This window comes from Eleginops maclovinus, chromosome 13 (assembly GCF_036324505.1).
Source record: "Eleginops maclovinus isolate JMC-PN-2008 ecotype Puerto Natales chromosome 13, JC_Emac_rtc_rv5, whole genome shotgun sequence".
Lineage (NCBI taxonomy): Eukaryota > Metazoa > Chordata > Actinopteri > Perciformes > Eleginopidae > Eleginops > Eleginops maclovinus.
This window is the reverse complement of record NC_086361.1, coordinates 3,954,057-4,089,076: the sequence shown is the minus strand read 5'-3', so window position 1 is coordinate 4,089,076 and position 135,020 is coordinate 3,954,057. Positions and strand designations below refer to the sequence as shown.

At 41.6% G+C, this 135,020-nt stretch overlaps 4 protein-coding genes across 6 annotated transcripts in view; all 4 read right to left on the bottom strand.

Annotated features, from left to right (window-relative positions):
- Positions 1-16,087: 16,087 nt before the first annotated feature.
- LOC134874544 (uncharacterized) lies at positions 16,088-20,879 on the bottom strand. The gene is made up of 2 exons (XM_063898584.1): positions 19,864-20,879; positions 16,088-16,151 (listed from the first exon to the last, which is right to left on the bottom strand). The coding sequence occupies exons 1-2, from the start codon at positions 20,530-20,532 to the stop codon at positions 16,149-16,151; spliced, it is 672 nt and encodes a 223-aa protein (XP_063754654.1). The 5' UTR covers positions 20,533-20,879; the 3' UTR covers positions 16,088-16,148.
- Positions 20,880-30,350: 9,471 nt separating this feature from the next.
- LOC134875390 (tumor necrosis factor receptor superfamily member 6B-like) lies at positions 30,351-33,909 on the bottom strand. 3 transcript variants are annotated; one of them, XM_063899949.1, is made up of 4 exons: positions 33,841-33,909; positions 33,034-33,451; positions 31,977-32,159; positions 30,351-31,209 (listed from the first exon to the last, which is right to left on the bottom strand). In XM_063899949.1, exons 1-4 carry the CDS (start codon positions 33,841-33,843, stop codon positions 30,881-30,883), a joined length of 933 nt encoding a protein of 310 aa, XP_063756019.1. In that variant the 5' UTR covers positions 33,844-33,909; the 3' UTR covers positions 30,351-30,880. The 3 variants fall into 3 exon arrangements, with proteins under 3 accessions (XP_063756019.1, XP_063756018.1, XP_063756020.1); XM_063899948.1 differs by lacking the exon at positions 33,841-33,909 and adding an exon at positions 33,592-33,830; XM_063899950.1 differs by lacking the exon at positions 33,841-33,909 and adding an exon at positions 33,730-33,824.
- Positions 33,910-43,125: 9,216 nt separating this feature from the next.
- On the bottom strand, positions 43,126-90,614 carry LOC134875388 (venom phosphodiesterase CdcPDE). Its single transcript, XM_063899946.1, has 25 exons — positions 90,494-90,614; positions 85,943-86,030; positions 79,175-79,315; positions 77,599-77,724; positions 77,097-77,157; positions 75,834-75,931; positions 75,057-75,136; positions 72,349-72,468; positions 70,937-71,046; positions 64,493-64,558; positions 64,300-64,372; positions 60,343-60,451; positions 60,053-60,175; positions 57,857-57,888; positions 57,106-57,233; positions 56,157-56,226; positions 55,855-55,942; positions 55,398-55,570; positions 50,643-50,688; positions 50,256-50,410; positions 49,126-49,261; positions 46,997-47,074; positions 46,770-46,902; positions 45,862-46,018; positions 43,126-43,928 (listed from the first exon to the last, which is right to left on the bottom strand). The coding sequence occupies exons 1-25, from the start codon at positions 90,530-90,532 to the stop codon at positions 43,755-43,757; spliced, it is 2,604 nt and encodes an 867-aa protein (XP_063756016.1). The 5' UTR covers positions 90,533-90,614; the 3' UTR covers positions 43,126-43,754.
- A 37,741-nt stretch (positions 90,615-128,355) lies between these two features.
- Positions 128,356-135,020, bottom strand: part of LOC134875194 (ectonucleotide pyrophosphatase/phosphodiesterase family member 2-like) — an 11,982-nt gene continuing 5,317 nt past the window's right edge. Inside the window, exons 5-7 of the mRNA XM_063899658.1 lie at positions 132,576-132,708; positions 131,524-131,677; positions 128,356-128,373 (exon numbers count right to left, since the gene is read on the bottom strand). Coding sequence (XP_063755728.1) covers positions 128,371-128,373; positions 131,524-131,677; positions 132,576-132,708 — 290 coding nt within the window. The 3' untranslated portion in view covers positions 128,356-128,370. The remainder of the gene's footprint in view (positions 128,374-131,523; positions 131,678-132,575; positions 132,709-135,020) is intronic.

Sequence of the window (135,020 nt, the reverse complement as noted above, 5' to 3'; positions counted from 1 at the left end):
CTTTGCCCAACGTCTGGATTTAGGTTGGGTAGTGATAGGAGAAGTGTGCTTGGGTAATGTACATAAACCAACAGTCAACACGTTCAAGACAAACGTGCTAGACAGCGGTCGCCACTCAATCTTTCAACCCTGTACAAGCTTCATGCATGTCAAGGAGACGCCCCGTAGCCTTAACAGTCTGGTACAGCACCAGAGAGTATGCTAGGACAGACAGTGTTCAACCGTACTGAGAACGACAACAAACCTGCTCCATCAGTGGAAGACACCATCTTCATGAAGATAATGGACACAAACGTCTACAGAGACGAAGCTAACAGTTGGGTCGCCCCACTGCCCTTCAGAGAACTACGCCAGCCTTTACCAAATAACAAAGGGCAGGCAGTCAATCGGTTCGCATCCTTGCAACGAACCTTGAAAAGAAAACCAGAAATCCGACCTCAGGTACAAACTTCTGCTACCCACCTGGAGGAATCGGTACTCAACTCCGGACGCTTCGAGCGCTTCTCCACCTTTACTTCACTGGTAAGAGGAGTTGCATTCCTCGTACACATGGCAAGATCCTACAAACGTTCAAACCAAGACAGCAAGTGCAAAGGCTGGCATAAATGTAACTTACCTCGGACTCCAGACGAAATGGCACAAGCTGGGAAAGTTATCCTTAAAGCAACCCAGAAAACAGCCATGGCAAAAGAACTGTCAGCTCTCCATGCCAACAAACCCATACCAAAGAGCAGTCCTCTGAGGACACTCAACCCAATCTTGGAGGATGACCTTATCTGCATTGGAGGCCGACTACAGCACTCTCATCTTGCTACCGCAGAGAAGAACCCGATAGTTCTGCCCAAAGGAAGTCACATTTCCCTACTGCTCACACGGCATCACCATGAGCAGGTGAGACACCAAGGCCGTCATCTAACGGAAGGAGCGATTAGGGCAGCAGGACTGTGGCTCTTGGGAGGCAAGAAGCTCATCAACTCAGTAATCCACAATGCCTAACCTGCCGCAAGCTACGTGGAAAGCTGGAAGAACAAAAAATGGCGGATCTGCCCTCAGAACGACTTGAAATCTGCCCTCCTTTCACATACGTGGGCCTCGACGTATTTGGGCCCTGGTCTGTTACAACCAGACGCACCAGAGGAGGACAGGCAGAGAGCAAGCGTTGGGCCATTATGTTCAGTTGTATGAGCTCCAGAGCTGTTCACATCGAGGTAATCGAATCTATGAACACATCCAGTTGCATAAATGCCCTCAGACGTTTCTTCGCACTCAGAGGCCCGGCTAAACAGCTCAGATCCGATTGCGGAACCAATTTCGTTGGAGCAAGCAAGGAGCTCGGGATGGACAAGGCAGTGCATAGATACCTCAGCGAACAAGGATGCAGCTGGGAATTCAACCCTCCGCACGCCTCTCATATGGGAGGTTCCTGGGAGCGTATGATCGGCGTTGCCAGAAGAATCCTCGATTCAATGTTTCAACGGCAAAACACTCGCTTGACCCATGAAGTGCTATGCACACTAATGGCGGAGGTCATAGCGATCATGAATGCACGCCCACTCTTACCTGTGTCTACGGATCCCGAGAAGCCCTTCATACTTTCTCCATCCATGATCCTCACACAAAAGTCGGGGGTTCCACCTCCCCCCGGAGACTTTTCCGACAAAGACCTGTACACAAAACAATGGAGGCAAGTCCAGGCCCTTGCAAACCAGTTCTGGACCCGCTGGAGTCGAGAATACCTACCTTCGTTGCAGCACAGACAGAAGTGGACAGTGCCCCGAAGAAACCTTCAGGTTGGAGATCTGGTTCTGCTCAGGGACAAGCAGGCCGCTCGCAACTATTGGCCTATGGCCAGAGTCAATGCCACTTTCCCTGGGAAAGATGGACATGTAAGGAAGGTCGAAGTGAAAACAACTGACCAAGGCAAGGTCAAAACCTTTCTCCGGCCGACTGCAGAAATTGTTCTGCTCCTTCCTAAAGACTGATAGACAGACTATATTTAAGATCTGTACAAGTTCTAAGTGACCTCACATAGGTCAGGCGGGGAGTGTGTTGCCTCTCCAGGCATTTAATATTATTACATTTATTTCTTAAATAATTACTTTACAGTTTAAATTAGCTAATGTAAAAATTAATATTATTTTGTTGTTTTAGTTTTTGCGACGACGTCACTTCCGGTTTAGTCACTTCCGGTTCAGTCTCTTCCGGCGATCTTCCTGTTGAACTTAGCTGGGTAGAAAGAATGGCCGACATGTGCATCGGAACATAATCAATCAGCATCCACTTGGAGGCATCAGAGTGGCAATGCCGTGAGTTGTTTGATTGTTAAAGGACATGTTGAAGATGTTATATTATGATGGATTTAGTTCGAAAAACTGTTTGATGTGTTGTATACAAGCTAAAAAGTGATGCAATTGTCAATCAGAATGCCTCATTTCAGTATTGGACAGTTTCTGTTGTTATTTATAACTATGCATAACGTGATGTTAGTCATAAGGTTGTCATAAATAGACACAATATTTTTGTATTATTGTATTTGCAGTTTTCACCGTCTGTTGATGAAGAAGTGAAAGTAAAAGGTCAAGCTTACTACGACTTTGTCTCATTGGCTACGGTTTAACTCAGTGTTTAGTCAGAGTTTCGACACACTGCACGAGAACACTACAGTAATGATTTTTCATCGACTGCAACTGGACTAAAACGTTTTGAGTTGTCGTCGACTAAAACTAGACTAAAACTATGAAGGATAAAAAGGACTAAAATGTGACTAAAACTAATAACCATTTTCGTCCAAAGACTAAGACTAAATCTAAAATAGCTGACAAAATGAACACTGCTTTGGATACAGAGTACTATTGTGCGTTACATTTTGTTACTGGATGTCGTATAAAGCACTGCACTTTGTATGCTGCTGCTAAATGGCAATCTTTGTATGCACACATACTTTCCCATTGGTTGGGATTTATATATAAATCTCTCTTTGGGCGGGCTCCCTCTTATCTGAGCACATATATGTGTAAAAACTAAGTCTTATGGTCTGCGCTCCGAAGATATTATACATATGCTGGTTCCTAAAGTTAGAACAGAAGTTTGGAAAAAAGCTTTTAAATATGCTACTGGAATAATGTACAGAAGGAGCTGAAATTGTCAGATTTGATCACTATGGGAGAGTTTAAGTCCATTCTAAGAACAGAGAACTCTTGGTCGATGTGATTGCTCTCATATCCCCTAATTGAAGTTGTTTTAAAATTGTGCCAGTTTTTAATATTTTATAACAGTTTCTTTTCTTAGCATTCTGACTGGATACTGTGCCATTTCATTTGTGTTTGACGACAGCTGTATTCATCTGCCTGTATTGTCTGTGATGTAACTTTGTTCATGCTGCACACTTGGCCAGGTTGTTCTTAAAAAAGAGATTTTTTAATCTCAATGAGACCTTTACCTGGTTAAATAAAGGATATATATAATCCCTGTATTTTATTAGTTAACTTCGATCAGCAGAAATTTCCAAACATTGGGAAATCCTATTGGATATGGATTGGACATGATTTTAAAAAAGAGAGCTTGAAAGCTACAACATCCTTGAATAATTGGTCAAACTGAGCAAGAAACGTGCCATGATAGAAGATATGTCATGTTGTAATAACAGTTTTGCTAGACAAGCCAGCACTTTAGTTCAACCATCACAACTAGCTTTAGGGTAGCTAACCTATGTTTAGCTACACCCAAAAAACGGATTCTTGGCCGTTGAAATATGAAGCAATATTTTCAAATAAAATATAACCTAAATCTGTCAAATCTAAAGTTTATTTGTTCAAGCAATTGAACACAATGTGAAAATGTTGAATATAAACTGAATATAAGACAATTACTACAGTTTATTCTATTAGATCCCATAAAGGGAAGCCAGACCCTAATAGGAGGTAACGCGCATGAGCAAAGGTAACATCATGACGTCACTGACGTTGACTGTTCACCCTAGAAGAAGACTTGGAGTTTTCTAGGTGCCAACCGCCATAAGACCAAAAAAAAGAAGAAAATGACTTGGAGTTTCATCCTACACCGTCCACCGACGGACTTTAGGTCAGTGTAATTGTTGAATATTCCGCTGCTTAACAATACGTTACTGAAGATGAAAAGTTATTTTAATGTGTTTATGCTGTAGATAGACAAATAGTATAGTCTGCATGTTTATATTCTTACTGGTCGTGAAGTTAGATGTGCACTTCAAAATGCTGGCTGGTTAGTTGGTTGCTGCTCAAACAGTTACTGAACTATTTCACACTAAGTCAAAGTAATTGAAACACATAGCATTGAATGTGAGAATTTACATTAAACATAAGTAATAAAACGGAATGTAAAAATGTACATGTAATTAAAATACCTAAAGTATTCGCTTTTGGCTTAATTTATTTTAAATTTATTTTATGCATATCTGGCCGAGCATTTATTTCTACTGCCGGATTTGGCACCCCCCTATATTCCAGGATAGTCATACAGTAACCAAATCACACAAAATCACACTGTTGTTTGCTGTCTCCCTCTAGTTCATGCCCAAAAAAGCATTTCACTCTGGGCTCAGCAGGTGAAAATCTAGAGGGGGGCTTCGTTTCAGTTCCAAGATTTGCCTACGAAGACATCTAAAGATGATTACAATTCTGTTTGTTTAATTGGTACAGAAACAAAAACAGAAAAAATGACAAGTTGTTGAGGTAATATACTGTACATAACAGCAGAGCAACGTTAGATAAGATGAGATGTACCTTGTTAGTCTGTCATCAGTATCACATTTCTGAAGTTTTTAGAGGCTTCTCTGGGAACTTTGGGAAGTCAACAATTCAATTAGCCAACTTATCTTCCTCAGGCCTCGTGATGGGGTATGATGTCTATTAATAACTAATGCCAAATCCCCTCTTGCCTGACAACACTACATCAACAGTCTAGGTTGTCAGGAACAGAATGTTCTTTCTTGTAGCTATTTCAATTCCACAACATTATCACAGCAACCTTTCCCTGGTATTTGCCTGGGCAAAGTCATAATTGTCTGCACATTTTGTTCTGGTTTCAGTCACCCTAGGCTGTTCTGTTTGTCATTGTTTGGATCACCAAACACATGTATGGTGGCCCTGAGAGCTCAATAAACTATAAATTAAAAACCTTAAAAGCAAATAAAGAAAAAGAAAAGTGGCAAACAACAGAAACTGTGCAGGGGAAAATAACACTAACATATATAACTTTTTTTTACTTTAACCTTGTGATTGTATGCTTCAGATTCTTTTTTATGCACATTTAAATATTTTTGTGAAATACAACTAGATCCCTGTCATAACTTTCTTTATTGAATTAATGTGGATCTGGAAAGATCAGGTTTTAAATGTGGAAACAGGCAGATCAGAGGCAGCTCTTGTGTACAGATGGACATATTCCAGGAGGCTCATATTTCACAACTACTGCTAGGCGTTAAAGAAATTTAGGAAACTATATCCACATTTAGCATGTGAGTTCCCTTATAAAGAACCGCAGCACTGTACAAAAATAATGACACCTGGATGGGCTATGACGCAGGTGAAGTTAATAGTAAAACCTTATATAGTGCTTGTTTGTTATTATGGCCTCTGGCAGTTTTACAAGGGACATGCTGTGCACATGAGCTTAGGCTATATGTTTCCCTTCCAAAATAAATCCTCACATTTACATGTTTTTAAAATTAATTTCCTGAGTTTATTGAGCATGTTTTGTCACGTAGCTGTTCTCAAAGTCTATATTCTTATAACCACATACAAAACTTAAAGCAGAGATAGAGGCTATGCAAGTTGCAAGTAGAGGGACCTAGTCTGGAAGTTACACACTGAACGGTTTAGGACCGAAATGTACTCTTATCTCCTGCTAGATTAGGGTTACTCCTAGGACGGGTCTGCTTTCTGTCACCAGAGTCAAAACCACACATGGAGAAGCAGCGTCCAGTTATTATGTTCCATATATCTGGAACATACTACCAGGAATACATGCTCTCTCACTTCTTTTTAATGAAGCCTGATGAAGACATCTATCAGAAACCTTAAACACATTTAAGACATTAGGAAATGCCTAAATAGAATCACACACACACTGCAGATTGTAAATATAATTATATTGTTGTCCAGCAGTATAAAAGACAGAATACTTGCGTCAAGTCCGCCAAGACTATGTGTCCAAAGAATGAGGGTGTTATGATCCGTATTAGTTTCCCCTGTTGTATTTTTTCATGTAAAGATCTGTCTTTGTTTTCCCATTTTCTTCTGAAAAGTGTCTGTTAGTACTTCTTCCTGTCTCTGGGTTCCCTCCTGTTTGATTACCTGATTATGTTCACCTGGTGCCCCTGTGTTTCTCTTCCCTTCCCCTCCCATGTCTTGTTCTTGTGATTAGTCTTGTGTGCATTTAAGTTCTGGTTTTGCTTTGGGTTGGTGTCAGAGCCCTGATGTTGTAGATTACGTTATAGATTAAGAACGGTGAATCAGTTCAGAAACAGAAAGCTCTCAACTGTTAGTGTGAATTTATCAAATTTAGCTGCATAAGAAAGGGGGTGGAGTTGCTATTTTGTTTAATAATTCCCTTCAATGCAAGCAGATATCTTATGGAACCTTCCCATCTTTTGAATATGTGGCCCTTCAGCTGAAATGCTCCTCTTGAGCTATGTTCCTAAACATCTATAGACCCCCCAAATACTGTGCAAGCTTTTTTGATGACTTTGTTGAACTGCTGTCTATAATGTGTATTGACTTTGACCGTCTAGTCATTGTTGGTGATTTTAACATCCATGTTGACTAGCCTGAGGACAGAGGGGCTAAAGAACTGTTCTGTGTTCTTGATAACTATGGACTGACTCAGCATGTAATGGTTCCGACGCACAACAAGGGGCACACTCTAGACTTAATCATCTCAAAGGGTCTGAACATCTCTGAGGTTGCGGTGACTGATGTTGCACTCTGATCATTCCTGTGTCTTCTTTGAGAGCTCTATTTCTGTTCACACAAATGTTCAAAAAGAAATTACCACAAAAAGGTACTTCTCTGAAAACACAAGGGAAATGTTTGTTCAGAAGTTTTCTCCCACACTAGCCCTTGCTAACATCTCAGTAAATAAGCTAGTCGATCTTTTTAATTCAAAAGTAAAAAATGTCATAGATGCCATTGCTCCCACTAAGGTAAAGGAGGTATGTGGCAAAAAAATATCTCAATGGAGAAAGGCCATGAGCGTGAGAACAGAAAAAAGAGAGTCTAGGAAATCTGAACGCAGGTGGAGAAAAACAAATCTCCAGGTTCACTTTGAAATCTATAAAGGAAGAGTTGGCTTTTATAATTTGGAATAAAAAAAGACACGACAGTCTTCTCTGAAATCATTGCCAAAAACACAAACAACTCATGTGCCTTGTTTGCTACCGTTGAGAGACTAACAAACGCCCCAGTGTCAGTAGCATCAGAATTCCAATCCACCAGGGCCTTCAACGAATTTGCCTCCTTCTTCACTGACAAAATTCAGAATATCAGACAGGCAGTCTGTGTTTCTGTATCAGGTACAGCAAATGTGTTGTTCTTGTGTCCACTTAAAATCAATTCAAACACCATGACACAATTCCATCAGATTAATGATAAAGACCTAGAGGACATTATTCTACATCTGAAGTCCTCCTCTGCTGCCTTGATATTATACCTACAAGCCTTTTCAAAAATGTTTTTCATAGCATGTCCTCAGAGCTACTTCATATAGTAAACAGGTCTCTTCACTCAGGTGTATTTCAGGTGCTTCCAAATATTTATTATTTTCGTAAGTTAAAAGATTACTTCCACAAGACTTTTCTTTTTGCGATTTCCTTTTATTAAAACAAAAAACGTTTTACGCTACAAACATTTCATTTTATGAGGTCTTTTATACGGTGGCTGTAAACGCCCTACAACCGCCCAAAACACTTCCATTAGGACAAATATGAATTGGACTGTGTTTGACGTTCGGGGATTACAAGAGTTGACCATCTGTTTCGTAATTGTACGAGTTTCGCCAGCACATATGAAATGTGTTAGCTGCGTTAGCTAGCTAGCTTACAGCAGATCTGCAATAACATCAGAAGGAATCATGTGATCACATTGTTAAATAAGCAAATAAAATGTATATTTTAGGTAAATTTCCAGTGACAGTTAGCCAACTTTATAATCCCCGAACGTCAAAAAGCGCTCCGGTCCCAGATTTGTAGTGTCCCCTGGTGACCTTTAGTATTGAGCTTCTTGCAGTGTTTTTTTAAATGCTGCATATGAGTGTCAAGTTGGTGAAAATGTCTCTTCATTTGCATGTGTTTTTTGCAGATTTTTGTTTATTTATTTACATTGTTTTTCAAATTGCAGCAGACTTCTCTTTATGGAAGTCTTTTGGGTCGTTGTAACACATTTGTCCTTGTAGGCCACTGTCATACTTTTAATGTTTTATGTGGAGCTTTTGAAATGCCTTATTGTAAAAAAAATATTATATAAATAAACTGGCCTTCGTTAGAGTGTAACATTTTTCTTTGTGCCCACCAGAAAAGATGAACACAAAGTTTTATACGGAAGTTTAAGTTTAAGACACTAAAGTGATACGGAAGGAATGTTGCTAATCAACTGTCACAAGAACAAGTTATCAGTTCCCACTTCATTTTCTTCCCTAAATGTAGTAAGACTGTGAACTTAAGACACCAGACAAACCAGGTCAATGGCAGATGCACTTGTTTTAATCTTGTGAAACTCGTCCAACAGGCATACCGGACTGTTTCTATTTCCCACATACGCTTTGTATCCATCTGGGAGTCACAAGTCTGTCATGGCAGGGGAACGTGATTTAGTAATTAGGTGAGAACTAAAATGACTGTACCAGGAAAGAATCTCAAAATGAAAAAAAGTTTGACTAACATACCTGTTTAACGGTGCCTCTCAGAGAAGGAAGGGCGCTTTGAACCAAAAACAATTAATAACCACTAATGTTGCTGGCTACCTTACTTCATTGTTTTTACAGGGTATTTATCATAAGCCTAAAATTATTAGTATTTCTTTTGTTACATGGTGTGGATATGATCAGTAAGTTTTGCTTTCGCCAAACAACTATACGTGACAAACCTACATCCTGTAGTCATCATTTATGAGAACTCAATACATACCTTTGAAGAAATGCTCTTCCTTCCTATTATCTCTTTCCAACTGACTCTTTCCAAGGTCGTTTGACAAAATAAGAGAAGAAAAGATAACACAAAACAGACCTTTATGAATCCTGGTAGGGAAATTCTCTAGAAATTGCCATTTTAACTTTTTTTAAGATTCTGACAATTACATGCCAGAAGCTAAATTAATCATTGTTCAAATTGAATCCAGACCAAAATAACTGCTTATCGTGGGATCAAGGTTCTGCTGTTTTGTCTTAACCTTCTAGGAAGCTTTCACACCTGGTTCGGATCAAACTCAGAAGTCTGGATGACCTCACCAAACAGGAGGTTATTAAAGGACCCTTAGAGATGGTCCTGGAAGATAATTAGTCCTAAAGAACTCCTTCCATGGGTCAGAAAATCTGAATCAGAAATACTTTATTTATCCCAAATTGGGACATTTTTTAAATGGAGATGATGAGATTTGTAATCAAAATACACAATCTTTGGACAAGATGAAACACTGTCACTATTTTACAAAGTATGTAGTTCTTGTAAACTAAACGGCATCATAAAAGTGGAAAATGCTGTAATGTTTTTTATTAAAGGGAGAGTTCTGGGATTCCATTTTATCGGAAGTCCAATACCTCCCTGAGGACAGTTTGACCCTGACAGGGACAGAACTGCAGCGTCTTAAAGGATTATGTTGATTATGCTCTACGGCTGGGGTGTCCAAACTACGGCCCGGGGGCCAAATGCGGCCCGCAGGCCATTTTGAATCGGCCCTCTGCAAATTCTAAAAGTATAATGCAATATGGCCCACAAATTAAACTTTAGCTTGTCTTAAATTGTACTTCTCAAATATATGTTAAAATAATGAGCACTATTTTCAAATAAATGTAGTCATTTAAAATCTAAAACATTTTCGAACAAATCTTAGTTTATAAAAAAAAAACAATAACTTATTTCTATAACAAGATTGAAACCTTCATGTTTACTCTTATTATCAGCAATCTGAGGCTTCTGTTTTAAGGAATGAGCTGCCAGCAAAATTAATGAAACCCTAAAGAGAGATGGGATGTAGGCTGTTTTTTTCTGAAAGCGTTTTCAAGTATCGAGCATTATTCACCTCATTTGATTTGTTTTGCTAACTTATAACTTAACTAAGGAGGCAATATTCACCTCTATAAGTGGACCAGTTCTCCGTATATTTTTCTGTATGTGGCCCTCTGTGAAAAAAGTTTGGACACCAAATCCGACCTGCAAACTCCTTTTATGTGGCCCGCGAGAGTTTTCAAAGAATATAATGTTTATTATACGGCTACTTTACAGAAGCTCGTTGCTGTTAAACTAAATGTCCCACAATTCATCTCGTTTTGTGACATGCGCACTGAAGCGACTTCAGTCAGTGTCGAGTGAGGCAGTGAGTGAGAGTTACAGCGGCACAGCGAGACCAAACATGGAGCGAAGTCTGCTTCAGCAACCAAGATAAGAAACACCGGAACCAGAACCAAAAGACGGCTGATCATCATAGAATGACCTGCTCTGTTAGAGTCAGTCCGATGTCACTACGGCTCTTTCAGAGACACACATGGATTTATGTTGTTTTTTAAAAAACTTGTATTACGGTTATTTTTACTTTTGTGATATGAGAAAGACACGAGGTCTTGACTTGCAGCTTATGAATGTGTTTTCTCTATATTCAGACGATGAATACTTGTAAATATGTGTGTAAGGTTTGTGAAGGCAGGAGGAAAACTTCCGCGATCACTGTCTCCTCTCTGTTCCTCTTCACCGCCCCTCCTCATCCCTGAAAATAATGAGTGACAGATACACACCAGGGTCTGGAACAGGGGGTTTTCAAAGTCTTGGCTTTCAGACTATTCAAATATTGCAAAACTCCAATTATGAATACTTAAAATAGTGCTTGATCTAAACTAAAAATAAAATAAGGCTAACTTAATCTCATAAATTCATGGGATTTATTTAACAGACAGAGAAATGTAAGTGAGCACCAACATACTGTATTTCTGTGTTTACGTGCACCATATGTCAGTGCACAACTATGTGTTAATGCTCCCAAAATCGTTTTTTAAATAAATTGTACAAGTATTGTAATTGTTGCATATCTTCCCTTGCAAATATTTGCCTTAGACTTCTGCTTTCAGATTGTTGAACTTTCCTGTCACTGTCCCAGACCGTAGTCGAGGAGAACAGGGGATGACTCTCTGTAGTCTTCCAGGGTCGAGGTTCAATAACCCACTTTGCAAAATAAGGCAGAGAGGCTAGCTTTTCTTTGCTTTTTCTTTGGCATTTATTCAGGTTCTTAACTTACAGGTAAACACTCAATAGTATGCAGTCTCTAGTTCCTTCAGCAGGTGGCGGTAGTCCCACTGCGAAGACCTGCTGCACCCACAAGGCAAAACTTCAATTGGATAGCAATAGAATCCGTGTATCATTCGTTCATTTGTTTTTCCGATTTAGTTGAGGATTGAAAAAATGAAAATAGCATTTGATTTCTCGTTTTTCCCATTTCAAAACCAAAACCAGAAATCGGATTACGGTTCGTTTTCTCGTTTTTTCGATTATGCACCCCCAAACGGAAAATGGAAAATGAAACAATCGGATAACAAATCCTGGCCGCTTGCGCAGGGCTGGCAGGGCTCGTTTGGTTGTCAGGGAAACCAAACAATCGCGAGCCACAGGGTAAAAGATCATCGGTGCCTACTGTATGAAGCAGCTTGTAACATGGGGGTTTTGAGCATTGGATCTAAATAAATACGTCATATGTTTAATCCTTACCTTAGCAATCTCCATCGTAGCCTATTCGCGTAGGTCTGTCATTGTTATGTGCATTGTTGTTGTTGGCTGATATCAGGCTAGCTTACTATGAAAAACCCATGAAAGTCCATAGGCATACAAGAGTAGACCTAGGAAATCACCTTATCACCACTGTTGGGCAAGTTACTCAAAAACTGTAAAGCAGCCTACTGATCAGGCCTACCCAATAGGCATAGGCCTACTGTCTTTTCAACCCTTACACTACCATAGGCCTATTACTATTTAAAATGTAGGCCTAAGGCATTACTTTTCTCATTACTTAAGTAACTTTAACAGACTAAAAAAATTGCAGGTTCGTTATCCGAATGTTTAATTTTCCATTTTCCGTTTGGGGGTGCATAATCGAAAAAACGAGAAAACGAACCGTAATCCGATTTCTGGTTTTGGTTTTGAAATGGGAAAAACGAGAAATCAAATGCTATTTTCATTTTTTCAATCCTCAACTAAATCGGAAAAACAAATGAACGAATGATACACGGATTCCATAGTCTTTTCTGACCAACAATTAGCTTTAGCGCAGCTCTCAAACCAGTGCAGGAACTCTTTCCAAGGGGTTGTGCCATCATACTGGCAAGGGCGCAGTGTTGGGATTTTTTCCGTCTGTTCGCAGTCCTCCTCACCCTCTCAAGAATCCTGGCAGTGTGCACAGCGAGGCTGGCGTGCACGAGATTTTGGCCGTTCATATTTGGGGGAATAGCGCTTTAATTGCATGGTCTGACTATGCTCTTCTTCTGGTGACAGCCTATAGCAAGCCTCTAAAATCGGGTTACAGCAAGTGGTGTGCAGCCCTGGGCATGGGGGACATGGAAGATAAAGGACTGGCGTACTATGTATGAATCCTCCCATATATCCAGGGGTAAAGGGGTTTGTAATAGTAGCAGTCATACACGTGTCCCGCACCCTTGATGGCGTGGCGTGAGCTTGGGGGCTATACACGTGCTCGCATGGGATTCGGCCTTGTATTCCACTGTCTTGAAGGCCGTAGCTGGGCCCGTTATCCTCAGCAAAAGTGTTTGTGCTTGAAAACCTTGGACTGGGCCCATTGTCACATATGAAAGGGTTATGATGTCCATACCCTTTATTTCTGTTGTTAACATCGTCCATTTTAAGTTCTACCAGTGTCTCTGTAGCAATTAGACTCATGAACGGGTTGGGATAGCTTGTTAGCTCGCCACAATCCTCCGGCTTGTTTGCTTTAGCGGCCGCCCTTTAGCTTAGCTTGTAGCCGCATAAACTTGCTAGTTAGCACGGCAAATCTCACGGTTTATCTCCACCGTTTATGTACTCTGTTTATGTGCTCACCACTGCCTTTATGTTGAATATGAAAGTCCCTTCGTGCTCGCCAATGTTGAACTTTCCTGTCATTGTCCCAGACCGTAGTCGAGGAGAACAGGGGATGACTCTCTGTAGTCTTCCAGGGTCGAGGTTCAATAACCCACTTTGCAAAATAAGGCAGAGAGGCTAGCTTTTCTTGGGAGGCCGTGGCATTTTATCAGTTTCTTAACTTGCAGGTAAACACTTGATGGACATACTTTTTCTGCTGCTTCCTGTTCACCTTCTCCATCACAACCAACCCATGCTCGCTCACCCCTTCCTCTACCATGCCCACCCACACATGCACGCGCCACACCCCTCTCTCTCTCTTAAAAGGATAGCAATCTGACTGCATGACCCTTATAGCATAACAAGATGTAGTTATTACCAAAACCATCAAGTATCCAGTGCAGAGGCAATAATGTAATAACACATTATTTATATAATACATTTATATTGTCTTAAAGTTAAAACCAGCCCTTTGAGTGCAACCATAATGCTAATGTGGCCCGCGATGAAATAGAGCTTGACACCCCTCTTAGTTGAATGTCTTCATTCCGCTGTTAAACTGCTCTCATGTTAAGAAGCATCAATCAGCGCATGCCCTGCATCATCCAATCAGTGATGGATACACTCTAAGGCGGCGGGGCGAGTGGTTGAGGATTTCACCAAAAGATGTGGTTCCTTGGTTATCGTTCCTCCTCCCAGACTAAGGAGCGAGGAAATGACAAATAAAAGACATGAGATCAACCCATGGCCTGTGTCCAGGTTCTTAACTCCAATCATTGCATTACACCTGTTATATTATTTATATTACAACATTTGCTTTGAATCCATTTCTTGTGGCAGCAGTAGCTCAGTTCTCTAGGACTTGGATGGTATCTGAAGAAGTATCTGTTGACCCCCAAAATGCCTCCTGTGGGCTTCATAAAAAAAAAAAAAAAATAATAATAATAAGTACCCACAACCAGTGTATGGATGTCGACAAAAAGAGGGGTCAAGTTCCCTGTTTCCATACCAAATAAAAGATTACCATATCTAAACGCAGAAGGAGGAAACAAAGGTTTTACCAGGAAATGTCTCTTGTTTTGGAAAAATAGGCTTCAGCTATTAGGAAGTAAATTTGCATGCTGCTAAGATTATGCTTCATTTTAATCCAAGTGTGTTTACTGATACACAGTAGGCTCCATTCATCATCATCGGTTCTAACCATGCTTGTAATCTTCTGAATTTACAAAACAAATATTTCTACTAAAAGCATATCTATATTAAGGTTCAGCTGCGTGCCAATACTTCTCAATGCGTGCCATTGACTAGCCAGCTGTTCAGTGTGATGTGTTTACTTAGTTGTGAGGCTTATGCCTGACTGTAAAACATCTTTGTGTATGTTTTGTCTAGAGTGTTTGTTGTTCAGCCCGTTCATTTTTAATATGTACGTTTGTGTCTCTATGGATAGCCCTCATTGCTGTTCTGATCATTTGAGCACTTCCACAAGGAGAAGACCCTTTCTACAAAATCAAATTACAAAACTAATTAGAGGAGGATGTTGCTAATCAAAAGCTAATTTAAAATATACATTTTCACCTATTTAGAAATCTTTACTGAGTTTTCCTTAATATTAACTGATTATGTTTTCCAAAGTTAGGGAGCATATTGGAAAAAGGGTGCTTCACCAATTTTAATTTTTGGAGAACTTTGAAATATTCCAAAAGCCTGAGAACCTATATTGGTGACAGGTGAATGCCAGACCATTAAGATCCCAAAACCAGTAAAAATATTTTTAAGTAACTTGTAAAACATATGGAAAGCCAATGCAATGTAGCTTTCTTATTCTTGTTTTTGTCAAAAGCCTGACAGCAGAGTTCTGAATTAGCTGTAGTTTCTCAATTGATTTCTTAGGTAGACCTCTAAAAAGAGCATTACAGTAGTCCAACCTACTCGAGGTGAAGGCTTGAATGAGTTTTTCAGCATCTTGTTTATTTAAAATGAGTGCTCTTCCTTCGTAAATATTCTTTCACATGGAATAGCTTTAGCTTTCACCTTGTACTAAGCACAATGGAGTATAGGTCAAATTTCGGGGGTTGTTTGATGAGCAAACAAAGTAATGTGACAGGCAGCATGACACATCAAATATAATGTATAAGCAGCTGCTTTCCAGTCACCTGATTTGTTTGGTTTTGATCATGTCAAAAATCTGTGATTTCCGAGTCAGCCGATGAATGACCTCATATTCATATGATGTGACTGGTGACTAGTTCAGTGTTAACCTTTTGATCTGAAGAAAATAGAGTCAGAGTTGTTGAGGACTTCACATCAGTGGGAAACTTTGAATATTATGTATACTTAATAACCTTTTCTTTTTGCCACTGCTTGAACATGTTTTATCTAACATTGCACTGTAACTTTATTCCTGTGTGTTTTATGTTTTATATTCATATTATTCTCTTCGCTTTTTAATACCTGTTTTGAAATGCCATTTGTTTATGCATTTCTTAATACCTTACATTTTTGTAAAGCACTTTGAATTGCCTTGTGTTGAAAGGTGCTATATAAATAAACTTGCCCTGCCTTGTATTTTCTTTATCAAATAGAATACATGCGAAGGACATGGGTGCCTTATAATTATAGTTTTTGGACATTCAACTGTACTGGATGTAATGGAACTCCATCTAACGAAAGCTGTATGTGAATGTGAGCGGGATGGCTCAGGTAACAGGTAAGAGACGGAAGCGTTCGGCGTTGGGCAAAAACAATGCGTTTATTGGTTGAGAATTGTGCACACTACAGGCCGCTCCGCGGTACTTTCCGAGCGGGGAAGGCCAGGACGGGGTGTGTCGTCTTCCCAGGACCCAGCCTACTGCAAGACAGATCAGAACCAGGTTACCAACATGCCTTATATTAAACGCCTGATTACCTGATTCCGATCAGCTGTCTGGTCTCCGGCCGAGCCACTCCCATCACCCCAGCAGCCGGCGCTCTAACCACACCCGGCTGCCACATACCCCCACCGCCCGACTCAGGCCGGGATCCCGCCGGCCGACAGCCGACCTCCCCCCCCCCCCTCCGCCGAGCGGGAGAGGAAATCGGCCACGACCATCCGGTTACCCGGCCTGTGGATCACCTTGAAGTTAAACGGCTGTAACGCCAGATACCAACGAGTGATCCGGGCGTTGGCATCCTTCATGCGGTGGAGCCACTGGAGCGGGGCATGGTCCGAATAGAGGGTGAAAGGGCGCCCCAGGAGGTAGTAACGCAGGGCGCCGACCGCCCACCGTATGGCGAGGCACTCCTTTTCCACCGTACTGTAGTTCACCTCCCTCTGAGCCAGCTTACGGCTAATGTACAGTACGGGGCGGTCGACCCCCTCTACCTGCTGGGACAAAACGGCCCCCACCCCACTGTTCGAGGCGTCGGTCTGCAAAACAAAAGGTAGAGAGAAGTTAGGGGTGAACAGAAGCGGCTTTCCACAGAGGGCTTTCTTAACCCTCTCAAACGCCAGCTGACATTGCTCCGTCCACTGGACCGGATCTGAAGCACCCTTTCGGGTCAGGTCGGTCAGAGGGCTGGTCAGCTCCGAAAAGGCGGGGATGAACCCAGTGCCGCTGCTAGCCATTTTGGTGCCCTAAGCATAATTCCTTCATGATGCCCTCCCCCCCCCCCCCAATAAAAAAACATTATGAGTTGTGATGAGTGAGTGGGGAGGGGAGGGGGGAGGGGAGAGGGGGGCACCATCGGTACCTTTGAGTAGTATGCCTAAAAAGTGCCTCATATTTCTATAGTCTACTGAAATAATTTCGGCCTTATAATTATTATGACGATTTTTCATTAGGCTATTTTTGGTGGTGCCCCCTCGACACTTGGTGCCCTACGCACAGCGCGTAATGCGCGTTATGGGAGCGGCGGCACTGGATGAACCGCCTGTAGTAACCGGCCAGCCCCACGAACCTCCTGACCTCTTTTTTCGTCTTGGGCACCGGACAGGCAGAAATGGCGGCAGTTCTCTCTATCTGTGGCCGCACCTGCCCGCCGCCCAAGTGGTACCCCAGATACCGTACCTCCCTCCGCCCAACCGCACACTTCTTTGGGTTGGCCGTGAGCCCCGCCTGCCTCAGGGACTCGAGCACTGCCCCCACCTGCTGCATATGCTGCCCCCATGTCTCACTGTGGATGATGACATCATCCAAGTAAGCAGCAGCATATGCAGAGTGGGGACGCAGCACTCGGTCCATGAGCCGTTGGAAGGTGGCTGGAGCCCCGAACAACCCGAAAGGAAGTGTGACAAACTGGTACAAACCGTACGGAGTGGAGAAGGCCGTTTTTTCCTTCGACTCTGGAGAAAGGGGAATCTGCCAGTAGCCCTTGGTTAAATCCAGTGTCGTATAAAAACGAGCAGTGCCTAGCCGGTCCAGGAGTTCGTCGACCCGGGGCATTGGATAAGCATCGAATTTGGACACCTCGTTAACCCTGCGGTAGTCCACACAGAACCGGATTGACCCGTCCGGCTTATGTACCAGCACGACAGGGCAACACCAGTCACTGGTGGACTCTTCTATTACTCCCATCTCTAGCATAGCCTGAAGCTCCGCCTGAACAATTTTCCTCTTGTGTTCAGGCAGCCGATAGGGCCGTGAACGAATGGCCACGCCCGGGGGCGTTTCTATGCGGTGGTTTATGAGAGAGGTACGCCCTGGCAGAGGGGAGAACACATCGGCAAACCGCCCTTGCAACGCGGCAACGTCTGCCACCTGACCGGGTGAGAGATGGTCGCCGCAACAGACCGGGGCTAATTCGGTGTTAATAATGACCTCCGGTCCCAACTCATCTCTCTCTATCACCGTGGTGGCCAGAGAAGCAGACGCCACTTCCCTCCATGTTTTAAGGAGGTTTACGTGGTAGATCTGTGTTGCTCCCCCCCTGTCAGAACGCACCAGCTCATAATCTACGTCCCCCACTCGTCGTGTGACCACGAAGGGCCCTTGCCACTTGGCGAGTAATTTGGAGCTGGAAGTTGGGAGTAACACAAGTACTTTATCTCCCGGTGAAAATTGTCTCAGTTTCGACCCTCTGTTGTACAGGCGCTGCTTACGTTCCTGAGCCTGCAGCAAATTCTCCCGTGATAACTGCCCCAGTGAATGGAGTTTTGCTCGCAGGTCCATAACGTACTGAATTTCGTTTTTACTTGTGCTCGGACCCTCCTCCCAGTTTTCTTTAAATAGGTCCAAAACACCCCGTGGCTTCCTGCCAAACAGCAGTTCAAAGGGAGAAAATCCCGTGGAGGACTGAGGCACCTCCCGCACTGCAAACAACAGAGGGTCTAGCCATTTATCCCAATTACGGCTATCCTCGTGAACGAACTTACGAACCATGTTCTTTAGCGTTTTGTTAAACCGCTCCACCAGGCCATCGGTCTGTGGATGGTAAACACTAGTCCGGATCGAGCGGACGCCCAACAGTTCATACAGCTCGCGTAGTGTGCGTGACATAAATGACGTGCCCTGGTCAGTCAGGATCTCTTTCGGGATCCCGACTCGGGAGATTATATGAAACAGTGCCTGTGCAACGCTCTTTGCAGAGATATTGCGCAACGGCACTGCCTCGGGATATCGTGTTGCATAATCCACTAGGACGAGTACAAAGCGATATCCCCGTGCACTCCGGTCTAATGGCCCGATGAGGTCCATACCAACTCTCTCAAAAGGCACCTCAATTAATGGGAGTGGGCGCAGAGGCGCTTTTGGGGTGGCCGGCGGATTAACCAGCTGACATTCGCTGCAGGATGCACACCACCGCTTCACATCCGCGCGAATGCCCGGCCAATAAAATCGGGCCATGATCCGGTGTAGTGTCTTATCGTACCCTAGGTGACCTGACATGGGGTTGTGATGAGCCGCCTGGAAAATCATTTCCCGACGGCTTTGTGGTACCAACAACTGGGTATTGATCTCTCCTGTCTGTGTGTCACGGCTCACACGATACAGCCTGTCCCTAATAACAACAAAGTGGGGGTGTGCGAGTGCTGTGTTTGGGTGGAGCTGGGAGCCATCAATACTCACCACCTGATCGAAAGCGTGCTGAAGGGTCCCGTCCCTAGACTGTTCGAGGGGGAAATCCTCAACCGGGAACACCGGCGGGGGCAGAGGGGCCTCCCCGGCACCCTCCGGTGGTAGAGGGACCTCCCCGGGGACCTCCCCGGCCCCCTCCGTGTCTGTTCCCCCTTCGTCGCCGTCAGCCGCTTCGCCACTAAACACAGCACACCACTCACATTTCCCTGACTCCCGTGAACGCACCCCCATAGCCCTCGCTAGCTTAGCAAACCCCGGCCAATTTGTTCCCAAGATCAGAGGGTGCGTGAGGCGAGTACTAACTCCAGCCCTGACTCTATGCTTTTTTCCCCTAAAAGATATTTCCAGAGTCACCTCCGGGTACTGGTGAATATCCCCATGCACACACCTCACCTTCACCCACGATGCTTCCACCAATGCCCCCGGCCGAACCAAGCGCTGATGGATCATCGTCTGATTACAGCCCGTGTCCATCAGAGCCTGGTGGGTACCCCCCTGTATACATACCGGTATACGGTACGTCCCTTCTAAACCGGGGGAGGCAACTGGCGGTCCCGCAACCCGGACCAACTGTCCGACCTCCATCATGGGACACTCCCGCCGGAAGTGGCCGGGCTGCCCGCACCGCCAGCACTCCTGCCCTGGCGCCTGAGGAGCCCCCCGTGGTGCCGGACGACCAGAGGCGGAGGCTGGATCCTGGGGAGAGAGAGAGAGAGAGAGAGATGAGGTAGGGCTTGGGTGGGAAGGGGCCGGGTCGTGGGTTGAGGGGAACGCGGTGCAGCGGCTGCTGTCGGGAACCTCCTCCTTGGGGCTGGAACGGGTCGGTCCGCGGGGACGACAGGTTGTCGGGGCTCCTCCTTCATGCTCCGCCGGGGAAGCGAAAGGTGGTCCTCCGCGAGGACGACGGCTGCCTCCAGGCTGGCAGGGCGGTGACACTGGACCCAATTCGCCGTTGACGATGGCAGCCCGGCGACAAACTGCTCCAGTGCCACCTGCTCCATGACGTCCTCGGCGGAGCGCATCCCCGGCTGAAGCCAGCGCCTCGCCGGAGCTGCTTCGCGTAGGAGAAGGGGCGGCCAGCGTCCTCGAAGGGAAGGGCCCTGAACCGGCGGCGGTGTCCCTCTGGTGTGCTGCCGAGCCGGTCCAGGATGGCCCTCCGCAACTGCTTGTACTCATGTCGATCGGACGCTGGCAGGCTGTGGGCGGCTAGCTGCGCTGCCCCGGCCAGCAGGGGAAGAAGCCGCACAGCCCACTCCTCCTCCGGCCACCCGCACGCCGCCGCAGTGCCCTCGAATATGTCCAGATAAGCCTCTGGGTCGTCGTCGGCTGACATCTTCTGGAGGGCAATCTGCGGCGGCCGGGCGGGGTTGGTCACCGGCTCGGCCTCCCGGGCGGCCGGACGCTGCAGCAGCTCCCGCAGGAGAGCACGGTCCTCCCGCTGGCTGGAGGCGATTACGAGGAGAGCCTCGCTCTGCTGCCGTTGTAAGGCCGTTGTGCTCTCCTGCACGAGGGCGAGACGCTGGAGGGCCTGGCCCAGCGGGCTTTCTCCTTCCGTCATCTGAGGGCTTCACGTCCCTGTTCAGGCGCCACTGTGAGCGGGATGGCTCAGGTAACAGGTAAGAGACGGAAGCGTTCGGCGTTGGGCAAAAACAATGCGTTTATTGGTTGAGAATTGTGCACACTACAGGCCGCTCCGCGGTACTTTCCGAGCGGGGAAGGCCAGGACGGGGTGTGTCGTCTTCCCAGGACCCAGCCTACTGCAAGACAGATCAGAACCAGGTTACCAACATGCCTTATATTAAACGCCTGATTACCTGATTCCGATCAGCTGTCTGGTCTCCGGCCGAGCCACTCCCCTCACCCCAGCAGCCGGCGCTCTAACCACACCCGGCTGCCACAGTGAACAACAAAGCAAAAGCTCAATTTTCCTTCTCTATGTTGTAAAATAAAGTGTTTGCGAGACAATTTTTACCAATCAAAAACAATAAAATGGCAAAAATGATTATTTAAGATATGGAGTAAATGTCAAAATGTTACATAACATTTACTAAGTTAATTTGTGTGCCCCATAGAATGAACCCTCTTAAACCTGGTTTTGTCTTCAGTTTGTGACTTATTGTGTGTGTCATACCTTCGTGCCACTTTACAGAAACACATCACTTCAAAACGGAAAGTCATGCTACATCACTACACCATGAGACCATGATCGTGAATCAATATTTAGCAAATATCACCCATCATCATAACAGCTCATGAAGAAGAGGTTTACTTGGAAGTCAGAACCTTTATCCTCTCTGAATAACAGGTTACTTACATTCACTGGTGGCTGTGTGTACGTATGTATGTATGTATGTATGTATGTATGTATGTATGTATGTATGAAATAGACAGCAAGGACAAATCAAGAAGATTCATACCCATTAAAAAATCATGATCATCCTTAATGGTGGGTAATCTATATTGAAAGACGATGGATTTAAATCACTATAGAGCTCCCAAAGGGACACAAAATATATATATATATTTTTTTTTACCATTTGCACACAAACTATTTTGTCAAGTTAGAAAAAACCTTTTTATGGATATCTATATGAAAACATTAGGGCCATACATTCTTTAAAATTATGACCAGATATGACTAGATTTTGAGAAGAAAAACTATTTTTCTTTTTTAGATGATTGATTTAGAATCATAGCTGTTTAGGGCTTCCACACAGAAGTGCATAGTAGTATTTTTTTCAGTCCTGAGTGAAACCTGCATGTCAATTGTATACCTGACATTTCATTTGATATGTAATCTTACCAAGCAGGTGCTTTTCATAGTTTTCCATTGCATCCTAGTATATGTAATATCTGTTAGGCTTACGTGGAAATCATTGTATTGGAAGGTCGAGGCTGGAGGCACTACATTCTGATGAAAGCTATAATTGTGGAACAACATGCAAATTATGAGGTTGAAAACCCAGAGCGTAATTATACTGTGTGAGTAGAACAGGTTAAGAAACTTGCTTACGCTATTACACTTCCAAGTCTCGTGTAACTTTGCACGTACTAAATTTCAGAAGATTCCAGGCAGGGATAATGATGCCAACTTAAGCAGTTATTACCTACGTTGCTTAAGTGGAGTTTCCGTTGCTAATGTTTGTTTATACAGGTGGATCTGTTGTAATGCAACACAGAGGAGTTTTGCAATAGTTGTTTTGCTTTTTATCTTTCCTGCTAAGGTTAAAGTTAAGTCAAGTACCCATAAGTACAATGTACTTAGGACTGAGATAACCCTTTCCTTTATATCTATTTCTCCACTGAAATTTATTTTAAGAACAACAAACTAGTAGCCTTGTGAACCTTCAGACAGTTAGATCCGTTTTAACATGTTATCTTTATTCATATTTCACAGATGTGTGCAGCATCTCAGTGTGGAACCAGGCTCTATTTTATTCTGTTTTTATTTTTTGTTGTTACATAACCTGAGCTATGGCAGCAAAGTAAAATGTTTTTTTTTTATGTATAAAAATAACTGGATTATTGTTGATTCATATGAAAGTTGCATAGAGGCGCTTGAAGCCTAAAATGGTGAGATTGTAGATTCTTGGGTCCATAGAAAATGCACACTTGAGTTTTACTGAAGCCCCACCACCGATCTGTCGTGTTTCGGAAAGAAAATAACTCTGGATTCAGCTTTTAGTGTAATTTACAACTTTAAGAACGTAATGATTTCAAAAAGGGTAGTTTATTTAGCCAAACAAGTACAGTATATATGCTGATTTACAGACGTCTCTTTACAAATGTAAGCCATTGGGAAAATGAGGAAACCAAGAATAGTAATGACAAGCTTACTACTCATGTGGTTTGTGTAGTGGCTGGATTCTAAATATGATGATCAGGCTGTTTGTTTAATGCCCGAAGACGTTGTGTTTGCTGAGCCTGCGAAAATCATGACTTATCATTATGCTGTTTAACGTGCTCCTCTCCTCGCCATTTTGATCTGTAGGGGTTTCTGTGTCCTGTTTATCTGATTGTTTACTTCCGTCAGCATTTTCTGACATGGATTCACAGGAATATTCTTATCTAAATGTTCAAGGCCTTATCCACCCTGCCTTGGAAAGTCTTTAAAAAAAAACATCAGTGTGGTTGTGGTTGACTGACTGTCTTAAGTTGTGTTTCAGAATTTGATGGGTTGGTGACTTTGAATGGTTGCCAAGAGTTCACTATAACATTTATTTTTTAAAAACTTCATAAAAATTTGAAGTTATATGTATTTATTTTGGTCCCCTAACAAATTCGGCGATGTATTATGAGAAACTCGTTGTTAAAGTTCACAGCAACTTTATAGTAGAGAGTTCCAATGCTCCCACAACTCCCACGATGATTTATGAGTTAGATTTAGAGCGCAAGTATTTTTTTCATATATAATATATTTTAGAATGTCATTTAAACCATTGTGACTAAAGGTCTCCAATGGAAAAATGCAAGCAGACATCACGTGAACAACATCTCGCCCACAAGTTCACATTACTCATAACTTTGATTTATGACCTTTATCCTGATGTGACCAATTATTTTGTCTATGCCTCCATAAAATCTCCTACAAATTGTCTCAGGGATGTTCCAACGCAAAGGTATAAAATAAAAAGTTCATTGTCACAGTGACAATCGGGAAATTTGATTCACATAGACAAGTAAAGTCACCAAGAAAGTAGAAAATAAATAAACATAGCTAAACAAACATCCCATATAAGTTTTGTTATTTGTATGCGTTTTACTATAAATATCCAGCAACGCAATTGGTGTTTTTTGCCGGATATAGCAACACAGCTAGCTCCTGTGTAAGCTCTTGTGCTACAGAACCTGGTCACGGAATAAGACTACTCTGTATTGCTTTCAACTAACCTAATACAGTTGTGAAACATATTGACATAATACATTTAATTAAAGTCAACATTTCAGTTTTTAGTTTGGGTTAACCAACAAACGCGATCTCGTTAAGCGGTTCTTCGATGCTTAGCTGGTTATCCACTTGTTAAGTCAACACAGGCTTTCTCAGTCTGGCTAAGAGCGTGTTTACATGAAAAGGGCGGAGTTACCAACATTTGACATCGGAAACATGGAGAACAGGAAGAACAACTAGTATAAAAAAAAGATCCTGCAGTGCCGCAGATTATATGCATTGCTCTGAATAACTTTGCTCCGGTTACTTACGTTGTGGCAGATATTTAAGTTAGCTTGCTTACCGCAAACGTTTTAATAGTGAGATTCTTCTGTAAATGGACAGTGATATTATATGAATTTACACATTTACAGTCAGCAATTTATAACACGACAAAACATACTCACCACACCACTCTCCCTGTTGAACTCAAGAATCCCACAACCCCAAACCGAAAAAACTTAAGTTAAATACATGCAGATCTAATCAGAGGACAAGACACAGCTGGGCGGGGCCGGAACACACAAGGGCACCAGGTGAACATTATCAGCAGAGAACTTTTAATATTGACGAGAACGTTCACTCTCAAAACCGTTCCGGTATGGTACTGCACCTGGGGGGCGCTGGTGGGCCAGTGCAGAATGAATGTGGTCCTATGGAGCCCCACCCATAGATTCCTACATTTCTTTGGATATCATTTTTTTTTAAATCACTGCTATAGTTTTTTAAACATGGAATGGATAATCCTCACAAACGACACATAGCTAGTATTTTATATTCGCTTGATTTTGACTAAAATTAGGTTTTTGTAAATCGGATGACGTCATGCGTGATAAATTGCTTTACGGCACCTTGTGTCTCTCCTTCCCTTTCCTTTCCTTTTAATATCGAACATACGCTCAAGGTAAGAAAACAAACACATGCTCGTAATCAGTTAACTTTCAAATTTATTTTTACAATACAATGTATGTGTGTGGTAGGATCAGTACATCCAAAGTTGACCATAATCAAATAAAAAAGTTCGATTGTAATGTCCTTTCAGAGTCCTCCTTAAGAGCTTTCTTCTTCTTCTCTTTTAACGGCGGTTGGCACCTTAAGAGCGTTGTTGATGTTCTGTGGACAGGTACCACAAAGCGTATTCTTCGGTCGTAACCAGTCGTGAGTTCTTCATTGACCAATCGGCTTTCATTAGCCAGATGCTAGCAGAACCTGGGTCGCAACTGCCCAACCTGTAAGAAAACAAAAGGCTATGACCCCCAGATTATTCCACTTTTGACGAAAAATCCCTGTCGACCTCTCGGAAACCACAGTAGTATTTTGGATTTTGTAGACGATATGCTAGGAGAATGATGTAGCTAGCCGCCTAGCTCCATAGGGGTCCATGTATTCTGCACTCGCCCGCGATCGCCCCCTAGGTGAACTGCAGCCAAATTCGGTACAATGGGGGTGAATAGAGAGTGAAGGGGCTTTCCGTAGACGGGCTTTGTTATCAGTAATCACACAGGAAGGAAAACACAGATAGGAAGCAACCACAGACAAAACACAGGTGGTGAACACCTTTCAAAATAAAACAGGAAAAAACAGACAGATCCTGACACATACGGCAGTTAGAACTGTGGTTCGTTCAGCCTGGAATATGTCTTCATAGCTTTAGATTCCTCACACAGAACTCTGTTGGGTCAGCAGATGGTGCTTTCACCTTGTGGCGGGGGTTAGCTGCACAAGGTGTATAAATAGGGTTATAGGTGACAGGAAAAGGCAGGACACAGGAAGAGGAAGAGCATACTATTGTAACTTAATCTACTGGCAACTTTGTTGTTTTAATGCCCTTGATATGAACCATGTTTTTTTTCTCCACAACTCTGTCTGTCCCCTCTTCCAAGAAGTGAGCCTTGTTGTGGTTTGAAGTATTGTCCTGTTGCAGGTCACAGGTGGTGCCAATATGCCCACATGTTTGAGACAACAGTATAACTTCCAGTTGGTTTGTTAACATGTTTCGGGTGTTCTGGTTCTGCTCCCTATTCTTTGACCTTTTTTTCAACCTAAAGAATTTCAGGATGATTTTGGTTGCACACATCACATGTCAAATGATTCTTGCAGTCTTTGCTCTTGTGTCATATCTTCAGACTTCTGAAACAGACTCCCTGTTCCTTTAAGAAGTCCATATTTTCTTTGTGTGTTTTCTTCCTGAAGTGTAGACAGTCCCAATGTGTGGCCTCTTTCAAAACAGACAAGAACTTTGTGAATCGGTGTTGGATGCATTTCTTTTGAATCTATTTGTTGTTGAATTGTTTTGCAGTGGAGTTTCTGCAGGTGTTGCAAAACTGCTTGGTATTGACTTGTCAATACTCTCTCAAATGCACAAATGCAAATGTCATACTGCAATGGGTCACCATAATAAACTGTTATGTCTCTTTGTGGTATGGTAGAAGAGTAGTAAGCAAAGCAGTGATGTCATTTTGCCTCTGGATTAGGTTATAGATGTCACTTTGAATACCATAGTTCAATACAGGAGGTGTGATGTTAACATGGCCCTGCACATTGGTCTGTACATTTTATCCTGGAAGAGAGGTTTTGGTTTGATGAGTTAAGTATTCATTTGAATATTAATTGAATTGTGCAGTTTTCCTTTGAGCTGTGGAACAATAGTTAGTTCCATCAGATATTGTGAAGCTGATTTTTGATCCCATGACAAGCACATTGATAATAAAATAATCACAAAAAGTAAAGTGTGCATACTTTGTGTGGATTGAATGCTTGAGGAATTATCATAGGAGCCTCAGAAACCACAAGGTTTGATTTCTGTCCGGATTTTTTTTATCCCATTGACGGGTCACATGGAATATATGTATAACAATGCAAGGCCTTTTTCAGTCCTGTTTTTTATCAGCTCTTGCACAATAAATTAAATTTTATCAGACCGAAAAATCAAAACAGGTTTACAAATAATACAAAATGTTATTGAGAATCTTTTTCATCCTGAATGAAAAAAACAAAAAAACATTTAAACATTTTAGAAAATCATTTGGCCTTACATCCCCTCATTCCATTATAGTAAACTTTAAGGAAGTTGGCAAACTGCCAGCCTTAAAGGCATAAGAAACAAGAAGTTGCTTAATGTCAGTGGGGTTCTAACAAGCATGTTTCATCACTGAGGAAGGAAGCTTAGTCACACAATGTAATTTTTGCTAGTAGTTCAGAACTTGTGCAATGCACTTGCAAGAAATCCATTTCCTTGGACCCTGAGAAATAAAATGAAAGGAGGGTGTTATGAGTTTATTCCTGTTTTTATAATTGTTTGATTCAAGATTCAAGATTCAAGAAGCTTTATTTATCCCGAGGGAAATTGAGGTGCAACAGTTCAATACAAAGAAGGAAGGAGAAATATACACTCAATATAACTAAACTACTAAATATACACTAAATATACATCAAATATTACTAAATATAAACTAAAATAACTAAGTATAAACTAAGTATAACTAAATATAAACTAAATGTATCAACAATAAGAGCAGCTTTGCAAATATGAAATACTGAAATAGTTACAGTAACTACGTAGGTATATACAATATACAACAATACGTATAGTGCAAATGGCAGTACAGTAATAAGATAACTAATAAAACTAAGCTGAATACTAAATACTAAATACTAAATAAAGTGACATGTGAAAGTGAAAGTAAAGTGAAATGACAGCATTGTGATGAAATAAAGTGTCACTGAGTCTCCAATGTTCCTCTAACGACCTGAGGTGGATGAGTTAAAGAGTCTGATGGCCACAGGAAGAAAGGACTTCCTGTGGCGTTCTGTCTCACACAGGGGTGGAATGAGTCTATTGCTGAAGGTGCTTCTGTATGAGGTCAGCACCTGGTGGAGAGGGTGAGCGTTGTTGTCCATGATACTACGCAGCTTGCGCAGCATCCCCCTCTCAGACACCACCAGCAAAGAGTCCAGCTGGACCCCCAGGACGGAGCCAGCCTTCCTGACGATCCTGCTGATCTTGTTGGCGTCTGCTGACCTCAACCTGCTTCCCCAGCACGCAACACCAAAGAAGATGGCACTGGCTACCACCGACTTGGTAGAACATCTTCAGCATGGTGTTACAGATGTTGAAGGACCGGAGCCTCCGCAGGAAGTAGAGTCGGCTCTGGCCCTTCTTATACACAGCCTCAGTGTTCTGGGCCCAGTCCAGTTTATTGTCCAGGTGAACACCCAGGTATTTGTAGTCCTGAACAATGTCGGCAGTCACCCCCTTGATGGAAATGGGTATGGGGGTAGATTTCCTCCTGCGGAAATCCACCACCAACTCCTTTGTCTTGGCGGTGTTGAGCTTCAGGTGGTTGAGCTCCCACCACTCAACGAAGGAGTCCACGACGGCCCTGTACTCCTCATCATTTCCCATTGCTGACACAACCAACAACTGCAGAATCGTCTGAAAACTTCTGCAGATGGCAGGACTCCGAGTGGAACTGAAAGTCTGAGGTGTACAGGGTGAACAGGAAGGGAGACAGAACGGTTCCCTGTGGAGCCCCTGTGCTGCTGACCACAGTGTCAGACACACAGTCCTGCAGTCTGACAAACTGTGGTCGACCCGTCAAATAGTCCGTGTTCCAGGAAACCAGGGAGGAGTCCACCTGCATCACCGTCAGCTTACTCCCTAGCAGGTCAGGCCGAATGGTGTTGAACGCACTGGAGAAGTCGTAGAACATGATTCTCACAGTGCTACCGGGTCTGTCCAAGTGGGCGTAGGCACGGTGAAGCAGGAAGATGATGGCGTCTTCCACTCCTAGCTTTGGCTGGTAGGCAAACTGCAGAGGGTCCAGTGATGAACTAACCAGGGGCCGAAGAAGTGACAGGACCAGCCTCTCCAGGGACTTCATCAGTTGGGACGTCAGCGCCGCCGGTCTGTAGTTGTTGGAGGTGCTGGGACGCGCCTTCTTCGGTACCGGAACCAGGCAGGAAGTTTTCCACAGCACAGGGACCCTCTCCAGACTCAGACTCAGGTTAAAGATGTACTGCAGGACTCCACTCAGCTGGGCAGCACATGTTTTGAGGACCCTCGGGCTGACGCCTGCACAGCACATTCCTCACCTGCTCTGCAGTGAAGGTCGGTGTGCCATGTGTGGGGGCAGAAAGAGTCTGTGTTGTGTTGATGTTGATGGGGGAGGGGTGAGGTAATGGTAATGGTGGGGGAGAAAGAGCAGGTACGGTGTAGCTGTGGAGGGATGGTGTGGTAGGGAGGACAGCAGGGCTGGAGGTTCTAAGGGGGATGGTTGTAGAGGAGCTGGGGGAGGGGTAGACCGGAGCCCTCTCATCGAATCTATTGAAGAACAGATTCAGCTCGTTGGCCCGGTCAGGCCCACCCTCTATTGTCTGGCTACCAGGTTGTTTGTAGCCAGTGATGCTCCTCATGCCACTCCACACGTCCTTCAGGTTGTTCTGCTGGAGTTTGTGCTCCAGCTTCCTCCTGTAGCTGTCTTTACCCTGCTGTATCTTCTCCTTCAGCTCCCTCTGAACTTGCCTCATCTGCTCCCTGTCCCCGTCTCTGAAGGCCCTCTTCTTCTCGTTAAGCAGGACCTTGATGTCTCTGGTGACCCACGGCTTTGATCATCAGTTCCTAAATTATTGAACTCAACCTGCTCATTTAATATTTGTTCCTTGCCTTAGTTACTAGATCAAATATTTTCGATTGTTAATATACAATCTATACAACACAGCATCATTCCTGATCCACTGCTGATTCTAATTCAGCAATTATGATGTATTTATGTATCTTGTCTTGATGTTTGTACATTTTTTGTTCCCTTGTATAAAAATATATATTATTTCAGCATTTTATTTACAGAGGAAATGATAAGGAATTTTCAAAGTGCAAGAACTATGTACCAATGAAATACTACCAACAGTTATGTAGGAGCCAAAAACAAATTATGCTTCACTGTATCAGGCACTGTAATTGCCTCCTGAAGTTTTCAAAAAATACAGGGACTTCATTTCTGACTTGTGTTTTGTTTCTTATGACACAATTGAAAATAGAGGATCAATAAGAAACGATATCCATTGATTACTTGCAATCATTTTTATTTGAGAGTCATTCAAAGCAGCCACACAACTTTACTATCATACACTCTTATGCATTCTTTATTATATAAATCTTAAATTGCAAACACAACATAACAGCTCCTCCACAGTCCGGATGCTACTGACCTTGTCTTGATAAATATCTAAATAAATTAAGTTCACACTGTTAAACTGCAGACATAAGAAGAGGTAGATATGCTGTAGCCCATCACTTTTAATTCTTTAAAGGGTAATACCTGAGGGGTTTTCTTTGGTCAATGAAAATCATCATGATAGGTTCTTTCTCTCTCCCCCTGCTTTTCACAGACAGAAAAGAGTGAACTGATTTCCCCCCCAGATATTATACCTGTAAAGTATTACATTACATCGTTCCTGTAACTCACCTGACATGACATGAAGTGTCGCCCTAAACATATTGCATATTGAAAAGGGAAGTAAATATAGATGAAATAAAAAATGCCTTATTAAATAAACAAACTATTTGCCAAGCACAATTCAATTGTTTTTCTAACTTTATATTACAATTACATCTACTCCGTCCATAGCACACGATATCTGCTGCAGATTTGAGTCGATTTTCTGCAGCTTACTAACCAATCTATCATCGCAGTTCACTCCTGTTTTTTTCAATATATCCGGAAGCTGTCGAATCTGACTGGCCGTGGCAGAAGCAACCCATGAGTTGATCCGTGAATGAAGTTCTGAGGGGTCAAGTCCTGAAACTACTTGTTTTTTGCCATCCTTAGTTGGGAGCTTGTGTGCAATACGACGCAGACGCCTAGTGGGAATATTGTGGTGGACGAAGAAAGCTGGAAGGATCTCTTTGAGGTAGTCGCCCCCATCTGCAAGAAATAAAGAAGATTAGGAAACATGGAAAAACAAGTCAGAAAAAAAGTGTCCTTCGGATGAGATGCCAATGGAGCCAATTTAATGGCCTCATTTGTACAGGTACAGGTCACATGTGGACGTCATTTACAATTATTTGCAATAAAGCTTTTAAATGTGATTCACAGTCCCTAGGCAGCTGACTGTGACAGTCTTAGATAATAGACTTAATTAAAAAAACATCTGATTGATATATTTTTCCCCTGTCTTTTTCTGCATTGCATTTGATATTAAGGTAATTCCAAAGTAATGTAAAGTTATCAGGTTACATATATGTAGATATGTTATATTGCGATACTTAGATCAGGTTACTGATCACATTCTCTTTTTAAAGGTTAACCCTCCCTATAAAAGTGATGCATTTTCAGAAGTATCTAATTCTTTGAGGATTTACTTCCACATCTGTATGGAAGAATCTTCTCTTTCTAAATATCCCTTAACATGTGTCTTAATAACATTTTCTTGAACCTGAACAACACCTCAGATGTTAGTCTGCATAAGCATCTAGGGATGCACCAGAGTGTTTTCCTAGGAAATGTAATTAAGTATATCTAATGAATCGCTGCCCTTAAGGCTGTTGTAAAGAATAATGCTTTGATCAATTGGTAATAATGACTTAAAGTGTATGTTTAAGCAAGTGCGATAATAACAAAGACACTGATGTAACCAACAACATGATATGATGTTTCCCCTTTTCTTTATATGAACATTATGAGCTATTGACCTTTTGAGTTGAGCTCTTCGCAGTTGGTGCACACGCTGTCGTGCCAGGCGGAGCCCTTCAGCACCAGCTTCAGCCCTTCAGCATTGCAGCTTTTGTGTTGGCTGCAGTTGTAGACAGAAGAGTAGGTGTTGGAGTAGGTGTCCGTGGGACAATTGTGGCATACAGTGTCCTCATCAGCTGTACCTGCAGGAGACATTTGTTCTCAATTAAAGGGCAAACCACATACTGCATGTTGTCCCTGTGAATATATATGTCCAATAATAATCATACTTTGTACTAAACCTCTTTAGTCTTCACATCCGACAGATGAAACGCAACCAAAAGCAGCAACGACAACAGCAATGTGGTAGTTTTTCTATGTAACACTTAAAAAGGTATATGCGAAAGTGGACCTGTTCACAAGCATTATTCCACATGTGTTTTGTTGCTATCCAATACTTTTCACTTTTAACTGTAAAAGCAGTATAAGTACAGCTTTGTGCCACTTAGGGGCAGTAACCTTCAGTCTAAAGGATGTCAAAACTCTTACCTATAAGCGTTTTCATGCTTGCTTTGACATTGTGATGTCATATGTGTGTAGTTACATTTGTTTAATATGAAGCAATGATAACGCTGTGGCTGCTGTGCGTATAGGCCAAAATGAATACAATTTACATTGTAGGAACTTAAAGGAAAGATGTGGATTTTGGTGAATTTATATATATTTTTGGGACATCTTACTGTAAAAAAATATTACATTATAATCCTTGTTAAACAAACAGATTCAAGTGTGCCACAATACATTGTGGGTTATTATACAGTAACAACATGTTTTAATGGCGTAATAAAGTCAAAGTTTAGAAAAGTTAAGTTTTTTATTTTTATCAAAGCAGCAATAGGCGAGTATCAACACCATTCAGTTTATCTGGATTATCAGGTATATAAATTATGATTTTATTTAAAACTATACTTAAGTAAAGGTACTTCATAACAAACATGCTATACCCCTGACCCTGGGGTTTTTATTCCCCATCTGCCCAACATAATATGATGCAAATGCTCTAAACCTGGAGCCTACCTTTGGTCAGCACCTCTTGACCAGAACGACACTCTTTGTGGCGGAAGCACATCTCGTTGTTTCTCTGGTAGTAGTACCCCTGTGCGCACTGACACTGGCAGTCTCGTTCTGCGGTGCACGGGGTCTTCACCTCCTCGAAATGACCACACGCGCCGCACCTTAAACATCTCCCGATGTAGTTCCACAGCTCCGTGTAAGACCCCGACGGACAAGGCGAGCACACGGACTTCTGCGTAGCTGTACAGCGTGCGCGCAGATACGTTCCGGGGGGACACATGTCGCACTCCAACGACTCTCCGGTGGCCGTGTACGTGAAGGTCCGGACTATGGGGGCTACGTCTTCACTCCGGGCGATCCGCAATGAAAGCAGCAGCATGAAAGGCAAAAGCGAAACCAACATCTGGGAGTGAGGAGGAAACTAGAAAAGAAGGAAGGAAATGCGATGTTATTAAGGAATACAAGGAAACATAGAGAAATACGGGACAAAAACAGTGCAAGTGGTACACCTGGAACCGGTCAGTCCAATCTACACTGCTTAAATCCAGGAAATAGCATTACTTTAATTTCAGCGTCCAGGTAAAGCATCTCCTTGTTGTAAGGAATTGTAATACATAACATATATTTACTATCTTTTAGCACCAAAGAATAAACTGCATATTACAATTTGTTCTTAATATATATATAATAGAGAAAGACCTTATACAGAAAGAATAATTCCTGAGGGTTAAAATGGTGCAGACAGACATGTTTGCAGTGAGAAGTCTCAGCATGCCTGTCTGCCCTGCTGCTCCTCCCTCTCCAACCTACCATAGTACATTTGTTGAGTGTGCTCTCCAAGGCTTAAGGGGAGGATGGTGCTCTCACTACGTCTTCTGCTCTGCTATTTATTATGCAGCTCTGAACACCAAAAAAACCCACAAATCAATCTCATGATTCATGATTTAGCTATTCCGTCAGCACAAATTAAGGAGTTTTTCTTTGTTGTTGACTCATTTGTTGTTGGGAAGGGTTCCCCACTATATAACCCTTTACTATAAATGCTGTTAAAAGTTTTCCCCAAATATAAATTGATTTTTAAATTTTTGGACAAGATGTCCACAAATTAAACTGCATCCATCCCATTACTTAATTCTAACATTTGAGATAGGATTGTCATGGCAGTTGGGCCAAATATAGTTTTTATGTTAAGATAAAAAATAAAGATACAACCTTCAGATCAATGACATATAAATACCCCTGACCAATGCAGTATAACCTTGAATGTATACCAATATTAATTCCAGCATAGATACAGTTTGTTGTACATCTAGCTATTTTTAACATTCTGTTATACTATTTGTGTACCTGCATCTATATGTAAATGTGTTCTCTGTAGTGTGAATATATTGAGAGTTACAGGGAACCATAGGCTCCATGTAAGGTCAACACACTTTGCAATTTAAATCACATTTCTGTAAATGGACGGGCTGCTCACCAGTGAATCTTAATTTCAGTCACAAATAGCCTAACAAAAGAAGTGAGGAAGAGGCTGTGTCAATTGGTACAACTGGATTTTAAAAACTTGTCTATTGAGGAATTACAATTGTAATACTGAAAATAATTTGTATTTAGTTAAGGTTATAATTAGGGAAGTATTATACTGCCTTTTAATGTGATTACACATGTTATCTACTTAAAGAGCCATTCTATTGTCTGCAGTAATTATGGCTAATAATGCTCCTCTGTAGTATATTTTTCATCACTTTAATAAATATTTTAAGTGTTAATGATATATGTATATATTTTGATGTGTCTTTTCCTCTTTGATTGTGGTATTCCTGAAATATATCCTACTAAACATTTTAAAATCATTAATAAATGTAGTTAATATTGCTGGGAGACCTGGAACTGTTTTAAGTGAATTGGATGAAAAGGGGCATTTATTTTTGAGGCTTTATGATTTCAAAATGTATATATTGTATTCATGCTGCTGCTGACATTTAAAAATATATATATTTTATGTCAGTTTGGATGTTTCCCTGTTTATTGTTGAAAATATAAAGCCTCTACTGTATGTGTCTGATTTTTAAACATCAGTCTTGGGTGACTCCTGGTGGAAGTCTTCTAAAAGTCCTCATTCCTGTTCCCTTATTAGAATTTTCCTCCAGCAATATAACCAAACCTTGTGAACATTTTTCTAAACTTAGGGGCGTAAGAGATCAGTGCAAGGGATCCTTTTTACGTACAAGGGAGTCATGACTTTAATAAAATGATGACTCAGTCTTTGCCTTTGTCCAAACAGCCATCATCAGTAAAGCGTCCTTCCTCATCTAATCAAATCCATCAGGGTGGCAGACTGCTACCATTGATAACTGATATCTTGTGGACAAAAGACACTGCTGTTAGAACATTTCTAAAACTTAACACAAATGTTATGCTGGTGTATTGATCATTTGTATTTCCGTATTGTTCATATCTTGGCAAAAGCTCCCTCTGATGAGGTGATGACAAACTATGAGACATAACACGCCCCCATGGCAAACATGTAGAAGTAATTTTTCTTCTTAAATATATTTTCTTAAGCAAAGTTTTTCCAAACTTGGGGGGCGGGACTCCTACTTTCCCTCTTTCACGTTTTCATTGTTTTTAGGATATATGGTCATTTTTATCGGAGTGTTTTGATTAAAATTGTATTAATACAATTTTTTGAACAGATTATTTATTTTAAATGGGTCATTAAAGCTTTTTGAATGATCATTATAATCACGATAATGAGGTTGTAGCCTCACTAGCTCATAGTGTGTTGTGTGTGCTACAGATCCAAAAGCAGGGAGTAATTTCAATCCTTTCCAAACTTAAAGTAGTGAGTTGGTTTTTTCAGTTTGCTATTTTTGTATATGACATGACTCTTTTCCTGATTTAAAGAGAAGCTTTTCATCAAAGGGGCCCTATCTTAAGTTCTCCCTTTCCTGTAGTGTGTTCTATAGGTTTTTGTGCATGTAAATGGTCTGCAAAGGCTAAAATCTGTGTGTTCCCTCCAGAGGGAGTTTTTCTACCACACACTCTTGTTCTTGCGCCCTTCTTTTCATATTTGAGTTCAAGACTTTTTATATGCATACAAAAAGCCTGTTTATCTCATGGTTTTGATCACACATTTGATAGTGATCACTTCTTCTTTGCCAATATAATCGTTATGGTAGATGAATAGGTCCTGATTCAACATTAACAAGATTCATTACACAGACATGCCCAGGCTAGTCACAACAACAGACAGCACCAGCATGTTACCACTCTGTGCATGTCAGCAGGTTTTACAGCTGCTTACCTACGGAACTTCTGTAACAACTTATATACTGTGAAGCATTTTTACATGAGGGAGAATCCCCTTCACACAGAAACGCATTACATCTAACAATACCTCGGTGAACACAGCACAAGGGGCTGTTGCCATGGTAACGGCAAGGGGGAATCCAAAATAATCAATGATGTAAAACTTGTAAACTTGGAATCCCGAGATGTGTTACAACTTGTTTTCGTAAGATGCTTAAGATATGTACTCAAGCACTTCTCTGCAGTTTACTTTCTGTTACCATGGCAACAGTTAGTTAGAAACAAATCATTTGCCTTCCTCCCACTATCCTCTGTCACATTTTCACTCTGACAACGATCCACTTTCACTTTTTCTCAGCAGAAGTTTTCCTGAGGACACAGGCCGCTTCAGGGGAATACTTGCTGCTTTGAGTTGTGTCAAAAGGGAAACCGGAACCGAAACTTTGGGAAACTGCTGTTTTTGTGACAGATAGAAGCTTCAGCAGGTATTAGCGAGTATGGTCACAACTCAACTTATTGAACAAAAATACAGTTTGAAATAGTGTTGGATAAAACATCAAAGTTATTCATTTTTGTCCTGACTTGAACATGAATGTTTGTACCAATATTTCAAGGATATTTTTCATGTATTTTTTTATTATTTGCTTAACATTCGGTGGCCTTTATCCTCTGGAGGCTTCAAATATCTGAACCGGATTGAATGGATTGTCTCAATTTTGTTGGGATATTTCAAGATCACATTTCCCGCACTGTAGTGTTGCTTATTATTAGTATTTATCAACATTAATAGTTACAGTAGGCCAAAAAACTGCTTTCACGGCCATTCCAACTGACACATCGATAGTATGGCTAACAAAATAAACCCATTTAAAAAAAAGAAAATGTTGTTATATTCTGCATTTATAATCTAAATCTGAACTTTATCATAATTCCACAAAATGTATTTTAACCAAGCCTGCCAGGTTTTACCAGATTTGCTTTCATGTGTTTCAGTCATCATTTCTGCCGTACACATTTGCACCAAAAGCTTCATTATAGGCCAATGTAAAGTCAAAGTAAACATTCTGGGAAAGACCTGTGGTCGTCATTGAAAGGTTTATTGAATCAAAGAGAACCTGACTAGGAGAATTTCCAAGGAAACATAGCTGAGGCAGTATGCGCTGCTAATAAAAGATGTTTTGTCCTGCTGCACTTAAGCTTATGGCTGACTTCACTGTGAGCCTTTTATAGATGTTGTGTGAAAAGCCTGGCCATTCATAAAGCCATTAGGAAAGCAATTGTCCATCTGGATTAAATAAATGAGATGTTTGAAATGAGAAGAAACATCCTTGTCTAACACAAATAAGTTAAAACAAAAATAACTAAATCAATGAATGGGAAATAAAAAAAACATTTCTGTATGTCGCTTTCTTAGTTTCAGTTATTTTACTGAAGGAAGATCACAACAGACACATTTATATTATATCGTGATATTGTTATTATCGCATAGTATGTTTTTGTATGTTTCTATACCTTTATCTTACCAACATATTCATTTCTTTAACCCAAAAACTATTTTTTTTTAAAACCTGAAATTAATTAAAAGTGGAAAAATATGTAGGGACATACACAAAAACAAATTTGAGTATTAAAATAAATAGGGGTAAAATACACAACGGAAATGTAATAATGTATTATTTTTGTACGTCTATTTTTGTCTTCCATAATTTAGAAACTAAAACTTGCTAACACACTGTTCCATAAGAGGACATCATAATGCAAAGGAGACTCATGAGAAGGTGACAATGTCTGGATGATATCAGTATGAGGTCATACTTTGGCAGACATGTGAATGTATTGTTGAACCTGTGACTGTTTTCCCGCCTTTTTTAAAGGGAATTTTCCGAATCAACTGATAAGACTTCTGGTTCTGTTTTTACATGCAGTTTCACTCCCACAGGGTAGTGACAAAACACAGCTGCAACCACAAAGTCATACCAGAAGGCAAGACCAAAATAAATATGAAACAATGTCATCTTTGTTTTATCTTGCAGAGTTTCCTGTTTAAGGAAGAACTCTGAAATCCCTGCATGTAAACAAACTCTAGTGTATATCCAAAATAGAAGACAACATTTTCAGAAATTCACAGAGATGTTTATTGAGATGTGCATACAATGAAAGAAATGTGGATGGTGTTAGATATCATCCTGATATTGTGTCTTAAGGGGAAGGTGCAGCTGTAGAAAAGAAAACTCTGCATGGAATTTGTGCTATCTGCATATTCGCATTGACTTTACATGTAAAAACAAAAATGTGCTTCAGGCACCATTGTCTTAAGGTGTGTTCACACCTAACTTATGATAACAGTGTTACTCGTGTGAGTTTGACTTCATGTTCATTTTTGTGTACTCCCATCCCTCAAGCCCTGAGTCCCCGCCAGTGCATCTAGTTTGAGTGGCGCAAGTTATCTTCCCTTCCTTAGGGCTCTAACCAAAACAAAACACAGCTGCGGAGACATGACTGGGTTCTTGAAAAAACATTCATTTTTAACTTTGAATGAACAGATAAGGCAGGTCGTAAAAGGTTGCTGATGAACGCAATGTCACTGACGAATGTTTTGAGGTTTTCCTGCAAAATATGTAGTTTTGAGTGACAATAAGCTTTCGTAAACAACTCAACTTTTCATGGTTATGTTCAAGCACTTTTTGATTGAGCTTCATAGTCATATACAAAGCTACGCTAACCATGAATATCCGTCACCCGTTATTTCATGGCAATTCACCATTTATCAATTTCAGTGTGGACCATAGCATTGGACTGCCATCATCGTGCCAAAAAACAGCTGCAGGATGAATCCAAACACCTGAAAATGGGTTAGCGTTTTACCAATTAGCGTTTTATCTTATTGCTGTTGCTGTTATGACACCGGAATTTTCCTGTGGTGATCCATATATATTCATCTTATCCTTATATTATATTATCTTAACAAAGAGCTGTTCATAGCACGTCCAGGGGGATTTGGCAGTGCGTGCAGGAGGCGGAGAGACTATTGGCTCAGTATGAAAAACGATTGAATTAGTTTGATTCTTCAGAGACGCACTAATATTATGAGTTTATGTAAGACATCTGGCCTGCTTCCAGTAAAATGTATTAGCTAATCAAATACATGTGGCTGCTTTTATTCTTGGTTTCATTCATGCAGGCTCTATAAAACTTGACTTGACTTGCAGACTGGAAGACTTTTTTAAGAACAGCTGTATTGTTTAACAGCAGCGCTTCCCTGGAAATCTGTTAAGTTGCTGCTGCTGATCCAATTTTGTATACAGCTCATTATAACAAGGGGGACAGCATAATACCCTTTTTTATTGTTTACTCTTACTTCACATAAAAACTCCTTAAAAACAGAGAATGGAAGAAACCTCAGGAAGATAACCACGAAGGGATTCCTCCCAGAGCTGACATGTGGGTTTTAGGTTTGGGGAAACATAATCTACAATTTCTAAACTAACTTTTTTCCTCCTGTGTTTCTGACTTTAAAAGTTCCTATTTTTTATCCCCTTGTGACATGTTTTATTTTTAAATAAAGGACTGAAAAGTATTAATCTTTTGTTCCCAGAAAGTTACATTTTATGCATTTTTGCAATTTGAAGCACCATGCGCATGCGGTACTGTATGTTGTTTGTTAGCAAAGTATGCTTTGCAAAGTATGCTTTGCTAACAAGAAGTATCTTCCATGGCTTTCTTGATGTGGACAATCATTGGGCAGTAAGCACTTAAAGGGGTAGTTCAGAATTGTGAACATAGGACCTCATTTCCAAGTTAGCCAGTGTGCTATTTATCAGTGGAGACCGTTTTCAACACGTTTCATCCAGTCCTTCTAGTTGCAGAGTTCGCTGGTGCTAGGCTATTGCAAGCCTAGACCAGTTTCTGCTAGCCTGCCAATAAAAACAGTCTTTCCACATTACACCCGAGGCAAATAAATTAATGTTAGAAATAAAACTACCCTTTCATCGCATTGCATTTTGAGGGACTAGTGTCTCAGCAGCAGCTTAGTGTATAGCCTACTTTGTTCCCTGTAGTTGGTAGTAGGCTACGGCAGCGGCGGACTGATATTAGCTGCTAAGAGGCTACTGGCTCTATTATAGATTATTTGCCTGATGCTGTCATTGTTACAAGCAGAATACAGTGCACGAAGGAATTTTATTGGACTAACCAATCAACAAGATATGTTCACGTTTGAAAGACATACCGATGTGTCTGATTTTGAAGACGATGATGAGGAATTTGTTTTATCTTTATTTTACCTGTACGAGCCGGAATACACTGAGGAAGAATTTAGAGAGATGGATGCTTAAAGGGCAGAAAGAGAAAGAGCGTCTGTAGAGACATCCCCCACTGGAGCTGCTGTAGAGAACCGGGACAGAACATCGTGAGACTGGTGGTGCCAGTGCAGGAAATGTATACAAAAGCCGACAGACGACAAATATTTTGGCTGCAGGGAGTGGGACTTATTTATCCCACTGATTCTAGAACTGGAGCTGGACATTAGTTTTCAAGATCTAGATGTGTCTGGGCATATAGTGCCTCCCAAGACACACTAATCTGCATAACGGAGCACCAGGATCCCACCCCTTCTAAATCGCATACACCGTTATATATATACCTTTTGCTAACGTTGTCACTCTCCACAATGCAGCAATCTGTAACGTTATCTCCACTAAAGTTGTCAGTCTCAATCTATCAGTAGGCTAACGTTATGAAAGTGCTAGCTTTATTAGCTAGGTTAGCCTACCAAAAGTTACTACCTGTTCATCAGTAGCTGTTGGTACATTTGGAAAGATGGATGGCACCGCATTCGTTGTCAGTAACTTGTGGTCATTTAGATTGTGGGGTTTTTCGAAGTTGTCTGGTCTGAAATGATCACTACACATTCTTACTTGAGTTGAGTCTCCACCGGTGTGTTGATGGCCAAGCCAGCAGCAACAAGCCACCGTTGATTCCTTTCTGGATCTCGCACTGGACATTTGTACCGTACACCTGCACCGTACGCCGGCGACCCGATAGTTTTATTTCTAACATTATTCTACCAACACAGACATGTACATCAATAGTATGGCGTTTTAATTGTGATAAATAGCACACTGGCTAACTTTGAAATGAGGTACTGACAGTACCTTTTATATTACTAACTGATATTCCTTGTGGTAAACCTGCGAGAGAAAAACGTTTGAGCTCCATACTTTTTCAGAATAATGCTTGATGTGAGTTTCTCCCAGCAGAATACTGTCTTTACAAAGGAGAGCTGAATGAGGCTCCAAAGGGGCGTGGCCAGCTTCAGCTCAGCTCAAATTTAAAGCCACAGTCACAGAATCAGCACTTCAGGAACAGGGCTGAAATAGAGGAGTATGAGGCATGCTACAATGGGGGATCTGTTTGGTATTTTGAGCAAAACACTTCACAGACAAGTTATGTGTAGATATGGCCCTATAATATTTTGTTCAAATATAGCATAATAGGAGACCTTTAAACAATTATCTTGGCCAAATCTTTATTTTCACCTCTTTTTTATAACCAATACAAATTAAATGATACATTTGAAAAAATCCACAGTTTCAAAGATGGAATCAAATAATAATTTCCTCCACTGTATATATACATATATATATATACAGTGGAGGAAATTAGTATTTGATCCCCTTGCAACCAACAAAAATTCTGGATCCCAAGGACCGGTTAAATAATCGCTCTCGCTTTAGGAAAGTCCGCCTGATGTCAACTCGTTACCTGGATAAAAGACACCTGTCCACAGTCAATAAGTCAGATTACAACCTCTCCACCGAGGGCAAGACCAGAGACAGGTTTTGTGATCATGGAGGAACTAATGTCTAAGAACATCAAGGACAAGACTGTAGACCAGCACACGGCTGCATTGAAGACAAGACCACCAGCACGCAGCTTGCTGAGAAAGAGACAACTGGTTTGATTATTAGAAAATGGAAGAAGCACAAAATGACCATCAATTGCCCTCGGTCTGGGGCTCCACCATCTAAGATCTCGCCTCTTGGGGCATCAATGATCATGGAAAGGTGAGGGATCAGCCAAGAACTACACAGGAGGGACTTGTTAAGGATCTGAAGGCAGCTGGGACCACAGTCACCAAGGCACATGTACAGGCCGTCTGAAGTCTGCCAGTGATCCTCTGAATGAGCAACTAAGGAGTGGCTACAGAAGAAGCCCATTGAGGTGATGGAGGCACCTAGCCAGTCTCCGGACCTCCATCCCATAGAACATCTGTGGCTTTAATCGGATAGGACAGTGGAGAGTGACAGGAAAGTGGGAGAGAGAGTCGGGGTGGGATCCGGAAAGGGTCGCCGGCATACGGTGCAGGTGCCCCAGCCAGTTGCGCCACAGCCGGGGCCGAGCTTTTCGGTGTTTTGCATTTGCACAAGCAGTGTCATTCATGCAGTGCTTATAGCAAATGCTGCGCATAGTTATCAAGATGTTTCTTCTATTGGCATGTGTTTTGGTCCATTTGTGTTTTTGTTTTAATTGCATCCTTTATGAAATTGAAGCACATTTCGCATCCTTATAAAAAAACAACAATAGAAAATGCCGAATGATAATTCATCTTGAACGTTTGACTCCATCGCTCTCCGTACACCTAGAATGTTGAAATGAAATTGTCACATCTCTTTTCTTCCTTAAAAAAATTGAAATAATTTTTATTGCACATCCTTATTTCAGGAGCAGTGACATCATTGATTTGATCAAATGTTATTTCGGAGGAACACAATAAAACAACACTTGACAGTGAGGGTAACACATACATGTTTTGAATGGTGCAAAATCTTTAATGCCTGATTCATTTGAATGTTTACCAAAGTGACTTACAAACCTTAGGGAACCATGGAAACAGTCAGTTTATCCCCAAAACAAACACATTCTTGTATACAACTACTGGAGACACTATTTGTTTAAGGTTTTGATAAATATATCAACCTTTTAAACTCTTACTCCCCAAAATGTAATAAATATGAAGGGTATTTTATTTCATCATAGCAAAAAAGGTTTTTGGAAAAATCAAGAACTTTTTGGACAGGATTATTCAAATTCTTGGCACAATATGAAAGCTCATCTAAAATGAAAAGTTCATCGTGGTCAATAAAGGTTATATTATTTTGAGTGCCTTAATTCCCCATTCTGTGACACCTTATTTGGACTTTGCATTAAATAACCCCTTCATTACAGATTCTAAAATAAAATACGATTAAATAATACAAACAGTTTCAAAGTGAAGAGCTAATAAATAAGCATTTTCACTCACATATCTTCAGTACAAAGTGATAGCAAAATTTAAGACTATTTAATCAATACATTACTTTAGCAGATACAGTATAATATCTTGTTTGTTTTTTTCGTGGAAAAGACAAATGTTATTGTTTTCTGTGAATAGCAGCTGTGGGGCGGGTCTTCACCTTTAGCAGCTCTGGGATTGGTCGATTGCTCTCCTGGTAAAAGTCCAATCCTGTGATCCACTCAACATCTCTGAGTCGTGCCTGATGGAACCACATGAGATCTTCCATCCATTGAGATCCGTCTTCTGTACTCTGCCGATGCAAAATAAAAAGTGAAAAAACAATAATTGAAGTTTCCCTGTAGATTTGTGATCATGTGTCTCCAAAATGTGGCTTTCCTTCTCTCAAAATTGAATGGTCTAAGGCTTCTTTGTACATCGTTCTGTCACAGTAATGGGGCTTGATCATTTCTTGCCCAATGCAATGATGACTGGAATGAGAAGTAATGTTTATTCACATACTGTTTATATATTATGTGTTCTTTGTATTTACCTTTCCTATCCTTTAATGATGATGTTATTGTATTTGACTTGCCTTTATTTAAAATAAAGTTTAATAGTGTTTATCCTTGTTTCTTTGTAGTTTTTTCACAGGTTTATGTTATGTTTAACTTCTGCGTATGTGTGTAAATTAAATTGGGGTAAGTGGTATTATGGTGGCCAACAGGTGCATATGCAATACAACAGCCCAAAGCACTCCCATTAGGAAAAACGCACTGCAGTTTCAAAAACGATGAAAATATATAAACACAAATGTGCCAAAAAGAAACATGCACAGGACTTACTAGTGTTGCAACAAAACACTGCAAACAAAAAGCTGCAAGAAGCTCAAAACACAACGGAAATGGGGACACTAAAAAGTGACGCACACAACTGGGACCGGAGTGTTCGTTGAAGTTTTAGGGATTATAAAGTTCGGCAACTGTCACTGTTAGCAGAGTTAAGCCGTGGCTACACTGGACGCGCAACTGAAGCTCAGAGCATTTTGAGCGCACGTTGAGCGCACGTTGCAACAATCGATTCCATTGTAATCAATGAAAGTGGCTACACCAGACGTGAGAGCAGCGCGCAAGTGCTCCGCAAGCGCCGCGCAGATTTGCTAAAATAGACCAGTCTTCTATTTATATATATTTTTTGCGCGGGGGTGTGCGCGACCCTTTTTACAGAGAAATGGGTCGTAATATATGTCTGTATGAAATGAATACATGTTTCAAAATTAGCCAAATAATTCAGGCTACAGATACGATAACGACAGACGATCGAAGGATGAAACAAACTCGGTGTTGCAGTTTCACTGTTGATGTTGCTGGATTCAAAAACTGAAGACAACGAAAGTGTTGTTTTGCCTATACGTTAAGCGCAACGTGTGCTGCGCTTCAGTTGCGCGTCCATTTTAGGTACATTTCCTGTGACAATAAAAGTTGGCCAACTTGATAATCCCCCGTACAAGTGCTCCGGTTCCAGCTGCGTGGGTCAATTTTTATTGTCCCCTGGGTTCCGTTGTGTTTTGAACCTCTTGCAGCATTTTCTTCATTTGTGGTGTTTTGTTTATGCAGCGCTTTTAGTAAACCCTACGCATGTTTCGTCAAGTTGTTGAATGTCCTCTAAATGCTGCATATGTTGTCTGGTTGGTGAAGATGTTTTCTGTGTTTTTGCACTTATGTGTTTTTATATTTTCATTGTTTTTGAGTGTTTTCAGTCATTGTAGCGCATTTGCACCTGTCGGCTACCGCAGTATTTAATGTGGAAACAAATATATTTTCTTTCAGGTATATAAAATATTCATGCTTCCGATGGGATGAACCCTCCTGAATTATTTGGTTGTGGTCTCACTTTTAACGCCACCTCACAACAAACACAGCCTCTAGAAACCTTGGTTTTTGTGGTGAAATGAATGTCAAAGTGAGTATAGCACTTGAAGGTAAGTGGCCAAGATTGGACCGCAGACACAACGATTATTTTTCTTATTTCCTGAGGGTCAGTAAAAGGTAACATAGTCCCTATTAGACATCGGTAAAGCAGACACTGCTGCTTTGTTAAGGAGCATGGAGGCAGCCAAAAGGGGAGAAGTTTCAGACTAATCCATGCAAAGAGTTCCAGTTTATTTGTCTGAGGTAGTGGGAGGTGTATGGAAAGGAAGATTGTGTCATCTTAAAAAGGGTTATTTAAACATTGCTGCTCCTTACTTTGCAGCTTTCCGAGTTGTGAGATAAGTGAGGTAGCACGAAGGAAACGCTTTGCAGCTCGTCAGCACACTCGCTTACAGGTTGCTCATAGAACTTGCAGCTGGTCAACACTGCAAAGTAATGTGTGGGGATGGGGATCTTTGTGCCGGACACAAACCTGTAGTCAAACGAAAACACAGCCTTATTTGTTGGAAAAGTGCAGTGTAAATTTATAAAATGTAACTTTACTATGTATTGAAAATAATATTGTTTCATTTTCCTAAGAAAATAAGAAAAATATCGAAATGAAAAGCATGCCTGCACTAATCAGTAACTTTAACATCGCTTGATAATGATTTACTCAACTTGATTTATCAAAGGTATTTAAACGTTTGCCTCCAGGAAGGCCATTCACTTGGGTATAGGGTCATGTCATAGTGCATTATGATTCTTACATCATTGGCTCTGATCAACGAAAGAAAAGAGAGGCGTTAATGACTATCCACTTTTTAAAGTGTGTCTTTGGTCTGTTGGTTATGGTAGTGATGCATCATAAATAATGTTGGTTAAAATGTTCTTTACATCACTTGATGATTCACCTAAAGTTAGGAATAATATAGAATAAAATTGGACCATGACAGGTTCCGTCAGCATCACCAAAGGACAATTTATTTTTTCATATGATCTCCAATAGTAACAGAACAAGTAACAGACATTTTTTTCTTAGGTTTGAAAAGATTAAAGAGCCCCACCCAGTGCTTAAGGCAATTCTTAAGAATATCATTACCAATTAAGGTGAACACAGGACATGAGTTCAAAATAATCAGAACAATGGCCTTGTGACCTTCTTATTATTTTAATGAAAATAAACTGCAAAATTGGTAAAGATAATACTACTAACTTGAATAAAAAAAGGAAACTACACATACTGTTGGATCTGCTCTGGAGTGTCGTAATGTCCGTCGTAGTTGTAATCAAAGGCGGGTCCAGTAACCACGTTAATGCTGTTATACATATATGCATATTTCTTCAATAGGGTATTGTGAAAGTAGTCCCAGATCTCTAAAATAGGAAAAGAAAGTGGAAATTAAAGGGAAGTAATCAGAGTTGTGTGTATATGCCTGTAGTTTTTGTCGTGATATAACCAGAAACTTACTTTTAAACTCAGGGTACATTGGCACCACATTACTCATTAGTAGAGCGTCATAGTTCTGGTCCCCTATTGCATTCAGATCTGCAAAATCACAGCAATAATTTATGATTATAGGATGTGATACAATTGTGAGCCCTAACTTACCACTATATGCCAAATTTCAGGGTCTGATTAATAAAATATATTTAGGTAATTACCACTTTTCTGTGTCAGTTAGCACCAACACTCTTCAGATTCTAATAATTTTGCTGCAACTGTGTGTGTGGCTATGAGCGCTGATCATTGGGAAGGTTAATTATGTTGCATCTATGTGTTATCCTTCCGAAACAATGCAGTGGGTTGGAACACTGGCTATTAGCCACACATAGGCTGGAGAGGTTATCTAAACAAAGCATGAAGTGTTGTACTTGGTGAGGTTTAGCGGACACCAAAGCCACTCAAATCCTTTAGTGAGTTTACTTCTAATGACCTTGTACTCTACTCAACATCTATAGACTTTTAGATTTACAAATATTCTCGCTTACTTTTGGGTTTACAGCTTTTAAGCATTTTAAAACTTATACCGTAACTTGCTAAAGTGCTTTGTTTTGAACCTTCAGCTCTATATTAATCAAAAGGAGAAATATGAACGTTACTTTTTAACTGAAATGATCAAATAAAGTCCACATTTCAGTGTTTACTGAGCTGTGTGGGGTTTCTGAAACGTTTTAAAACATATTAGAATTGTGATATACAAAGTGATAGATTAAGGCATAACTAGTTTATAATAAACACATCTGTATTTGTTTTAAAATATTTCCATATAATCGTTCGTATTGGGATTCATCTGGATTAATACGTGTGGACCGGAGGGTGAGGGTGACAAGCATACATTTCACTTTCCTTTTTTATTTCAATTCCAACCATGGTCCTGAAGAACATATGTGTCACTGTTGTGCTCGTTCATAAAGCATAAAACAACATCATCAGAGAGCACGCTGCAGAGTAGATGCGCTTTCAGTAGTCTGCTTTATAGAGACTGTAGTCCCCCACAGCAGACGCACATTAATAACGTCCGCTGGCGCATCATGAATATGTGGATAGTGAAAGTGCAGTCGGATACTCAAAGCAACGCAGTCTCTTTTCCTAAATCCTTTTGAATTCTCCTATCCACTATTCCTTAACCCTGTGACGTTTCACGCAAAGTTCAATGAATAGTAGAGAGGAATAGTAGATAGGAGCTGATTTTTTGACAATTCGACCGTACCCACAGTCTAATGGGTCTAATGCCCCTTTTCCACCAAACCGGATCGGGTTCAAGGCAAGGAACAGCAGGCAGAGAATGTCTGCCTGCTGTTCCTAATGATCAATAACAATGAAGGGATGGTGATTAAAGTAAGGTAAAATAAACAGCATCACACTGAGCCTGGTTAGTGTGGCCTGACTTTATAAAGTGTGTGTTTTATAAGTGTGTGGTCGCGTTGTAGTCACTTTGCTCAGTTTGCTTGTTACAACTTGTACTCGCTGTACTAGCCATGAACTGTTATTGCTCAGGTTAATCTCCCCCCTCCGAAGTAAGCGTGACGCATTGGTTCGCATTGGATCTTGGATCTTGATGGGCAGCCGAGTGAGGCCAGAAAGATCCGGTTTTTCGGCACTTAAAGCCGGCACCGCTGCGGTGGAAACACGAAAAACCAGATCTTTATCGGCTCCAACTCCGGCTCCAGGTCCTACTCCAGCGCCGGCTCCGGGTTGGTGTAAAAGCGGCATAATATAACTGTTGGGGCATCAAGTCCAACAATTGAAAAAAAATGCCAATTACATAAATAAAATGAATAAGAAATATGGTGACACATTTGACAATATAATTAAATAATAAGGGGCAGAAAACATACAAGTACACCATGTAAAAAAACTGAAATTACATTTTAAAATAAAATGATATCATTTTTCTCATCACGATTAAAAACGCAATGCAGGGATGATGGAAACATTCAAAGGCACCTGTGTCAACAGATGTGTAAGAAGTGATTTACAATTTCTGAGAGTTTAGACATCATTAAAGTTATGTGGGGGAGAAGAATGTATTAGCTCAGATCCCTTTAAACACTAACAATGAAACACCAAACCAAATTATGAATGTATGTGCGTACTTGGTGGGTACAGGAAGGCGGTCGTCAGGTTCCCAGCAGCATTGTAGAGATCACATCTGGCACTTTTGGATGCTACGAGTCTGACGTCAGCCCTTAAACAGTCTGGCATCACTGGTGGTAACGGGTCCAAGTTTGTCTACAAGAATGGTAAAACGAATGCTCTAAGTCAGTAACATTAATGAGCCCCAGAAGCCCAACAGACATCCCTTTAACTCTATAACAAGAAACAGAAGTTTTCCACAGAAGTTTGGAATGATTTTTTTTTTTCATTTGACACGCCAACGCTTTGAGTTCTAGCTACTCTAAATATTTATCTACTTTCACTGGAACGAAGTAGCTAAAAACATTACTGTTCATGCCAAAGCACACACAACGGAAAAAAATAAGAGACCACTACACCCATTATTATTTTATCTTGTTTTATTTTTCATTGGTATGTCTTTGAGTTATATGAGTTTTTTTGTTTTTTTTATGTATTCTATAAACTACTATCAATTTTTCTCTGTGTTGGAATTCATCAGACACTGGAATGGATGACATACATGTAGAGATAAAGACTTAAGAACAATTTTGGAGTGCTCTCTTAAGTTTTTTCTGGAGCTGTATGTGTGAACCATGTGATTTCCAGGGCTGGACAACCAAAGCAAAACATAGTGCAACTTTATAGCATTAGGTTATGGTAATTAAATTAAGTAGAAGTTATGAATGTAATAAACAGTGAATTTATATAAATTAAATAACACTGGACATCAAACCAAGAAAGACCAACCAGTCCTGGGTTGATGGGAGGTTATTCAGTTCACCTTTTAGTTCTTAATCAATTAAGAGCAGCTTGGTCCATTCCCCGTTGGCCAAACAACTCCAGGGAAACAGGGATTTTAGCCTTTGCATCAACATGCACAAAAAAAAAAAACTGTACAGGAAAAGGATACCCAAAAAAGCACAAAAGGGCCCATTTAACGTATGCCCTTTTAAATAGTCTGTGAATTTGTTGTATTATTCTTGCCAGAGTTCATGCCCACAGGCTTTTGTTGTTTTCTCTTTTAAACACCCTTCTTACAAACTTTATCATTGAAGAGCTGTTAAGTTACATTTCAGAATATGTTTTCCCCCTCCATTGAAACACTCACTGGCTTGTCGATGGTGAAGGAGCTCCACAGAGGCATCAGGGCTGTGAAGCTATAGGCGTTAATAAATCCCTCCTGGGGGAGGACACAGTAACTCTGATAAGGCTGCAGCATACGGGGGCGACCATCCGGAATGTGCTTTTTCTTTGCAGCATGCTCTGAAAAAAAGAAAAGGAATTTGGACAATGTTGGAAAATCAGCAGAAAGATTAATTGGAAAAGAAGTGACACTGATCAGTGCAATCGGAAGTGCTGTTATACGTCATCATTGTAAAGAAAAATGGCATGATTTAAAGGAAATTATCTCAATTCTAGAAAATAAAGGATCTTAGATGTATTTAAGATACAGAAGAACTGTTTTTAAAGCACAAAGGCCAGTGAACATCCCCACCTTGCTCTACTGTCAGATTCAGACGGCTGTTGATAGAATTGTCACCCTAAAGAGAACAAGAGAAAAAGAAGCGGTGTGAGTGGAGTTTATTGATTTGGGTCTATTTCCATCTTTAAACAGTATCCAGTATCATAATCCAGTAAAATAATAGCATTATATGCTTCTTCTTTTTTAAATTGCGCTATGTGTGCTTTGCCTGCCAACTCTGATTTGTTTGTCCCTTTCCAGGTTCCATATCTCATAAAAAGTACTGAGTTGACATCTTTAGGGGCAAAGAAGCTATTTGGAAATGAGAATGTCGACGTTAAATTGGTGCTGATAGGTTTCTGGAATAACTTTGTGCGGTAGAGTAAGCATGCGCGATTTTAATGACCATAATCCTGGTTGCATGTAATCAAGGGGTTTAATTGCCTGTCCCTAATCATACCAGACATCATTTATTTGTTATTGAATAAGCATTTCCCCACCGTAACCTCACAATAGTTAACTGCGTAAGTAACTTAGGTAGTTTGTAAGTAAGCTTGCTATGTGGAAAGGTGGTATAAAAGGAAAAATGAATGTTACAAGATCCAAGATGTCATAATCCTTGTTTTTTTACTAACATTGCAAATGTAAGATGAATCTCTTCAATAAATAAATGTATTCTGTGACACAATGTATCAAGATGAAGTCTGTAATATGTGTTACTCCTAAGTGTCTTTTGATTCCAACAGAAGCATCCTGAACAGCTGCAGTATTTAAACAATTGTTTTTGGATGTCAGACAAACCAGAAAACAGACGTCTGCAGCAGCATCACTACTTAACAGCACTGTTTATTCTAGGTTAATTAAGACTCTAAAAACACCTAATTAACAAAGCTCCAATCCTAGATTTACACTTGCAAGGGTGTTTGTGGCAGCGGGGTGTGGTTAGGGTGCCGGCTGCTGGAGTGGTAGGAGTGGCTCAGCCGGAGACCAGACAGCTGATTCAGAATCAGGTAATGAGGGACTGATTAAAATCATGGTCGTAACCTGGTTCTGCTCTCTTTTCAGTAGACTGGGGCCTGAGTGAGGACTGTTTCCCCTCGCACGCAGGACGAGAGCCACTAACCGCCAGTACCGTTGTTAAAGTACTGTTCCGGAATAAAGATTTCCTTTTGTTTCAAAGTACCGAGTGGTCCTTCCATCATTGGGAACCTAGGTGTGAGCCCGAATGCTCACAGTTTTATTGATGAGGAATAAAATACAAGGCAACAACATCCAGTGAAACTTGTTGCGTACTGTCCCTGTGGCTCTGAGTTGAGCCAGAAAATGACCTTAGTTTAGTCATTCGCGGTTAACTTGGAGTTACTCCACACAGTGGGCGCTTCTGAGGTAAGCCCACTGGTATTTGTTACCGCTGAAATGCTGCTGTTGCTGTAGTCGGATCAGAGACACTTCCTCCAGGTCTGTGGTTCTTGTTCTATCTTAGGATGGTGAACGGCAGACCGAACGTTGCCCTGAGTTTCCCATGAGGCAGTCACCTTATGCCTCATAGGGAACAAAAACAATGACCCATCCCAAAATGAGGATAACAGGGGTGTGGGTGGTGGAGAATAATGAAGAAAGCCTCTTAACACTGTCACAGGTTCACTAAGTATCATTCTGTTGATGATCAAAATAACACTGAAGTTACAAAAACTGTTAACTAAATACACTGTGGTATTTGGTTACTGCTTAAGGTTCCCATATTAATCGCTTCCGTTAACTTATTGAATATCCACGTTTATTTTGTATTTCTTTTTAAGACTCCTTTAAGTTCTTTGTCATTTTAAATATAGTTTTTGTTCTTTGTGTAAGGTTATTTTCAGAAAACCTTTCTTTCCAATCGCAAGTAGAAACCCTAAAAATGAATACCAAGCATGTGTTATATTATGTTATATATTATTAAAAACACTGGGAACCACAGTCTAATAAGGGATAAAAGTATTATGCGGGGGAATATTACCCTCTTGAGGGTTTGAAGGCTTTACCAGCTTTTTTAAAACCGCTTTGCAAGGGAGTGGCTTTCTCTGTGCCAAGAACTTTGCAAAATGGTAGAACAAGTCTATATAAATTTCAGCTGAGGTAGGAACAGCTCTTTTTCTGAAAACAGGTTATATTTTGGCACAATACAAAAGCTGACTCACCGCACAACAAGGGTGCTAACATTCTGACAGAGAGTTAGTAATGTTGGGCTGGTCTGTTCTCTGTTCGATGACACATCATACATAATAAATCCTAAAATAGAAAAAAAATATTTAAGTATTCCTATCGTTGCTAGGAAATAGGGAAGGGCTCTTTTTTGAGGAAAGAGGGGCAAACAAAGACTGTTTTTATGCATGTAGCATCAAGTTAGGCTTGGGGCATTGTGCTCATTACTGAGTCTCAGAATAATTTCTCAGAACTTGCTCACCGTTGAGTCTGGGCGCAAAGGCATTACTTGAAGTCTGACTAAAGCCTAAAGCTAGACGTGCTGAGAGGACGTTTAATTTAAACTTTTCTTGCCTTCTAAAAAGTGTTCGTTTTTTCACACAAATTCCAGTATTCCTGTAGTACAACCCACTCTGCGTTTCTGTGTTGCTTGTCGACGTCATCAAAACATACGTCACGTGCGCACCAGTTGTTTGTAGCCCCTGGGCTGCTCTGACAGTAGCACTCTTCCCATTCTGCCTGTCTCCTCTGCAGCCACCTTCATGCTGCTCAATACCTGCTCCCTCAACAATAAAGGACTTCTCATCCATGACATCATCACTGATAGGAAACTTGATTTTTTATGTTTAACGGAGACATGGCAGAACCAGCAGGATTTCTTTACTCTCAACCAAGCTACTCCCCCAGGCTACATCACATTCTCACTCTCCGGATCACCTCTACTCCAGTTTGCCAATTTACCACCCCCCCAAAGCCTCCATTACCTTCATGTACGAGTGAGCTTCTGTCCTCTCTCTGCTCTAAATCACCTTCCACCTTACTGCTGGGAGATTTTAACATCCACGTCGGCTCCACCAGCTGCAGCTTTGCCGTAGAATTTCTGTCAATTCTGGACTGCCTCAACATACCACAGCATGTCCAGGGCCCCACCCACTCCAAAGGTCACACACTGGATCTAGTCTGCTCCACTGGTGCCCCCACCCTCTCACCTGCAGTGCCTAGACCTGGCGGTATCAGACCACTATACCATCATCTTCACCATCCCCATCCGCCTGCCCAGGCAGCGCCCCAGGCGCACAATCACCTTCAGAGACACCAAATCAGTGAGTGCATCAGCTCTATCAGACCTCCTCACAACCCACATGACCCCGGCTCTCTCCGACACTTCGCCAGATGCCTTGGCGGCCCGCTACAATACTGCCCTCTCTCTCAGCCTGGACTCTCTGGCTCCCCTCAGAAGCCGGACTGTGTCTTTTCCCCACCCGGCACCATGGTTCACCTCTGATCTTCGCTCAATGAAGAAAACTGGTCATCGGCTGGAGCCGCTCTCCAGACGAACTGGCCTCACCGTCCACCGTCTGGCCTTAGTGGACCATGTGAGGTCCTACAAGGAGGCTCTCTCCAAGACCAAGACCGCCTGCTACTCCTCACTCATCACCTCACAACAAAATCCCCCCAGATCCTTGTTCTCCACCATCAACCGACTGCTCCGCCCTCTTCCTGCCACGCACACTGCTGAAGCTCCTGACCTCTGCTCCAAATTCCTCGACTTTTTTCAGGCTAAGGTGATCTCAATTCATCAACAACTCCTGGTGCCCGCCCCCTCCCCTCCGCACTTGCCCCTGACACAGGAATGCACACTCCCAGCTCAACCCCTCAATCCCCAATGCTCTCTCTCCTCCTTCTCCCCTGTGGATGTTCCACTGGTTTCGAAGCTGGTGACCAATGCTAAGGCCTCCACCTGCTTCCTTGACCCCATGCAGACGGTGCTGGTACCCTCTCCCCCATCATAACAGACATCATCAACTCCTCTCTGTCATCTGGAATAGTTCCCTCCTGCTTCAAAACCGCCTCCATCACTCCCATCCTCAAAAATCCTGGTCTGGACCCTGAGGAGCTGAACAACTACCGACCGATCTCCAACCTTCGTTTCCTTAGTAAAACCTTGGAAAGAGCCGTCGCAGCCCAACTTCATCAACATCTGTCCAACTATGAGCTCTACGAACCCATACAGTCAGCCTACAGAGCACATCACAGCACAGAGACCGTTAGTTTAAATTATCCAACTTTAAAATCCCTGAACGTCACATCAAGACCTCCGGTTCCAGCTGTGTACATGACTTTGTACTCTCCCTGTTTTAGTTTTGTTTTAGCGTTTATTCATTTACAGCGTTTTTTATTTGCAGTGCTTTTAGTAAATTGTGCGCATTTTTCGTCAAGTTGGTGAACATGTTTCTTCATTTGCATGGGTTTTGTCACACGTTTGTTTTTATATGCATTGTTATTTAAAATCTGAAGCATGTTTATCCGAATGGTGAAAAGTGTTCCGGGCCGTTGTAAGGCAAGGCAAGTTTATTTATAAAGCACCTTTCAACACAAGGCAATTCAAAGTGCTTTACAAACATGAAAGACATTAAGAAATAGTGCAGCATAAACACATTATAAAAAGGCATAATGCAAAGGCAAAACAGTCATTGTAGCGTTTGCTCCTGTGGGCCGCTGTACAGTTGGCCTCATGTATGTACATTGTGTTAACATGAATAGCTAAACAAAGAACTTTTCAATAACATATTATATAAGCAATATAATTGTGATAACACATACCAGGGCAGCACATGTGCATCCCAGATTGTCTGTAGGGTCGAGGCTGATCAGAGGACAGCTAGTCGGCTCACTCCGCTCTTCAGGGCGCGTTGGTTTAAAATAGGGTTCCCTGAGGAGGTGGTTCATACTGCCGTGGGTCCCGTTGTTCTCAATTGGAGAGATCTGCAAAACGTCTGCATAGAACAGGGACTGTTTGGTTTTGTAGACCACTTTTAGTAGTTCATATAACGGCCAAACCTTTTATAAAGCACACCACACGTTTTCACTTTTTTTTTTCTTTCAATTTGAGGCTTTTTAGAGCCGCAACTCTAGCATTGCATAAGTGAAGCCTTTGGTTTAGATGTAGATGCCCTGTGGTTTCTTACATATATTTGGGATGATAACCCAAGTTGAACAAATAACAGTCTGCAGTTTAATTGGATGTCTACATTGTGAGAAGAAACAGCCGTAGACTCACCACACATAAGATTGTATAGCTCAATGTTGGAGAAAGGTTCAACTTCTGTTACGTTCTTGAATTTAGGTCCGTAAGTGACAAACATGGCCTGCAAGACAAAAGGGAGGGGGATATTTGAAACCTTTAATTGCCATGTTGGGTTAAAGAGTGGAGACAAAAAAAAAGTTTCAAAAATAATGAATACCACACCGAACAAATTGAAATGATGCAGACACTTTTCTACACATGTTTAAATTAAGCAGGATTTAATTTTCCAAATAAAACTGAGGGCTTATAGAACATAGGACTGGTTCAGTTCTCACGTGCATGCTCTCGGCATCGTTGTCATAGCCGTGAGTGCCACCGGAGCAGAATGTGAGAGATCCTGGATATCTGTGGAGAACCCAGAACAGATTTAAGTTTCTTAAAAATTAGTCAGATCAGAAATGTGATGAGAAAGGAATGAACTCTATTGGTAAAGGATTTGAAACAAAGGACCAGGTGTGCTTATTAAAAATCCCTGGTTTCAATTTGTGCTTTGTAAACCCCTGCAGAGACTGACATTGAACCTCTTGAAAAAAATGATAATGGCCCCATGAGTCTTATTTCCTTAATAAGGAAATAAGACTCATTCCTGGGTCTCACCAAGGGCTAATCTCTCCAACCTCAAATGTCATCATGGGGTTTTTCTACCTCCCAGTCAGTTTCCTACATTGTTACTTCATCAATGAGCAGCTTATACTTTTAATCTGTGCAACACAGACAATACTTGGCCCTTATGATTATTATAATGTACAGTTCAAGCCATCATAACTGATTTTCAGCAGCTATATTTGATTTTTACACCATTGTAGATATGTATCATATACACACGTTTACATATTATCTTTCATAGATTTTAATGTAAATGAATGTTGTTTTTTATTTCCCTTTACTTTGCCTTTTGTTTTATTAATATTTGTATTCTATTTTATCTTTATTTTATATTTTAAAAAGAAGCAACTATCAGAAAAACCCAATGTCCCCCTTGTATAAATAAAGAACTTTGATTCTGATTCAATTATTTTGATTATCGTTTTGTTCGGTTACTTTTCCGCCTTTTATGTGTAGTTTTTACCCTCCCTTCTAAACTGTGGTGTTTTTAATGTGTTTTAGGTTCTCTTCGCTGCATTGTTTTTTGCTTTAACACTTTCAAAAAATGGTTTAAAACTCCAACATTGAAAAAAAAAACCTTAAAAACATCTAAAAGTGATGGAGAGCAGACTCGGATACCTCTCAAACAGCCATTTTAGGTCGACCAGGACGTTAACATCTTCAATGCGCCGACTGTTGGCAAAGTGGAGGCGCTTCGGTAGATTGGCTTTCAGGTAAGGTTTGATCTTTTGGTCCGGCTTCTTACACTGAAATCCCCAGGAAAACAGTCAGTGTTATATTGGTTTTACTTGCACATGTCATCATTTCAATAAACAGTTTCTTATTTGCTGGACGTGGCTCTTACATCTGGGCTGCACAATCCTTATTGTGATGTGACATTGGTTGTATAAGATTCCGAAAGACAGCTAGAACTGTGATAAATAATATTTTTGATAACATTTTATTTCATGTGCCAGTCTTTCACGCTCTGATGAAGGCCTATGGCTCTAGCTGTCCCGCTGTAGTGTTTCCCATGTAGAAGTAACGCCACTGGCTAAGGTGGTAAAGCTAATGGACTTGTGTCGATGGACTTGTGGCTGAGTGTCGATAAAAGGAAAGAGACAATCGAAGAAAATATGTGGGATGGAGAATCAGAGGAAGAACTTGCATGTAAAAAAAGAACGGAATGTCTATTATTTAAGTATTTCAGTTTCGAGAAAGATGATGAATTACAAATATGGTTTTCATACAGGACGCAGGGTGCAGTGCCACTAACGCACCACTGTCCACTATTTAACTTTTTCCTGATATCGTGCGGCCCTGTCTCCTATTATATTTTAGCAGTTAACAGTTGGACATGCAGGTGTTGGTGAGCGCTTGGAACACTCACTGTCATGTTGGCAACAAGTTCAGCTGAGTCAACTGTTGAAAGTTAAAAAGAAAGAAGAGAATATTTCTGTCATTACAGCAAATGCATAGCACAAACCTTTAACAAAAAACATATATGCTCAGCTTGTTTCCTTCCACAATTTTTTTCTTACAAGGAGCCGATTATGAACAGATGTTTCTTACTCTCCAAAACAAACCAACGCGTTGATTAAAACTGTTGACAACGTGGAGCGGAGCTGCTACAAGCTAAAGGCTAATGGCTACACATTTGCACTTTATTTTTTTAACACTTTTGGAAACAGTTGTGACAATGTACAGTGGAGGAAATAAGTATTTGATCCCCTGCCAATTTAGTTAGTTTACCCACTTACAAAGAACTGAACAGTCTGTAATTCTTATGGTAGGTTTATTTTAACAGTGAGAGACGGAATACAAAAAAAAAAAAAAAAAAATCCAGAAATTTACATTAAAAAAACAATATATATGAATTGATTTGCATTTCATTGGGGGAATTAGTATTTGATCCTCTTGCAACCAACAAAATTTCTGGATCCCAAGGACCGGTTAAATAAGTCCTCTCGCTTTAGGAAAGTCTTCCTGATGTCAACTCGTTACCTGGATAAAAGACACCTGTCCACAGTCAATAAATCAGATTACAACCTCTCTACCGGGGGCAAGACCAGACACAGGTCTTGTGATCATGGAGGAACTAATGTCTAAGGACATCAAGGACAAGACCGTAGACCAGCACACGGCTGCATAGAAGACAAGACCACCAGCACGCAGCTTGGTGAGAAAGAGACAACTGGTTTGATTATTAGAAAATGGAAGAAGCACAAAATGACCATCAATTGCCCTCGGTCTGGGGCTCCACCATCTAAGATCTCGCCTCTTGGGGCATCAATGATCATGAGAAAGGTGAGGGATCAGCCAATAACTACACAGGAGGGACTTGTTAATGATCTGAAGGCAGCTGGGACCACAGTCACCAAGAAAACTATTGGTAACACACTGCGCCGTAATGGATTAAAGTCCTGCGGCACCCACAAGGTCCCCCGCTCAAGAAGGCACATGTACAGGCCATCTGAAGTCTGCCAGTGATCCTCTGAATGATTCAGAGAAGGCTTATGAGAAGGTCATGTGGTCAGATGAGACCAAAATCAAGATCTTAGGCTTCAATTCGAACTAAGAGAAATGCTGCCTATGACCCCAAGAACACCATCCCCAGCGTCAAGCATGGAGGTGGAAACATTATGCTTTGGGGGGGGTTTCTCTGCTAAGGGGACAGGGCGATTCACCACATCGAGGGGAGGATGGAGGGGGCCATGTATCGTAGAATATTGGCTGATAACCTCCTTCCCCATAGGCATGTTTTGCAAGGGGATCAAATACCTATTCCCCCCAATTACATCCACATTAATTTATATATATTTTTTAATTTACATTTCTGGATTTTTGTTTTGATATTCTGTCTCTCACTGTTAAAATAAACCTACCATTAAAATTACAGACTGTTCAGTTCTTTGGTAAACTAACTAAATTGGCAGGGGATCTAATACTAATTTCCTCCACTGTAATTACACAACTCAACAAATATTCTTCAAACTGTTTGGGGTTTGTCACAGGATGAGAATTTGTTTGGAGGTGTTGAAAGAGATCGAAGTTGAGAAGCTAGATGTTGCATTTGGCACCAAGAGATGGTTGCAAAACAACATCATCATCATCAAAGGGATGCTTTTTTTAATAGGTCATCTTATATTGTTAAGCTAGGTATCCCTTTATTGCAAATATTTCATACAATGCTAATGTAATTGGACTCCTTTATGGTGCCAAGCTTTAGTTGACTGGTACACTGGCTGAACCTCAGGAATTTCAGATGTTATTTCTGCATTCCAAACAGATGGGTCAGGGTAGCGGTTAACATGACTTTTTCTTAGTCAGTTAAGGTGGTGGGCTGTCCGGGGGGAGGGGTTAGCAGGTGCATAGTACAGACTCTGACAGGGGGCGGGGGGGACGGACGGAGAGAGAAAACGGGACAGAGTAACATGGCAAATATCGCTCATATATATATATTATTATTATTATTTTTATTTTAAGACCTTAATTAAGGCGGCAGGCGTGCATTGGTTAGGCGGCTGCCTTAGCTGTAAAGTGCTGCGGGAAACCCTGAAGCAGAATAAACAGTCAGTGAACTCACACACTATGTCGTTGTTTTTGGCTCTGATCCGCCCGAATGGTCCCTCGGTCACCCAGTAGTCTGTGATGTCACCCACCAGATCCTGTAGCACCTCCTTCCTGCCGCAACTCGTTTCCTCCATACCTGAAACATTTATCAGCTTTTTTATTAATCTGTCTTATATTATACCCCGAAAAAATTAACTTAAGTGGATATGCAGGTGGTTTACATGTTTCTCTCATCAATTGCAGTTCAACACTTTCATTATTTAAAATGATGCTGCTGAAGAGAGAACATGTTTGGTATGTTACCATGATCTGCCACGATGATGATGTTGACACAGAGGTGGAGGCCGATCTGCTTGAGGCCGTTCATGAGCTGACCAATGATCTTATCCACACCCTGGAGGGCTTCAATCAGCTGCAACACACACACAGACACAGACGCAGACACAGACACAGACACACACACACACACACACACACACACACACACACACACACACACACACACACACACACACACACACACACACACACACACACACACACACACACACACACACACACACACACACTGGAATAAGGGCTCAACAACTCTGCTATATATTCAGCGCTCTTCTAATATTTGGACATTCATAAATGGAGGGTTTACTGAAGTAATTTATCTTGTAGAACAATACGTGGGAATCTCTTCAACTCATGTTAACAACAGACTTTATTTCAGGCTTTTAACCACAAACACGTTAAAAAAATCTTTGACTTACGGATGATTGAACCAGAAGTAGTAAAACGTATTTTCTGGGGGTGAGGACTCATTACTGCATCACTCTGTGATACAGATCTGAATGTGTGCAGTACTTAACTGAAATACTGAATGAGTTTTGTTATATCAGGGTTAAAAGTGTGAATGTCGGTCAAAAAGGATACCCAGGCACTAAGTAACAAAGCACTGTAAACACAAATAATCAGTTATGGGGGATGAGACAAGTTTGACAAATGGGGCGAAGCCTGCGAGCTAGTTCAGGCAGTCAACTCGAGCACCGATGATACATTCGCACATAGCACCCCTAGTTATCTAATCATCACTCAATGTTCTATGTTAATATGTGGAGTGATGAGGCCCGAGCCTAGACACCAAACTCAAACTATATACTGCTTCTAATAAACATATTAATGAAACACGTGAGTTATCTGACTGAAATGATCCGCCTGGATATTTTGAAAGAAAACATCTTAAAAAGTAATCTACTTTTGTGCAAACCTTTCAGCCTGGCTCCTCAGTAAACTGCTGGGTCAGTATTATGGAGTATGTTACACAATCAACAGTCTAGTGTTAGTTGATGCTGCAGGGTTGACACTGCTACAACTGTGAGCTATCAAAGGCCTTGACAGTTTCACTGTGACCCCAGAAAGGTTTCATTCACTGTACACTGGCTTGTGGAAAATAATTACTGTCTGTTCTTTAGGAGCATGCTGCAGGAGCTGTATGCATCTGCAAAGAAATGCAGATTTTTTGGGAATTAATTCAATTTTGTGGTATCATTCCAGATAACAGAACAAGATCTCACAGTGACCCATTGATTTATTTGGAACTCTGACAAAATTCCTTCTGGCATTTTCATTTTCTGACACGTTTTTCAATGGAATTTTTGTAATGTTGTAATTTGCATGTCACAGACAAGGTTTTTCCTATAATTTATAAGAAGCTTTTACAGGGAGAAGCTTTTTTTCTCACGAAAGGCTGTGTCACTATCCTTTCATGATAAGAAGCAATGGAGGGCATGAAGTACTGATACTGTACACAGATGCAGGTGTTCTGAGTATAAATGTCAAGAGGCTTTCAACACACCTCCATCATCTGCCAATATACAAACCTGCAGATATTATTGTGAATTATTGTGAATCACAAAGGTCATTATGGTTCATCCTTGATTTACAGTGAATACCTGAAGCAAATTTCATGGCAATGGATCCAATTGCTTTTGGTATACTTCAGTACAGAACAAAGTGGTCGACCAATCAATGACTGAGAATGACATACCAAAGGCTCTGTCCAAAGAACCACATCATTTTTCAAAAGTCAACAAATTCAATGAAAGAGTCTTTATTCGGCTTTCTGGGGGTTTTCCCTTTCCTGCAGTGTGTTATAGGTTTTTGTGCACGTAAATGGTCTGCAAAGGCTAAAATCTAATCACAACAGAGCTTGCAAGCTAACCAGTCAGAGCAGACTGGGCTCTGGTTTCAGACAGAGGGTGAAAAGAGGTGCAGAGGCAGTATGAGAAAAATAAAGAGCTTTCGTTGACCAGAGTTCTTAGAATGCTATGGGTTTGCTGCCTTGCTCAATGGCACATAAGCAATACACCCTCCAGAATCTGGCTGAGGTAATGCCGCTCAATACCCAATAGAGCACCAAATGCAGTTTAATCAGCCACAGAAAAGAATCTCCAACAAATGATTTAATTCTGATTATTTTATAATAACAAGAAGACCCCATTCTCTTTTATATTTTTCTTAAAATGTAAAAAGTGTAATGATGTGTTTTTAAAGATTATTGTCTTCAGTTGGAACCAATGGGCTTGGAGCTGAGAGCCAGAGTAGGGAAGTAAGAAACAAATAGAATATTCAAGAATATCCCCAGCCTATTCTTTTGGCGAATGCAAGTCAATTATAAATGCATTAGTGCGCTGATCTTCGGATCAAGGGGGCACAGGTTTAAACCCCACTGCAGTCAGCCTGCTGTTGTGTCCCTGGGTAAGACATTTCACCCCAAATTGCTCCTGTGGGGATTGTCCACAGTACTGATTGCAAGTAAGTCATTTTGGATAAAAGCATCTAACAAGTGACATGTAACAGAGATGCTTAGACCCACATAAGTTTAAATAAGACACCATAACAAAGAGATGTCTAATTATACAAAGAGAAACAAAACTTAATATTTTCAATTTTCTTTTTGATCCCACGTTTAATTGTTTCTCAATTCTTAAGTAAAGTTCATTGCCATCACAGATTCCTAGATGGACTGGTGGACAGTCTGCAGTGGGTAGATTTGGACAACAAATTACGTCATTCTCCTCAAAAATAGTCCGCTTAAGTACTTATTGCCATTAACTAACAGTATAAGTGGCAAGAGAAAATCAAAGATGGAAAGATAACATCATGTTATGTTTAGTTTCTACTTTAAATGGTATTGAACATTCTTTCTTCCCACTCTCTAAAATAGGCCATTAACCCACACTTTGATTAAACTAGCAGGAGGTCATCTTTCTTTTCATATATACACACAAACCCACACACACTGAGGCCTTAAGCTATTTCTTAATCCAATCAACAAACACTTAACCTACATTCAGATTAATCATGTTACATAGAATATTACACCTGTTATCTGACCAACAGTTTTACTGCGCTTCATGTCACAAAGTTCACAAAGACTATGAGGTTTTTTATTAATGTCGTTAAAGTGTCTGACTGTGATGTGAATTGTTTTATTAGCCATCTCATTAAATCTAAGAACTTTTATCTATCTATTGAATGGACTTAAGACCTTCTATTGTGCTAATAAGTATTTGCGGGTGATGGATAGCATTAATGAGGTTAATTGTTCTGATATGTGTGCTGTTTGTTTGATATAATGAACAAGTGTTGAAGTCAGGTGATTAAAAGATTAAATATTTGCCAATCAGATACAAATTTAATTAAAAGAAAACACCTAGTTTTGAGAGTGTGTTTGTCTTAAAGGGACCCTATTATGCTTTTTGAGGTTTTCCCTTTCCTGGGTTTTTATACGTTTTTGTGCATGAAAATGGTCTGCAAAGGCTAAAATCCCTGCGTTCCCTACATGGGATGTCACTCCCACACATTCCCCCAACGCCAGAAACGCCTCCATTCGACTCCTTTGTTTACTTCTGTAACATAGTGACATCACCATGTCACAATTGCGCTTCTATTGGCCAGTGCTCCAACACATTGTACGTGATAGGCTAAGGGTCAGGACATTTCCAACACATCTCTAAGTGGTTGATCAATCACCAGAGAGATGGCCAGTTAACCAATCAGAGCAGACTGGGCTCTGGTTTCAGACAGAGAGTGAAAAGAGGTTCTGCAGCACAGGCAGTATGACAAAAATAAAGAGCTTTTTGAACATTAAAGGATGGAGACATGTCACAGGAGAGGCACTAAATACTAATATGAGAAAGAAAGCAAAAAAGAAGAAGAGGGGGAATGTTTAAATGTTTACTTTTATAAGCTTTCTTTTCATTATCTTACCCCTCCACTGACAGGACCGTAGCTGTGGCCAGATTTATCAGGCTCCTCCAGATACAGCGTGTAGAAATCTGGTCTGAAGGAAAACGCCAAGTGTTAAGTGTATTTTTAAACAGCAGAAACACATGTAAAGCATTTTCTGAATGATTGTGTCCAGACTCCTAAATGCTCAGCAACAACTTAGGCAGTAACAAACCTGTCAGCGTCTGGCAGCTGCAGCCACTTCAGCACAGTGAATACTCTTTCTTCAAATGGCACTTTTCTAAAAATAACAGAAGAGAGAGAAGTGGCAGTGGTGAACATAAAGTCTTTGCATGGCATTGAAGCAGAAACAGTGACATCAGAAAAGTTATTAGTTGTTTCAACCTGAGCTAGAAGTGGCTTTATTGCACTTATTGGATTTAGTTTGTTTACACGCAGGCTCAACGAAGCAGCACAGTGGTGACTGGTTTGCCTGGATACCATTTAAACATTCGTTTATGGCTGAATGACATGATTTGATCCCTACAGAACAGTACATTTACAGTAAGTTTAACTAAAGAAACCTTCTGATTTAGAGACAGTCTGTCAGAATATACGTCCATGCCTTGTTTGCCCAATGGCATCACTGGACACTACCAGAAGTTCTAATGTGCTTTATAACACAGCATGTGTCTGTGGTGTATTAAATCTGGGGTGATATACAAAGGTAGATACTCTGTGAGGACATAGGTTGGGTAAGAGGAATGTTGGGAAAAAAACAAACATCTGGCATACGTCAGGGGCCCCCTATGAATGGACCTATGTCCAGTGCTTAATTTGTAAATCATAAGGTGCCGGAACGCAAAGTACATGACAGCTCAGGGATGACGAGACGCGTACAGGTCCCGGAACGTATACATAAAAGGTGCTGAAAACAACATGAAAATGTCCACTTGCAACACTGTGGGACATACAAGCCTCGATTTCAAATAGTATCCATGGTATAAATGTTATGACGATAATTTACAATTATTTTAGGATAGTACGCACAACGCACAACAACAACACATCACCACAGGTGGGACTTCAGTATACAGCCAGCAATCAATTTCTCAACAGGTTTAACGTGTAAAAAAAATATCTATTATTCAAAGATTGGCACAGCGGCCTATTAATAGACAGTATGTTTGCTCACCATATTTAGTTGTTTAAAACACCCCACATCACGAGCATGTCCGGATTGTCCTCCATCTCTTTTTTTCTACTTTTACTGCGTGTGTCTGTGGCAGTTCTGTGTCCTTTGGCCACCCAGGACCTCACGTACAGGACTGGATTGAATTTAGCCAGGGGGGGTCCAACAAGATTTAGGAAGAGTAAAGATGACATGGTGGATGTGAGCAAAGAGCTACGGGAGTGCAAATCAAGTTCATTTGTGAAAATCCGCGCTCACATTCAGCACTTGCAATTGGAATGCTGTTGACAGCAACAAGTAACTCCATCAGCTCATCGGGGGGGTCTTTGCCATCTGAGTCTCTGTACCTTCTGTAGGCCCGTATGACTGCGCGCGGGTTGGCAATGTTGAAGCGCTGACACAGTGACTCGACCTCAGTCTCTCCATACAGCGCACCTGCGTCCTCGGGCCAGTATTGTGCGTAAAGCACCTTCAACTCCTCAATGAACTTGTTATATCCAGTTTTATCTGGCATCCGGCCTCCTTGAGATAACATACGGTCCTCCAAGTTCTTGGCCACAGTTAGAAAAAACTGCTTGGGGTCGAGTGATCTGTCGCTTGATTTTCCTCCATTCAGCGTGATGCCATGGAAAGAGTTTTCCTCAATTCCCCTTTGGCTCAGTTCAGTGTAGCGACCTGGCTGATCCGACATGGCCTCAAGTACCCTGATTTCCTGACAAATTGACTTGTGTGCTGAAATGATGGTAATGTCTCGTTTTTGAAGCTCGACTGAGAGCTCAGATAATTCTTGCAATGCATCGCACATTATGCCTAAATTGTTCACAAACGCATGCGAAGATAAGCGCATAGCAAGCCCACTGTATGTTTGCTTTGTGACACTGTTACGGGAGGGATCTTCTGATGCAGTTTTGAAATGCTTGTAAAGTGCTGGGTAGTTCTTCCACACTGCTTCAACGGTTCTAAAACTTGATGCCACCCATCTAGTGTCTAAAATACGACCTATTTTGCATAGCTGGACATCCAAGCTCTCAGCTGACTCTCTCAGCTCCATTCGATTTTTGTTAGATGTGCTATACAGTGCTTGTCCATCAATATTTTAAAGTGATTTATAGCACCCATCTCTTTCACTACGTCTGCGACTGCAAGCTCAAGCCTGTGGGCTGAGCAGTGCCACACAGTAATGTTGGGAAACATGGCCTGGAGCCGACTCGCCACTCCGCTTTTACGCCCTAACATAACCGAAGCACCATCACAAGTTACTCCAATGAGGGTCTTAGAGAGAAAATCCTGTGTCAAATGCAGGCGCTCCAGAGCAGACAACAGTTTGTGGACAATACCTTGAGCAGTTAGATCATCTAGCTCTACGAGTTCAGTAAAAATGTTTGTAGGCTTGTCCATATCGGGCAACTGAGCCCTAATGTATATTATCAAGCAGCTCTTTTTGCTTAAACTGGTTGACTCATCCAGCATTACACTGATTTTGGGAGTGCACTGTACTATTTTTTCAAACAGTTTTCTTTTCATTTCTTCAGAAATATGTTTCTGTATGTTTCCACATGCAACATTGGAATGTAAAATTCTCCCCATATCGAGTCCATTTAATTCTTGGCAATCAATCTCCTGTTCGAAGCCATATGCGGGACGGTGGCGTTTAGCCTCCTTGTACGCCGTGCGAAATACGCGAGCTGTAGTGGCCATCTGTTCAGACTGACTATTAATTATAGATTGTCCTAAAGTGTCCACTTTTGCCTTTTCGAGAATGTTTGCTGCTGCTAGGTGAGCCTTGGTACGGGCATGTTCAAATACCTTTTTTCTAAGTGCGCGTTGCTGTTTTATAATATCTGAAGCAGATGAGGTTACTGTGCATAAAACCCACTCTTTTGCCAGTTTCATCCCCGACGTCTTCTCTGCCCCCAAAGTCCCCACCGCCTTACACGTTGTGCAACCCAAACCTGATTTTCCCCTAAAAAGCCAGGGATAGTAAGTCTGCTTCACTTTTAGCTGAGCTTCTGTCCAAGCAGTTGTGCATCCCATCCCTGACCTGTCGCTGGACGTCCCACACTCCTCTACGCTCTCCTCTCCTACTGACTCTTCCTGCTGTAAGCCTGATGTCGCGGTTCCACTTGCCTGCTCCAGCTGTTGTACCGGGCTAGTTGATGCCAGGGTACCCACCGGTTGCTGTTGGTGGTCCACCTGGCCGACGGTAGCTGGCTCCTGCTCCGGCTGGCGGTGAACCTGACCCGCTGCTGACACGGTGCCAGCCTCCTGCCCGGGCTTGGCTAGCTGTCGGTTAGCTAGCTGGCTAGCTGTTGCGGCGCTAACCTCCTCCTGGTTTTGACCATCAACATGACCGCTGCAGCTGCCCTCGTAGCTGCTTGTGGAGGCGTTTCTGACTCGTTTTGAAGTGTCTATTACCTCTTCCTTCTTTTTGAAGAAAGACAGTAAATTTAACTGTCTTTTTGACATGCTTGCATTTAATTAGTTTCTTCCTCTCTGCGAAGTGCTCCTCATGTGGCGAATTTCAAAAGTGAACGCGTTTGTCCGTTGGTCCAGCTTTTCAGTGCGTCAACACAGATCTCCGACTCTTTCAAATCTTAATCTTAATAAACGACATGAAATTCTTGGGATTTTTTTCTGTAAATTAATATCTGTATATTTTATTTCATTTTAACCATTTTTTAATTTTTATTTTTTGTGAGAGGTACCGGATCTGCCCAAATAGGTGCCGGAACACAGGGTGGCCAAAATGAAGAGGTGCCGGATCCTGTTCCGGCAGGATCCGGCTCAAATTAACCACTGCCTATGTCCCCTTAGGGGGGCACACATTGTTAATGATTACCTCAGGTGAGCACACACACTTTGGATGTACACATATTTTCTTCTATAAATGGCATGCACAGAGATAGTTCTGGGGGGACTTCCACAATTGGCTCTGGGAACCCCGCATCGCCCGTGTTGGTGTCTGATACTATGCTGTTGTAATAAACCTTATTATATACAAGCTGGTGTCTCCGGAGACTTCTTCATCATCTTCACAAACATCGCTACAAGATATACTTCATGTCTTTATTCAATCAATACGCCTTGACCCACTCTACTGATCTAACAATCATTGTTTTACTTCCTCGTCTGAAATAATTGTCGGTTGCACTGGATACAAACGGCTGGAACTGCTGCAACAGCAACGTTAAACTGACAGCAGCACTGATCAAGGTTTTCTGTAACTGTCTTTCCACTAACCAGTCTCTAAAGACTGTCAGACCCCATACTGTGTTTGTAAATGACCACTAGCAGTGTTTTATTTGGATTATTATTTTCTGTGCTTTATCTCATGAGACCTTTATTTTGACATCGGGTTGTCCGCAGGATGGACTAGTCTCAACGCGCCCACGCTCGTTCACGTAAAAACAGAAGAAGGCACGCTACGTAAGACGATACATGTGTAGAGCCAGAGACCGAACATATAATTGTAATTAGTACCTAAAGTGTTTTTTGTGAACTGTTGTACCACTTTGTTTAACAGCATTCCTGGTCACCCCTTTTGAGTCGGTGCTTGATTTGTTTGACAGTGGTACTTTGAGTAGTTCGTAGAGTCGCTAGCGCGCTCCTTCACGTCTAAGTTAAGTTAATGGCGGCAGCCTTCCCTGGATCCCCCCTATAGCACCCCTTGATACGCAGAGCGAGGTATGTAATTCATGTAATGTGTTATTTCATACAAATGCATTTCATACGTTTGTGTAAATAATAATGAGATTAATTTCATGTAATTGTTGTTGCCTGCTATTGCTGTTGTCAATGTGTGACGCTAGCGTGCTAAAGCGCATTTGTCTAAGGACTATTTTGTATCCTGGTAAATTGCCTTTGTTATTTTCCTTTCAGTTTTCACGGTGTTGGTGCTATGCACACTCATCTGAATTAAAAGTACACCCGTATGGAAACACTCCAAGCGTGTTTATTCAACATTGAGGGGCCGCTACAGTGTTCCTGTTAGTATTTACTTCCTGTCTGTTTTCTTCTGCGGTGCCCTTTGATGTTTACTTCCTGTCTTTCTTCTTTTACCGATTTGTCTGACGTCCAGCGCTCTGCCTTTTAACATCTTTCCTTCTCTTGTACTCTTTTTTTCACTGGGGACAATTAAGCGATCATAAATCTTAGGTTCTGTGTTATCCTCAAATATAAAAATGAATGTTGACTAGTATTAATAACCTCTGAAATGTCCAAATTGACCAATCAGAATTGAGTATATAACTAAGCCATGTAACTACTCTTTATATATACATGTGTTATACACAATGCCAGGTCATGTATTTTAATCTTGCTGCAAATGTTAATGTAACCTGCCAGCTGGGAACGTCTATTTTTCTCAGATTGAAAACGAATGAAGAGACATACCATGATTTGACAGATTTTTGAAAAAATAAAGTGTTTCTGTGACTATTCTTGTAATGGCAGACTCTTGTTCTGGAAGTTACATTTTCCTGGAAGAAAACCGACTCCGTCTGTGATGTCAATAAGTGCTTTGTGAGGATAAATGAACTCAAATAAAACAGTAAATACAGCACTCAGAACATCAAGGATGTAAATGCAATGTAGGTGTCTGTGCAATCCTATGGCAGGAAAGAGTGTCAGCAGTTAGGGCTGACGAATGTTAAGAGCATCTAATATACCAATTAAATATGTGTACCATCCCACACAGTCATAAAAACCCTCCATGACTTTGCCCCATGGTCCAGCACTTTATCAGCTGATGTCTTTTTATTGCCCCTTAATCGCTCATAATCGCTTTGATATTGACCATGGTTCAACTGCCATGCACTTTTATTGATATCGACTCAGAGGGCACCTGAGGAAAGACACTGAGCATGAAATAGAAACACTACTGACTCACCAGTCATCTTTATCGTAATCTGAAGCTAAACTACAATATAGGAAGTAAGATTCAGCCAGTGGTGAAAAAAGTATTCAGATTATTTGAAGTAGAAGTACTAATACCACACTAACAATACTACATTTTTAGTAAAAGAACTTTATCTAGAAATGTTATTTAAGTATTGAAGTACTATTAGGAACATTATTATAAGCCATTATGGTCACTCAAACTAGATACACTCGCGTTTTGTTTTGGGTTTCTGATTCAACATCATTACAGGCTTCTCACCACTGATTGGCTTTCTGGCGAAAGCATCATAGGATTTATTGCTCGATTTGAAAAAAATGCAACTCTCGCCAAGAAGAGTGGCGACATGAATCGCTTCATTTATTGCTGCCCAGGGTGAATTTGCACTTATCCGTGTTTTTGCATTAACTTTACATGTAATTGCAACAAGGTGTGAACCTTAAGAGTGATGAAAAAAAACATGTGATTTGTTCTTCCTCGGGTAGGGGATTACAAATATTTTTCTGGGGCTGCTCCTCTACTATATTGAAAAATGCTTGCACACAACATTTCAGAAATGTTTAAACCTTCAACTTAGTATAACTACTTACCCATTGTATGGCTTGTGGATATCAGGATAGCTTCCGTTAATTTTGACGTCTGATCCTGGCCAGAAGAAAGTCCCGGACTTCAGGCCCTGGTGCTTTGCTGTATGCCAAATCTAGGAAGACAAATAGGATTAACCAATTAACACTGGCCAAGGAGCTGATTCAATTGCCAAAACCTAAAATGGGATCATGCCTAACTAATACAGGGTGGGCCAACCAGTCGAGAGAAAGAGTCAATCATTTCACTGTGTTACTGCAAAGAGTGTCATCATACACACATGCTGGGTGTATGTCCCCCTCACCTCTCTCTCCCCTTCTATCTTTTTCTCTCAGCCTTCCCACAATTAAACGCGAATCAATTTATATATATTTTTTAATGTAATTTTCTGGATTCTCTTTTTAATATTATTTCTCTCACTGTTAAAATAAGCCTACCATTAAAACTATAGACTGTTCAGTTGTTTTTAAGTGGGCAAACAAAAATCGGCAGGGAATCAAATACTTATTTCCTTCACTATACCTCTGCTCAGCCAGATTTCTTGTAAATGGCACACACCATGATATTGACAGAAATTGACTTAAACTTCTCCTAGCAGTATTAAGACAGAGGCAAGTTACTGTAAACCATTAACAGTGTGTGTGTCTCACAAACAAACTCTCACTTCAAATAATGTGAAAACTGTTTTTATCTTTGCATGTTGCTTCTTTGAACTAAGTGCGGTACTGGCATTCATTGCCTTGAACAGTCCTTTCACAGTCTGGCTGGTAAAGAATATTTAAATGTTTGTATTTAAAACAAACCCATGACTAAGTGCTTGTGTGCTTGTGTGACTACCCATGTTGGTTCAAACACTGCTTCGTGACACTTATTTAAAAATAAATGCAAATAATTGAAGTGTATTTTGATAACTCTCAACTTTTACCTAACCCTGTGACTGGCAGAAGCTCTGCTGGCAGAGATGCACTTTCTCTCTTATTTATTTCTTTTCAGCGATTCAGCAGTTCTGGAGTCCTTCTGTGTCAGTGCCCAGCTTTTCCGTGAGCAGGCCCTCTCACACACATCTACAACGTGTTACCGTTTTGATTTGACAACATTTTATTGAGTTATTACGGTTTTATCTCAGTTTTATTTTTGCCGTTCAAAAGCAGATCTCTCCCTTCAGTGTCACACTGCGAGTGCAGTAAAGCCTTTCTCCGGTCCTGCAGGATCGGTATTCTGATTGGCTAAAGCACTTCTGTGTCTAAAACTCTGCCACAGGTTGGCCCCCCCTGAACTAATATTTGTGTCATCTGAATTTTTAAAACTCTAAATGAAGTTCTGTGTGTTCAAAAAAGACGCTTGTGCGATGACAGCATTGAGATGTACATCTGTCAAACTGTGGGAATTTTATCAAATCAAACATCACCAGACTCACAGGCTGTCCGAGGTACCAGGCGGGGTTGTCTTTCTCTGGACCGGACAGACTGAATGAGGCATCAAACACCGGGTCGTACATAACGTTGTCAATCAGTCCGTTAGACTCTGGATAGAGACCCTGAGAAAGAGAGGAGAGGAATTGAGAGAGAGAAGAAGAGAAATTGGTTTTCAAATCCCATTTGTTGAAGCAATGCAAGAATATAGTAGCCTAGAAATCTAGGCTCACCCTACTGGTAGCAAATTTAATTTGCAGCCAGGGTTCAGCCTAGAAACTCCTCGTTTACTTGCAAAATCCTAACTCGGGTTTGGCCAATCACATCGTGTGATTGTCGGTGGGCGGGCTTAACATAATGGTGACAGAGTTGCGACCGTTCCGCGTGAAGTCCCTACCACTCTCTGCTACATGTAAATAAAGAAGATGGCTGCTGCTGGCGAACAGCAGTCTTTCGAATCGGCTTTGGCCCCGACTTCTGGGTTCTTCTGGGTTTGTAGCTTTAAGGTTTATTGCACTTATTCTGAGTGGTTTTGGACAAAAGCGTCAGTTAAATGTAATGTAATGCCATGTAATGTTATACAATGCCTAGATTGGTTTAGATTAAGTTGACCTCATCAAACTTAAATGGCCAAGTTTGGTGCAGCCAGCCTCACTAATGTTAGCTGTCAGGCTAACAGACTGCACTGTTAGGTACCTCAAACAACCACAAACTTGGAATCTCATTTGTGGTGCAGCATTACAAATGTGCTATCCTTGCGGTACATAACTTTAAAAAACAATGTCAGTCCAGTAAGGTTCTCTATTTTCACAAGAGGAAAAACTGTTTATCTTAGCCAAATTGCCCTGCCCTCCTCAACAGCAGCCACATTGGGCCTCATGTTGTTAGAGGAAAGAAGGAGAGAAACCCACAAGAGAGGAAAGTAGTATGTGGGACATTTCCTTGGACATGAACCACTCTTTCTATGAAACACATCTGTAAAAGTGCAATTGTGAGATGAGTCACAATAGACTTGTCGTATGGTTGAGTCAGCGAGACCTTTGTGAGTGTTATTCTGTCTGCATTCTTATACGGTATACTATCCGCCATAAAATGTAAGAGTGTGTGAATATTCAGAATAAGGAGCAAGCAGTAAACTGACCAACACCACCGCAGTAGTCAAGAAGGCACAACAGCGACTCTACTTCCTGATAATACTCAGGAAAAAAAACCTGAAGGAGAAGCTGCTGGTGTCCTTCTACCGCTGCTCCATCGAGAGTGTGCTAACGTACTGTGTCTCTGCATGGTATGCCAGCTGCTCAGCAGCAGACAGGAGAGCCCTTCAGAGGGTCATCAATACCGCACAGAAGATCATCGGCTGCTCACTGCCGTCTTCGGAGGATTTATTCAGCTCTTGCTGCCTCAGTAGAGCAGCCAACATACTGAAAGACTCATCCCACCCTGGACATCATTTGTTTGACCTGCTGCCCTCTGGCAGACGCTTCAGGTCCACCAAATCACGAACAAACAGACTTAAGAACAGCTTCTACTCCAGAGCCATACGAGAACTGAACACTGCCAAACACTGACACTGACAACACTGATGATGGAATTCTACTCTTAATTTCATCTGCACCTTATGTATATATTCCAACTGCAGTACTGTACATAGGGCCACAGCAAGTCGGAATGTGCAATATCCTGAAGTGCAATATCTCGCTGCCAATGATAGAAGTTATTGTGTCGTATCGTTAGTGTGTCCATTTTTTTTTGTTTTTGTTATATATATATTTTGCACTTTTTTTTTTCTACCTCTTTGATTGCTGTTTGTTGTGTGTGAGTGCACCGTCAGGATTGCTACTCAATTTAGTTGTACTTGTGTTCAAGTACAATAAAGGAATCTAATCTAATCGAAATGCTTACTACAGCATTTCTTTTTCTTGGAGGGAGGTTCCTGACATGCCTCCTTTATTGTCTGACACGGTTTTGCAGCTTTGTTCGTGCTACTTTCAACCTTTGGAGGAGGATTTATTTGGTAGGAAAAGTAAATACTTTCATGCATTTTGGTGATCACCCAGTGGGTTTTATTAGCCTGCTGCTATTAATACTAAAATACCCTTCAAACTGATGAATGGATGGACAAACAAGCTAAGGTTATCTATGCTAACATATGCAAATTAGAACTAAATACACAAAAGAAATAAATACAGCAATGTTTTTCATTAGTCTTGTAGGATTATGGTCATAAAAAAAAGTGTGTGCCATTTCATCCAAAAGCACTAGCCTATATGTCAGCCTCATGGTAGCACAAAAGAAAGAAGTCAGGGAACACAAGTCAGTTGAATTCCTTCTTTGCAGAACAGGATACTCTCACACACTGTTGGCCACCAGGAGTAACTTGTATTTGTTATGTAATTAGATTTTGGATGTCATGCATTTAAAGTTACTCCAGTTCTGAACTCAACTGAAAAACATAATAATACCCATGACTATATTTAATATAAAAAATGGATGGTTGGTGAACCATACTACTTCATTAATAAAAAAAAACAGTAGCTTCACATACACAGTGAATAGGAGCCAACACTTTCACCAATCTGCTTTCAAAGCCACAAATCTAAAAGTTTGTGCTTGTGTGCTTTTGCAAGCATATTTACGTGTGTGTGTGTGTGTGTGTGTGTGTGTGTGTGTGTGTGTGTGTGTGTGTGCGCATGTGAGAGTATTGTGTGTTTACCGTAACAATGGTGTAGTGATTGGGGAAGGTCTTGCTGGGGAATGCTGCCTGCATGTACGGAGCGGAGGTTCCACAGTTCTCTGTGATAGAAGAACAGAAACACATTAGCTGCTCCCTGAGATTCATGTTAAACTGGGAGCACAGTTTCGAGGGAATTTAAACCACTGAAACACTACAAAATAAGGGTGTGTGCATCATCGCCATACATCTGGGCAGGATAAACTCACACACATTCAATTTGAAATTGATGAGAGTAAGAAGACATCAATGCTGGATGATTCATAAGCTATTTACAAAATCACTCCTGACAGACAAAGATCAGGAAGTCTCACTGTCTGCTGACTCACTATGTGTTTTAAAGAACATGTGATTTAAACACAGCTGCACTGGTTTTGTTCTTGTATCCATCCAAGATTAAAGATGATCATCCAAGATGCTTTATAAAAGCTTGGGATTGATTCAGAGAACAAATAACACTTGTTGGACTAAGAGTTTGTGAAGTGATGGAGGAGTTTCTAATTTAGCATAAAGAAAGACCTGCACATTTTTACTCATCAGTGAAGTCTGTTTCTGAAACCAGTAGAAATTGAAGGCTTTTTGAGAGGAAGCATGATTCACATAATTCAGAATTGAAGGAAAAGGAGATTCTCTAACAGAAATACAAATTTGGTGCTCGTTGCATTCCTTGAGAAGAACCTGTGCAGGAGAAAGGTGTATTGGAGGTTGGAGGCCCGAACGAGGTGAACACTTAAGTATTGTAATGTGGTTAAAACGTACTGAGTTTGTCCAGAACAGGGATGAGAGCGCCCCATGTCTGCAGATACTCGGCCCGCAGACCATCTAGAGAGACGAGGAGCAGAGGCTGCTGCTTAAAGCTGGTAGGGAAAGAAAAATACCAGATAATATACAGTTTGTTTCGAAAAGGCAGGTTTGAGAAGTTGATTATTGATCTTTTTCCAGCACAAAAAGTAAGGAAATTGTAGATATTCTATTCCCCACATTTCATCATCTTAAGGTTTTGGAGACATTTCTGCCCAAAACAAGTTGCTTTAACAAACCTTTGAATCTCTAAAAGAACTATTTGGTTGGCTGTCAGTTTCTCTTTGTGTATCACACATTTAGTTTCTTCTAAATATGTAGCTACAGAGCATATGCAAAAAAAGATCGTAAAATAACATACATAAAAAAACTAAAAATATTTCTGATCCATTAATCAAAACCAAAGTGAAGTCAAAATGTTGCATTAAATCAACTGTGGTACCAACATATCTATAAAACAGGGATTCCCAAAGTGTGTGGGGTGCGCGAGCTGCCAACGGGGTGCGCGAGATGAAACGTAATGGTGGTTTGGTGTACAAATATTACATAGGGTTGTTTTTTAAGTGGGATTTTTCCATAGGCTACAATAAAAAACAGGCAATAAACATTTCCTTTGTAATCCCTTTTATTTTAAAAACTATAATTATAGTTTTTGATAGAAACGTAGAAGAAGACAGCCGCTGTCTTCTTCTACGTTTCACTGTAGGCTAGGATATGTGCGCGCCAACTCGTTTCATTCATTCTTTCAAATATGATTAACTGGCTGAAATCAGGGAAACTTTCAAGTGGAACGTCTCAGGACAAAGTTCTTAGTCATGAAGGAAGAGAGGGACCAAGAGAGAGTGAGGATTTGGAGGCAACAGAGACGGAGAGAATAGGAACGAAGAAAATGAGCAGGAGTCTGGAAATGATTGATCCTTGTTTTTATTTATTTGATCTGTTTCTGAGCCCATGCTCTTTAATGTTGTGGACCGTTGCAATTTTTCTTTGTTGCATTATATTGAAACGTTGTTGATGTTGTTATCGTCATGAGTGTTCTGGTTATTTGTGCATGATTAAACATGAGTCTTTACAAAGCTTTGTTGCGTTTTTTTTTTTTTTTTTTGGGGGGTGCGTCAACCCGGTTGGGACGGAGAAGGGGGTTCGCCGCAAAAAAAGTTTGGGAACCGCTGCTTTAAAATAACACTGACTACATAAATCAATAATCTTTGCATTTCTTACCCAGCTGGACATGACGAAGCTGAGAGGTCTTCACACGAATCCTCCACCCACTCTGTCTCTCCTACAGGGGGGTTACATACGGTGTTACTTCAATTAAGGTTATGTGAAAGTGACTCTGCTACATTTAAAAGCGTTGAATCAGGGATATGAATCAGGATGTAAATATACCAATGGAAGATAATTTCAGACACATCCATCCTGAGAGCTCCTTTCAAAGTATAAACGGTGGTCTACAATTTCAAGAGGCACTTAGATTTCTGAAGAAATGAGTACAACCAAAGTCATTTAGGACCTACATCACCATTGAAATTAGACAAAACACATACCAGCCTCCTTTATCTGATTTGATTCATCCACAACTAAATAAAGCAACTGTTACCCTGGATAACCTAACTGTTGAATTTTGGGGTTCATGTCACAGCTACATTATGAATGATCTTCACAGCTTTTGTCTTTATCTATCCTGTTTCATGTTTTTTGCTGTCCTTGTTCCAATTCTTACCATGGCAGACATGTTTGTAGTCCGTGCAGCAGTCTCCAGCAGACAGACAGTCATCAGAGCAGTGACACTTGCTCTGCGTTAGCCTCTTCTCTCCACAGCGCAGCTTCGTGCACTCCCACTGCTGGGCTGAAGAGGAAAATGGAGTAAGTGCATATATTTATATATTGTTGTACACGGCTTGGTTGAAAACTTGATTCTGAACGGTCAATATGAACATTCAGAGGTCTGCTATTACTCCATAACAGACCGTTGCTAAGGACGCTTTAATCACATAAATATGTGCAGTCATATCAATCCACAAAAAGAAGCATGGCCAATATAATGACTGGCTTATACAATATAAGATTGTTTCTATATATTGGGGATGCATCAAACTCAGTGACAGCTGTCCCCATTATAGAAAAGAAAAATGACCAAGAGAAGGGAAGAGGTTCAAAGACAGAGCGCTGGACGTCAGAGAAATCAACAAAAGAAGACAGACAGTAAGGACGTGTGTCCAGCAAGGCGTTTTTTCCTTGGTCGGCGTTTTTTTTTTTTCCAATGGTTTTTCAATGGAAGAGCGGCGTTAAAATATCCGCGAATTCTGAGCAAAAATGCACCACAAACCTGACAGCGAAATCAGAACTGTGAATATTCCGTATCATAGCAACCAAAACGCCGGCGCTGGGCGCTTTCAGAATAACGCCGGCGTTTAAACGCCTTGGTGGACATACAGCCTAAGTAAAAACTAAAGAGAATGGCAGAAGAAGGCAGTCAGGAAGTTAAACTAAAGCTACAACAGAAAAAGACAGGCAGGAAGTAAACACTCTAGGGAACAGCAGAAAAAAACAGACAGGAAGTAAACACTAAAGGGAACAGCAGAAGAAGACAGACAAGAAGTAAACACTCAAGGGAACAGCAGAAAAAAACAGACAAGAAGTAAACACTCAAGGGAACAGCAGGAGAAGACAGACAAGAAGTCAACACTCAAGGGAACAGCAGAAGAAGACAGACAAGAAGTCAACACTCAAGGGAACAGCAGAAGAAGACAGACAAGAAGTCAACACTCAAGGGAACAGCAGAAGAAGACAGACAAGAAGTCAACACTCAAGGGAACAGCAGAAGAAGACAGACAAGAAGTCAACACTCAAGGGAACAGCAGAAAGAGACAGACAGGAAGTAAACACTAAAGAGAACAGCAGAAGAAGACAGTCAGGAAGTTAACCCTCAAGGGAGCAACAGAAGAAGACAGACAGGAAGTTAACACTAAAGGGAACAACACAAGAAGACAGGTGAGGTAAGTAAACAATAATAGGAACATGCTATTGGCTCTGGCATTGTTTAAAGACTATGAAGAAGCAATACGATCATTTTCAAATCAATTCAATCATTTTCTAAAAGCATTGAGTCAAATAATTTGGTTATTTAGTAAGTAGCCATGTAATTAGTGGAATAAGGTGTGGTGAGCTGGAGCTGAGCTTCTTTTGGTATTCATGACCTGCTAGCTGCACATTATCCATTACTGTGATTCCATTACCAGAACATTTCCCAACCTTCCTAGGAAATGTTCATCATTACAGAACATTCAATGTCTCACTAGGAACAGTGCAGCTGTCGTGGAAGTCGAAGCAGCAGCTCTTGCTGGATTCACAGTTCATGTCACATCTGCAGCCGGGGACCTCGCTGTCGTAGGGCTCGTAGCACCGGCTCCTGCAGGACGTCTGGGGGATGACTGGAACTGGAAGACAGGACCACACCTTTTTAATACTGGACCTGTGCCTTTTAAGAATGTAGAATATAGTTTGTAGTTGTTGCTGTTGAACCAATTTTACAACCACAGCTTGAGAATATATACTGTAAAGTTGTTTTTAATTCTGGTTTGTAGCAAAGATAGAGGCGATGGAGAGGAGTATTCATTAGAGCACTGTTTCCCAAAGACTGGGTCGCGACCGTCAGCTGGGTCGCAAGAGATTATTTTTGGGTCTCCTTGTCACGACATAGGTCTGCGCCTGCGGTATATCTGTCCGACACTTGAAGGCACTATTTATATTTTCTCCACAGTCAGTGATAGCTCCCTGAACGAGTGTGCCTGCAGCTAGCAAGGAGTTGATAGGCTAATTGAGAAATGCTGGCTTGGTTATCCAAAAAGAAAGCCAATGAAAAATCAGCAAAGGTCAGTGACGAGGATTTCAGGAGCCAACCCGCAATGAAGCGAGTGTGAGCAATGAAACCATGAGTGAATCACGGGAGGGTGTAGTATTGGAAAATGATGCTAGGGTTGATGCTTATGCTAGCGCTAACGCTGGTATCGTGCAGGGATCCGAGCCTCCTTTGTATGGCCTTGCTGTTGCACAGCAAGGCCATACAAAGAGTATTTTTTAAATTATGGCTTTGTGAACTGTGCTGGTCCTAGCCAGGATGCATGGCCAATGTGTGTCATTTGCAGTGAAAAACTGGCGAACGAGAGTCTGAAGCCAACTAAACTGAAAAGACATTTTCTTACATAGAAAGGCAAACGAGATTAAGTCATCTGCAAACGTTCTCTGGAAAAAATGTTACATTACACTTTTTTTTACAGTTGCTAACACACTAAAATGACATGCATAGCACAATTATTCAAACTGACACACAGAGAGCAAAACCTCTTCTCAAGTCTCCAAAACTCTAAACACATTTTCTGCTTTACACACATTTTGCAATTCAAAATGGCACTTTTTAAATGCACTGAACACGGTTCTCTGCATAAGACACAACAATCTGACAAAAAGTCACATGTTTGCCATATCAAAACACTGTCATTCAAAATAACACTTCATGAGCTAATTGGCCAAAATATGTGCCACCTGGCCAAACATCTCAATGCTTAATTGTTAGCACTTCAATCAGGAAGTAAGCACTATAAAAGCACCACAGGTGAGCATCTTTTTTTTACAACAACAATGGAAAACGTCGCAGAGAGAGGAAGAGGAAGGGTGAGAATGAGAGGAGGAGGAAGACTGAGAGGTAGGGGTAGAGATGGTAGAGGACTTCATGGCCAAAGACAACAACTTTCAAATGAAATCAGAGCAACCTGAGTTGATCAGGTCATCAACCATGGGCTGACAATGCCAGAGGCTGGACAGAGTGCAGCCCAACTTGAGCCGTTTTACTGTCGCCTCTGTCATCCGGACATTTAGACTGGAGCACAGGTATGTAACCAAAATGTATTTCACTCTTTGTAGTACATGCCATTTCACAGTGTATCAGTTGGGTGACACCTGTTTACTTCATGAGTGGCTGATCTCATACACTTACTGTACACGTTTCCTGTATCATTTACTCTACTGTGGGGGAAATATCTTCAGGCTGCAGTGCCCTATGTTTTTGTTTGTTTGTTTTTCTAAAGGACTGAGAGACGCAACCATGGTGGAGGAAGGGGCCTAATGTTCACCGGGGTACAGGAAGCTGCCATTGTAAACTTGGTTTTGGAAAGTAATGAAATCAGATTACTGTAAGAGATATTCAAAGTCACATCATCCAAGACAACACCGTATCCAACCACATTCAACAAGTCAGTTTGTCCACATTGGCTCGCGTTCTCGAGCGAAAACAATTCAGTATGAAACAACTTTAAAAGGTGCCTTTTGAGAGAAACTCTCAAAGAAACAAAGAGCTCAGAAGAGCATATGTGGATGTATGTACAATATTGACTACAGTACACTACATGCAACATGGTTTCCCAGTGTACTGATAACACCATATTGACTGATTTCTGTTCTTTGTTTCTAGGGAGTTCTGGAAATGGATGCTCATGCAATCCCGCATGAGATCATCTTTGTAGATGAGGCTGGGTTCAACTTAGCAAAGACCAGAAGAAGGGGAAGGAACGTCATTGGCCACAGAGCCATTATAGATGTTCCTGGCCAACGTAGTGGGAACATCACAATGTGCACTGCCATCTCCCATACGCATGGTGTCCTCCACCGTCATGCCAACATTGGACCATACAAGCCCATTGTCTCACATTTCTGGACAGACTCCACAATATTCTCATACCACCAGAGCGTATGAATGATGCAGGGCATCGAAGGAACAGGTATGTTATAGTATGGGACAACGTGAGCTGTCATCACCAGTCCAAACCTGGTTTGCTGACCACCCACCATTAGTCGTGCAATACCTCCCACCATACTCACCATTTTTAGCCCCATAGAAGAGTCCTTTTCAGCATGGCGGTGGAAGGTTTACGACCGGCAGCCCTTTGTGCGCATGCCTCTTTTGCAGGCTATGGAAGAGGCATGTGATGAAATTGATGTGGGTGCGATTCAGGGATGGATAAGGCACTCAAGGCGCTTCTTCCCTCGATGTCTGGCAAGGGAAGATATTGCTTGTGATGTGGATGAGGCGCTGTGGCCAGATCCAGCTATGCGGCAAGATGCTGCGTAATTACAGCATTTTTCTCGTCTCTTTTTTTCATATATTTTTTCTGCACATTTTTTCTGTAATTTTCTTTTTCAGTTTACTGTTTTTTGTTAGCATATTTTTGTTCACTCCAATGTATCTAGTGCATATTTTGCATTGACTTTTTGGGTGAAAAATAAAAAATATCTGTAGCATGTGTGTGTATCTGCAAATATTTCTGTGCATGTGAACAATCTGAAGAATTTTCAACAATTTGAACTATTTTAGTATTATGGCAAAGCTTACTTAAGAGGTTAGTGCTTTACATTTTGCCCAACAGTGTGTAGTTGGTGAGACAAAAATCTGGTAATATGAATGAAGTGTGTGCCGTTTGGTGCAAAAGTTTGATTTTCATAATGGTATATGTAGTTTTGGTTGCAGTGCTTCATTTTGCAGGATATATGAGGTATTTTGCAGTTTGGGTGTGTGGTTGTGTGAATTGTGTTAAGTATTTTGATAAAACCAGGATAGTTTCCAAAATTGTGTTTAAGCAATTGTAAAAAACTGTAAATGACAAAGCCCAACTCGCATCCTACATGGTTGCCTACCATGTGGCAATTGAGAAACAGCCTCACACGATTGCGAAAAAATTAATGTTGCCTGCCGCAATAGATATGGTTAGCGCAGTCATTGACGAAAAGGCAGGTGAATAAAAATGCATCCCGTAACAACACTGTCTCCCAAAGAATACATGGCATTGCAGACAACCTCGAAGAGCAGTTGATCAACTAAAGACAGCAGGATGCTTCTCAATACAGCTTGATGAGATCATTGACGTCTCAGATTGCGCAACTTTGCTGGTTTATGTTAGGTATACATGGGGAAATGAATTTATGGAGGACTTGTTGTGTTGCTTGAATATTCCTACTGGAACCACAGGTGAATACATTTTTCGTGTCTTGAACGATTATATGGTTTCGCGTGAGGGCATAACGAGCGATGGGGCCGCAAACATGACAGGCAGGAATAGCGGAGTTGTAAAAAGAATAAAGGAGGCAGCAGGCAAGGATATTCCATGGAATCACTGTTTCATACACCGCCAGGCATTGGCATGCAAGGGAATACCCCCCGACCTCGACAAAACGCTGAACGAAGTTATTTGCGTTGTTAACTTCATCAAGGGCAATGCACTTAACAGCCGGTTGTTTGATCAACTGTGCACTGACATGGGAGCAGAAAACACACACTTCCCGTTTCACACTGAAGTGCGCAGGTTGTCCAAAGGCAGAGTTTTGACAAGAGTCTGTGAACTTAGAAATGAAATCCATGCATTTCTCATCCAGAAAAAAAATGCTCTTGCCGATTTATTCACTGACGATTGGCTTCTCAAATTGTCTTATCTGGCCGACATATTTTCATCGCTCAACAAACTGAATTGAAATTCTTGGGATGTTTTCCTTAATTGGAGAAATGTCCAGGCTTTCCAAAAGTCATTGAAGCTGTGGTTGCACGCAGTGGCGATTCTAGAGTCTGTTGGGGCCCCAAGCAAAAATTCCCAGGGTGCCCTTCGGACCGGTGTCTTTTACAAATGCTGCTTACGGGCCTTGGCTTGTGCAAATGCTGACACTATGTCCTCCAGATCCACAGACCTTGGCACACTGTGCTCTATTGAAATAAGAGCCAGTCCTGAAAGTCTCTCTTGTGACATGGTTGACCTGAGATAGGTTTTGATTCGTTATAAAGCTGAGAAACTTCTCTCTCCAGAGGCAACAGTGAGACTTGGTTAGTTAATTCAAATGTTTAACTATACTAAGCTTCCAGTTACTATACATTATAAACAGCATAGTCACATATATGCACTGTTTAACAGTTGCATATTGCAGTGTTGCTCATGAGTCGTGTGTTTTACTTGAAGAGTTAATGTTTACATTGTATGTACAACACTGTTAAAAGGGTTTTCACACTGTCAACATTCCTGAAAGGTTATTATCACCCCGTAAAAGAAAACATATGAAGTACTACAAGTTCGAAAGAGACAGATCAGGTGAGCCTATTTATGTCTATAAAACTTTGTTTTCATCATTTACATTTTTCATGGTTGAGTGAAATCAGAGCCAAATATTCCCCATTTCACATAAATGTCATGTTCTTAAAAATAGCTAGAAAAATCCTAAATGAATATGTTAATTCATAAAATGAGAATTTTGCATCTGGCAATATTACGATTTAAGATATTAAATGTTTTCAAAAAAAGACTAGCCAAGGTTGAAATAGACATTTTGGTTTTCATAAAAGTATGAATTTGTTTTCATTTTTTAATATTTTTTTGCTCAGTGTTTGTTTCTGACATTGGCACGGAAAAGTTTTTCACAGTTTGTATTTTTCTTTTTTGTTCTACCTCATCACATCCTCATGACCCAAGCTCATATGTCACATTCAATGTCTCAAAGATCTCATGTGATCTCACCTCACATGCTGCTTCCAGATGTGAATCACCTGCTGAGATAAGCTGGAAAAACTCATGTAATGTAACTCATGCTTTTCTGTTACCTATGCCTTATTACAAGACTATACATGTTACAGGTTTCACAACATTTTAAGGTCAACCGCGATGAACCAGTTTGTCAAGTCATGGGATTGGTTTCATGTGTATACTGTTTTTATTGAGCTTAGAAAACCTTTTCTCATTGGGCACCTGTAACGTGCAATAATCGCATGTCGCTTTTATGCAATAAACTTTTTTTAAAAATCAAATCTCTCTTAGTGAATGAATTAAACTTAAACTTAAACTGACCTCGGATTTATGTGAGGTAGTTTTTGAGAACATTAGTAAAATAAAAATATCAAATGTACTGATTTTTCCCAAAACCGACAATATATATTACACTATATGACACAGAACAGTAGTGTACACTATATTACTCTACACATAATATACTTTGCTATTGACCACAGCACATTGTAATTATACATAATATAATGGACCCTTATTCACCAAAAACACATTGAATTATGGATTTATTTAAGACATGTGATTCAAAAAAGCTAAACTGTTGACCCTTGGCAGCACATTTGCCTTCACTATTAGTATCAAGTAGTCCTTTTATACACCTTCTGTATATGATGACCTGATGTATGATGTATACACAACCCTGTTTTGCTTTAAACAGTACACGGTCTACATGCTTCGCGTCACACTTATATTTATGACAGTGTTATCTGTAGCCTTTTACTCAACCCATACTCGCATGACCAGGGAACCAAATAAAGACAATCCTGCTGTGAAACTGCTACAGTGCAAAGCCTTACTCTGACTCAGCACGGAAACAGTGAGTGTGTGCAGGAACCAATAATAACGATCTGCTGAGCTTACCTGTTTCATTGACCTCCCCCATGAGATGCCTTCATTAGTCTGGCTCTTGTTAACTAAAAGCTGTCAAACCATGTGCATTACTGATGATTAAGCAGACCTCTCATAAATTTCGCCATATGTTCCAATAATAAAAAGGATGTGGGATGTTGTACTTTTGGACAGTTTCAGAAGATGAGACATTTAGAGATCCAGCAAATGTGGAGCTTTCCCAAGAACTACATGGAATACCTCTTGCTTTAATCAGCGGTCTGAAACACCACCAATGAACATAGTTATCACATTCTAATAGTTTCTCAAGTGTGACTGATAGCATTCTAAAAGCATAAATCATCATATTTGGACATATGCACGATCACCAAATGTTTATGCCTCTGGCGTCAAACTCCAACAAGTGAGTCAGTGTTTATGAGTCATTTTTTACTATTTTGTTGATACAAGGGCCTGGGGAGATACTTGGCAACAGAATGATGAGACAAGATGAACAAAGAGTTCTGAACGAAGACAACTTGCTTAAGAATGTCAGTGAAATGCATTTCAGGTGAATGAAAATGTGTGTGTGTTTGTGTGTGTGTGTGTGTGTGTGTGTGTGTGTGTGTGTGTGTCTGACAGCACCTTTGTTTTGACATTTCTTCAAGTCCAGTCCAAGGCCAAGTCCAAGCCCGAGGATCAGGGTCACAATGGATACAGCCAAGAGACATATCTGTGCACACAAAACGTTTTTTTTATGAAATGCCTTAGGACCAGTTGAGTAATTATTTTCTTTCTGTGCCACTTCAAACTTCTACTCCACAACATTTCAAAGAGTATTATTGTACAGCTTCAGAATTCAGAAATGTACATAATAAACTCATGAAGATGTTATTAACTTAACTACCATTCTCAAGGCAATACCTTTACTTAGTTATTTTTAAGTGTATTAGTAGAAATTCTACTTAAAGGATTTGAATACTTGTTACTCCATTGCCTCAGACAGACCTTTTGATGTCTAAAGCTATTTTAAGTAACTTGGTTCAGTTGTTAGGTGTCTATGGGAACATATAATATCCAACTGCCTTCAGCAGCCTGAACACACACTGTTCGCTTGCCTGTGGGATCAGCTATGTTTGAGTACTCTCCAGTATCGCTGAGCTTGTGATTCCTTGTTAAATCTTCATTGTCTTGTTGATACATAAGTCTGTTCTCTAATGTACTGATAAAGCAGATAACAGAGGCAACTCTCCTTTGGCTCCAGCTGCTCCACGCTCTGTGACCCCTGCTTCAACCCGGGACTGTTTCACAGTCAGCGAGTTTCTGCATGATACAGTGGGGCAAAAAAGTATTTAGTCAGCCACCAATTGTGCAAGTTCTCCCATTTAAAAAGATGAGAGAGGCCTGTAATTTTTTATCATAGGTATACCTCAACTATGAGAGACAGAATGAGAAAAATAAATCCAGAAAATCACATTGTAGGATTTTTAAAGAATTTATTTTCAAATTATTGTGGAAAATAAGTATTTGGTCAATAACAAAAGTTCATCTCAATACTTTGTTATATACCCTTTGTTGGCAATGACAGAGGTCAAACGTTTTCTGTAAGTCTTCACAAGGTTTTCACACACTGTTGCTGGTATTTTGGCCAATTCCTCCATGCAGATCTCCTCTAAAGCAGTGATGTTTTGGGGCTGTCGCTGGGCAACACGGACTTTCAACTCCCTCCAAAGATTTTCTATGGGGTTGAGATCTGGAGACTGGCTAGGCCACTCCAGGACCTTGAAATGCTTCTTACGAAGCCACTCCTTCGTTGCCCTGGCGGTGTGTTTGGGATCATTGTCATGCTGAAAGACCCAGCCACGCTTCATCTTCAGTGCCCATGCTGATGGAAGGAGGTTTTCACTCAAAATCTCACGATACATGGCCCCATTCATTCTTTCCTTTACACGGATCAGTCGTCCTGGTCCCTTTGCAGAAAAGCAGCCCCAAAGCATGATGTTTCCACCCCCATGCTTCACAGTAGGTATGGTGTTCTTTGGATGCAACTCTGCATTCTTTCTCCTCCAAACACGACGAGTTTAGTTTTTACCAAAAAGTTCTATTTTGGTTTCATCTGACCATATGACATTCTCCGAATCCTCTTCTGGATCATCCAAATGCCCTCTAGCAAACTTCAGACGGGCCTGGACATGTACTGGCTTAAGCAGGGGGACACGTCTGGAACTGCAGGATTTAAGTCCCTGGCGGCGTAGTGTGTTACTGATGGTAGCCTCTGTGACTTTGGTCCCAGCTCTCTGCAGGTCATTCACTAGGTCCCCCCGTGTGGTTCTGGGATTGTTGCTCACCGTTCTTGTGATCATTTTGACCCCACGGGGTGAGATCTTGGGTGGAGCCCCAGATCGAGGGAGATTAGCAGTGGTCTTGTATGTCTTCCATTTTCTAATAATTGCTCCCACAGTTGATTTCTTCACACCAAGCTGCTTACCTATTGCAGATTCAGTTTTCCCAGCCTGGTGCAGGTCTACAATTTTGTCTCTGGTCTCCTTTGACAGCTCTTTGGTCTTGGCCATAGTGGAGTTTGGAGTATGACTGTTTGAGGTTGTGGACAGGTGTCTTTTATACTGATAACGAGTTCAAAAAGGTGCCATTAATACAGGTAACGAGTGGAGGACAGAGGAGCCTCTTAAAGAAGAAGTTACAGGTCTGTGAGAGCCAGAAATCTTGCTTGTTTGTAGGTGACCAAATACTTATTTTACCGAGGAATTTACCAATTAATTCATTAAAAATCAGACAATGTGATTTCCTGGATTTATTTTTCTCATTCTGTCTCTCATAGTTGAGGTATACCTATGATGAAAATTACAGGCCTCTCTCATCTTTTTAAATGGGAGAACTTGCACAATTGGTGGCTGACTAAATACTTTTTTGCCCCACTGTATATCCAGTAACAAAATATCAATGCCTTTCAGAAAAACAGCATGAAACTGAGAGACGTTTGGTTTAAAGCCAGCAGGCTTCTCATGTTCTCAGATGACATCCCTCCTTATTTTCTTCACCCAATGCTGATGAACTTGGCTCAGGAGTACATCAGGTGTATTACAGAGGGGTTGAAGTCTGCCTCCGGCTCCAAACTAATCGACCGATGAGATGTGGTGTGTGGTGATGCAGGGGGTGCCAAAAGTCCTGCAAGGCTTCTGGTCGCCTCCTTGAAGCACCTTCCTCAACATGCCGTCCCAAAAGCTCAGTGAAATGGCTGTTGGTGTCACAAAGTGTGTTATGGACCAAGTCTCCACTGCTTGTCTACTGTGCAGCATCAGGTCAGGTTTTCCCGCTCTATCGGCGATGCCATGGTCCTGTCTACTCAGGAAAAGGTTAGACGGATCAACCCAACTCCTGACAGCTCAAGACGGGAGCTTGACCGCTTTTCACCACAGATTGCTGATACTGCGACACTGGCTCTACCAATCCACCCTGCTGCACTTATCATTATGACTGCAGGGCAGGATAACCCGACCATCAGCCAGGGCGAGGTCAGAAAGAAGAGTCCAGCGCTTCTTTCGGTTGGTTCTGATGGTTTTATTTTTTATTTTGTATTGTCTTGTTAAAAAAACATGAATTCATTGTTGCATATTATTCATCCTGCATCAACCTTTTTTTTAATGTTAAATGTATTGTGAAATCATGCAATATAAAACAAGTGTTTCCTTTGACTTAAGAATGTAGATGTTATTGTATTCACACAATGGTTTGAGTCTCTAAGAGAGGTATTGAAAATGCACACAAAATGCATTTAATATACATAAAGTAAAATAGTTTTGCAACATCTACAAGAATAAATAAATGTATGTATCAGAACCTATGCTCAGAACAACCAGAAAAATAATTTCTAACAATGTATTTTCCCATAATAAGGGAAAAGATTACTAAACATGAATACTAAACCTGAATGACCAGATGTGGAGACAGCTGTATGAAGAACTCTAAAGTGATTGGTTAACAGATATTTTATTTTGTTAACCTTGGGTGAACCACACACACACACACACACACACACACACACACACACACACACACACACACACACACACACACACACACACACACACACACACACACACACATACACACACACCAGAAAGCAAACGTAAAGAAAGAACGTGAACGCATTTTCTCCATTCAAGTGTGAGCAATGCTTATTTTAGTTAGCTGCACAGATTTCTGTGTTGATGTTCTCATCATATAAGTTGACCAACTCGAAAAGCTAAAGAACACTTAGCTTATAGAGGCTGTAATGTTTCTGTCCATTACAAGAAGAAGAAGAAATACATAACAGAATTAAGTTTCTCCTGATGAATAAAGTATTTATTCAGTTTTACCTCCGTTTTGGTCTCCTCCGACCCTCTCTTCTGTTAGCTGGCTGCTAAGCCTGTCTTTTACGTTAAATTAGCTATAACTATTTGACTCAAAGAAACTCTAGTGTCAGTTAACCGGGGTTAACCTTTTAACACAGATCAATAAATTGAGCTAGAGGAATAAGTCAAGCGGAGGTCAATGGTAAGGTCTTCGCTCCTGTTGGCCACGGTAAAAAGCAGACATTCTTCCTCAATTGATTTCCAGAGAAAGTAATATAGCGCAATATACTCTTCATCCATATACAAGAAAAACAGCCATCAGTGTATTTAATCACATATGTGCTGAATGACTCACTGTTTCTCTGGGATATATAAAGTGACATGATTTGATTGCATAGCATCATCATCTTTATTACTGCTGTGATAGTGTGGCTTCATTGTGATATTGTCAAAGAGTGGTCTATTACAATCACTCTGCAGGGTTTGGGATTCTCCTCATTTGCTACTTTTCACATTATATAGTAATATCCAAAAGACTACAGTGTTCTCAACAAAACATCTATTGATATAATATGATACATGTTTGGCTGTTCAGTGGTGAATGGTTGCATGTGAAAGAATACTGTATGCTGATATTTAGATTTGGAACTTAAAGTCATCTTTATTGACCCGGACAAACTGAGTTTTAACTTTCTCAGATTGAGGATTATTGGTTCGACTCTTTTGAATGCTATATAAACATAACACACATTAATTAGCCACATGGATTCCATAAAGCTTAATATAAAAACACTTGTGCATTTCCCATTGCCATCAATTCAAAACCAAAGCAAACACTTACAATAATCTTCTTCTTTTTTGATGACTCCTTCCAACCCATGGCTCCTATGAGTGTTGCAGTCACAAATCCTCAGCACTCCTACAGAAAGACAGAGGTAAACACAGTGTCTGCTTGTGGAAAGAGGCAGTGGAGTATCACATTAGTGACCCTTGGACTAGGTGTGAGCAATAGATAAGTAACAGATTGCTCGGATGTGAAGATGTTCCTTGGTTTTCCGTCAAACCTCATATGATGATACTTTTTAACTCAAGAAACCCATTTAATGCACAAGAAAAGGAATACATAAGTAATAATAAGAGAGCTGAAGTACACTAATCAACATACAGTAAATATAAATATTTAAATTCCTGTGATTAGCATTGGATCAGATAAGAGCATGGGAAAGTGTACTGCTTTATCGGACTGGTATTAAGATTCCCTGCAGCAAACGCAGCTGCGAATGGCTGATAATGATATACAGATGATATGAAATAGAAACCACCGTTAACTGCATCGTTTTTTAATCAAAGCAGATTGCATGGCTCAATTTAATTCAGTGTCATCAACAGTGTTGGGTGTAAAGCGTTACAAAAGTAACGGAGTTACAGTAATGTATTACTTTTTGCTGTAACACAGTAATATAACGCATTACTGAAATTTGGGTAATATAATACCCGTTACAATTCTCAGTAACGCAGTTACAACACATTTAAACCCGAGATTATGTGGTGTTTTGTTTCTAAGAATTCACAAACATCGAGAGACATTCCGACACCAGAGGAACAATTGTGCAGGTAGAATAGTACCCCGAGAAGTTGAGAGTATCGTGGCGGAGTGTTGAAGATCTGCAGCCTCTGTCCTCTGTGGAATCGCTGGCTTTTAGAAAGCTTGTCAGCCAAATCCCCGTTAACACACCAATGACCAGGTGAGCTAACGTTGCCATAGAGACTCGTTCATATAGGCTACAGCAGCACACACACACACACACACACACACACACACACACACACACACACACACACACACACACACACACACACACACACACACACACACACACACACACACACACAGAGAGAGACGCGCAGCTTGTGAACAGGCGAGGCAGGCAACTCCTTGGGGCCCCGAGCCGCTAGGGGGCCCCCAAGAGCTGGCATGTTAAGCCAACTACTAGTTACCTTATGAAAGTAAGTGTTTATCGCCGACGGCTATAAACACTTACTTTCATAAGGTACGCACACCAACCGGCACATACGCATTTAACACTGATGTTACAGGCGCTTAACTTGTATAGTTACAAACTACGTTAATTACTATTTGGCCGCGAACTTAAACGTGCTACTCTCCAACTGCACATGCGCAGCGTTGCTAGGCAACGTCACGTAAATAAAGGGAGTCTTTTCGTACACATATTCCGATTGGATGGAATGTTGATTGACATTGGCTTTGCCGAGTCAGAAACCCAACTTCCCGCCCGGTTTCGAAAATGAACGTAAGTGAATGGGTGACGTCTCTAGGTCAGTTATCCCACTTCACGTTAACCCGTGTGATGCCATCGTTCATTAAATTGGAAACTAAGCTGGAGGAAAATGAAGAGGAGCTTTCCATCTGGTTGTGAGAAGAAGAAGAAAAAAAGATGATGAAGAAAAAGATAGAAAGACAGTGGTAAGTGGAGCAGATAATGATCTAAGCATAACATCAACAGTAAATGACCACTGTTATTGAACTACTGACTAGTGTTATTTATTGTTGAACTAACAGGGAGACAGACTAGCAGCTAGTGTTAAGCTAGCTACTATGAATGCTATGATAGCAATGAATAATGAAAGCTATGCCCAAGGAGAACAATTACAAATCTCTTTCATATCTCTCCTCAGGATCTGTACTTAAATTTATGACCACAAAAAAACAGATAAAGTGCCCCTACCAAATGCTGATGATGAAAACCGTAAGTCCAGTGTTCCACTTTAATTGTTAACTGTTGACTGTAACTGTTTAATTGTTAATTGTAAAGATTATTTATGACAATATAGAACTACACAATTTAGTTTTTTGTCACATCAGTTCCAGCAACATCTACCTCCAGTGGGATAGTGGACACTCCACCTGGAGGTTGTCATGAGCAGGAAGAGACACCACAGGCACATCGAGCGCCCATCCCAAGATATGATGCTGATGACTGTGAGTTCAATACATTTTACTTCAATTGATAACATGTGACATGCTCTGAAAAGATTCTTTAAGATAATATATACCCTATTGTTTTTTGTCACATCAGTTCCTGCAACATCTACCTCCAGTGGGATAGTGGACACTCCGCCTGGGAATTTTTGCTTGGGGCCCCAACAGACTCTAGAATCGCCACTGCACACACACACACACACACACACACACACACACACACACACACACACACACACACACACACACACACACACACACACACACACACACACACACACACACACACACACACACACACAGCACAATTTAGCAGCCTGCAGCTACGACGGTGAATTATGTCCCTCAATGTGAGAGAGAGATAGATAGATAGATAGATAGATAGATAGATAGATAGATAGATAGATAGATAGATAGATAGATAGATAGATAGATAGATAGATAGATAGATAGATAGATAGATAGATAGATAGATGGATGGATAGATAGATAGATAGATAGATAGATGGATAGATAGATAGATAGATTAAACTACTACAATAAACTACATTTGGGCATTTAAAGCTATACGTTTGCGGTCAATTTGGTGAAAGTAACTCAAAGTAACGCAAAAGAAGTGTAACGCATTACATATCAGAGACAGGAATAATGTAATGTAACTTATTACTTTAAAAAGACAGTAATATGCACTGTATTACATTTTGGAAATAACTTGCCCAACACTGTTCTTCAGTAATTTTGAGATTGAATCTATGCCAATGGCCTCACTTGATAAAATCTAAACTCCAACTCTGCCTTTATTTAGAAGTATTGACACTGACTGCAATAAAGTGGAGCAATATGAATTACATAGCATAACACTTCAGTAATCTGGTTTACTGTTGCTCACATTAAAATATGTGGACCTTACAGATTTTCTTTAAATTTGGTAGCATGTAATCCTCTGACTCGTAGAATTGAAAGAAAGGACCGATCCATGTTATCAAATTAACAATTAAACACTTTTGATTTAACAAAAGTGTTGGAGCCATAATGCAGTTTGTGTTTATTGTATCTGCATAAATTCATGATAACCAGTAGTTCTGACATTTGACCACAAGATAGAGCATCCATTGCAAAGTGCATAAATGTAATCACCTGGCAATCAGAGTCAGGTGTGTGTAATGGGAAAGCAAACAGTTTTTGACCGTGTCGTGGACAAATTATGAGTTTACGTATTGGTATCAGAGCGTCACTGGAATGCATACATTGTTCACTGAATGGAAACAGGCCGAGCAATGTTCATACCTTCATAATGTCGATCATGTTAAACTATAAATAAATGGATCGAGAGATTCAAAGATGTCTGCTGATTGGACATTGCTTTATTAGACTGGAACACACGTCCGAAGAAGTTCTCCCTTTCGCATCCCTCAGTGCCTTAAAGTATAGATCATACTTAAAAGGCACTACAAAAAGTATAACTTTTTTTATGTTGCAGCCTCAAGGTTTTAACACCAGGGTCAGTAGGATTGTAACAGGTAACAGTGCTTTTACCAAGGTTGAAAAAAATAATAAAGTGTGCATGGTTCGGACTGTGGCTCCTCCGTGTTGTTGTTACATATTAAAATAATATATTAAATAATGGAGCAACACACCATGTCCCTCAAGACGTGCTTGGTTAATGCCTATTCTCAATGCAAAAGCTCTTAAAAAATCGAGGACCTCCAAAATAAACATTTGCAACATAATATTCATTCTCCGTTTGAAAGGTTTCATGACACAAAGAACAAAACACCTTGTTTGTAAAGGCCTTGAACCTTAAATCATTTGAGTTATTTACTGACTTATCCCCATTATACATAACCCTTTATATATATTGTTGCATATGTATCAAAAGGATGACAGTGAAATATCACGTTGACAGAGGCATTTCGATCCTAATACTTAGTTGATGCACTTTCAACAACATAAATAAACTCGCTTCTTGTTGGGAAGTTTTGCATATCCGCACTGTAAATAATTTTCCTGTGAAATAACAGCAAAGAGCTGGCAGCAGGGTTGCCAGCAGTATACCATTATTTTTACGGTATTCAACAAAAAATGACTTTACGGTAGTAGTCTGTAAACCAGAAATAGGTACAAATTTCACAGTCTAATACAATAGAAAAATAAATAGAAAATTGCTTAAAATATCCATTATTGTGAATATTATGCAAAATAAGAAATAAAACCTCAATAACAAATCAAATACCTTTATTTCAAAGAACAATGTCAATGTCAACATGAATACTGTTACTTTCAAAAAATGGGAAAACAGAAAATAAACCCTGATGGATGACCCTGAGAAGAGATTACAAGTAGCAAACAGAAACAGCCTACTAATGTCTGCTTTGCACTATGGCAATAAACTTAAATTCTCAAACTGCTCATCAGAGACTGCCCCTAACCCCTACCAAACGTGAAGGGCATAACCTATAGTTGACTTTTTTTTAAACACATTTTTTAAAGAAAAATGCCCACAGGCTTTTATTTTTTTCCATCTTAAAATAGTTAGTTTGATTCAAATGTCCTCAAAAGTCAACTTAAAAGATTTACATCATGTAATCTGTAATGTATTCCGTGCCGTCTGTGAAAATATAGTTTCATAATATACGTTCACTAATAACATTGTGAACATATGCAGAATTGGCAACATTTGGAAAACAAACTTAAGAGCAGCCAGCAGCACAAGACGTTCAACATGTGCATTAAGGCCACTTTGAAACTGTATTATTATAGCACAGTAGAACATTTTGACAATATGCATCAATAATATGCATCAACATAAACATTTAGGGATGAAACTGTAAGGTAGGCATCTGTGCCACTGTGAACTAGACTTGCAGGTTACCTCTTAAAATTGTCCTGTGAGGTAGGCTTGTGTTTTTACATCTTCTTGTGTACTAGTCTTGTTCTTGTGGATCCAGGAGAGATAATCATCACTTTGGTAGCCGCTGTTCCTCTCTGCAGCATTATTCCAGTGTTGCCACTGTCATCAACAACAAACAATCATAATAATACATAAACTATACAATCAGGGATGTACAGTATACAATCCAAGCTAATGCTCATAAAGTTAATAATACCAGTTCTTTTGTGGCTTATTGTGGCAATGCCAGACTGTCAAAACAAAGAGAGCGAGATTAAAGAGCTCACCGATCTATATGAAGTTCCATTCAAAGTCAATGAGATTCTTCAGTAGCATGGCAACGTGTGTATTGACTGCAGAAGACTTCTTCTGGACGCTCACACCTTTCTTCTTGGAGAAAACCTTTCCCCTTTTGGCCTTTGTCCCTCTCTCTGGATTCATACCAATGAAGCGCCTGAAATCAAAATAGTCTAAGATCAGAGTGGGGTTGCAACAACATACTGTTTTGTGTACATTCGATTAAATGCCATGACTTGTTTTTTTTTTCTTTCTTCATAGCACAAATAGAGTGGACTTGACATATAGAAGTGACATTAAATGGAATTATAATAAAGCCTATAGTGAAGTCAAACAAAATACCCAGTGTGTGTGTGTGTGTGTGTGTGTGTGTGTGTGTGTGTGTGTGTGTGTGTGTGTGTGTAGATGTGTGTAAGGTGTGTGTGCTTGAAATGTACAGTACTAATACCATTTTATGCAAAGTACAAACACATTCATTTCATTGTATATATCCATATACTGATGACAAGGAATGAAGGGGTTTTACCTCTGAATGAATTCCAGAGTGCATATCAGCAAAACTATTTGGGTACTGCCTGATGATATTTCGAGCCACAGTTAGGCACTGTGTGCAAGTGGGGTTAGCTTCATACCTTCTCATTTCTTCCGCGAGTACTCGTACCATCTGGCGTCGCTCCACTGGTTTAGGTCTCTTGCCATCTTCAATTGCAGAACGAATTTCCTGTGGCATTTGTTCCCAAGGGACCAGGAATGTTTCTGGCCATGTTTTCAGTATCTGAGATGTGGAAGGTCTGTCACTTGGCTTGCTGTTTCTTGCCTGACTTGAACATGATGAAATGGCCGATAGCTATGATAATGATGATGATGAAAACTCAGACACCGAACAATCACTACTCAGTGGGGACGAAGTTGGAATGACTTGAAAATCCAATGTAACTGTCTCGGTTTCTAAAAAAACAAACAAACAAATGTAACACATAACTAATAAGCTATATCATATATATGTCACTGCAGACATTTGGACAAAAGTCTACTTAACTCTCCTTGTATTAGGCATATTTGAAAAGTTTAAAGGTGCATTATGTAGTTTTAGAAAAAAAGAAATTCCACAACTGAATAAACAAGAGAATATAACAAGAGAATGCTACACTACATTAACCATACATTACCTAATTTGAATGCATCCAGGAGTTTTTGGTGCTGGATAACAACAGATCAGCAATGTCTTCCTGTTGTACATATTTTACGTCTTCTTTTGACTCCAAGCTGGAGCTCTGAAGTTTCGATATTATTTGCCACTGGGTCTCTTCAGACAGATTTGGCAGGGTCTTGCAGATGATCTCTTTGATTTCTTCAATCATGTCCGCCATCTGGACTAGAGGGAAAGAATGGTGAGGAATTATCAGTGGTGTGCCATGTAATAAACTTCTCTTTTAGTTTGAAAAGGCTTATATCATGTAGGTCCTGAAAACTTTCAATAATTGTCTGAATGACAGAAGATGTAAGCAAACACTTTGATTGCAATTTCAAATAAAAAAGGGCTACATTTTTAAAGAACTGTGATTCCTCAGCAATTTCTGGGCAAACCTCTTGTTCTTCACCTGCATCACTGAGAGGATCAATCTGCATATCAGACTGATCTTGTTCACTCTCATGGGATTCACAACGGACTCAGCCAAATTTTCCTCAGCACCATTTTTATGTTTCCGACTCATGTGTGGTGTGAATGTTGATAAAACTGTAAAGCCCTTGCTACAGTGTCTAGGAGGACAAACGACTGTTTTCCCCTCTCTAATGTGTGTTTTCAAATGAGAGTAAAATGCCATCCAAGTCTCACACCTTGCAATGCAGATATCAACATGACATGTTAGTTCAACCCCAGGCAAAGTAGGCCTAACTGCACGTTTGTTATGTCTGTGAATGTGACACTTAAACGTTGAAAAGTTTCGAAAAGTCTGACTGCAATCTGGTAAAACATACTTAAAAGTTAAGTTAGGTGCATTTTTATGAATTGTCATGTGCCTTAACGTATGCCACTATTGTAGTACAGTTATGACAACAGATCTGACAGGGGAACATTTTGTTACTGCCCGATGGTAGTTCCATTTCATCAACAAACATGCATTATTAGTATTGATTACGGCTGCTGGCTGCTTTTTAGTGACACATTATCAGTCTTCACGCAGAAATGTTTAACCTGAACCGAGTTGCAATGTTACGATTGTGAAAGAGAAGCCCCAGATGATGCAAAACGTTTTGACAAAGCCAAAAGTTGGGAGATGTAGGCTGTGTGAGACACGCGGCGACAGATACATAAACAAAAAGCATTCACAAAGAGTACAGAAAGGCAATATTTTCACACCAATTTTCCGTTTAAATAAAAAAGTGAAACACTAAGCCTTGAGGATTCAAGTGTCTTTCTAGCCGGATTATGCTTCATTAAAAGTCGACACAAACTAAATAAAACTCACAAAAACCATGTGGTTAGTCGATGTTCCAATAATCCTATGGTTTGGTTGAAATAAATCCTTAATAACCGGGTAAGATGTAGACTAATTATTCCAGTAGCCTAATGCTCAGGTAAGGGGCCAGACTAAGATTGGTTCAAAAGACCTCATGACAAACAAACATGAAAGCGAGGATACCCTGCCCGGAGGAAGCCTGGGGTCACTTTCTGGAGTCAGGCCCAGAAGGAGGACTCGTCAGCGAGCGTCTGGTGGCCGGGCTTGCCACGGAGCCCGGCCGGGCACAGCCCAAAAAAGCAACGTGGTCAACACCTCTGCTTCCCCGTCCCGCGGGCCCACCACCTACGGGAAACAGCGATGGGGTCGGGTGCGCTGCCAGAAGGGTGGCAGTGAAAGCAGAGGGTCTCGACGGACCAGACTCAGGTGACAGAAGCTGGCTTTGGGGACGTGGAATGTCACCTCTCCGGGGGGGAAGGAGCCGGAGCTTGTGCGGGAGGTGGAGCGTTACCAGTTGGATCTGGTGGGGCTCACCTCTACGCACAGCGTCGGCTCTGGAACCTTACTTCTGGATAAGGGTTGGACTCTATTCTTCTCCGGAGTTGCCCAAGGTGTGAGGCGCCAAGCGGGTGTGGGGATACTCACAAGCCCCCGGTTGAGTGCCGCTTTGTTGGAGTTTACCCCAATGGACGAGAGGGTCGCCTCCCTACGCCTGCGGGTTATGGGGGGGAAAACTCTGACTGTTGTGTGTGCTTATGCACCAAACAGCAGTTCAGAGTATTCGGCCTTCTTGGAGACCCTGAAAGAAGTCCTGTATGGGGCTCCTGAAGGGGACTCCTTAGTCTTGCTGGGAGACTTCAACACACACGTGGGCAATGATGGAGACACTTGAAGGGGCATGATTGGGAGGAACGGCCCCCCTGATCTGAACCGGAGTGGTGGTTTGTTACTGGACTTCTGTGCTAGTCATGGATTGGCCATAACAAACACCATGTTCGAACATAAGGATGCTCATAAGTGTACGTGGCACCAGAGCACCCTAGGCAGAAGGTCCATGATCGATTTTGTTATCGTATCATCGGACCTGAGGCCGCATGTTTTGGACACTCGGGTGAAGAGAGGGGCGGAGTTGTCAACTTAATCCCCATCTGGTGGTGAGTTGAGTCGAGTGGCAGGGGAAGCCTCTGGACAGACCTGGTAAGCCCAAATGTGTAGTGCGGGTGAACTGGGAACGTCTGGAGGAGTCCCAAGTCCAGGAGGCCTTCAACTCACACCTCCGGCGGAGCTTTTCAGGCATCCCTGTTGAGGCTGGGGACATTGAACCAGAGTGGGCGGTGTTCAAAGCCTCCATTGCCGAAGCTGCGGCGGGGAGCTGTGGTCTCAAGGTCTTAGGTGCCTCAAGGGGCGGTAACCCTCAAACCTCCTGGTAGACACAGGTGGTCAGGGAAGTCGTCCGACTGAAGAAGCAGGCCTTCCGGGATATGTTATCCCTAGGTACTCCTGACGCAGTTGCAAGGTTACGACGGGCCCGAAGGGCAGCAGCCTCAGCCGTGGCCGAGGCAAAGCAGCGGGTATGGGAGAAGTTCGGAGAAGCCATGGAGAAGGACTTTCGGTCGGCACCAAAGTAGTTCTGGAAAATCGTCCGACACCTCAGGAGGGGGAAGCAGGGAACCATCCAAGCTGTGTACAGTAAGGATGGGATGCTGTTGACCTCACTGATAGTGTGTTAGGGCGGTGGAAGGAACACTTTGAGGAACTCCTGAATCCGACAACTCCGCCCACTATGTTAGAGGCGGAGTTGAGTATGAAGGGGGATCAATTCCAATCTCGGGGGGGAAGTCACTGAGGTAGTTAAACAGCTCCACAGTGGCAAAGCCCCAGGGGTGGATGAGATCCGCCCAGAAATGCTGAAGGCTCTGGTTGTTGAGGGACTGTCATGGTTGACACGTCTCATCAACATTGCGTGGAAGTCGGAAACAGTACCGAAGGAGTGGCAGACCGGGGTGGTGGTTCCTCTTTTTAAAAAGGGGGGTCAGAGGGTGTGTGCCAATTACAGAGGCATCACATTACTCAGCCTCCCAGGGAAAGTTTACTCTAAGGTGCTGGAAAGGAGGGTCCGGCCGATTGTCGAACCTCAGATTGAAGAGGAACAATGCGGTTTTCGTCCTGGTCGTGGAACGACGGATCAGCTTTTCACTCTCGCAAGGATCCTGGAGGGGGCCTGGGAGTACGCTCATCCGGTCTACATGTGCTTTGTGGATTTGGAGAAGGCGTATGATCGGGTTCCCTGGGAGATACTGTGGGAGGTGCTGCGGGAGTATGGGGTGAGGGGGTCTCTACTCAGGGCCATCCAATCTCTGTACCCTCAAAGGGAGAGCTGTGTCCGGGTCCTCGGTAGCACGTCGGACCGATTTCCGGTGAGGGTTGGCCTCCGCCAGGGCTGCGCTTTGTCACCAATCCTGTTAGTGATATTCATGGACTGGATTTCGAGGCGTAGTCGTGGGGGAGGGGGTCTGCAGTTCGGTGGGCTAAGGATTGCACCACTGTTTTTTGCAGATGATGTAGTCCTAATGGCTTCATCGGTCTGTGACCTTCAGCACTCACTGGATCGGTTCGCGGCCGAGTGTGAAGCGGCTGGGATGAGGATCAGTACCTCCAAATCTGAGGCCATGGTTGTCAGCAGGAAACCGATGGACTGTCCACTCCAGGTAGGGAATGAGGCCTTACCCCAAGTGAAGGAGTTAAAGAATCTTGGGGTCTTGTTCTCGAGTGAGGGAACAATAGAGCGTGAGATGGGCTGGAGAAGCGGAGCAGTGGGAGCGGTACTGCAGTCCCTTTACCGCACCGTTGTGACGAAAAGAGAGCTGAGCCAGAAGACAAAGCTCTCTGTCTACCGGGCCATCTTCGTTGCTACCCTCACCTATGGTCATGAAGGATGGGTCATGACCGAAAGAACGAGATCGCGGATACAAGCGGCCGAAATGGGATTTCTCTGCATGGTGGCTGGCATCTCCCTTACGGATAAGGGAAGAAGTTCACTCATCCGGGAGGGACTCGGAGTAGTACCGCTGCTCCTTCGCGTTGAAAGGAGCCAGTTGAGGTGGTTCGGGCACCTAGTGAGGATGCCACCTGGGCGCCTCCCTAGGGAGGTGTTTCAGGCACGTCCAGCTGGGAAGAGACCGAGGGGTAGACCTAGGACCAGGTGGAGGGATTATATCTCTTCGCTGGCCTGGGAGCGCCTTGGAATCCCCCAGTCAGAGCTGGTTGATGTGGCCAGGGAAAGGAAAGTTTGGGGCTCTCTGCTGGAGCTGTTACCTCCGCGACCCTGACGGAAAAGCGGGAGAAGATGGATGGATGGATGGATGGACTTTGTAGATGCAAGACCTGATAGATGTTGATGAAGAACACTCGATGAAGTGTAGCACGTCATCTAAATTGTGCATCCTCTTCTGTAAAATCTGATATCCAAATGATGGTTCATGAAGTCCCTCCAGGAGTTGATGGCAAATTATTTCCGTATTTTTTTTAAAGAAAATTGACCAAAAGCAGTAGGCTAGCCTAAATTTGAAAGACGTCAAACTTCTGACCGTGCTCCAAATTCCCCAGGCATCAGTTTCCAAAAAATACTGTAGTGTCCTGTAATTTAAAACATCAGCATGCTGTTTAGGGCCTCTGTCCTGTTGCTCCAAGTTAGGCAGCCCACAATGCATTGCTAACTACAGTACTAAACCTTTTAACATGAAAACAGTATTTTACTGTCGAAAATTGGCTGTAAATTTACAGCAATTGCTTTCAGTGCGGGACTCACCCTTGGGGATTGCCCTCCATTTTTCTCCTCAGATCAGGAAACAGCCACTGTCAGTTCACTCCAGAGAAGTTGGATGTGGTTCGAGTTGTCCTAGGCATAACCCTTTGTTGCATGCTGAGGTACGTCCTGTTGGAAGCACATTCTGTTTTTTTGTATTCTCCCGCGAGATCCTACGTGATTCACAGCCGGAGCTAGGGGGCCAATAATAGAGCTTGACGCATACATCTTTGTGAATAATGTGTGTGTCAGCTCTCTTATGTGCCCTTTCAATGCATATGAAAGCTCATAGCGCCCGCCATTAGGACACGCCTATGAGCTGCGGGACCACAGTTATGTTTTTTGGAAGTTTAACAACACAGGGTTTCCCACACATAGACTTTACTTGGGCGGGTCAGCTTCCGCGGAAAGTGAAGCCATCCCATTATTTTGTTTAAAGACTAGAACCCTGTGTTCTAGTATGTTAAATAAAAGAGCATTGCCTTGAAAATCCAGGTATGCAGCGACCACTGGCGGTTCTAGTGTTAATCACCCCCAGGTGGAGTCCAATCAAGGGGGAGCTTCTGAAGGATATTATTGAATTCTTATTGCTTGCTCATAAAGACATGTTTATGTATAAAAGCTACCAGAGAGGGTTTCAAACTATGAAGAGAAGTGAGATTCATGGCAGAGTTTATGGTGGGCTAAAATAAACTAACTGCACATTCCAGAATTATGGGAGAAGGAAGAGAGGCCCAAGAGAGGGCAGAAAGAGATAGTGGTGCCAGGCACCTGGATACTGCACGTGAGAGGAAAGATATGATAGAGTAGAGGAGGATTAGATGATATGCGGACCCGGAACTACTGGATCCAGGAGGCGAGGACTTCTGCCTGTCCTCCAACAAGAAACCAACACACACCAAACTCAAAAATACACATATGTCTTGTCATAAAGGGACTGCCCCTTTTTTCTTTCATAAAGTATAAATATTGTGTGACGTCGCATGTCGAGGCTCTGGGTGGAAATAAAAGACAGCACCTGCTTGCAGTCTGTGGCTCACTAAACCCAGAAACATTAATACTGAGAATGTATATCTTCATCACAACTGAAAATAAATCAGCTTTATTATAACCTTACTAATGCGTTTGGACTTTATGCCTCATAGAGAAATTCAAGAACACAACTTCTCAACTGAGAAATGGGATGCAGCCAAGCAAAATCTCACGTGTTTGAAGTGTTAAAGAAATCTAATATCCTTTTTCTAGTTTCTCATGTTAGTCAATGTTAAAAATGTACAGTTTTAAAACAATTGGACAAAGCAAAATGATGGATGAGTGATGTACAGTAGATCATCAGTGAGTTTCTTTGTTAGCTAAACGAGCTGCTTCAGGTTCTTCAACGTTGGAGGATTTAAAGTAGTTGCCTGAATCACATAAACAAGTATTGGTTGGGCGCAACTGGCTGGGGCACCTGCACCATATGCCGGCGACCCGGGTTCGATTCCCGACCCGTGGTCCTTTCCGGATCCCACCCCGACTCTCTCTCCCACCTTCCTGTCACTCTCCACTGTCCTATCCGATTAAAGGCAAAAAGCCACCCCCCCCTCCAAAAAAAAAACAAGTGTTGGTTTGCCACTTAGCTAGATAGCGCTATCAATGCTTTAAAGTGAATCTTTTGCTTCTATTCACTTTAACATGCCCTAAAATACCCTTCCTATTTGCCAGTAAGCTGTTCTTCCTGGTTTTGACCCTGCCTTCCTGATTTTGGATGGCCTGGTTCTGAGCCCTATTCTGCCTGCCTGGTTTATTGGATTTGGTTGCCTATGCTGGATATGCTTGTTCTGACCCTGCTTGTTCCTGACGTGAAAAACGAAACCTTTTGAACATTGTTGTGTCTGTGTCGTGCTCCTGACCAAAAATCTCTCTATCTGTGTGGATATTGAAACAAATTGAAATAAAACAGATGATTAAAGCTTTTGAAGAAAAACAATGTATAATGTTTGTTCTTTTATTGTGTGGTGGGCTTAATGGATTATTTCTTAAGACCGACTGTAGGAAATGTCTGTGAAACAAAATATAAAGCTACATTTATTATTTTATTTTAAATATTCAAGTAAAGTGTAAGTGCAGTAACTTTACAGCATTATGACTGAAGGAAACTCCCGAACCGACGATCTGTTCCTACAGTGTTTCCATTGTGTGAGTAAACACTAAACTTGAAGGTGGCATGTGTTTCAGCTACTGTATTATCTTCAATCTCCCTTTATAATGAGGATTAGAAGAATTTCATGTTACAGTTTCTTGCGTTTTTTTCAAAACATGGAGTAAAGGGTGGAAGATATTGATTAAGAAATGGACATTTTATCTAAAGAATGTTAAAGAGGACATATTCTGCTCATTTTCAGGTTCATAACAGTCATTTTTATCTTCTGATTGGTCAAGTGCTTGGAGATGTGTCAGAAATGTCCTTCCAGTCAATCACGTACAATGTGTTGGAGTGATAGCCCATAGAAGCGCTAGTGTTACAAACTGATGTCACTATTTCGCGGAAGTATAGGTAGGAGGGGGTGGGGGGGGGGGGGTGGCGTGTGTGGGAGAGAAACTCCTTCTGGAGGGATCACAGGGATTTTAGCCTTTGCAAACCATTTACATGCACACAAACCTATATACCACACTGCAGTAAAGGGACAACCCCCAAAAGCACTATAGGGACTCATTAAGTTTCAGAGAAAAGATCCATACCAGTTTACAGATCCCAGAGGAACATTCTGAAATGACTGGTCCTTACAGGGAAGGAGTACAATGAGTACTTTATGACTAAAGTGGGAAACCAAAACATACATTCATATAACACTTGGCTTTTTTTTGGTTTCAGAGGGTGTCACAACAGCAAATTAACCAGCTAAGTAGAAGGTGTGTTTCCTTAGTTTCCGATTGCTTTTTAGATTAAAGATACTGCCAAAAACCGATTCCCATGAGGGTTATGGTTTCCCAGTTGCCCAAACGTAAATTTTAAGTACACCCCGCAGGTTTCGCAGTGATGAGTGTGTTCTGTGATACTAACTCAGGCAACAGAACAGGTTAGAACCTGTTAGCCGTGTATCAATCCAATAGCCGCATGCTTCAGAGGACCCCGCCTATGCAGTCGACGGAGGACCCAGCCGACGTAGATCGGGTAGGCTGGACCAAGCGACCTACAAAATGAGACGGTCTAGTTTACAGAGCACCTCCTGTTTACGTCCTGTGGTACGCACTGTTCTGTTGCACTCCAGAAGCCTGATAGCAAATGACTTAACATCAAACTCAGCTGAAGAGGATCCAGAAACTTTACTTTTTCTGTTGAACCATTTATTGGAGTTCACTGCCAGCGAGGAAATAAATAGAATAAAGATGAAGCTGTTCCTTCCTCCAGTAATGTTACATTAGTTAGTTAACAAGTAAATGATGTGTATATAGCTGATGTCATTTAATCATATCATTTCCTATTTAAAACAAGTCTTAATCTTTCTGTAATCATATAAATATGTTCGTTTAACTAATCAACAAAAGCATCTTGTAGCCTATAGATTGATCCATCCATCCATCCATCCATCTTCTCCCGCTTTTCCGTCAGGGTCGCGGAGGTAGCAGCTCCAGCAGAGAGCCCCAAACTTTCCTTTCCCTGGCCACATCAACCAGCTCTGACTGGGGGATTCCAAGGCGCTCCCAGGCCAGTGAAGAGATATAATCCCTCCACCTGGTCCTAGGTCTACCCCTCGGTCTCTTCCCAGCTGGACGTGCCTGGAACACCTCCCTAGGGAGGCGCCCAGGTGGCATCCTCACTAGGTGCCCGAACCACCTCAACTGGCTCCTTTCAACGCGAAGGAGCAGCGGTTCTACTCCGAGTCCCTCCCGGATGACTGAACTTCTCACCTTATCCCTAAGGGAGATGCCAGCTACCCTGCGGAGAAATCCCATTTCGGCCGCTTGTATCCGCGATCTCGTTCTTTCGGTCATGACCCATCCTTCATGACCATAGGTGAGGGTAGGAACGAAGATGGCCCGGTAGACAGAGAGCTTTGCCTAACAATATTAGTTTTCTAATGTTATTATCCAGCTGTGGTTAAAAACTGTTTATACTCTCCTTCTTCCCCTAAACCTATTAATAATTAAAACAGAATGTAAGAGTTTAATGACCTAGAGATTTCCTATTATTCCACTGTTACTTCATGTTGAAAATAATGGTTCAAACCTGATTAAATGAAATAAACCATTTTTTAAACAATTACTGTTAAACAATTTTTTCATCTAATCTCAAAGTAGAGGTAGCGTTTGTCAAGTTGTTTATTTATATTCACATTCATTAGTGATTCCTCCGCTTGCTGCTGCTTTTAAATCCACTCTGCTGCAGAGACCTGACTGCTATTTCCTTTGAATAAAGGTCACTCGTCACCAGTGCGCATTGTATCCTGGGATATGGTAGACCACAGAGGATACATCAGATGTATCCTCCAAATCCGGGACAAGTGGGCTGCATTTGTCGGCCGCATTCAGTGGAGTCTTGTCCTTCTTTTAAATTGGGAAGTGACGCAAGCGGTCTGCGAATGCAGCCTCCGAAGGATGCGGCCGTTGAATTGAGACACGGCGGATATAATTAAATGTTATGTAACCAGCATCAGCCTGTATTCAGAACTACAAGTTCAAATCTGGGAAAGCTGCTGCAAACATCATATGTAAAGGAAATAATCCCAGATGAAAAAGGCACTTATAAAAAGATGTACTTTTTTTAGGAGCAGGGGGCTGCCATATGTAAGGCGCCCGGGGAGCAGTGTAGGGAACGGTGCCTTGCTCAGGGACACCACGGTAGCACTTGGTGTTAATTTAATGTTTAAGACATTTACCAACTTTTCTCAGTATTATTGTTGTTTAGCAAATAAAGACAAAACATTGGGAGTCGTAGGGAAACTCCCTCTGGAGGGAACACAGAGATTTTAGTCTTTGCCGACCATTTACATACACTAACACCTATAGAACGATAGGTGTTAGACCATACAAGCGTACAGAGCCCAGGGGGACATTCTGATATGACTTATCTATTCAGACCAAGAGTCAAAGACACAAAGAATATTTCACACGTCTTTAATTTAAATTGATATATTTGTGAATGCAGGATTGCCCAAATCCTAAAGTCTTATTCACCATTTCCATAAATAACATTGTCTCTTCTGTGTGTGACTGTTTTCAGATTATACAGTTTTATATCTTGTTGCTGATTTGTCCAATTAGCATTTCAAAAAGTATAACCATCTTTTTTTTGCAGTTCATAAATCTGAATTCCATGACATGTCAAACCTAATGCCTGCTTTGATCCAGATTAAAGAGTACAATAAAATGATTTAATTTACAATCTAGGGGAAATGAACTAATCTATTAATTTATTCTCATAAAATATACCAAACTCTAAATAGGGAACAACACATGTAAAGCTTTGCACTTTTTTGTTTCAGGACTCACTTTAAATGTATTTATTCATGAGCTGAGGAGGACTTATTCTGACTAACTGAATATTATCTGTAATGTATTAAATGCATTCAAATAATGCAGGGGGCTTTGTTTGTTCCCGGTGATGATGCTTCAGGTGACAACAACTAATAATACTGCTAAGTAGAGGGTGTGTCTCCATAGCTTCGGATTGCTCTTTAGCTCTCCTCTCCAGAGGATTCCCTTCCCACATATACTGTACTTGCTTCTAGGGTAGGGTTTCCTGTTTTGCCAGAAATAATAATCAATACAGTTCCCTTAAGGCAATACCCTGCGGCCATGTCAGGAAGAAGTGTGTCAACGGGATGCTCCCCTTTAAGAGACAGAACAGGTTGAGCTCACTGAGACAGCCGCTCTGCAGCTCTGCATGTCTACCCGTGACTCACACACTGTTATAGGTTATGTAAATGGCATAAGCCTGTATTCAAAACTAAAAGAGGAAATCTTGGAAAGCTGCTGCAAACATATAACATATATATAACATAACATATGTAATAGAAAGGATCACAGACAGAAAAAGCTTTTATTTATCCGCATGTCATTGATTAAATGTGTAAATCATTTATCGATTTGCACACTCTTTTTTGAGTTGTGCCAGGCTTGGAAGAAACATGTTTTACCCTGATGCACACAACAAACGATCTGTATGTTTGTGTAATGAGCATTTGATTGCACTCCTTGACTTGATTTGTGTGTGTCAAGTCTAATACCTTCTTTTGAATGTGATTGCAGTCCAACCTCTGCTCCGTTTACCTGCCGTTGTGCTATGCGTCATTGATTTGATTAAACAACACCTAAAATACAGTACATCTTGTGTAATTCTGTTTTCCACACAAAAGCTGCTGCTTGTGCAAAGGTTCCTCAGGGAGGTCATCAAGTCTAAAGTACAGAACCATTGTTCCCTTCCATATGCCTCAAAATGAGCCTACCTTTTTGCTGTAGTTTGACAGTACTTTTGTCAGTATAGTGCACCTAAACAACCTTACTATACAAAATATCTTCAAGTCTACCTACTTGCCAAATCTAAACATTTCAGAGTGTTTCGAACGTTAATCAGTAAAGGAAAAGTCTTCTGATTCTGTTATTTTGTCAAATATCCATGTCAAACCACTGATTCCAAGTTCAACACTTATCCTTCACGTCCATCCATCCATCCATCCATCTTCTCCCGATTTTCCGTCAGGGTCGCGGAGGTAACAGCTCCAGCAGAGAGCCCCAAACTTTCCTTTCCCTGGCCACATCAACCAGCTCTGACTGGGGGATTCCAAGGCGCTCCCAGGCCAGCGAAGAGATATAATCCCTCCACCTGGTCCTAGGTCTACCCCTCGGTCTCTTCCCAGCTGGACGTGCCTGGAACACCTCCGTAAGGAGGCGCTAAGGTGGCATCCTCACTAGGTGTCCGAACCACCTCAACTGGCTCCTTTCAACGCGAAGGAGCAGCGGTTCTACTCCGAGTCCCTCCCGGATGACTGAACTTCTCACCTTATCCCTAAGGGAGATGCCAGCCACCCTGCGGAGAAATCCCATTTCGGCCGCTTGTATCCGCAATCTCGTTCTTTCGGTCATGACCCATCCTTCATGACCATATGGAGGATAGGAACGAAGATAGCCCGGGAGACAGAGAGCTTTGCCTGCTGGCTCAGCTCTCTTTTCATCACAAAGGTGCAGTAAAGCGACTGCAGTACCGCTCCCGCTGCTTCGATTCTCCGGCCCATCTCACGCTCTATTTTTCCCTCACTCGAGAACAAGACCCCGAGATACTTGAACTCCTTCACTTGGGGTAAGGCTTCATTACCTATCTGGAGTGGATAGTCCATCGGTTTCCTGCTGAGAACCATGGCCTCAGATTTGGAGGTGTTGATCCTCATCCCAGTCGCTTCACACTCGGCCGTGAACCGATCCAGTGAGTGCTGCAGGTCACAGACCGATGAAGCCATTAGGACCACATCATCTGCAAAAAGCAGTGGTGCAATCCTTAGCCCACCGAACTGCAGACCCCCTCCCCCACGCCAACGCCTCGAAATCCTGTCCATGAATATCACAAACAGGATTGGTGACAAAGCACAGCCCTGGCGGAGGCTAACCCTCACCGGAAATCGGTCCGACGTGCTACCGAGGACCCGGACACAGCTCTCCCTTTGAGAGTACAGAGATTGGATGGCCCTGAGTAGAGACCCCCTCACCCCATACTCCCGCAGCACCTCCCACAGTATCTCCCTGGGAACCCAGTCACGCCTTCTCCAAATCCACAAAGCACATGTAGACCGGATGAGCGTACTCCAAGGCCCCCTCCAGGATCCTTGCGAGAGTGAAAAGCTGGTCCATAGTTCCACGACCAGGACGAAAACCGCATTGTTCCTCTTCAATCTGAGTGTGCGTAGAGAGGTGAGTAGGGTTGGGCACTGGTTCCGACATAAACGGTAGTAACGAGACCGAATAAGAACGAACATTTCGGTGCCAGACCTTTTTTTTTATACTGCCCCCTGGTGTTCCGGCGTCAACTTGAGGTTGTTGAACCTGACGTCAGTGCCGCTACTCAGCACACTTGTTGATCAGCACTGAGTGAGAGGATCAATAAAGATGCCGAAAGTAAAACGTTCCAAGGTTTGGCTTCATTTCACATCTAAGGATGCAGATTCTGCAACATGCAACACATGTCTTAAAGCAATAGCATGCAAGGGAGGTTTCACTTCTAATTTAATGAAACATCTGACGGTGCATGGAGTTTATTTAAAAGCCGATCAATGCACCGTGTTTGATAAATTACGTGACGAAAAGCCAAGCACTTCAACGGCAGCAGCTAATGTCGGACAAATAGAAGAGTCCCAGGCTGGGACTCTCTATATTTGTTTATTTATTACTATATGTTACTTATATTTATATTGTTTAAAGATTTAAGTTAATACTGTGTTCAATTTGGCCCTGGAAATAAAAGGGTATTGTTTTTTGACAACGTGTGCGCGCTCTCGTTTTTTTAAGTACCGGTTCGAGAACCGTTTCGGCACCGGAACCATTTAAAAAATACCGAGTAGGCACCGGTATCGGATAAAACCCAACCCTAGAGGTGAGCCCCACCAGATCCAACTGCCGCACAAGCTCCGGCTCCTTCCCCCCCAGAGAGGTGACATTCCACGTCCCCAAAGTCAGCTTCTGTCGCCTGAGGCTGGTCCGTCGAGACCCTCTGCTTTCACTAACACCCTTCTGGCAGCGCAACCGACCCCATCGCTGTTTCCCGTAGGTGGTGGGTCCGCGGGACGGAGAATCCTTCACATTTAAAATGCGTTTTGTGGCCATTCATATACATAAGCCAGATGTAGAACAGGCTGTGTCTATGCCTTGCAACATCTTGAGGATAATAGTTTGTTAGCATGCTAACATTTGGTTTGGACGCTAAAATACGTACAGGTGAGGAATTGGGAACGTCTCTGGTTTGGCGGTAGTATAGCAGACCTTTGGACATAAACCAAAGTGTTAGAAAAACTGGTATTTTGACCTCATGGTGGTTCTAGAAAAAGTTAGGGTTAGGGTTAGGATGCTAAACAAGTCCGGAGACCATAGACCATCCTGTTCAAAAATATGACATTGACCGTCATAATGTTCATGATGTTTTTGACTTTAATTTCATGAAAAGCACATTGTGATACTAAAACCCAAAAGTGTTCTCCAACTAGATGGAGGGAGTTCCCCTCAAGGAAATACCTTGCGGCTATGTCAGGAAGAAGTGTGTCATCTGGAAACTAAGAAAGAGACAGAACACGTTGAGCTCACTGAGACAGCCGCTCTGCAGCTCTGCATGTCTACACATGACTCACACACTGTTATGAAAGGTTATGTAACCGGCATAAGCCTGTATTCAAAACTACTAGTGAAAATCTTGGAAAGCTGCTGCAAACAACATATGTAATAAAAATAAAATAAGCCAGGATAGAAAAGCTTTTATTCATCCGCACTTTATTGATTAAATGTGGAAGACATGAATCAATTTTCTCACTCTCAGCAAGTAAAGGACAACACTTTTGCTGATTGGAGTGGAAAAGACTCCAGCAACATTTTATATGTTTGTAAACTATACAGTTTGAGTCAGTCACATCTCTGCATGTAAGGCAGCTATTCCATTCCAGTGTCTGTTTAATTCCAACACAGAAAGGTGTTGTCAGTAGTTTATAAAATAACAAAAAGAAATGTTCTCTTTTCTCAAACACAGACCTACTGTATATCTGTTAAAACCAGAGAAACTGATAATGCTGCAGTGGTCTCTTAATTCAGGGAGCTCATCAAGTCTTAATGTACAGAACAATTGTTCCTTTCCCTATGACTGAAAATTATCCTATCTTTTTGCTGTAGTTTGACAGTACTTTTGTCCGCTAAGTGTCCCTCTCTACCAGCCTTATTCAACCAAGTTATCTTAAAGTATACCTCATTGGTGTCTGAGACTTTTAACCTAATTTTGGTTCTAGAAACTCAAGGTTAGGATGCTAAAAAGTCCAGAGACCATAGACCATCCTGCTGTGCAAAAATATGACATTTCCCTCTGTATGTGTATGATGTTTTTGACCTTCCAATTTATAAAGCATACTCAAAACTTTAATCCAACTAAATCCAAACTGGGAATTCCCTTTGTAACCCACCTGGTGTGTGTTTCACCAACCCTGTAGGTATATCTATGATCTAGGCTCTAAGAGGAGACCGGCATTAAGTTAGAGCAGTAGAGTACATAAAAACCTCTAATCCTTCCCGTAATAATTCACACCAACAACAACAAAAACGTATTAATCAGTCTTTGGTTACTCAACCCAAGTTTGTGAACGTTTCAGTTTTTTTCTTGAGTGCACTCAAGTTTCCTACCGCCCTTTATGGGAAAGACTGTCCATCCTGGTTGACAGGTGAAGAAGACTGTAGTGAGTTGGAGGGATGGGGACTGAAGATATTGGAGATGATGACTGAAGATCCAGTGAGTAGTGAAGAAGGGGAATGATGAGGTTGAAACCAGAAGGCAGCGAGACGGAGGCAGCTTGCGCAACTCAATCCAATATGTAGCTCAAACAAAAAACCAGCCTGCACAAAAGGTGCAGGGAAATCATTAATTGTCCTTATTACTAGTCCACATTGAGTGTTGTTTCTTCTTGTCTCAACAGTTACACACAGTATCATATAACAATCCCTCATACACACATAATAACATTTCACTTGCAGACACTTTAACTTTGCATCATATACGAAGCTTAATAAAGTAGCTTACAGAGAACAGATTCACACAATGCTTTAACCACATAACATTAACGGTGTCTGCTCAGGTTAGCTGAATTAGCCGACCATTGCATAGCATTTTGTTCCACAGTATTCACACATTTCTTCTAAATAACAATACCATTTGCAATATCAGCAGGTTATGAGTTTATCCCGACTGGTTTTTTTACATCACAAATCCAAAGTCCCAAGTAATAACATGTTTCAAAGTTATCAACAACCACGTGGCTAATTCACCGCGTGTTAGGGTGGCCAGACGTCCGGCTTTAGGCCGGACAGTCCGGCTTTTCAATGCCCTGTCCGGCGTCCGGCGCAGCATCAAGCCGGACGCGTATTTGTCCTCCTTCTTGAGGCACTAGGCTTGAAGAGCGGAGTTCTAGAATCTTTGCTGGGACGCAGCACAACGTCCAATGCTGTAACATATCTGTTCTAACAAATGATTGGCTAAGAGCGGTGTCAGATAAATATCTGCTATATCATTGGTTAAAAACGTAAACAAGGCTCCATGTGCTGCCACGTCATACATATGCCGGCTTCTTTGACAGAAAGTTTGCATCATGCCAAAACGTAAGACCTCATTCAATCCAGAATGGACGAAAGAGCACGATTTTATATCTAAAACCAGTCGAGACTCCTTTCATGGCTTCTGCACACTTTGTCGTTGTGATTTTGACATAAGCAGTAAGGGAAAAGCTGCCATTGAACGACATGCGGATACGGAGAAGCATAAAACTAATAGACGTGCGGCAGGTACCTCTTCAATGAGGACATTTTTTCGTGAAGCCTCGTCGCCCCTGGATAATAAAATAACAGCTGCTGAGCTGTGCAAGGTTTACCATGCTGTAAAGCAACACCAGTGGTACAGAAGTGTAGACTGCAGCGTGAAAGTGGACCGGGAGATTTTCAGTGACTCGCCCACAGCTAAAGGGATGACCTGTGGCCGAACAAAAGCCAAGGCATTGTGCGAGAACGTCCTCGGGCCCTATTCTGTACAGTTACATACCGACTACATAAAAGAAAACAACCTACCCTTTTCCGTGGCAACCGACGCCTCAAATAAAGGAACGACCAAGTGTTTTCCCATTGTGGTAAGGTATTTTCACTTTGATGAAGGCATCCAACATGTCCTGTTGGATTTCTATAGTGACAGCAACGAAACGTCACACGCCATAACAATCCAGCTGCTGGCAAAACTTGAGATGTCTGGCTTAGAAGTGAAGAACATGTCTGCATATGCAGCAGACAATGCCAGTGTCAATTATGGCAAACATAACAGTGTGTATCAGAAGTCGAAACTGAGCCAAAAAGATGTGCTCCCTGCAAACTGTTTGGCCCATATTCTGCATAACGCAACCAGATATGCAGCAAACAGCCTTGATTTTGATGTGGAAAATGCTGTGCTGAAGGTTTACAGCCATTTCAGCATATCAGCAAGCAGAACAGCGCAATTAAAGGAATTCTGTGAGTTTGTGGAGGTGGAGGAATCCAACCTGCTGCGGCATGTTGTCACCAGGTGGTTGTCCCTGCTGCCATCCATTGACAGAATCCTGAAATATTGGAAGGCCCTGACCAGCTACTTCCAGAGTGAGGGTGAGGGGGACTGTGCCAGAACTGTGTGGAGATGTTTTGGAGAGGAAAGCAATGAGGTGTCAGAGACATATTTTCTGTTTCTCAGCCATGTTCTTAAGGTCTTCTCCGACACGATCGAAGCACTTGAGGCAAAATCCTTCAGCATTACATCAGTGTTTAAGGTAATGACTGAACTAAAACAAAAGCTAGAAAGAAGGATGAAGGACAGGTTCTTTGGGTTTACTGTTAACAGCAAACTGAAGCAGCTGCCCCCTTGCCAGTCAAAAAATTGTGAAGCAGATGTTCTGCTTTTTTATGAAAGAGCAAAGAAATACATCAGTGAAAGATATGACTTCTCTGACAGAAGCTTTCATAGCAAAGTGGCCAAGCTTGGCCTCAAAACTTCTGTGCCATTTGAAGACTACAGTGCTGCTGTCCAGGCCTGCAATCTGGACATTGATATGGATGGACTGTATGAGGAATATGCCATGGTGGAAGGTTCCTTCAGCTCACCAGAAATGGAAGGTTGCCACAGTGAGGAACGATATTTGAAACTGTTTTCCAAAGCAGATGTACCACTTGTGAATCTCAGGAAGGTCAGCGCCTATATTTTCTCCATCCCATGCAGCAATGCACACACAGAACGTGTCTTTTCAATGATAACTGCATGGAGAAACGAGAGGAATCGCCTGGATGTGGACAGTGCCAAGGCTGAGCTGCAAGTGTGTGTCGATTTCACTTATCCCTGCACAGAGGTGTACAAGAAGTTCATTGAAAACAAAAAACTCTTGGATGCAGCCAGGAAAGAACAGAAGTATTGCAGATAGACAATCAACTACGTTGGTGAGTACACTAGTCTTATGATTTCACTGATGGGCTGCATGAAATATTTATATTTATTGGGTTGAAAACAATACAGATTTTTGAAGGTTGATAACAGTATTCTTGCTATGTTGTTATTTGTACCAGTCCCTGCAGGATATAAACAGGCCCAGGGGCAGTGGGGGCTTGGAAGCCATGATGTCAGAGGTGCTGTTGTCTCCTGAGCTGCTACAGAGGGTGAATGTGGAGTTTGCCTAAATACAGGTGGACTGCTGTACACACACACACACACACACACACACACACACACACACACACACACACACACACACACACACACACACACACACACACACACACACACACACACACACACACACACACACACACACACACACACACACACACACACATATATACAGATGAAGACACTGAAGACAAGTCCCCAAAAGACTGAAGCACTTTAGAAATGCTATACTTTTTGAGCTGTTGAATGTAAATGTTGTTTTTTTTTTACAATCTCCTTTGTTGTTTACATAAAAGGTTATTTATGCTTTTCAAAAAAGCATTTTTGTATTATTATGTATGTTACCTGTTATTTGTTTTTTCCATTTAAGTCCACACATGTTATGCTTTGTGGCACCCTGCACTTTAAAAGATTCATCTCAGGGGTCAGTTTTTGAACACCACAATGTATTGAATAAATACAAATACTGTGAACAAACCCTTTTTGACTTTTCATTCATATTTTTTCCTATTCAGCTACACAAACATCATCTTTAAACCACACAAAATTGTATTGTAAATGAGAGTATACCAGAGTCCTATGTACATCATAGCAATTTATTGATATGCCGCATAATGTCCTCCTTTTCGGTGTTATGGAAATGGTCACCCTACCGCGTGTGCTAACAGCAAACTAACGGGGATATTCATTAGCCACATCGTTGAAACGGGTCGGCAACTCCATAATATCTTTCAATGGTCAAAAACTTTTTCTAATGTAGCCTTGCTACCTTTCTACTTTATTGAAAAAGTAATGTTGTCTTTTCCTAATCGCTTCCTGCTGACGCTGCTAAGCTAAACTCGTCGATGCACTACTTCGCCTATCGCTCAGTGATATCACTACGCGGCAGCAGCGGACCACCAGAATAAGAGCATATTAAAAAAACCTGGGGTTTAACTAACCCGGGTTACACCTTAATTGCAATAAACCTGCGGCTAAGGCAGAATCAGGCGTGTTTTCTGCCCCACATCGCAAACAAATGTGATGTGGGGGCGATAACCTTTATCACTGTTCTGAAATAGGCGGCGTGTCACGTTATGCCATATGTTCCCGGTGTGTTTTCCCTTTAGTCTACTAACAACTAGGATGACCAGGTAGGGTGGCCAGACGTCCGGCTTTAGGCCGGACAATCCGGCTTTTCAATGCCCTGTCCGGCGTCCAGCGCAGCATCAAGCCGGACTGTCCGGCCTAAAGCCAGACGTCTGGCCAACCTACTAACAACACAAGTGTATAACACCGTTATTTATACGCCTTACCCTCAGGCAATCTAGAAATGAGAGCTGTTTCTGTTCAGAGTGAGTAATACTTCCAGTTGTTGTTCCACTCATAATTGCATTTCCGAAGTGAAAAGGTCAAAATATCAGAATTTGATTTGATACTTTGGAAAACAACATGCTTACTTTGCTTAGCTATCAGACTGCTGGCTGTAGCTTCGTATTTAATGGATAGACATAGAAGTGGTCTCCTTTACCTGTCTTCCAGAAAAAGCAAATATAAACATGTATTTGCAATTATACACAACTTAGGGAACTAAAGTCATTGTTTTAAATTGCAATTGAGTAATGCATTATTGGGACAGCAGTGAAAACGAAATACATTTTAGAGAAGTTGTTTTCCAAAGAAAGGCCTCAACCTTGATCATGACAACCAGTAAACTGTGAGAAAACTGTTTTTTTAAGGGGTTTGGACTTTTTTTCTGTATTATTTCACTACATAATTGACACTATTTCAGCAATAATATAAATTCATTACTCAGTTTTTTATACATCTGTATTTGTAAGCCACGCAGGAGCTAAATGATTGTTTAACTAATCAGCATCAAATGACTAGACGTATTCCTGATAGTTTGTACAGTTCACACAGTAGTTAGAGCAAAAGGTCACGGTCTTCAGTGAGCAATAACCACTCTCAGGGTCAATAACATGCAGTGAAAGCAAGATTAGCTTTGGGTAGGCTAAAGGTCAGTGTGTTATAATATTATTGTTAGAACATTTCATAATTCCCTCATACTTTTACAGTTCCCAGGAAATGTTCCCTGATACTCTGCACTGCTTCTGCATTATGGTTGTGATTGCAAGCATTGGATACTTTATCATAAATAAAATTGTCCCAATAAGTCCTCCTCTGTCATCTTCCCTTCAAACTGGAAAACCTGCAACAATGGAACAGTAAACCAAATGTGTTGCATCAGTCTGCACACGTCCACCCAAAACTGTAGCTTATCAGCTTTCCTCTGAAAGGAAAACATGGCTTGATGTAGCCATAGTTCTGAAGAAACCCAAATAAAACTACATCAACGTTTCCTTCCCATTACATGCAGGCTCTTTTCTGGTGATTAATGTAAGGAGGAATTTCCGCAGTTCCAAGCAGATCATTTCGCAGAGTTGTTTATGTCAATCATTAAACATTAACTCTTCCAGTGAAGGTTCTCAGGAACTTCAGACAAGGGATCCTGCAACATGTGGTAGGTAGACGAGAACTTTATGGCAGGCAGTATTTCTCATGGTTATGCATGTGCTGTTTCACATAGTTGTCAACTAATGTTGGTGTATTTATTTCAGAATTTATTGAATGTTTAAGAATATACAAGGTTAAATAATGAGTCTTTATCTATTCTATATTTCTCTTATTGTCAAAAAGAAAATCAAAATATAGAGAAAATCTGTTTTAGGGAAATTACTGTTTTCCATTTTACTTAAAAATGTGTTTCATGGTTTATATGAACAGCAGAAAGCAGCCTTTTTGTGGGATATGTGACAGTTAAAAAAGAATAATCAAATATCATCCTTTAAAGTGCAATGTGCAGGATAACATTTCTTAAAACATTAGACTTGTTTTACTTTATTCAATTAAACATGTTTTTCTGTTCAGCACTTTTGGAAATGAAAGCTGAAAGTATTTCAATAATGAATATACCTTCCAGTATCTCCCAGGTAATGTTGTAGCTTTGAGTTTGTGGTCAATGTCAAGTGCTGATAATAGTATTTCTCATGTAAAATACAAGAAGAAAAACGGAAAGCTTCCTTTAGTTTCACAGCAGCACATTATCTCTTTGGAAAAAGTAGCAGTAGAATGCATTTTAAAAATCCTGTTGACCCTTTACTTCAAAAATACTCCCAGGGACAGTTTGATATGTGCATTTCATTTGAAGATTTGAGACATCAGTAGAGACATTTTAGAAAATCGTAATGTCATAGCTCTGTGTCCTTGATTCTCGAAAGCAAGCTGGCGAAATCAGCCTGTGGAAAATCTGAAAACTTTTTTTTTTAGATTACGCAAGGATGTCCACAAGCGTGTGATCAAATCTTTTTCACTGACCTCTATTCATCCAACATAATGCAATTCAATGAGTTCAGCCACCTGAGTCATGCTGCTGAAAGCTTTTTGTCCCCCCGCTGGAAACTTTACCAGGATGACAAGCTGCGACAGAGTACAATGAAAGCCCCCAGCCTTTTGCTGACCAATGGGCCATAACCACGTTACCCCTACTACGTCAAACCCTTTTATCAAGGAGTTGTGGAAAGAAAAGGAAAGTGTTTGCAAACACAAGGCATTGTGTTGTTGGTTGAAAGAAACCAACATTGGTCTTCATAGATAAGACATCCCTACTCACGGGGTGTATTGTGCTATAACAATGCTTTGCTAATTCTATAGCTCTGATCTGGAAAGGGGGTAAAATGCTGTTAGGATCATGAATGTATGAAGAGTAATTTACAGCATTGGAGGCAGGAGCCCTTTTATTCCTACGAATGTTGCTTTGTGGCTAAAATGGTTTGACTGCCAACTGACAAAATCACCAGAATACCACATCAATGGTCAACATAGAGCAAGCTCTCATTCACATAAACAGCATCATGGAAGTGACTAGATCGGTGCACATTACGTAACTTTTGGTACCTATGATGTAAATGAGGGCTTTTCAAGTATTGAAAACGGATTTTTCACTTGAAAAATCAGTAATTGCCTAAAAGAAAAAGTTTCGGCTTTTACAGACGTCTCTTTTCCAATATCTATGGAAAACGTTTTTTAGGCTCCAATGGTCTTTTGAATCAAGACCCAAAGTTGTAATTCTACAGTTTTCACACATGCAGTAAACATTGGTACAGTGTTCTGTAAACAGCTACATTTTGTGGTTAAAGATGCACAAAAGGGGCTTAGTGACCCAACTTACAAACTTTTAAAAGCTTAAATCATTTCTACAAGCATCACACTGTACACTCTATTATGTGTTTTTGCTAAGAACATTTAAGTATTTGTTCTGCAAATGCACCCTTTGAAAATAACATGATGAAAATAACCCTGAAATGTGGGGTTATAATCTAGGAAAGCTTATCAATTTAATAATTCAATTCAACTGTAATTGAGTATTTCAACTTCTACCATATACTGTAACAGGAAACATCCATGTCACCTTTTGTTTTTGGTAATTGCCTTTAATGATTATCTCCTGCATCACTGTGACCTATGACTGTGTGATAACAAACAGTTTTACCGGCAAAGAGCAGCAAACAAAAGATTAAAGAAAACAGTTGACTTCTTCACAAAAGTGTTTTTCCAATAAGAGCAACAACACACCCACACACAGGGGACTGTCACAACACACCGGCACACTCACATGGATGGAAAAACACATGGTGCGATAACAGCTGGACGGAGATGCACTGCTTTTACAAGCAGTGCCCTGTAATGCTATTTATGTTGGTGAGACACGATTTGTCAGCAGTGTTTGCGTCTGCGAACGGATATGTGCAGCTCTCACGCAAGTACAGTCAACAATTGTTATAACATTGCTTCTGATGATAGATCTTGCTAACTGTGACATACAGCAATTAAGGTAGAACGTGATAGTCTGAATGCTTAACTACAAAGCATTGGAAGGAGGAGAATTGTTCATATTCCTTTTTATTTTCAGTTTATTGGATGAATAAATCAAGTTTAAAAATGATCTCACAGTTAAAGTAAACCTACATATCATAATATATTTATTATTTTTAATACTAATTATAATCCCTTTTAATATGGATATTATGCATATACATTTTAATATATTTTTCAAGTAAAATACTAATATAGCAAAAATATTTAAAATGAAATGGGCAGTTTAATTTTTCTCATTTAGTTATGTATGCTTTTTTATGATAAATATTATTACTTTTATTTATTTCACTTAAAAACGTTCAAATGTAAGGCAAAAGATGAATGTATGGTTCTCTGTTTTGATTCACTTAAACTGCCTTTTAAGAATCAGTTTGTACATCTGTGGACAAAAAAGAAAAATGAACAGTGCTTATTTTCTTCTGTTCAGTACACAGCAGTCTCTACTCAGATTTGATTTTGAACTTAAAACTTATAGGTCATATTTAGCTAACCGCGGGACCAAGTCGCTGTTTGGCAAGTCACAAGTCAGTCCCAAGTCTTAGCAGTCAAATCCAAGTCAAGTCCCAAGTAAAGACAGAGAAGGGCAAGTCGAGTCCAAGTCCGAGTCACATCAAAGCCAAGTCGAGTCCAAGTCCAAGTCCCAATCTTTTTCAAGTCCTGAACAAGTCATCATCTTCACTTAATATTGCAATTATTAGACTATCGATCATCATTTGAACATATCAATCTAATCTACAGACTAATTTTATAAATACAGATTGAAATATGTTCAATGTTTCTGTATTGAAAACTTTTACGATATACACATGCGCCCTAAGACCTTCAACGTATCTCAGAGAAGAAGTGAGAGTGAATATTGGGTTTGAATTGTATTAGCAAGGAAGGCACCAATGTGACCATAAAGTTAGTAAAGCGCCTTGACCAGTGAGGCGTATGAGCTGAGTGGATGTCTGAAAGCAGTGCTTGAGCATGCCAGTTACAGTACGTAAACTATTTCCTTTAATTACAATGAGACTTAATATTTGAATAAGCAATGTTTAATCTGCATTACAAAAACAGCAGAGAGAGAAAAATAGGGGCAGTTATTTTACGGTTCACATCGGGAAAATGAAAAGTTTTTGACATTTGAACCTTGTACATCCAGTATTCAAGTGATGGGGAAAAAACATGACATTATGCCATTGCAAAACATCACTGGGAAGATGTGTGTCTATAACTTTTGCCATATTAAAGTTCAGCCCGATATAGTACAATATACATACAGTATACAGTCTATAGCGGAGGCGATATGATGAATGTTTTGTGGTTAAAGATGTAAATCAAGGGGTTTAACGACCCACCTTACAAACATTTTGAAGCATAAATCATTTCTAATTTCTCTTTAACAAAACTCTGGCTGATCAAGGTTTCTGTTTGGCTGAGTGGGTGGTCCACGTACTCCTGAAAGAAAGTATATCCCAATGAGTCATGTCTGAAATCCTGTGTTTATGTGCTATATGCCATAGCCTGTTGCAGCACGGATGTTTTGGCAGCGATGAGGACATTCCTCGTTCCCAACACAAGAGGATAAAAAAAGCTCATGCATATAATGAGAGCTGAATGTGTTTAGGTCCACTTGTGTCCCAAAAACCATACTATTTTATTCTGTACAAGGAAAACCTTATAGTTTCTGCAAAAAATGTGTTGCACATTTTTTTAATCCAGATCCATTTCCAAACAATCAAATCAGTATATTAGCAAGTCATCTTCCAAAAAGAAACATACATTGTTGAATTTGCATTCTGAAAGTATGTAATACACAAACGAGAGGACTCGTTCTCACTCTCAGAAAGAGTGGAATTTAAGTTGAATATCCCAGATAAATAGAAGATACAGGATTGTTTCAACAGCAAGCATTAAACTGAATTTCAATGTGAGTAGCTCAGAATTATTTAGGATAATAAACCCTTTACTTTTTTCTACTAAAACGTCTCTTTTTTTTGTTATAGTATTCTATAAACTACTGACACATTTCTCTGTGTTGAAATCCAACAGACACTGGAATGGCTGCCATACATGTAAAGATAAAGAGTTAAGAAACATTTGGAGTGCTCTCGTATTTTTTCTGCAGCTGTATATCCTAGGAATGTCTAAAACTAAAATGAATTACTGCCTTTTTTTACTTAGCATTCCCCCTGAAAAAACATTACACAACTATATTAGTTATTTTATTAGTATTTTTCTTGAAATGATTATGATCAAATCTGCAACTCCCGAATGATAAAAGGGTTTGTTATCACAGCAGATGTTCACTCAACTGAACATGTGGAGACAAACAGCTGTTGGACTGGTTTGGTCCTTCATCTTTTTGCATACTTTCTGAGTCAGTTCCATTAGTAGGGCTACAGGCTTTTATCAAGGTCATTCGTAGCTGTGTGGTCACTTGTTAGTTGAAGAGTTTACGTGTCTGAACAACGATGGTTGTTAACAAGTGGCTGCTTTTTTGTCGAGGGAACCCATGCGCAGCTTACTTCCGGGTCGGCCTACAAATCTATAGGCTTGGGAAATAACAGATTATATGTAACGTGTTAACTTTAACACACTTTTTTAAAGTAACTGTATCCCCTTACAGTTAGATAAACTAGATTAACTGCAGGATTATAATGATACTAAAAGTTTCACTCAGATTTTACTTTGGGTGTATTTGTTGGGTTTATTGGTTCAAAGAGATTAAGACTCAAGTTCCTTTAGTGTGAAGTTCATTTTCAATATGTTTATTGATAAAGACCAAATAGCCATAGGGTATGAGGCATGCTACAATGGGGGATCTGTTTGGTATTTTGAGCAAAACACTTGACATGTTTTGTATAGATATGGCCCTAAAATATATTTTTAAAATATAGCATAAAGCAGACCTTTACAGTAAATTACTTCTACTGTTTGAGAGTGTTGAAAGTATGAGTTTTGTAAGCATTTAAAGTGTCTTTTATAAAAGATTTCCAGCTGAAATGATAAGATTACACATCAGGAAAATGAACCATTTTACCAACTAGCTGTTATATCTAATCTGGACTGTTGGAGGGCCTCTGCTCTCTGCCAACCTGGACTGAGGGCTTTAAAGACTTTGAGGATTTTAATTTGCAGTAGTGAAATTTCCTCTCAATTTGGATTTGTTCCCCCTTGCTTTACTATACTCTGATTTTGTTGGTTCGGATTTATCCACCTTTAACAATTACATATGAGGATAACCAATGTGGGAATATAATTGTAATTCAAATTCAAAGTTCCTCTACTCGAATTGGAGCAAAGACTGTGAAACTCTGTGTAGCTTGGACAAGATCTCAGGGATTCATATACAGTCAGTTCTTCAGTACAGCAGTGAAAGAGGAATCGCTGGGACAATTTCTCTCTCCGTCTCTCTCAACTTATACACCAATCTGCTCAACATCTGACTTGGCTGGTAACGGTATCAGATTAAAGGGATAGAGCTAGCTGATACCATTAGGACTGAGGATGTTACCCTTTAAAAAGGAGAGCTCTGGATATAACAAACTGAATACATGTTTTAAGTCACCCTCCCAACCTTGCTTAACCAAACATAACCATAGCTGTGGCAGAACAGAACACACATGTTCACTCTGTCAACACCATAAGTGCAGTGGTTATATCAAAAGGTATTTACAAGTCACTGACAAACAATGTCGTCCCATAAAGGAGCCATCACAAAACACTTATACGTGTTGATTTGCAAGACAATAACAAACCAATTCTGTTGTTTGGGTTGGAAGTACAAAAGTTGACCTCGATATTGTTGAGGTCACAGAAACGTGGATTTTTGCAAGTAGCTGTACAAAGCAGAAGTGACATGACTCACGTACTGCAGCAGGCTCCTACTTTTCTATAAACAGGACTGAAAGCACAAATCAAATTCAGAGGAAAGCCTGAAACTTTCCAGAACTGCACAGTTTATTTTAACAAAAAGGGATTGTGTTTTTAGAAAGATGTACTGCCAATCATGCTTGATGGGTTTGCTGCAGTATTTCAGAGTTCAGTGTTTATAAACATTTTTATGGAACGCTTCTTGGAATGGTTTAATCAGATGCACTCTGGGTCATACAGGGCAAATAAGCCGTTCCACTTTCTCTTTTTGGCAAAGTAAAAGGGAAAAAATGTGGGTGTGTCATTCAGAGAATTATGGACGCTGCAGAAAAGAGGTTTCTCCTAAAAAGGAAAAAAACCTAAACCTATTTAGCTGGGATAGACCAAAGGGAGTTCCCCTTAGTTTTACCATCAGGAACGTGACATGCTCCAGTATATTGGCCATTAAGGTTCAGATTATTTATCCTCAAACATTTACACTGTGAAAGCTTTTCTGTGTTCTAACCCTATTAGTCTTTCCTAAAATATAGCAACAGCTGACTGTACAGAGGCACTCCCACAGAGGCTACTGAAAAAGGAAACTTGGAATCAGCTGGTTTTATTTACTGTGAAAAGCCAAGAGGATCTCTGCTCCTCTCTAAGAAAGGAGGGGGAAAAAAAGAAAATCGTCTTGCAATCCATCAGATAAAGTTACAGCTACACCTCGGAGTCATGCAAGAAGTTCATTCTGTCACCTTGGAACTTTTTCTTGAGTTGTAGTTAGATCAGTGTGAGCAGGTTGCGTTTCTATGCGGTGGTTTATGAGAGAGGTACGCCCTGGCAGCGGGGAGAACACATCGGCAAACCGCCCTTGCAACGCGGCAACGTCTGCCATCTGACCGGGTGAGAGATGGTCGCCGCAACAGACCGGGGCTAATTCGGTGTTAATAACGACCTCCGGTCCCAACTCATCTCTCTCTATCACCGTGGTGGCCAGACAAGCAGACGCCACTCCCCTCCATGTTTTAAGGAGGTTTACGTGGTAGATCTGTGTTGCTCCCCCCCTGTCAGAACGCACCAGCTCATAATCCACGTCCCCCACTCGTCGTGTGACCACGAAGGGCCCTTGCCACTTTGCGAGTAATTTGGAGCTAGAAGTCGGGAGTAACACAAGTACTTTATCTCCCGGTGAAAATTGTCTCAGTTTCGACCCTCTGTTGTCAAGGCGCTGCTTACGTTCCTGAGCCTGCAGCAAATTCTCCCGTGATAACTGCCCCAGTGAATGGAGTTTTGCTCGCAGGTCCATAACGTACTGAATTTCGTTTTTACTTGTGCTCGGACCCTCCTCCCAGTTTTCTTTAAATAGGTCCAAAACACCCCGTGGCTTCCTGCCAAACAACAGTTCAAAGGGAGAAAATCCTGTGGAGGACTGAGGCACCTCCCGCACTGCAAACAACAGAGGGTCTAGCCATTTATCCCAATTACGGCTATCCTCGTGAACGAATTTACGAACCATGTTCTTTAGCGTTTTGTTAAACCGCTCCACCAGGCCATCGGTCTGTGGATGGTAAACGCTAGTCCGGATCGAGCGGACGCCCAACAGTTCATACAGCTCGCGTAGTGTGCGTGACATAAATGACGTGCCCTGGTCAGTCAGGATCTCTTTCGGGATCCCGACTCGGGAGATTATATGAAACAGTGCCTGTGCAACGCTCTTTGCAGAGATATTGCGCAACGGCACTGCCTCGGGATATCGTGTTGCATAATCCACTAGGACGAGTACAAAGCGATATCCCCGTGCACTCCGGTCTAATGGCCCTATGAGGTCCATACCAACTCTCTCAAAAGGCACCTCAATTAATGGGAGTGGGCGCAGAGGCGCTTTTGGGGTGGCCGGCGGATTAACCAGCTGACATTCGCTGCAGGATGCACACCACCGCCTCACATCTGCGCGAATACCCGGCCAATAAAATCGGGCCATGATCCGGTGTAGTGTCTTATCGTACCCTAGGTGACCTGACATGGGGCTGTGATGAGCCGCCTGGAAAATCATTTCCCGACGGCTTTGTGGTACCAACAACTGGGTATTGATCTCTCCCGTCTGTGTGTCACGGCTCACACGATACAGCCTGTCCCTAATAACAACAAAGTGTGGGTGTGTGAGTGCTGTGTTTGGGTGTAGCTGGGAGCCAACAATACTCACCACCTGATCGAAAGCGTGCTGAAGGGTCCCGTCCCTAGACTGTTCGAGGGGGAAATCCTCAACCAGGAACACTGGCGGGGGCAGAGGGGCCTCCCCGGCACCCTCCGGTGGTAGAGGGACCTCCCCGGCCCCCTCCGTGTCTGTTCCCCCTTCGTCGCCGTCAGTCGCTTCCGATTCGCCACTAAACACAGCACACCACTCACATTTCCCTGACTCCCGTGAACGCACCCCCATAGCCCCCGCTAGCTTAGCAAACCCCGGCCAATTTGTTACCAAGATCAGAGGGTGCGTGAGGCGAGTACTAACTCCAGCCCTGACTCTATGCTTTTTACCCCTAAAAGATATTTCCAGAGTCACCTCCGGGTACTGGTGAATATCCCCATGCACACACCTCACCTTCACCCACGATGCTTCCACCAATGCCCCCGGCCGAACCAAGCGCTGATGGATCATCCTCTGATTACAGCCCGTGTCCATCAGAGCCTGGTGGGTACCCCCCTGTATACATACCGGTATACGGTACGTCCCTTCTAAACCGGGGGAGGCAACTGGCGGTCCCGCAACCCGGACCAACTGTCCGACCTCCATCATGGGACACTCCCGTCGGAAGTGGCCGGGCTGCCCGCACCGCCAGCACTCCTGCCCTGGCGCCTGAGGAGCCCCCCGTGGTGCCGGACGACCAGAGGCGGAGGCTGGATCCTGGGGAGAGAGAGAGAGACAGAGAGATGAGGTAGGGCTTGGGTGGGAAGGGGCCGGGTCGTGGGTTGAGGGGAAGGCGGTGCAGCGGCTGCTGTCGGGAACCTCCTCCTCTGGGCTGGAACGGGTCGGCCCGCGGGGACGACAGGTTGTCGGGGCTCCTCCTTCATGCTCCGCCGGGGAAGCGAAAGGTGGTCCTCCGCGAGGACGACGGCTGCCTCCAGGCTGGCATGGCGGTGACACTGGACCCAATTCACCGTTGACGATTGCAGCCCGGCGACAAACTGCTCCAGTGCCACCTGCTCCATGACGTCCTCGGCGGAGCGCATCCCCGGCTGAAGCCAGCGCCTCGCCGCATCGAGGAGCTGCTTCGCGTAGGAGAAGGGGCGGCCAGCGTCCTCGAAGGGAAGGGCCCTGAACCGGCGGCGGTGTCCCTCTGGCGTGCTGCCGAGCCGGTCCAGGATGGCCCTCCGCAGCTGCTTGTACTCATGTCGATCGGACGCTGGCAGGCTGTGGGCGGCTAGCTGCGCTCCCCCGGCCAGCAGGGGAAGAAGCCGCACAGCCCACTCCTCCTCCGGCCACCCGCACGCCGCCGCAGTGCCCTCGAATATGTCCAGATAAGCCTCTGGGTCGTCGTCGGCTGACATCTTCTGGAGGACAATCTGCGGCGGCCGGGCGGGGTTGGTCACCGGCTCGGCCTCCCGGGCGGCCGGACGCTGCAGCAGCTCCCGCAGGAGAGCACGGTCCTCCCGCTGGCTGGAGGCGATTTCGAGGAGAGCCTCGCTCTGCTGACGTTGCAGGGCAGTGGTGCTCTCCTGCATGAGGGCGAGACGCTGGAGGGCCTGGCCCAGCGGGCTTTCTCCTTCCGTCATCTGAGGGGTTCATGTCCCTGTTCAGGCGCCACTGTGAGCAGGATGGCTCAGGTAAAAGGCAAGAAACGGAAGCGTTCGGGGTTGGGCAAAAACAATAGCGTTTATTTCGTCCGAAACGTGCAAACAGAAGAAAGCTCCGCGGTACTTCCAGGACGGGCAAGGCCAGGACGGGGTGTGTCGTCTTCCCAGGACCCAGCCTACTGCAAGACAGCCCAGAACCAGGTTACCAACATGCTTTATCTTAACTGCCTGATTACCTGATTCCGATCAGCTGTCTGGTCTCCGGCCGAGCCACTCCCCTCACCCCAGCAGCCGGCGCTCTAACCACCCCTGGCTGCCACAATCAGATATGAGTCACTGTTGGCAAAAATTTCCCACAAATGTTAAAAAATACAAAGACACGTTTCCGTTTCCTTGTTCAGTTTTGGAATCGGGAGAGATCTGCAACTTACTGTAGGACAGCCATGACTCACTGCCTTAGACATTGCTCAATAACAGTCAAGGTTCAGTCTGCCTGTGTCAGTTTAAATTAACGTTCAAATGTTTTGCAGGCCAGGTTCACATACTGTATTCCATATCAGTCATAATAACAGAAAATGTGGGAATGGGAAAAGTCACTATACAAAAATAACAATCCCATTTATGCTCACCAAAGTTACAGTGCAGGAACAGGCAGTTAGGACTCAAGAGTGGGACTGACAGAAACACCATTCCTCCTTATCAGTCAGCATCAAAAGTAAAATCAGGGTAAAATAGACATTCCCATCTCTCTCTCTGCCCTGCTACTGTACCTTCTGCTGCTCTTCTGCCCCACCTGCACCCCAACATCCAACTGTAGGCTGTGGGGATAGTCATCATTCCTCGGATCATTAGAAGTGACTTAACTACGTTATTACTCCGCTTGCGTCACAATGAAATTTCATAGTGTAACTGGGAATATTTCTCTGAGAAAGACCCCCATTGCACCAGAGGTCAGAGCTTCAGCGCAACAGAGATCAGCGATGTTAAAAATATTTGCAGTGGAGTGATGAGGCCGGGGCCTGGATGCCAAACTAAAACTACGCTGCTGTTAATAAACATTTCTAACGGGAGTTGTCTGACTGAAATAACCCCAGACTGCAACTCAGAAATATTTTTATCATGTATTAATCAGATGTATTTTCTTGAACATCCATAGATTTGGAAGATGCCAATAAAATGACAAAGACCTTAAAGTCAAACCTTCAAATATCTCCTTTGACTGGCAGAATGACCATACCCCAAAAGTATCATGTTTACTGTAAATAAAGATGTTCACCATTATAAAGTCCCTCTTACTAGTGTGGAACCCCCAAGCCCTCCCAAACCAGCTGAGGACACCACAGACTGGATGCTTTTTAAAAAAGGCTTAAAAACGCATCTTTTTAGAAAAGCCTTTTACTAGATCTTTAAAACCCCCACTTGTTGCCATGCCATCCTAAACGTCGTCACTGTTTTTATTCTGTTGTTTACTTTATTATATATATATACAGTGGGGCAAAAAAGTATTTAGTCAGCCACCAATTGTGCAAGTTCTCCCATTTAAAAAGACGAGAGAGGCCTGTAATTTTCATCATAGGTACACTTCAACTATGAGAGACAGAATGGGGGAAACAATCCAGAAAATCACATTGTAGGATTTTTAATGAATTCATTGGTAAATTCCTCGGTAAAATAAGTATTTGGTCACCTACAAACAAGCAAGATTTCTGGCTCTCACAGACCTGTAACTTCTTTAAGAGGCTCCTCTGTCCTCCACTCGTTACCTGTATTAATGGCACCTTTTTGAACTCGTTATCAGTATAAAAGACACCTGTCCACAACCTCAAACAGTCATACTCCAAACTCCACTATGGCTTAGACCAAAGAGCTGTCAAAGGAGACCAGAGACAAAATTGTAGACCTTCACCAGGCTGGGAAAACTGAATCTGCAATAGGTAAGCAGCTTGGTGTGAAGAAATCAACTGTGGGAGCAATTATTAGAAAATGGAAGACATACAAGACCACTGCTAATCTCCCTCGATCTGGGGCTCCACGCAAGATCTCACCCCGTGGGGTCAAAATGATCACAAGAACGGTGAGCAACAATCCCAGAACCACACGGGGGGACCTAGTGAATGACCTGCAGAGAGCTGGGACCAAAGTAACAGAGGCTACCATCAGTAACACGCTACGCCGCCAGGGACTTAAATCCTGCAGTTCCAGACGTGTCCCCCTGCTTAAGCCAGTACATGTCCAGGCCCGTCTGAAGTTTGCTAGAGGGCATTTGGATGATCCAGAAGAGGATTCGGAGAATGTCATATGGTCAGATGAAACCAAAATAGAACTTTTTGGTAAAAACTCAACTCGTCGTGTTTGGAGGAGAAAGAATGCAGAGTTGCATCCAAAGAACACCATACCTACTGTGAAGCATGGGGGTGGAAACATCATGCTTTGGGGCTGTTTTTCTGCAAAGGGACCAGGACGACTGATCCGTGGAAGGAAAGAATGAATGGGGCCATGTATCGTGAGATTTTGAGTGAAAACCTCCTTCCATCAGCAAGGGCACTGAAGATGAAGCGTGGCTGGGTCTTTCAGCATGACAATGATCCCAAACACACCGCCAGGGCAACGAAGGAGTGGCTTCGTAAGAAGCATTTCAAGGTCCTGGAGTGGCCTAGCCAGTCTCCAGATTTCAACCCCATAGAAAATCTTTGGAGGGAGTTGAAAGTCCGTGTTGCCCAGCGACAGCCCCAAAACATCACTGCTTTAGAGGAGATCTGCATGGAGGAATGGGCCAAAATACCAGCAACAGTGTGAAAACCTTGTGAAGACTTACAGAAAACGTTTGACCTCTGTCATTGCCAACAAAGGGTATACAACAAAGTATTGAGATGAACTTTTGTTATTGACCAAATACTTATTTTCCACAATCATTTGAAATAAATTCTTTAAAAATCCTACAATGTGATTTCCTGGATTTTTTTTCTCATTTTGTCTCTCATAGTTGAGGTTTACCTATGATAAAAATTACAGGCCTCTCTCATCTTTTTAAATGGGAGAACTTGCACAATTGGTGGCTGACTAAATACTTTTTTGCCCCACTGTATATATATATGTTTTTTTTTCAACCATTTTACTCTGTAGCACTTTGAGTTTTGTTTACTCAAATTAAAAGTGTGCTTAGAAATAAAATGTGTTATTATTATTATTATTATTATTATTATAGGAAAGTGTAGATATTGATTACTGTATGTAACAACATATGATCCCTTCCGGATCAAATTCAAGACCCTAAATCAGTTATCAAGAGATTTTGGATTATTTTTGTGATCATTTACTGATGGATGAAATGGTTCATTTGTACTTAGACACAGTAATTGAGTAAAGGTAATCCGTTACTTTCCTAAAATGACAGATCAAACTCAGTGTGTTTTTATCTCTGACTGATCTGAACTCATCATGCAGCTGCAGTGGGTCAGTGCTGCCTCCTGTTGGATTTGCACTCACATTGCACGCCTCGGTGTTGTCCTGTCGGTGGGGCAGCTGGAAGGAGAAGACCCTCAGATCCCCATCACACTCCTCCACAGTCTGGTTCAGCTCCTGGCAGCTGGTCACCACCGTGTAGAAGTGGGTGGGGACGGACGGGGCTTCGCCCGAGAACCTGGACAGAAGAGAGAGTTACACAGACTGTACAGCGACCATGGGGTTTGGTAATATAAATGTTTGTTTGCTTATTTGTTGATTGGGGAAAGACAAGAGCATTAATCAACATTCACATAAAAAAGTAAATGTTCCTGGGTTAGCTTAGCAGCTAAACTGCAGCCATATTAACCAATTAAAACATTAGAAAGTTACATTAGGAGGAAAATGTAATCATGTAATTTCAACACTTTGTCCTCTAATAATAATAATAACAATAATAATAATAATAATAATAATAATAATAATAACAATAATAATAATAATAATAATAATAACAATAATAATAATAACAATAATAATAATAATAATAATAATGATAATAATAATAACAATAATAATAATAATAATAATAATAATAACAATAATAACAATAATAATAATAACAATAATAATAATAACAATAATAATAACAATAATAATAACAATAATAATAATAACAATAACAACAATAATAATAATAATAATAATAACAATAATAACAATAATAATAATAATAATAATAATAATAATAATAATAATAATAATAATGATGTTCATAATATTTTATAATTAAATGCTAATGATTTTTAAACAAGTGTTAATGGTTATACTTATAGGTTGCATTGTTGTCATACATCCAGTAGACTCAAATGAAGTGTTGCTGTAGTCTTTTCCAGATTTGAAATTGGATATATTCTATTATTTGATTTGCTTTTATTTGGTATTTTGTATCCTTCATGCATGTGAAAGCTACCAACAGCTTCTTACAAGATCAATAATAACCCTTTCAGCTTCACTTTATGATGTGTTTCTCATACAGGACCAGTAGAACTTTACAGGGCCTGTCAGTGTGACACTGTCCTGGTCAGAGTTCTTACTCTTTTATCTTCTCTGTGGTGTCTCGCAGGCCGTCGTAGTCGTTGTCAAATATGGGTCCAGCTTGAACGTTGATGCCGTTGTTTTCCTCTGCGTAACGCCTCAGCAGCGTCCCCTGCAGGTAACTCCACATCCCTGCAGACAGAAGAAAAATAGGATTAGGTGCTGCAACACAAAGCAATCTTATGATAGTCTCTATGGCAAGCCGTTTGAGTATTTATTCCATATCCTTGATATCAGACGGCAGTTGCCTACACTAGTTGGCTCTTTGACAGAACTTGTTTGATATTTGGTCACACTAGTTTGGCACTTTGTAGTTGAACAAAACATTTTACTAGTCATTATTTTTCATCAACTAGTGGGACTTTTGCGCGACTAGTTCCTACACAAGCCTTACAAGTGACGCCAGGAGCTGCACTAGTAGCACTAAAGTCCCAACGTATAAGTTTTTTGACGATCTAGTGGCCCTCTGACCGTACTAGTGACGCTAAAAGTCTTACTAGTTAACTAGTGTGCTGCAAAAACTCTGACATGTTAACTAGTTACAAGAAAGAAGCAGAAAATTGGCGAACTAGTTAACTAGTGGCATACATTTTTCTGCACTAGTTAACTAGTAACACCCAAAATCATACAAGCACACAAGTGCACACTAGTTAACGTGTAGGACATATGAAGTGCCACTAGTTAACTAGTGAATGCATGTTGCAGCGCACACGTTAACTAGTGGATGCATGTTGCAGCGTACACATTAACTAGTGGATGCATGTTGCAGCGTACACATTAACTAGTGGATGCATGTTGCAGCGTACACGTTAACTAGTGGATGCATGTTGCAGCGTACACGTTAACTAGTGGATGCATGTTGCAGCGTACACGTTAACTAGTGGATGCATGTTGCAGCGTACACATTAACTAGTGGATGCATGTTGCAGCGTACACGTTAACTAGTGGATGCATGTTGCAGCGTACACGTTAACTAGTGGATGCATGTTGCAGCGTACACATTAACTAGTGGATGCATGTTGCAGCGTACACGTTAACTAGTGAATGCATGTTGCAGCGTACACGTTAACTAGTGGATGCATGTTGCAGCGTACACGTTAACTAGTGGATGCATGTTGCAGCGTACACGTTAACTAGTGGATGCATGTTGCAGCGTACACGTTAACTAGTGGATGCATGTTGCAGCGTACACGTTAACTAGTGAATGCATGTTGCAGCGTACACGTTAACTAGTGGATGCATGTTGCAGCGTACACGTTAACTAGTGAATGCATGTTGCAGCGTACACATTAACTAGTGGATGCATGTTGCTGCGTACACATTAACTAGTGGATGCATGTTGCAGCGTACACATTAACTAGTGGATGCATGTTGCAGCGTACACATTAACTAGTGGATGCATGTTGCAGCGTACACGTTAACTAGTGGATGCATGTTGCAGCGTACACATTAACTAGTGGATGCATGTTGCAGCGTACACGTTAACTAGTGGATGCATGTTGCAGCGTACACGTTAACTAGTGGATGCAAAAGTTTCGCTAGTTAACTAGTTGACGCATTTTTATGTCTTACTAGTTAACTTGTGAGACTAAAAGTGTGCACTAGTTAACTAGTAAGGTCCAATGTCCACTACATACACTAGTGCAATTGTTTATGCCTTAGTAGTTAACTAGTGACACACACTTTATCTCACTAGTTAACTAGTGAAGCCTTAGAGGTGTCACTAGTACAGATGTTTTTCTTACTAGTTAACTAGTGGAAGGTATTTTTTCTCACTAGTCAGGTTCTTTTAAGAACATGTTGGACTTTGACCGTACATGTTACACATTTTCTTTACATGTAAGGCCTTTCCTGCAACTAGTTTGGCTTTTCGTTGCACTAGTGACCATCTGTATGCAGCGTGTTGGATTTTGATTCAACATGTATGGCTTTTTCTTAAACTAGTTGATATTTTCAGCCGACTAGTTGTGGTTTTCTTCGCACTAGTACAACAAACATACTTACTAGTTGTCATATACGCGCAACTAGTTTACTAGTGAATTGCTACAACAGTCATACATGTTGAAAAACATCCATTGATGGAATAACCTGGTCATTCAGTATATTCAGGTAGTCAGCTGACCTCATTCTTTGGGCACGTTGCTGAACCTAGACCAGACCAACTACAGCAACCCCAGATCATAGCACTGCCCCCACAGGCTTGTGACCTTTTGTTTGGCCGGGCAGTGTGTGTTCCTTGTTGAACTAAGCACTGTCCACACACTGTGTGTGTCCTCCCTTATCCTGATGTAATCAATCTATATACCTTATGTTCCAGCATCAATAATGCAAAACTGTAAATTCTCCAGACACGCACTGCGTTCCCAGAACTGACGACAATGACGGTTATGTCTATCTGTATGAGACAGCGATTCAGAGAGGCTGTGTTTGTCCTGATAAGTCCT

Coding starts and splice junctions, on each gene's coding strand:
- LOC134874544 (XM_063898584.1), bottom strand. CDS start 20,532: ATGAGTACAAGCAGTTGCGGAGGGCCATCCTGGACCGGCTCGGCAGCA.
- LOC134875390 (XM_063899948.1), bottom strand. CDS start 33,651: ATGTTATGTATTACAATTCCTTACAACAAGGAGATGCTTTACCTGGAC. Junction 33,452..33,591: donor ACCTGGACGCTGAAATTAAA/GTAATGCTATTT, acceptor CTTCTTTTCTAG/TTTCCTCCTCACTCCCAGAT. Junction 31,210..31,976: donor CGAAGAGCTCAACTCAAAAG/GTCAATAGCTCA, acceptor TATTTCTTGCAG/ATGGGGGCGACTACCTCAAA.
- LOC134875388 (XM_063899946.1), bottom strand. CDS start 90,532: ATGGGTTGGAAGGAGTCATCAAAAAAGAAGAAGATTATT. Junction 77,158..77,598: donor CTACAAACATGTCTGCCATG/GTAAGAATTGGA, acceptor ACCCCCCTGTAG/GAGAGACAGAGTGGGTGGAG. Junction 56,227..57,105: donor CTAAAATGGCTGTTTGAGAG/GTATCCGAGTCT, acceptor GGTTCTCCACAG/ATATCCAGGATCTCTCACAT.